At 38.8% G+C, this 121896-nt stretch overlaps 9 protein-coding genes and 1 pseudogene across 9 annotated transcripts; 2 read left to right on the top strand and 8 right to left on the bottom strand.

The window, feature by feature from the left end:
* Positions 1-2151: 2151 nt before the first annotated feature.
* Positions 2152-12581, bottom strand: LOC118848500 (keratin-associated protein 9-3-like). The gene is made up of 2 exons (XM_036757408.1): positions 12571-12581; positions 2152-2647 (listed from the first exon to the last, which is right to left on the bottom strand). The coding sequence occupies exon 2, from the start codon at positions 2638-2640 to the stop codon at positions 2152-2154; it is 489 nt and encodes a 162-aa protein (XP_036613303.1). The 5' UTR covers positions 2641-2647; positions 12571-12581.
* A 14226-nt stretch (positions 12582-26807) lies between these two features.
* LOC118846956 (keratin-associated protein 4-9-like) lies at positions 26808-31585 on the bottom strand. Its single transcript, XM_036755617.1, has 4 exons — positions 31403-31585; positions 31123-31318; positions 29501-29508; positions 26808-27203 (listed from the first exon to the last, which is right to left on the bottom strand). The coding sequence occupies exons 1-4, from the start codon at positions 31583-31585 to the stop codon at positions 26808-26810; spliced, it is 783 nt and encodes a 260-aa protein (XP_036611512.1).
* A 4792-nt stretch (positions 31586-36377) lies between these two features.
* LOC118846955 (keratin-associated protein 2-3-like) lies at positions 36378-36860 on the bottom strand. Its single transcript, XM_036755616.1, has one exon. The coding sequence runs from the start codon at positions 36858-36860 to the stop codon at positions 36378-36380; it is 483 nt and encodes a 160-aa protein (XP_036611511.1).
* A 10706-nt stretch (positions 36861-47566) lies between these two features.
* LOC118846578 lies at positions 47567-59746 on the bottom strand (annotated as a pseudogene).
* LOC118846579 (keratin-associated protein 2-3-like) lies at positions 54553-54987 on the bottom strand. The gene has a single exon (XM_036755285.1). The coding sequence runs from the start codon at positions 54985-54987 to the stop codon at positions 54553-54555; it is 435 nt and encodes a 144-aa protein (XP_036611180.1).
* Positions 59747-70981: 11235 nt separating the features above from the next.
* Positions 70982-71476, top strand: LOC118848176 (keratin-associated protein 4-3-like). Its single transcript, XM_036756976.1, has one exon. It carries the CDS (start codon positions 70982-70984, stop codon positions 71474-71476), a length of 495 nt encoding a protein of 164 aa, XP_036612871.1.
* A 17319-nt stretch (positions 71477-88795) lies between these two features.
* Positions 88796-89182, top strand: LOC118845673 (keratin-associated protein 4-6-like). Its single transcript, XM_036753670.1, has one exon. It carries the CDS (start codon positions 88796-88798, stop codon positions 89180-89182), a length of 387 nt encoding a protein of 128 aa, XP_036609565.1.
* Positions 89183-97486: 8304 nt separating this feature from the next.
* Positions 97487-98044, bottom strand: LOC118845666 (keratin-associated protein 4-1-like). The gene has a single exon (XM_036753666.1). The coding sequence runs from the start codon at positions 98042-98044 to the stop codon at positions 97487-97489; it is 558 nt and encodes a 185-aa protein (XP_036609561.1).
* A 4248-nt stretch (positions 98045-102292) lies between these two features.
* On the bottom strand, positions 102293-102739 carry LOC118845671 (keratin-associated protein 4-12-like). The gene has a single exon (XM_036753669.1). It carries the CDS (start codon positions 102737-102739, stop codon positions 102293-102295), a length of 447 nt encoding a protein of 148 aa, XP_036609564.1.
* Positions 102740-119222: 16483 nt separating this feature from the next.
* Positions 119223-119711, bottom strand: LOC118845667 (keratin-associated protein 4-6-like). Its single transcript, XM_036753667.1, has one exon. It carries the CDS (start codon positions 119709-119711, stop codon positions 119223-119225), a length of 489 nt encoding a protein of 162 aa, XP_036609562.1.
* Positions 119712-121896: the final 2185 nt, after the last annotated feature.

Here is a 121896-nt window from a genome sequence, read left to right as displayed (position 1 = left end):
CATACAGGTCCCTTTTCCACTTGTGTGGTCACTTTGGGATACAGCCCTAGAAGTGGTATGGCTGGGTCAAAGTGTATGCACATTTTTATAGCCCTTTGGGCATAGTTTCAAATTGCTCTCCAGAATGGCCGGATCAGTTCACAACTCCGCCAACAATTTAATAGTGTTCCAATTTTCCCACATCCTCTCCAGCATTTATCATTTTCCTGTTTTGTCATGTTAGCCAATCTGACAGGAGAGATGTGGTACCTAAGAGTTGTTTGGATATGCATTTCTCTAATCAGTAGTGATTTAGAACATTTTTCATATGCCTATAGACATCTTCAACTTTTTCCTCTGAAAACTACCTGTTCATATCCTTGGACCATTTCTCAATTGCGGAATGGCTTGTATTCCTATAAATTTGGCTCGATTCCTTGCATATTTTAGAGATGAGGCCTTTGTCAGAGATACTGGTTGTAAAGATTTTCTCCCAATTTTCTGCTTCCCTCCTAATCTTTGTTGCATTAGCTTTGTTTATACAAAAACTTTTCAATTTAGAATAGTCAAAATTATCCATTTTGCATTTTGTAATGCTCTCTATCTCTTGTTGTATCATAAATTCTTTCCTTTCCCATAAATCTGCTAAGTAAACCATTCTCTGCTTTCCCAAATTGCTTATAGTATCAGCCTTTGTTCCTAAATCATGAAACCATTTTGATTTTATTTTGGTATGCAGTGTAAGATATTGGCCTAAGTCCAGTTTCTGCCTTACCATTTTCCAATTTTCTCCACAGTTTTTGTGAAATGGTGAATTTTTAGCCCAGAAGCTGGATTCTTTGGGTTTATCAAAGAGTATATTGGTATAGTCATTGACTACTGCATCTTGTGTACCTAACCTATTCCACTTATCCACCACTCTGTTTCTTAGCCAGTACCAAGTAGTTTTGATGACTGCTGCTTTATAGTACAGTTTAATATAGGGTATGGCTTGATATAGAAATTTTTATGCTTGTTGAAGTTTAAGTTCAAAATTTTAAAATAAAGTTAAAAAACATGGTGGAACTCTGAACAGAAATAGGGATGGGTATTGTCCTGCTCCCAACAATGGAACTTCCAAACCTTTTCATACCTCCTCAAAGCTCCCTGGCTCACCTTCCACCACTGTCTCAGATGAAAATGCTGTCATAGAAGGGAGGGCTGACCGGGGAACAAGGCAACCAGAATATACGCCATCTTGGAGTAGGGGGGAGGGTAGAAATGGGGAGAAAATTTGTAATTCAAACTCTTGTGAAAATCAATGCTGAAAACTAAATATATTTAAAAATAAAAGAAAATGCTGTCATATTTTACTGAACAAAAACCAGGCCATTTGCTGAGAGCTCTCTATTCTCCCCTTCACCTCATCTCACATCACTGACATCCTATCTGCCACTATGTCCTCGTTCACCTCTTTCTCATATGAAGAGGTAACCCTTCTCTTTGTCAAGGCAAACCTCTCCACATTTCATTTGATCTAATTTCTCCAGCAGCTTGTCCCCTCTATCATGCATACTCTTTCACTCATCTTTATTTTCTCCCTTTCTACTAGCTACTTCAATACTGCCTAGAAACTTTTTTTCAATTAACAAGTACTTTTTTTCTCACTTCTACCCCTCCCCTGGAGGAGGAAAAGAAAAACAAAACCTTCATAAAAAATAAGTGTATTCAAACAAATTTCTACTTTAAATAAAATAAAAATTTAAGTGAGCATCTCCAGAAGAATAATTAGAAAAAGAAACCATTTTGACATGCCATATTTATTAGAGATTTGAAAACATCCTTTGACAAGTATCACTTAAGAAACTATGAAACAAAGATTATTGTGCAAGAATTTAAAGTATATTTTTGAATCAAAGAAGAAGAGATATTCTAATGAGTTGTTGAGATATTTTATTTCTTTTTTTTGTCTGGAGATTTCCAAGCATCTCAGTATATTCAAGTATTCTAGATTTGGCTTTTTAAAACATTTTCAGTAACAGAGATTGGGATATCAGCTAGAGATCACAGGATAGGAGATTGCTAGCCTTTTGAAATTTCTTTGGAATCCCAGGGTTTGTGAGTACTCCATCAATTTCAAAATCATGTCCCAGCCATAAAGTTGACATCGATTTATTGGTCACAAATTCATTTTCAGCAGGTGGGCCCACAGCAGTAGCAGCAGCAGGCTGGACGGCAGCAAGACTGACCACAGTAGGATGGGCGGCAACAAGAGGCCTGGGCATGGTGGAGCTGGCAGCAGGATGGGGGGATGCAGCTGACCACACAGCAAGGTGGCAGGCAAGTACCCTCAACCCTGCAGTCTGGGCGGCACCACCTGGTGCGGCAGCTCTCGCCTCCACAGCACTCGGGTACGTAACATCTGGTCGTGCAGGTAGTCTCGCAGTTGGACCCAGAGCCGATCCCAGAGCTAATCCCAGAGCTAGTCCCAGAGCCGATGCCAAAGCCACCCTGTTGGCAGCAGCTGGTCCCACAGGTAGCCCCACAGCTGCTCCCACAGCCTCCCTGTTGGCAGCAGCTGGTCCCACAGCTGTCTTGGCAGCAGCTAGATCCACAGTTCCCCCCAGTAGAACAACTGGGAAAGCCACAGAAGCTGGTGGAGCAGGAGTTGCAGCAGGTCATGGTATCACTTGGTCTGTTTCTGGTTGACTTGTGGAATGAAGTTTTTCAAATTTTCCTGACCTTGGGCATTCAGCCTTTTATAAACCTCTCCAGCTATTGTTTATGTGACAGTCAGCATTTCCATTTTATTATTGTTAAACCTGTTTCCTCCTGTTTCCTCTGATCCCAGCCCGTGAACTATTTTTAAAATATTACCAAAGCAATAAAATTGGGTTTGCTTTGTTGCTCAGTGAATACTCACTGAATCTTTATAACTGGAAAATGATGAGGCAGTGTCTCATCTCTCAAAGAATCTGTCATTAGCATGTAAACTTTAGTCTTTATTTTTCATGTGTCAATTCTTCACTTGAAAGTTTAACTGATAAACACAGGCTAATATTTTTCTTTTCTATGGTCCCACAGGAGAGATAGCTAATACACTTAATTATAGAATCAGGATTCCAAAAGTTTTAAAGTCTAGACTATTGGGCTGAAGTGGGGAAAAAATAATTCAATAGATATAAACGTCAACTTTAACATTGGTCTCAAAAAATCAACTTCACAAATACAATATTTGGGGAGGGATGGCTAAAGAGCAATTTTATTAGAAATCTATTTGGAGGTTTTAATGGACTACAAGTTTGGTATGCATCACTAGTGTGACATAGCAGTCAAAGAGTCTAATGAGATCTTGGGATGTGATGAGAGACCGAGTGTCAATAATAATAAGTAATAGTCCTGTTGTGCTTTGTCCTGGTCTTACCACACATGGATTTACCCTGTTCAGTTCTGGGTCTGCAATTTTAGGAAGAACACTGACAAGCTGGAGAGTTTCCATAAGAGGACAACTACAGAATTGAATTCATTCCATATAAGGATTGGTCAGTGGAACTGGGATCTTTTTCTAGAGAAGACTCATGGTAGGATAAGGGGAGAGGAGCAATAACTAACAATGGTTTTCTAATATCTGAAAGACTATTAAATAGAAAAGAGATTCAAATTATTGTGCCATAAGATGTGAGAAAAAGGACAGTTTGAGGGGAAACTGTGGAGACTGCTATGAACTGATGCACAGTGAAGCGTTCACAGAACTTGGAAAACAATTTATACAGTGATAATAATATTTGAGAGAGAGAAAAAATATGAAAAACTTTAAAATCCTGATAAATGCAATGAGAAACCATTAAACCAAAAGAATGAGGATGAAACATGCCATTGACCTACTGATAGAGAGGTGATAAACTTAAAATGCAGAAAGAGATACATTTTTAGACATGGCCAATGGGCCACAGACAATGCTTATTTTGCCAGATTATGTAGCTATGTGTAGAGAGACATTTTTTTCTTTTCTTGCTTGGGAGAATGGTTAGTAGAGGGAAAGAGAGATTAACAGGGGAAAAAGTATATTTATGCTGTAACACACCATTTATTTATTTCAATATAGTTTATTTAAATATAGTTTACTGCTCTTCAGTGTTGTTGTTGTTCTTAAACTAAAACTCAGGTACTGAGCCACACTGCAAAAGAGAAATGGTGAAAAAATATTGCCTTGTTTTGCTATGTTAACAAAAAGTTTTTCAATGTGTTGCCTTAATGGAGTGGGGCTACCATCGGTATTATTGTTACTGGAAATGAACGGGGAGTATTTACTGAAAAAATAATGTAAGCATGCAGGATTTACATGGACATTATTTGTAAAGTTTTAAAATCATGGCATTACTAAGACATATGCTATATAGTTTTTAAAAGTATGTAGAAGAGAGAAAAAGAAGTTTAGATTATATAGATTTACATTAAATTGCATTAAAACCCAAAGAAGGACATGGTTGCTACTACCATGTTAAATGATGTATACTTTTAAAAACACAGGCTATATATTATAAATTCATGTCTTCATTTTGTCCTTTGTGTATAGAAATATTTGCACCTGTGATGACTGTCATGTTCATAGCATTACATATATGTGTGTGTATATATTCACACACACACACACATATATATATACACATACATGTGTGTTTACATATTTTTTAAAAAGAAAAGATATCCAATATGTTCTGTTTGACCTTATAGGATAGAACTAGGAACAAAGGGTATTTATATCAAAGAGGGAAATTTAGGCTTGATGTGAGGAAAAACTTCATAACAATAAGGGTAATCTTACTTTGTAATGGCTTGTACTGGAATGGAGTTGGTTTCTATCATTGGAGGTCTGCAAGAAAAGAGTAGACAAACCCTTGTCAGATATATGTAAAGGTCTCTGAAAGCCTTTCTAATTGTGAAATTCTCTGATTCTGAGATTGATTCAGTATATCTTTCTTTGATCAACTGAAAGAATTGGATTAACTTTCACTGCGATATTTCCATCTTTCTCTGCTTAGTCAGAGATGGAAGGATCCATGTTTTCTTTAGTTATCCAGATAGATTGCTCAAAAAAGCCCAAGCCTGTGTGAATACTCAATACCAATAATACAGATCTCAAAATTTTAGTTAACCTTTACTCCTCATGAAAGATATAACAACCATACAAAGGTCTTTTCCATCTTTATTTGGTAGTCTTGCATTGGGGACAATTTGGCAATTAGTAGAATGCAAAATCATTATCTTGTTTAGTAGAATGATCACAGAAGAAATAAAAATTTCAGGCAATGAATGACATGGTGGTATAAGTAGGTTGCAGAATTATATTGTGAGGAGGTCGTGGGGTGAGGAGGTTCTGAGAAGAAAAATAGATGCTCAAAGGATTAGAAATCAGATAGTTTATTATTCACAGGCATGAGAACATGTGGTTTCCTTATCCTATACTCCCTTAGGCACACAAAGATAATGGCTTGGACAGACAGAAGGATGTGAACCCTGATCAAGAGTCTAGATTTCCTGAGTTTCTACCCTTAAATCTGATTGTTGTTATTGGGCAGATTCACAGGGACTGGGTGGTAGGATCCTAGGGTCAAGTAAGCAATAAGTGGTCTGGACTATGACAGCATTCCCCCCACTCCTTATCAACCACAAAGACAGTGCTAACTTTACATACATGCGTTATGTGAAGTCCGCTACACTGATAGTTTGTTAACTTTGTGTTCTTAATTCTGAATATAGCTGACCAAGCAAGTTGATGGACACATAGGAACTTCCTTGTATGTAGGTGAATGAATCAGTATTCAAACATGGAGTTACTTCTGTCAGCTAGGACCTAGCCATAGATCAATCCTCACATGTACCAAAAGGAGTTTGTGCATAAGAAGTTGAAAGATGTTATTAAAAATATGTACAGTGGAAAAAGGGATGCATTGGCCATGATTGTGTTGAGCCTGAGGAGTAACTGATAGAATGTTTGAATACTGTAATAATGTGCACAGACTCTTAGGAAATCCAGAAGTAGGCTTCCAGTGTACTAGGTACATTCTCCTTGGAAGACTTATAGAAGGATGTGAACAAGAATCACATTGATGACAAGATATAAATGTGTTGAAATCTGCACTGATTGAAGTTCATATTGCTTAGATCAAAATGCACAGAGCTCCAAATTCAAATTCAGTAAATAAAAACCAAGAATTACCTAGTGTGTTAGAATGTCCTCTCTAGAGGGACTGATTTTTGTTGGCAAGTCAAGGCTTGCCAATAATGAAACTAAGTATTCTATATTTATATAGTATTTTGTGATTATAGACTAGGACGCTTACATCATTTTTAAAGGTGGTTAAATAACAATGTGTATAGAAAACTGGTGCTGGAGTCAGGAAGACCTGGGTTCAAATCTAGTCTTAAACACATCCTATCTGTCTGAACCTGAGCAAGTCACTTAATATCCATTTGCTTCAGTTTCCTCATCTATATAATGGGAATAATGATAGCACCTACCTCCCAGAGTTTCCGTGAGGATAAAATGAGGTAATATTTCTAAAATGGTTTGTGAACCTTAAAATGCTATGTAAATGTAAATCACCATCATCATCATTATCTATTTTGACCCACAATACAGCATTCATGGATAGGTGGCAAAATTATTTTTATTGCAAGCAGTTATCATCAAAACTATTTGATACTGGTTAAAACACCGAAAAGTTATTAAGTTAAATAGTTAATGTAAACAAGTCCCAGAAGCAATCTAGTAGTATATTGTTTAATAAACCCATGAGCACCAAATACTGGTTTATGATCTCCCTATTTAATGAAATCTTCTAAGAAAACTGGAAAGCAGTCTGGCATAAATTGTCCTCAGACCAACTTCTCACACCAAACATCACAGGCTGCAAATGTATATATGACCTAGATGTAAAATATTATGTCATGAATAAATTAAAGAAAGGAAGAAGATATTTTTTGCATTTTTAAGTGGGTGAGAATTCCTGATGGAATCAGGAACAGATGTCATCACAAAGGATAAAATGGACAATCTTGATTACATAAAATTGAAAATCTTTTGCATAACAAAATCAATACAGATAAAATTGGAGGAGAACTAGCTAATTGGGAGAAAAATCTTAGTAACCAATTTCTCAGATAAAGGTCTGACATCTAAGATGTATACGAAGTTGATATAAGTATAAAAGATCGAGAATTATTGTTCCCCATTAGATAAATAGTCAAAGATTATGAGTAGGAAATTTTCAGAAGAAGAAATGCAAGGTGTGTGTGTGTGTGTGTGTGTGTGTGTGTGTGAGAGAGAGAGAGAGAGGGGCAGGTAGCAAAGAACTGGAAAGCAGGTATCCATTGATTGGGGAATTGCAAAATAAATAATAGTACATAATATTATGGAATATAATGTGTGATTAAAATGATTACAGAGAAAGCTGGAAAGACTTAAATGAACTGATAGAAAGTGAAATAAGCAGAGCCAATAAAACAATACCCTAAATGACTGAAACAATGTAAATAAAAGACACAACCACCACAAGAGAATAAAGAGTGAACATTCCAAAATTAGCGAGCTCAACTTGGCCACAGAGAAGATATATGAGGAGACACCTTCCCCCACTCATTTGCAGAAATGGAGGAAATAGGGTACACAGATGAGGAGCATTATATCTAATGTCATTTTTGATGTTGTGATGCTTTTGCTGACTTTTTCTCTTTTTCTTTTAAACAATCTTTAAAGTATGACTTTCTATGAAGGGGAAGGGAAAGGATACAGAAGGAAACCCAAATGACAAAGAAAGAAAAACAAATATTAATAAGATCTATTGAAAGGATAAGACATTAAGGTTATCAAGAACCTGTGAAAATGCCCCAAATCACTCATAGGAAGAGAAATGAAAAAAAAATTAAAACAGCTTTGAGCTCTGACTTAGCATCCAAAAGATTGGCAAAGACCAAAAAAAGGGGGCGGGGACATTATTGAAAGGGCTGTCAATTAGTCAGAAAAGAATTGCAAACAAAATGGCCACCCAGTCATTGGGGACTGAATGAGTAAACAAATTGTGGGGTATGAATTTAGTGGAGCATTATTGTACCTCCAAACATGACAAAAGAGATTGATTCAGAGAAAATAGGGGTGGCTTGTGTGAACCAAGGCAGACTGAAGTAAGGAGAGCAAGGAAACCAATTTGTACAATGGCAATAATTATGTAAAGCAAAACAACTTTGAAAGGCTTATAAACTCTGATCAATGCAATGACCAATCACTACTTCAAAAGACTGATAATGAAACATGCTTCCTACCTCTTGGCAGAGATGATGGACAAGAGATGCAGATGAGTTAAATGTCTTCGGACATAGCCAATGTGTGTTTTGCTTGACTATACTTATTTGTTACTTAGAAGAGCTTCTATTCACGGTGGTAGAGTTTGTAGGTAGGGATAGTGATGCAAAACAAAAACAAAAACAAAAATAGAAGCAGAGGAAATATTCAGAATAGGAAAGGAAGTCCAGAACAAAACAAAGAAACAGGGATGTTTTGTTATAAGCATGTTAAAATTAATATGCACTTAAAAATAAACTGTGCATAATAGTTCATAGTTTTATACATAATTCTCTATCATCCTTTATAAATACTGAAATGTTTATATTTATATTTATTTGATTTAAAATAAGAAAGAAATTGAAGTTGTATTACTGACTTGTGTAAGAAACTGAAGTCCTGAGAGTTGTGACTTGTCTCATAGAGGCAGGATTAAAACTTAGGTCTCTAAAACACTTTCCATGGCACCATACATTCACAATTGACAATATTTATTTATATGAGAAGTTGAATTTTGTTTAACTTTTGGATAGTATTATAGATGTAGAGGTATTTCAGAGGATGTAAGTGACTTGACCAGGGCTACGCAGGTAGTAAATGGCAGAGTCGAGATTTCAATGCAGGTCTCCCTCCGACTTCAAATGCAATATTTTTCCACTATGCTGCCAACTTGGTGGATGCTAAGAAAAGTCTAGTTATATGAAGGGTGAATGAAGAATTAATCTAGCCAAGATTACATTCATCATAGAAACATGTAGTAGCTTTGGAGGAGGGGTGTGTATGAGAGGTATAGATTTCAGTTTATGCTTTGTTTTTTTCAGAAGCAAAGATGTTGATTTATATGTTTTGGTACATTGATTTCGAATCCTGTCTATTTCAATTAGACTTTCACTTTATGTAATGATGACTATTGGCTGTGCTTTCAGAATTTAAATGGTTTCTACAAAACCATTGAGTGTTAGACCTGGAAAGGATCTTAGACATCATCTAAATCAACTTTATCTTTTTATAAAATCAATTGACCAGTTAAAAAATTTACTGTATTAAGCATCTACTATGTTAATCTAGAGACTGTGCCATGTGCTGGGGATACAAAAAGAGGCAAAAGGCAGACCCTGTCCTCTGGGAGCTTACAATCTAATGGATCATGGAAGAAATTGAGATCCAGAAAGTGGAAGAAATTTAATGAGGTTCAAGCAACTCCTTAGAAGACCCTCAGGTCTCTTGGCTCATGATAGGATTTAGAGCTGGAATAGATCTTAGAAATTATCTAGCCCAAGCTGATTTTACAGATGAAATTGAGGCCCAGACAAATTAAGTGATCTGCTTAAGATCTCATAGTTATTAAGTGAGAGAACTGAGATTTGAAGTTAGCTCTTTTCAGGCCACCAATGTTGTCTCTTTATCAATCAAACTTTTTAAGCACCACTATATTCTAGGTATAGCATTATGTGTTAGATATTGGGAATGCAATCACAAAAATGAAACATCTCTGGCCTTCGAGGAGTTTACATTGGATATTGGATAAAACAAGAGATATACATATGAATAAATAAAAAGTATACACAAGCTAAATATACAGAGTGGTGCTTGTAGCTGATGGAACTGGGAAAGGTAATAATATAGAGGTCATATCACTGAAATCCAGCTTTGAAGCCATCCAGAGATTCTAAAAGATGGACAATGTCAGGGAAGGCATTATAGGTATGGGGGAAGCCTTATAGTCTATATGAGGAATATGTAATATTCTATGTGAGGAACCCTAAATAGGCCAGTGTGTATAGAACATAGTATATATGACAAGGAGTTACATATAAGAACCTTGGGAAGATTAGTTGGAGACAAACTGTGAAGAGCTTAAATGCCAAAGTGAGGAAATTTTCTTTGATTTTAGAGCTTATAGGAAGGGAGTCATTAGAGCTTTTGGACAGAGGAGTGATATAATGACACTTGTACTTTAGAAATATCAGTTTGGTTGCAATCTGGAGAAGAATTGGAGAAGTGGTAGAATTGAGGCAGGACACCATTTGGGAGGTCATTGCCATAGTTCTGGCAAGAAATAATGAGGCCTGAACTAAAGTGATGGTCTATGTATGGTGGAGAGAAGAGAGTAAATAAAGGAATTGTTGTGGAAAAAGAATCAGCAAGATTTGGCAGGTGATTGGATATAAGGGATGAGAAATAGTGAAGAGTTAAGGATAATTTTAATGTTGTGAACCTGGAAGGATACTGATACCCATAGTAGAAATAAGGAAAGTAGAATGTGTTTTTCTGAGGAAAGATAATAGGTCTGTTCTAGACATGTTTATATTCTAATATCAAAAAAAATGTTCAAAAAGTACTTAGTGATGCAAGACTGGTACTAGGGAGAGAGATTAGGGCTAAATATAGATATATGGGAACCATATCATAGAGATGATAATCCAATCCATGAGAGCTGATGAAATCAGAAAGAAAGAGAGATACAGAAAGAGCCCTGGACTGAACCTGGGTGTCTGACCACAGTTAGGGGGCAGGACAGGGATGATTAGATTACCTAGGAAAGTTCACTCAGGTAGGGAGAGAAATGAGAGAAAGCAGCATCAGTGAAATCCAGAGAGGAGAGAGTGTCTAGAAAGGGAGGGAAGCCAACAATGTCCAATTCTACAGAGAGGTCAGGAAGAATAAAGACTGAGAAAAGGTCATTAGATTTTAATGGTTAAGGGACCATTGATAACTTTGAAGAGAGCAGTTAAAAGTTAAGGAGTGAGGTCAGAAGGGATTGAGAAAAATAAGAGAGGGAAGTAAAGGCATTGGGTGTAGACTTTTTTCCTTTCTAGGAGCTTAGCCATGAAGGAGAAAAGAGTTATAGCCTTAAAGTTGTGTAAGGTCTTTCAGTCCTAAAGACAGAGTCTCTGCCCTTAATGAGTTCTAAGCTTAGTCTGGGAAATGACAGGGATAGCATTAATCAGCATACACATTAGCATACAATTAGCATGTAGGAAAGATCCCTCCACCAAAGTCTTATTCAAAAGCTTCAACAACATAGGAAAGTGAATGTGGATTCTTGAAGACCTACACTGGAGAGTTGGCAGTTCCAGCAAGTTCTACTAAGCCAGGGGGTTCAGGCCCGTTGATGACCTTAGCTTAGTTAAGTTTAGAAAGTTTCAACCAAGTTATACATGGTAGTTATATGAGATTCCAGGCTGTCTTGGTGAGGGAGGGGGGAGGGAGTGGAGAAAATCTGGAACTCAAAATTATGTAGAACCGTGTGTAGTAAACTAAAAATAAATAAATAAATTATAAAGAAAAAGAAAGTTTCAACCACTGGATGGTTAGAACAAGAGTGTTCCCCCCTGCCCCCAACCACATAGCAATTCATTAAAATCACTAGTTTAGGCTGGGAGGAAGCCCAGTTATTATTCATCCAGAGACTCCTCCTATAGATGACATCACCACATTCTTGAATAAGGAGAGCTAAATAGTGCTTTTGGAGGGGGGGGAATACCTTTCAGCTGGGTGGGGAGGGCAGGGAGAGGGAATGTCTTATTAAAGAAATACCAACTAGGCTAGGCCCTGAAGCGGGGTATTAACAGAGATGATAGGAATTGATAAGGCAAAAGAGAAGAAATTCTAGAAATTTATCATATTTATTATCTTGTTTTGTTATGCTTATATGACTTATTCCTTATAATTTCTTATAATTAAGTCAAAATAATCAGAGAAACAGAGAAAAAGCCAATAGAGTTGTAAGTTGACCTATTGATATCATAGAACTGTAATTGAATTAGTTGCCTTACTTTTATACCCTCCATGCTTAGCATAGCACTTGGTGCATAGTAGGGGCTTAATAAATGCTAGTTGACTGACATCACTTATGCCAAAATTAGCTTAAATTCAATCAGTTGCTTTTCAATCACTTGAATTTCACGATGATGGGAATACACGAAATGGCAAAAGAATAAAAATCAATTGGCTGGCTCATGTTGAATAATCGAATTTATTAGAACGTAGGCAGATCATGGGAACACAAAATCTTCAACATGCAGAATACATTTCTATAACAAGGGCATAAAAACTCCCAAATTTGAAGTCTTTAATGCCGAGGTTTTAGAACGAAAACTAGGAGTGAGATGGAGGTTGTTATTCACTGTCTGCAGGCCAAAAGACTTTGTTTCTTCGTATTTGGAACCTGTGAATGGGGGAGATATTGATGGCTTACAGACGGAGGCAGGGTTGGCATGAATTCTTGATATATTCTGAGTTGATATGTAGGCCATTAGGTTGTTTACCAGCAGGTGGGGCGGCAGGTGGGGCGGCAGATGGGGCGGCAGGTGGTGCGGCAGGGGGCTGGCTGGCAGCAGGGTGGTCTGCAGCAAGGAGACTGCACAGAAATGGGCTGGCAGCTGGTGGAAGCCCAGCAGCAGGGTCTGCAGACCACAGCTGTGCAGGAGCTGGGGCAGCAAGCAATGGGGCGGCAGCAGCCCTCCTGCACAGAGCAGGGGTCACAGGTGGGAGGGCGGCAGCAGGTGTCACAGGTGGGGCGGTTATACCTGGGCACACAGCTCACTGGGCGGCACACAGTGGTTTGGCAAGAGACTGGCAGGCAGCACCTGGGTGGGCAGCAGGGTTGGCAGCAGCTGGAGGAGACAGATCCGCAGCAGGAATGGACCATGTTGTTGGTTGGTTTTGGTTTGGTTTGAGTGGTAAGGAGGAGTTGGTTTTTGGTTTGAATGCCCTGTCCTATTCTGCACCCTTTATATACCCTGGCCAGGTATGGCTGGACTGCCCAGAAGACAAGAACATTGCCATGATAATAGTTTTTGCCAATTAGGTGAGAATTTTTTTGCCTAATGGTGGCGTGCAACACCCGATGTCATTAAGAAAAAAATTTGCCTCCTTTCTGAATTTGGACTCATCTAATTTGATTTTTGACACTAAAGTCAGAGCTTCATAGCCAATTTTCAAAAAATTTATTCAGCAGATAATGTCACCATTTGCCTCATTACTTCATATTCATCTTGTTAGGCAGTATTATTTTGGTAGGTAAACTACACTGTGTTGAATATTCAAGCTTCTATCTTTGGTCATGTGAATGTGATTCAGTGATAGAGATGACAACCCACCCTTCCTGTGCAACTCATCCATGTTTTTCCAAAAATTCTCCATGGGGTGGGGGAACTCTAGATATCAAGTGAATACCAATGGAGAATGCAGGTATTCTGTTGTCCTTCATTCCTGCTATGTGACTAGTCCAACTTTCTGTGGTCATCCATTTCTTCGATGACATCAGAGAAATACTATTTACCTATATAATTCCTCATTTGCAATGTGTAGTAGAAAGGATGGATTAAAAAGTGTCCTTTTAGAAACTTTCCTAAAATGCCTATCGTTCTTTACAGAAAAACATAAGCTCCATAAATTGATGCTCATTCTCCATAAAGCACTGTTCATAATCTCAAGGAGGTATTTTGATGACTGGGCAGTCAGGTGAAACAGTGACTAGATTGCTAGGCCTGAAGTCCAGAAGGCTCATCGTCCTGAGTTCAAATCTGGTCTCAGACACTTACTAGCTGTGACTATGGGCAAGTCATTTAATCCTGTTGGCCTCACTTTCCTTATCTGTAGAATGAGCAAGAGAAGGAAATGGCACACCAGCCTAGTATCTCAGCCAAGAAAATCCCAAATGGGGTCATGAAGAGACAGACACATTGAAAAGACTGAACAACAATAAATCATAATGGCTGCTCCTCTTACTATGGACCAATATTAAAAAAATATGTTCTCGTGTGTTCGTTCAGGAAAGATGAATTTCCTATATGAAGATGGTATGTACTAAATATGTACAAGACATATAATTCATGAGATTCATGAGAACAAGAATTGGTTTCCCTAAGTCAGTTAAGTTCAGAAATGATTCTTAGGAGATTAGAATCGACCCTCATGATGGCAGAAGAATAAGCCATTCTCTGTGGCATATACCTTTCATAAGTCTTGAAGAATAATTATTTGATAGAAGTAACTTTTCCTGAAACTCACCAAAGAAGTCACCAAAAACATAATAAGACTGAGTTTCTGTGTGTTTGTATGTGTTTAACCAACACAACCAAATTTAAACACTTAAATGAGGGCTACCCTCTTCATATTATTCTTCTTAGAAGATCAGATGCTTTTTCCCAATAATGCTACTATTAATATAACCCATTCTGGAAATCCCCAGTTAAAAAGGGCTTCAGATTGTTTATGAACCACACAGGAAAATGACACATTATATATGTTGTTGATCCTTCCTCTAAACAAAGGTGCCATGACCTAGCTTACCTAGACCAGAGCTCAATGCATTAAAGTTGGGTCCTTTGATTATTTCCAAACATCAAATATATTCTGAAAGAGTACACATTTGATTGGCAGCATGGTCTATAGTAGACAGCATCCTGGACTTGGAGCCTAGAAAATTTGGTTTAAAATTCCACCTAGGTTATTGATGGAATTATAAATTTAGCTGGAAGGGACTTTTGAAATTAAATCTAAAAGCTTCATTTTACAAATAAGGTAATGGAAGCCCAGTGAAGTTGAGTGACTTGCCCAGGGTCACACAGCTAATAAGTATATGAGGTGGGATTCAAACCCAAGTCTTGTATTTTCCAAGTCCAGAGATCAATCTGCTATCATCACTCTGCCTCTCATAAACTTATTAGTTGTGTGATCATAGGCAATTCATTTAACCACTCAGAGTTTCAGTTTCCTTGTCTATAAAATGGAGATAATCAGAATTGTACTACCTTCCTCACAAGAGTGCTGAAAGGTGATTTATAAACCTCGAGTCATTGTCGAGTTATGAATTTTTATTTGCCACTACCAAGAATTCTCAAGAAATTTTGAGGCTGGTTTTGAAGATATTCCAAAGAGGAGTATCAGACATGTATCATGCAGTGATAATATCATTGGACTATATTTCTTGCTCTCTGAAGGGGACTATTTTATAGGGGATAGAAATTGTCTAAGTTATGGTGTTTTTTTTAAAGAGATGTCACTTTCTCAGTAGTCACATGATATTGTGATTTTATCACATACATTCAAATTTGGGTCAGACATTGCATCATTTAATATAACAATTTTTAAGTATTCAAATTATTTGCCACATAGGTTATGTTTTTGTAGTATATTTTATCTCATTTGGAAAGGTGTGGAGGTCCCACAAGTTCCCATAGCGAGAAACAAAAATTGTGAAACACCAGGAGGTAACGTAACCTTTATGTAGGTATACAAATCTCTAGGTTCCCTTTTTCCTTGCCTACATAAGTTCAGGGTCTGGTCAGCATGAGTTTTGAAGTACTCTACACTAGCATTGGGAAAGCATTGTGGGAGGCTCTCTTGCACATGTGTCAGAGAGACTCAGAGAAGCCCTTGGGATGTTGCCTTGAATAGAGCACCATTTGGTGGACAGCTTGAACATTACACCCTGTTGGGTAATTGATATTGTGAAACATTGTTTTCCTCCCAGCTTAAGAAAGGCAGCACATGGGTCAATTTGTACTTCTTAATTTTATTGCAATGCCTTAAGTATCACATGGTATATCCCCAGAGTGGGATATGCATTTGCATGGGTGACATAACACAGTAAAAGAAACCATTCAGATATTGGGGTCATTTAACTCCTGGAACATAAAATATCAAGGCTCCAAACTCTCTAGAAGTTACAGTTACTCTATGGTGTAGCATAGTGTATTATTCTACACGGTAACTTTGGGAAGTCACAGATTCCTTCTAACTGGAGGTCTTCCAACAAAGGCTACATGACAACTCCTTAAGGATATTATAGAGAGGATTCTAGTCTAAGTACAGGTTGGACTGTATAGTCTCTGAGGTCTCTCCTCACTCTCAGATTGTGTAACTAATTATGTGGTTAATTCAGCTCACCATCATGATATGCCTGGCATTCACAGACACAAATCTACATGATGAGGAATTAAAGTACACATTTTTACAGTTAATAAAAGGTACTTGTATCAACATTGTGGGCAGTGTTCAATGCTCTTTAAAAGCCATGCTTCCTAGCAAGTCCAAGGTGAGGTGTTGAAAAATGTGCTGAACATATATTGCCTATTTTAAGACTAGACAAATTCATTGTGCTGATTGACCTAACTTTGCATAAGGAAAACTTCAAAATTAAAACGTTAAAAATAATATCATTAACATTTTTTAATATGAAGGGGAAGTCTTATTTACCCAAATGTACATGTACTAATCACAACTCTTGCTGGATAATTGGTACTTATCTTCCCACAGTACCGTAGCTCTAGATATGTGTATTGAAGGACTAACTCTGGTATGATTGGTATACCTTGCCACATATGTATTCTTTATTGTTCAGTCATTTCAGTCATGTCTGACTCTTCATGACCCCATTTGGGGCTTGCTTGGCAAAGATACTGGAGTGGTTTGCTATTTCCTTCTCCAGCTCATTTTACAGATGAGGAAACTGAGGCAAATAGGGTTAAGTGACTTGTCCAGGATCACATAGCTAGTAAGTGTCAGAAGCAGATTTGAATTTGGAAAGATGAGTTTTCCTGATTCCGGGCCCTGTGCTCTATCCCCTGCACCATGTAGAGTTGCATAATTAATAAAACCTTTGTAAATTAGATCCTGTTTCAAAGAACTCACTAGAAGAAACTCATGATCATTCCTTCTCTAAAGAAAAGGATAATTTTATTACAATTATTATAAAAAAAGTGGCTGAATTTGTCTAGTTACTTTTGTCTATATTTGTCTATAGGCTTATTCAAACAGGCCATGTCTAGACAGGATGCCTAAGAATGTATTTTTATTATTGAATTCTGTTTGTTGTGTTTTGTGCAGTTTTGTGCCTTGTAAAATTGAACTGTTACTTGTATTGTTATTTCATGGAAATGGAAGAATAATTCCCTACAGATGGTAAAGTTTTATAGATGCTTCTTATGTGGATGAGTTTGTTGACTGTAACATTTCTTTGATGAGATTCATAACTCCTTAAAATGATCAATCAAAAGAAAAAAACAAGCGGTTGAAAAATACTTATTGGTCAGTCTAGTTTGTAATTTGAGGTAGAGCTTAATGGGTTAGTCAATCAGTATAAATAGCTTGAACAGAAGAATAGATGAATAAATAAAAAATTATTTATTAAATTCTTATTGCGTATTGTGCACTATGCTAATGTCTGACAGACATTCTAAATGAAAAGTGAGTTGGGCTTAGAATTGACCCAAGGGAGGAGATTAGATTTCCTTTGGGACATCATACAGTATTTTCTATAATCCCAAGTGCCATCCTATTTCCAAAATTCATCTGTTTTACAACACTATTTTCATGAAGATTTCCTGTGTTGGTGAACCACAGACAAGTAGGATCTCAGAGGAATTAAAAAGGCAGGCAAAGGAAGGATATATGATAGGGGTGTAAAGAGGCTATGGGGCGTTCCCAGTAGTATCACACCTGAGAAGGGAAAAGACAAGCATCAGCAAAGGGAAGTATGACCAACAAAAGAGCTGGGTGGGTCAGGTGGTAGAAATAAGTCATAGCAGATGGACAGATAGAATGTTATTGTGGTGTCCCCAGAATGTCGCCTAAAGAGAGCCTTGTAGCACATCAATTAGCTCCTCTATAGAAGACTCATGAGAAGCCATGGATACAAATTACTCAGGGGAAGAAAGGACAGACTAAGTGGTGGAGAAAATATCCACATAGGAGATCACAGTGCTAGTATTTTAATTACTATTAGAGGCAAAAGTAAACATAGCACCACACAATATCTTGCCAGTTTCTGTGCTGAATTAGAGGAAGCCCTTCTTAAATCTTGCAAAAAGCATTGTCAACCAGGCAACAGGTTGTTTTTGTCCGTTTTCACTCTGAGCCAGGAAAGCCCAAAATATAGCCTTTAAATGGAGCTTAGGCAGGGACCTATTGTGGTCCAATTAACTAAATAAAAACATTGGGTTGAGAATAGAAGCATCTCTTTAGGCAGAAGGGAGCAATTGATTCAGTGTTGATAGTCATTACCTAGTTGATTGATACAATAAAACATCCTAAACTTCCCAGAGTAAAGGGGTTTCATAAATGCCAGTTCATAATGAGAAATGCCACAGCCAGATGCCCGAGAAGTGGGATACTCCAAAGGGAATCTCTTGTGAGATAAGCTTCCAAAAAGCTTTCTGCAATATTGAGAGAAGATGGTAAATTGTTGGCTTACAAATATTATCTCATTCCATGTTGCGGAGATGCTGTTAATTACCATTTGACAGATGAAGAAACTGAGGCTCTGAAAGTTTCCATGACTTGCTCAGAATTACACCACTAATAAATGCCTGAGTCTGGATTTGAACTTGGGTCTTTCTGACTTTAAGTACAATACTTTATCCACTGTGCCATGGAGACTCTGTCTGATCTTCTGCAAATCATTTCTATTTTCTTTGTTTCAGTTTCTTCCCTAGAAAACTGAGGGATTTGGATTGCACAAGCTTATTATTATAGTATCATTAGTATTAGCATTTATTTGGCACTTTAATATTTGCACAACATTTTACATGTTATTATATTTGATCCTCTCAAGACTCTGTGAGGTACATTCTATGATTGTCCCCATTTTGCAGGTAAGAAAGATAAAGCTGAGAGAGAGATTAAATGGCTTGCCCAATGTCCTACACAGGTAGGTAAGTGCCTGAGGCAGAGTTAGAATTCCATGCCTACCACTCTTTCCATTCACCTATACTGCACCACAGAAATGAAAAGAAGAAGAACCATGTTGCTTCTATGCTGGAAATAACAAGTTTATTGGAAAACAGAGCGAGCATAATCTAAGAGAAGTGCTGTTATGAGGAGAGGCAGGGCAGGTCAATGGGCGAGATCATCACTCACTTGATGTCGTAATCAGGTCTATTAGGATGAGGAAGAGTTCTTCATTCTTATTCAAAAGACTGGTTTCCTGATTCAGCACCAATAAAAATCATGAAATACATTAGTGATTTCTTTGTCAATTTCCCCAATCAGATATCCAGCCGGCAGCCATTAGTTATATTTAAAAAAAAAAAAAAAACCGGCCGAAGTATTTCATCTATAGTTGGGTTAGTTCTTACGAGGTGGTCAATAGATGAGCTGCTTCTCAAGAAACCATGTGCTGTGCCTCATGGTAGAAGGTAGTGATACACTTGTGGTGAAAAAAGGTGCCCTTTTGTCAGTAGCTCATGAGGCTTCAGCAGATGGAGCTACAAGTGGGGCGGCAGATAGGGCGGCAGGTGGTGCGGCAGGGGGCTGGCTGGCAGCAGGGTGGTCTGCAGCAAGGAGACTGCACAGAAATGGGCTGGCAGCTGGTGGAAGCCCAGCAGCAGGGTCTGCAGACCACAGCTGTGCAGGAGCTGGGGCAGCAAGCAATGGGGCGGCAGCAGCCCTCCTGCACAGAGCAGGGGTCACAGGTGGGAGGGCGGCAGCAGGTGTCACAGATGGGGCGGTTATACCTGGGCACACAGCTCACTGGGCGGCACACAGTGGTTTGGCAAGAGACTGGCAGGCAGCACCTGGGTGGGCAGCAGGGTTGGCAGCAGCTGGAGGAGACAGATCCGCAGCAGGAATGGACCATGTTGTTGGTTGGTTTTGGTTTGGTTTGAGTGGTAAGGAGGAGTTGGTTTTTGGTTTGAATGCCCTGTCCTATTCTGCGCCCTTTATATACCCTGGCCAGGTATGGCTGGACTGCCCAGAAGACAAGAACATTGCCATGATAATAGTTTTTGCCAATTAGGTGAGAATTTTTTTGCCTAATGGTGGCGTGCAACACCCGATGTCATTAAGAAAAAAATTTGCCTCCTTTCTGAATTTGGACTCATCTAATTTGATTTTTGACACTAAAGTCAGAGCTTCATAGCCAATTTTCAAAAAATTTATTCAGCAGATAATGTCACCATTTGCCTCATTACTTCATATTCATCTTGTTAGGCAGTATTATTTTGGTAGGTAAACTACACTGTGTTGAATATTCAAGCTTCTATCTTTGGTCATGTGAATGTGATTCAGTGATAGAGATGACAACCCACCCTTCCTGTGCAACTCATCCATGTTTTTCCAAAAATTCTCCATGGGGTGGGGGAACTCTAGATATCAAGTGAATACCAATGGAGAATGCAGGTATTCTGCTGTCCTTCATTCCTGCTATGTGACTAGTCCAACTTTTTGTGGTCATCCATTTCTTCGATGACATCAGAGAAATACTATTTACCTATATAATTCCTCATTTGCAATGTGTAGTAGAAAGGATGGATTAAAAAGTGTCCTTTTAGAAACTTTCCTAAAATGCCTATCGTTCTTTACAGAAAAACATAAGCTCCATAAATTGATGCTCATTCTCCATAAAGCACTGTTCATAATCTCAAGGAGGTATTTTGATGACTGGGCAGTCAGGTGAAACAGTGACTAGATTGCTAGGCCTGAAGTCCAGAAGGCTCATCGTCCTGAGTTCAAATCTGGTCTCAGACACTTACTAGCTGTGACTATGGGCAAGTCATTTAATCCTGTTGGCCTCACTTTCCTTATCTGTAGAATGAGCAAGAGAAGGAAATGGCACACCAGCCTAGTATCTCAGCCAAGAAAATCCCAAATGGGGTCATGAAGAGACAGACGCATTGAAAAGACTGAACAACAATAAATCATAATGGCTGCTCCTCTTACTATGGACCAATATTAAAAAAATATGTTCTCGTGTGTTCGTTCAGGAAAGATGAATTTCCTATATGAAGATGGTATGTACTAAATATGTACAAGACATATAATTCATGAGATTCATGAGAACAAGAATTGGTTTCCCTAAGCCAGTTAAGTTCAGAAATGATTCTTAGGAGATAGAATTGACCCTCATGATGGCAGAAGAATAAGCCATTCTCTGTGGCATATACCTTTCATAAGTCTTGAAGAATAATTATTTGATAGAAGTAACTTTTCCTGAAACTCACCAAAGAAGTCACCAAAAACATAATAAGACTGAGTTTCTGTGTGTTTGTATGTGTTTAACCAACACAACCAAATTTAAACACTTAAATGAGGGCTACCCTCTTCATATTATTCTTCTTAGAAGATCAGATGCTTTTTCCCAATAATGCTACTATTAATATAACCCATTCTGGAAATCCCCAGTTAAAAAGGGCTTCAGATTGTTTATGAACCACACAGGAAAATGATACATTATATATGTTGTTGATCCTTCCTCTAAACAAAGGTGCCATGACCTAGCTTACCTAGACCAGAGCTCAATGCATTAAAGTTGGGTCCTTTGATTATTTCCAAACATCAAATATATTCTGAAAGAGTACACATTTGATTGGCAGCATGGTCTATAGTAGACAGCATCCTGGACTTGGAGCCTAGAAAATTTGGTTTAAAATTCCACCTAGGTTATTGATGGAATTATAAATTTAGCTGGAAGGGACTTTTGAAATTAAATCTAAAAGCTTCATTTTACAAATAAGGTAATGGAAGCCCAGTGAAGTTGAGTGACTTGCCCAGGGTCACACAGCTAATAAGTATATGAGGTGGGATTCAAACCCAGGTCTTGTATTTTCCAAGTCCAGAGATCAATCTGCTATCATCACTCTGCCTCTCATAAACTTATTAGTTGTGTGATCATAGGCAATTCATTTAACCACTCAGAGTTTCAGTTTCCTTGTCTATAAAATGGAGATAATCAGAATTGTACTACCTTCCTCACAAGAGTGCTGAAAGGTGATTTATAAACCTCGAGTCATTGTCGAGTTATGAATTTTTATTTGCCACTACCAAGAATTCTCAAGAAATTTTGAGGCTGGTTTTGAAGATATTCCAAAGAGGAGTATCAGACATGTATCATGCAGTGATAATATCATTGGACTATATTTCTTGCTCTCTGAAGGGGACTATTTTATAGGGGATAGAAATTGTCTAAGTTATGGTGTTTTTTTTAAAGAGATGTCACTTTCTCAGTAGTCACATGATATTGTGATTTTATCACATACATTCAAATTTGGGTCAGACATTGCATCATTTAATATAACAATTTTTAAGTATTCAAATTATTTGCCACATAGGTTATGTTTTTGTAGTATATTTTATCTCATTTGGAAAGGTGAGGAGGTCCCACAAGTTCCCATAGCGAGAAACAAAAATTGTGAAACATCAGGAGGTAACATAATCTTCATGTAGGTATACAAATCTCTAGGTTCCCTTTTTCCTTGCCTACATAAGTTCAGGGTCTGGTCAGCATGAGTTTTGAAGTACTCTACACTAGCATTGGGAAAGCATTGTGGGAGGCTCTCTTGCACATGTGTCAGAGAGACTCAGAGAAGCCCTTGGGATGTTGCCTTGAATAGAGCACCATTTGGTGGACAGCTTGAACATTACACCCTGTTGGGTAATTGATATTGTGAAACATTGTTTTCCTCCCAGCTTAAGAAAGGCAGCACATGGGTCAATTTGTACTTCTTAATTTTATTGCAATGCCTTAAGTATCACATGGTATATCCCCAGAGTGGGATATGCATTTGCATGGGTGACATAACACAGTAAAAGAAACCATTCAGATATTGGGGTCATTTAACTCCTGGAACATAAAATATCAAGGCTCCAAACTCTCTAGAAGTTACAGTTACTCTATGGTGTAGCATAGTGTATTATTCTACACGGTAACTTTGGGAAGTCACAGATTCCTTCTAACTGGAGGTCTTCCAACAAAGGCTACATGACAACTCCTTAAGGATATTATAGAGAGGATTCTAGTCTAAGTACAGGTTGGACTGTATAGTCTCTGAGGTCTCTCCTCACTCTCAGATTGTGTAACTAATTATGTGGTTAATTCAGCTCACCATCATGATATGCCTGGCATTCACAGACACAAATCTACATGATGAGGAATTAAAGTACACATTTTTACAGTTAATAAAAGGTACTTGTATCAACATTGTGGGCGGTGTTCAATGCTCTTTAAAAGCCATGCTTCCTAGCAAGTCCAAGGTGAGGTGTTGAAAGAATGTGCTGAACATATATTGCCTATTTTAAGACTAGACAAATTCATTGTGCTGATTGACCTAACTTTGCATAAGGAAAACTTCAAAATTAAAACGTTAAAAATAGTATCATTAACATTTTTTAATATGAAGGGGAAGTCTTATTTACCCAAATGTACATGTACTAATCACAACTCTTGCTGGATAATTGGTACTTATCTTCCCACAGTACCGTAGCTCTAGATATGTGTATTGAAGGACTAACTCTGGTATGATTGGTATACCTTGCCACATATGTATTCTTTATTGTTCAGTCATTTCAGTCATGTCTGACTCTTCATGACCCCATTTGGGGCTTGCTTGGCAAAGATACTGGAGTGGTTTGCTATTTCCTTCTCCAGCTCATTTTACAGATGAGGAAACTGAGGCAAATAGGGTTAAGTGACTTGTCCAGGATCACATAGCTAGTAAGTGTCAGAAGCAGATTTGAATTTGGAAAGATGAGTTTTCCTGATTCCGGGCCCTGTGCTCTATCCCCTGCACCATGTAGAGTTGCATAATTAATTAAACCTTTGTAAATTAGATCCTGTTTCAAAGAACTCACTAGAAGAAACTCATGATCATTCCTTCTCTAAAGAAAAGGATAATTTTATTACAATTATTATAAAAAAAGTGGCTGAATTTGTCTAGTTACTTTTGTCTATATTTGTCTATAGGCTTATTCAAACAGGCCATGTCTAGACAGGATGCCTAAGAATGTATTTTTATTATTGAATTCTGTTTGTTGTGTTTTGTGCAGTTTTGTGCCTTGTAAAATTGAACTGTTACTTGTATTGTTATTTCATGGAAATGGAAGAATAATTCCCTACAGATGGTAAAGTTTTATAGATGCTTCTTATGTGGATGAGTTTGTTGACTGTAACATTTCTTTGATGAGATTCATAACTCCTTAAAATGATCAATCAAAAGAAAAAAACAAGCGGTTGAAAAATACTTATTGGTCAGTCTAGTTTGTAATTTGAGGTAGAGCTTAATGGGTTAGTCAATCAGTATAAATAGCTTGAACAGAAGAATAGATGAATAAATAAAAATTATTTATTAAATTCTTATTGCGTATTGTGCACTATGCTAATGTCTGACAGACATTCTAAATGAAGAGTGAGTTGGGCTTAGAATTGACCCAAGGGAGGAGATTAGATTTCCTTTGGGGCATCATACAGTATTTTCTATAATCCCAAGTGCCATCCTATTTCCAAAATTCATCTGTTTTACAACACTATTTTCATGAAGATTTCCTGTGTTGGTGAACCACAGACAAGTAGGATCTCAGAGGAATTAAAAAGGCAGGCAAAGGAAGGATATATGATAGGGGTGTAAAGAGGCTATGGGGCGTTCCCAGTAGCATCACACCTGAGAAGGGAAAAGACAAGCATCAGCAAAGGGAAGTATGACCAACAAAAGAGCTGGGTGGGTCAGGTGGTAGAAATAAGTCATAGCAGATGGACAGATAGAATGTTATTGTGGTGTCCCCAGAATGTCGCCTAAAGAGAGCCTTGTAGCACATCAATTAGCTCCTCTGTAGAAGACCCATGAGAAGCCATGGACACAAATTACTCAGGGGAAGAAGGGACAGACTAAGTGGTGGAGAAAATATCCACATAGGAGATCACAGTGCTAGTATTTTAATTACTATTAGAGGCAAAAGTAAACATAGCACCACTCAATATCTTGCCAGTTTCTGTGCTGAATTAGAGGAAGCCCTTCTTAAATCTTGCAAAAAGCATTGTCAACCAGGCAACAGGTTGTTTTTGTCCGTTTTCGAAGAGATCCATGAAGCCAGGGAAATGATGACATGACTTGCAGTTGACTTTGATTTGAGTGAGGGAGGGCTGTGCTCACTTTCTTCTCCGGAACCATCTGGGTTCAGGGGCTAGATATTCATCAGGATGACAGGAGATGGCCCAGGATGCAATAGGAGACCCTGGCCCTTTTAGGCTAAGGCCTTTTCAGGTTCACCCTTTGAGTGAGGTAATCACCCTTCAGTGAATAGTCCTCTTTAAGAAGTGAGTGAAGGATGCCCCTTTTAATTAAAAATAAAAATCAAACTGGGAGGGGAAGACACTCAGGATTGCTAACCAAAAGAGAGACAGTTAGCACTCACATTTACTCTGAGCCAGGAAAGCCTAAAATATAGCCATTAAGTGGAGCTTGGGCAGGGATCTATTGTGGTCCAATTATGTAAATAAAACCACTGGGTTGAGAATAGAAGCATCTCTTTAGGCAGAAGGGAGCAATTGATTCAGTGTTGATAGTCATTATCTAGTTGATTGATATTTAATAGTGTGTAACAAAACCCTGTTTGATACAATAAAACACCCTAACCTTCCTAGAGTAAAGGGGTTTCATGAATGCCAATTAATAATGAGAAAGGCCACAGATAGACTATCTAGAGGTGGGATACTCCAAAGGGAAACTCTTGTGAGATAGGCTTCCAAAAAGCTTTCTGCAAAATGGAGAGAAGATGGTAAATAGATGGCTTACAAATATTATCTCATTCTATGTTGTGAAGATGCTGCTATTACCATTTGACAGATGAAGAAACCAAGGCTGTGAAAGTTTCCATGACTTGCTCAGAATTACACCACTAACAAGTGCCTGAGTCTGGATTTGAACTTGGGTCTTTCTGACTTTAAGTACAATACTTTATCCACTGTGCCATGGAGACTCTGTCTGATCTTCTGCAAATCATTTCTATTTTCTTAGTTTCAGTTTCTTCCTTAGAAAATTGAGGGATTTGGATTACACAAGCTTATTATTATAGTATCATTAGTATTAGCATTTATTTGGCACTTTAATATTTGCACAACATTTTACATGTTATTATATTTGATCCTCTCAAGATTCTGTGAGGTACATTCTATGATTGTCCCCATTTTGCAGGTAAGAAAGATAAAGCTGAGAGAGAGATTAAATGGCTTGCCCAATGTCCTACACAGGTAGGTAAGTGCCTGAGGCAGAGTTAGAATTCCATGCCTACCACTCTTTCCATTCATCTATACTGCACCACTGAAATGAAAAGAAGAAGAACCATGTTGCTTCTATGCTGGAAATAACAAGTTTATTGGAAAACAGAGCGAGCATAATCTGAGAGAAGTGCTGTTATGAGGAGAGGCAGGGCAGGTCAATGGGTGAGATCATCACTCACTTGATGTCGTAATCAGGTCTATTAGGATGAGGAAGAGTTCTTCATTCTTATTCAAAAGACTGGTTTCCTGATTCAGCACCAATAAAAATCATGAAATATATTAGTGATTTCTTTGTCAATTTCCCCAATCAGATATCCAGCCGGCAGCCATTAGTTATAGTTAAAAAAAAAAAAACCGGCCGAAGTATTTCATCTATAGTTGGGTTAGTTCTTACGAGGTGGTCAATAGATGAGCTGCTTCTCAAGAAACCATGTGCTGTGCCTCATGGTAGAAGGTAGTGATACACTTGTGGTGAAAAAAGGTGCCCTTTTGTCAGTAGCTCATGAGGCTTCAGCAGATGGAGCTACAAGTGGGGCGGCAGATAGGGCGGCAGGTGGTGCGGCAGGGAGCTGGCTGGCAGCAGGGTGGTCTGCAGCAAGGAGACTGCACAGAAATGGGCTGGCAGCTGGTGGAAGCCCAGCAGCAGGGTCTGCAGACCACAGCTGTGCAGGAGCTGGGGCAGCAGGCAATGGGGCGGCAGCAGCCCTCCTGCACAGAGCAGGGGTCACAGGTGGGAGGGCGGCAGCAGGTGTCACAGATGGGGCGGTTATACCTGGGCACACAGCTCACTGGGCGGCACACAGTGGTTTGGCAGGAGACTGGCAGGCAGCACCTGGGTGGGCAGCAGGGTTGGCAGCAGCTGGAGGAGACAGATCCGCAGCAGGAATGGACCATGTTGTTGGTTGGCTTTGGTTTGGTTTGAGTAGTAAGGAGGAGATGGTTTTTCAGGTCTGAATGCTCTGTCCTGTTCTGGGCCCTTTATATACCCTGGCTTGGTGCTGTTGATTCCCCAGGACCCAGGAACTTTTCCTTGTTTTTGTTTGTGCCTCTTGAAATGCAAGCATTGGTTGGTTGCCTTCTAGTTTCCTTTGAAGTCTTTTTACACTCAAGAAAGATTACTTAATTAGGCCTCATTCTGTTCTGCCATTTACTTCTAAAATCAGAACCTAATGCCTTGACTTCAAACACTTCAGGTAGCCCAGCTCCAATTATTCTTTATTATTTAAGCATAGTTTTTGTCAGGTGATATGCTGATAGTCCAGGTAAGGCCAGAGAATTCAAGGACATCCTATGAGTAAGGATGGAAATATTTTTCCAAGATGTACAGGTTCTCTGGGAAAAGAGCCTCATTGGACATCCATCTAGTCCTTCCTGTGCCTGAAGAGTCCCAAGCGAAAGGAGTAGGTGGCATCACTATCCTCTTAGTCACTTGGTCCTGGAATTGAAGTCACCTTTGCCTCTTCCCTCTCCCCACCCCGTATTCCTCAGCTGCCCTATCCCACTAATTCTACTTCCAAAGTATCTCATATGTGTCCCCTTCTCTATACTCAAAGAATCGCCACCAAGATCAGGTTCTATGTCTGAGTCATTGTTTGGTTCAAACCTTTGTTCTCCTGACCTCCAAGTTCTCCCCTTTCTCATTTACCTTTCATATTATTCACTGTTTAATGTTTTGAATGCATAGCTTTACCCAGTCATTCCTCTGCTCCCAAAACTTCAGCTACCTTTTAATAGGTAGCAAAAACCCTTTCCATGATTTCCTCACACTACTCCCCTTCACATATTTATCTTTACAGCCAGATTGAACTATTTGCCATTATCTGGCTTTGCCCTATTTTATCCCCACTTGCTCCTTTGTTCAAATTGTGTTTACTTAGAATGGGCAAGTCACATCTTTGCCTGATGAAGCTCTCTTTTTCCTTCTGGTCTGATTTCGAAGCCACCTTTTCAGTGGAATCTTTCTTCTATACACAGACAACCAGCTGAACCCCCTTTTTCCAAATTTCTCATAATGATTTTCTGGGACCTCTCCTTTGTATCAAATTCAGTTTTGTTCATGTCATTTCTCACCTATTAAACTCCTTGAGAGTAGAAGCCATGTTGCAGCCATTATTTATTTCCAGGGCCTAGTATATCACCCTAAATGTTGAAGGCACTTAATAAATGTTTATTGTTAAAGTATGCCTATTGAACATGCATAGGGAAGGTATGTTGATTTCCAAAGACCAGGAATTGGCTTCAACACTCCTGATCATGGTTCCTTTCTTCATATGTACGACAGAATGCCAAAGAATGGCCTCTTTAATGCAAATTTAGGTAGAGTTTGGGTGAATGGCTTGCAGCAACACTAGGATAGGTTAAAATGATTTATTAATATTAGCAACCAAACACAGGTTAGGAGAGTATAGACAGATGAACAGAAATTCAGTCAGGAATAGAGTCACATGTGGCTTCCTTTGCCCCCACTGTGCCACAGGGCAGCATTCTGTAGGGTGCTGGAATCCTGGAGGAGCAGAGGGATGTGCCCTCTGGTCAAAGGCCCCATGCTGCTGGAGGCCTGGCTTCTATTTGGTTGTCAGATACAGGGCCTACAGTGGCAATTGTAAAAGTCTTCTCTAATTCTACATAGAGTTAAAACCAGAAAAAAAGTGAGTTGAAGCAGAGAGTGGAGAGAGACACCAGGACTTTGTCAGGACAGCTGGAGGGCAGGGCTGCCTTCCTGAGGTTAAGGAGTGATTATTATGACGGTGTCTGGAAAAGAAGGAGGAAACTCATTCCACCTGGTAGCTTCCTATTTTAACTAATTATTCTTGATTACTAGGTACTTAAGTTCAATTGTTTACGTACTGCTGAAGGACCAAAGTGTTGTAAGCACTCTTTAAATTTCAATTCCCCTGGGCAAAGTTCCAGTCACTTCATTCTTGTCATGGTTTGACAAATCAATGTGGATTTCACTTGTTTCTCTAGAAGTGGAAAATAGTTTTACTGCAAAGTATACAGACATAATATGGAATTTGGAGTCTACTTTTTTTCTTCTTCTGACCTTCAGAAAATACCTATTGTGTTTGTGAGATGCTTGTATTTTTTTTTTAATAAAAGACTTAAGCCCAGGTCAAAAAGAGAATTTAACTGTGGGACAGGGAAATTTTCTTGTCTCCACACACAGTAAGGTACACTACTTGCATCTTTCTACATCTAATTACAGCAACAGCTGTAATATAACAGAGGGCTCATGCTTAACAACAAACTTAGCACACAAGTTCTAATAGCAAAGTGATTGTTTCGTCTTTATCTCTTTGTATCCTCAGTGCTCAACACAGTGCCTGGCCCCGGTAGATACTTATGAAATGTTGATTGATTGAAAGTATTGGGAAGAAGAAGGAAGAAGAGAAGGAGGTGGGGAAGAAGGAAAGGAGAAGGGAGGAGAAGGAGAAAAAGAAGGAGGAGGCAGAGGAGGAGAAGGAGAAGAAGAAGAGGAAGAAGAAGAAGAACTCTGATATATAGTGGCCATGCAACCTTGACAAGTCACTTAGATCCCCAGTGTTCCAGGGAAGTCCCTATGACTCTAAGTTGAACAATGGGTGATGGCTTGCATTGGTGAAGAGAGTTCCATATACCAATAAACTCACAAGTTATGGTCAAAAACTAAAATTGTTCATACTTTCTAAATGACCACGGATTCTTTTTCTTCCATCTGTTTCTCTAATTATATGGTACTAAGGTTTTCTGTGATTCTACAATACGAAACTATTAAGTTTGCAGATTTAACACAGAGTGGTGAATGAATTCAGAAAAAAGGAACTGATTTCAAATGTTCTCCCTACTCCTTACCTCCAGTATACTCTTGGGCAGCTTGGTTCATGTCAATGGACCTCACTTTACTCATCTGTAAAATTAAAAGGTAAGGCAGCATTAAAAGGTATGGCATGATGGAGAGAGCATGAGATGTGAGCCAGCAGATATTGGTTTGAATCCCAGCTCTGCCATTTTCTACCTGTGTGTCCTTGTAAGTAATTTACTTTCATTAGGCCTCTGAAAAATTAGGGAGTTGAACTAAAATCAGGGGTTGCATCATGGATCTCCTTGAAAGTCTGGCGAAGCCTATGGACACCTTTTTTTTGTTTGTTTTGGGCAGGGCAATTGGGGGTAAGTGACTTGCCCAAGGTCACACAGCTAGTACATGTGTCAGGTATCTGAGGCCAGATTTGAACTCAGGTCCTCCTGACTCCAGGGCTGGTGCTCTATTCACTGTGCAACCTAGAGGCCTCTGGACTCCTTGTTTTTAAAGGCATAAAAATACAGAGGATTGCAAAGGAAACCAATTATATTGACATAATTTTCAAAATATTTTTAAATAAGTTCACCCACCCCAGCTAAGAGACACTAGATAATCTCTAAGAATTTTTTTCTACCTCTAAATCCTCTGATTGATGAACAACATTAGAACTTCAAATGCTTTGCCAGAAAAAAAGAATTTATTTTAAAAGAGACGAACACAGTAAAAGAAAGACATTGAATCTGAAATGCTTAAAAATGATAGTAAGGTCAGATTCTATTTATTCATACTTCTAAGCCTCGAGATTCAAGGGAAGAAAGCTGGAACTTTTTACAATTGGTTGTTAAATAGATACTGGGTTAGTTCCGTGTATAGTCATGTAAAAAGATTTTCTTTTAAAGGACAGTGTTAAAGGAGAAGAGAGAAGAGACACATACTTTATAGCTTACAATTTGGTAACTAGCTTCCAAAGAGATTGCATATTTTTGTCCATTGAATGGGTGGGTAGCCTTGGGTCTTAGCTTTTAGATCTTAGCAGGACTGCTCAGCAGCAGGAGGAGCAGCAGGTGGGGCAGCAGGTGGAGCGGCAGGTGGTGCGGCAGGCGGCTGGCTGGCAGCAGGGGGGTCTGCAGCAAGGAGACTGCACAGAAATGGGCTGGCAGCAGGTGGAAACCCAGCAGCAGGGTCTGCAGACCACAGCCGTGCAGGAGGTGGGGCAGCAGGAGAGCATGCGGCAGCAGCCGCACTGCACACAGCAGGTGTCACAGATGGGGCGGCTGCACCTGGGCACACAGCTCACTGGGCGGCACACGGTGGTTTGGCAGGAGACTGGCAGGCAGCACCTGGGTGGGCAGCAGGGCTGGCAGCAGCTGGACTGGCCGCAGCAGCTGGACTGGCAGCAACTGGGCTCGCAGCAGCAGGGTTGGCAGCAGCTGGACTGGCCACAGCAGGGCTCGCAGCAGCTGGGCTGGCAACAGCCAGAGGAGACAGAGCCACAACAGGAATGGACCATGGTGTTGGTTGGTTCTGGTTTGGGTTGGATAAGAAGGAAGAGTTGGTTTTTCAGGTCTGGATGCTCTGTCTTGTTCTGGACCCTTTATATACCATGACAAGGTACTGTCAGTCCTCCAGAATTCAGGAACCTTTCCTTGTTTTCTGTTTATGGCTTCAGAAATGACAGCATTGGATTGGCCAGTTTCATTGCTCGGAAAATATTCCAGTATCATTAAGCAGTTCTTCTGTTTTCCCCTTGAGTAATGGCTCATCCAACATGTCTTTTCCTTATGAATATTAGATATTAGTAATTCATGGTTCAAACTATCAGATTCCATGGTTGGATAGGTCATGCGACTCTGTGAAGGGAGAAGTTCATAGGAAGCATTTCATAGGACCAGTCATCACACTTTTCCTCTTGAATCCATCCATGAGTAACATTTGGTACAAATTTTTCACTAGGTGAGTTTCTTCATTTAGAGGTGGTTTTTAGGTGAAGGAAGTTTGAAAAAAAATTTAAAGGTATTATCTTGAGAGAGCAAAAGAAGGAATTCAGTCATATAAATAATGCAGATAAAGGCTTCTGAAAAGCTGGTGGTTGGGAAGAAAAGTCCAAAACCATTATGTAGTTTCTTTTTTACCCTTAACCACCATTATAGAAATATATCAAAATGATTTTTCAGTCATTTTTCGGTCATGTCTGACTCTTTGTGACCCTATTTGGGATTTTCTTGGCAAAGACACTGGAATGGTTTGACATGTCTTCTCCAGCTCATTTTACAGATGAAGAAACTGAGGCAGAGTTAAGTGACTTCCCCAAGGTCTCACAGCTAGTAAGTGTCTGAGGTGGGATTTGGAGTTCTAAGCCCAGCACTCTATCCATTGTGCTACCTAGGTGCTCCAAAATACTTTATTGAGTTCTTAAATTGATTGAATCATTGATTTAGAGGATCAGTGTATAAAGTACAGTCTGTAGCAAATAGTAGTCCATAATGTGCCACAACTTGTTCAGCCATTCCCCAATTGATGAGCATCCCCTCAATTTCCAATTTTTTCCCACCATACAGAGAGCTGCTATAACTATTTTTATACATATAGGCCCTTTCCCTTTTACTTTGATCTCTTTGCAATACAGGCATTGCAATGGTATTGCAGGATCAAAGAGTATGGACAGTTTTATAGCCCTTTTTGGCATAGTTCCATTTTGTTCTCCAGAATGGTTGGACCTGTTCACAAGTCCATCAACAGTTCATTAGTATACCTATTTTTCCTCATCCCCTTTAGCATCTGTCATTTTGAATAGGTGTGAGGTGGTACCTCAGAGTTGTTTCAATGCGCAGTTCTCTAATCAATATTAATTTAGATCATTTTTTCAAATAACTACAGATACCTTTGATTTCTTCTCCTGAAAACTGCCTGTTCATATCCTTTGACCATATGTGAATTGGGGAATGGCTTTTATTTTTATAATTTTGACTTAGTTTTCTAGAAATTTGAGAAATGAAGCCTTTATCAAAGAAAGGTGCTATAATTTTTTTGATGTTACTTCATCATCAATGGTACCTTTTAGAAAAATGTCATTTCCCTGATTATCTCTTTTAATTAGGTCTAATTTGGCTTTTCTTTTTTCTGAGATCCTGATTGCCACCCCTGCCCTCTTCACTTCAGCTGAAACATAATAGGCTCTGCCCCACCCCTTCATTTCAACTCTATGTGTGTCTTTGTGTCCCAAGTATGTCTCTGCTTTACAACATATTGTTGAATTCTGGTTTCTAATCCTTTTTACTGCCCACTTCTGTTTTAGGGGTTAGCTCCTTCAAATTCACATTCACGGTTATGATCACTAATTGTGCATTTCCTTCATCCCATTTTCCTCTGCTTATCTTCTTCTCTTTTATCCCTTCCTTCTTCAAAAGTCTGCCTTGCTTCTGACTACTGCCTACCCCAATCTGACCTTCCTCTTACATATCTGGCCTGGGAACTCCTGAAGCTACAGCTGCTGCTGCTGCCAGGCTCTGGGCCAGCCCCTTCCAAGGTATTAGAGACCTTTCCTGCCAACCTCATAAACTATCTTAGGTTGTAAAAATGTCTCTCTGACCTTTGGTTGGTTCTGCCACTCAACATTTTCTTTGAGGAGTTATTTTGAAGTTGTTTGGCGGGGAATGTTGGGAGAGTTCAACTGGGTTGCTGCCTATACTCTGCATATCTTGGCTGTGCCCCAGCAAGACATTGCTGTATGACTTGGAGCTGGGGGAGTCATTGTTACAAAGCAGAATAGTCTTTGAATATCTATTGTAATATCTGTCTGCAATTTTGCTATGCCCTAGTACTTTAATGGAAATAGTTCTCGCCCCTGGGAAAAGAGGCTCTCAGAAGTCAAACTTCACCTTATTTTGCTTAGAGTCAGACCTTCCCTTCTTGGCCTTCTCCACATCACTCTGCTCATACCTCAATAATTATACCCATGTTCTCCTTTCTGAAACTTTAGACTGTCTCCCTGGGACATTGGGCTCTGATACATGAAACTTTCCCTTATCCAGCCCTCCATAGTACTTGCCAGACACCTTGTGACAATGGTGCAGCACATACAGTCTTCCTTTCAGTTCCTTTTATGTATCGTATATCTTTGCTTATTAGAATATAAACTCCTTGAGGCAAGGAGTTTATATTCATGTTTGCTTGTATTCCCAGATCTTAGCACACTGCTTCCCAATGTGCCTATTACATACTAAATACTTAATAAGTGAGTTCTCTCTCTCTCTCTCTCTCTCTGTCTCTCTCTCCTCTCTCTGTCTTTGTCTCTCTCTCTCTCTCTCTCTCTCTCTCTCTCTCTCTCTCTCTCTCTCTTTCTCTCCCCTCTCTCTGTCTCTGTCTCTTTGTCTCTGTCTCTCTCTCTCTCTTTCCTGTTCTCTGTCTGTCTGTCTCTCTCCCTTTCTCTCTCTCTCTCTCAACAGTATTTCAGACACAGGTGTAGCTTGCCAACTTTAATAGAGTGTACTATCTTCCCTGAAGCATTTCCAGAAGGTAGGGATATTGGTTTTTCTGATTTGTTCCAGTGTATCTTTCCTTCCGGTGTAACCAGAACTTGAAAGAGCTCTCAATCCCTCATCTTCTATATCAAAGTGGTCACCATGACAGTTTCAAGTAGAGTCAGTCTGCAACACTATACTACTCCATCTATTTGTTTGACTCTGACCAAGAGTTGTGTTACACTGATTGGGGCATTTCCCTACTCAGTGCCACCACCAGAGCCCAAGTCAAGCTCCTTTTTAGCCTCCCTTCCAGAACTTTAGGAACTCCCTGTGGTAAATCACCTTGCCTAGCACTCTTCTGCTTTACCATTCACCCCCCTACCCATTGTCTCTACCCATTGAGGAGTCATGAAGAGTGAACTGAACTCAAAGTCAGGAAGAGTTAGGTTCAAATTTCATCCCAAGTACTCATTAGCTCTGTGGTCCTGAGAAAGTCCCTTAACCTTTCTGATCCTCAGTTTCCTCATTTGTAAAACAAGTGAGTGAGGCTCAGAGGCCCCTAAGGCCCTTTCCAGCTCTAAATCTACTGTCCTGATTGCTCACCATCACCACTAGCACCACTCTGGCATGAACTTTGAGGAGGTTAATATATTCCTACTCGGACAAGGACAGGGAGAAGAAGACTATTGTCTCTTTAGCCTTGGATGCCACATTTTTCCTCGCAGCCAAAATTCACTTTCTGGACTAGTATATTCCACTGTTTATTACAAAAAATGGTTTAAATATTAAATAATATATGCTCCTTAGCCTTTGGATGTTGTCAGTGCAATACCAGCAGGCCAATCTTGGGTTTGGGTCCAGATTTCCCCCAAGATAATGAGGGGAATGAAAAGGAAAGATGATTGAATATTACTCAAAAAATGCAGGGGGTCACACATTGAGAGGTTGTCCGGGCATATGCTCAATATTGGGACATCTAGGTGGTTCAGGAAGACTAACCTTATTGAGTTCAAATCTGGTCTAGACACTTACTAGCAGGGTGACACTGGTCAAATCACTAAACCCTGTTTGCCTCAGTTTCCTCACTTGCAAAACCATTCCAGTATCTTTGCCAAGAAAACCCCAAAATGGGGTCACTGAAAGTCAGATTTGACTGAAAAATGACTGAACAACAAAATACTCAACGTCATGATGTCAAACCTGATTTTTGATGATTCTCTGAATCTTAAAGTAAATACAGTACAGAAGAAAGGGCACTGTATTTGGAGACAGAGGACCTAAGTTCAAATCCTGCCTCTGCATGACCTTGGGCAAGTCTGTTTCCCCTTCTGAACCTCAGTTTCCTCACCTGTAAAATGAATGTGCTAGACAATATGATGATGTCTGAACTCCTTTGCATCTTTCAAAGGTAGGATTTCTCACCTTCTTTCAAATGGTGCTCTAGCTAAAGCACAATGAATGAAACACACACCAATGAAGAATTTAGAGTGAGAAGAGTATTTGCTATGCCAGGAAAATGTTTATTGAAAACAACTGAGCAACACTATGGAGAAGACTTAAAATAATAGATTTGTTGAGACTCAGGATGCCTGTGGGAATGAAGGAAGGTCAGATCTTGTTGGGATGAACTTGGAAAGTCTATCTAGGTCATTCCCAATGAGTCGTTTGCTGCTAGAAATTGGTTGCAAGTCCTAGACCATGGAACTGGTCGTTTGATGTCCAGAAAAGGCCTAGGTAAGGTGGGTAGTGTCCGAATGGAAGAATGAAATGATGAACATTGGCATCTCATGAGACAATATTTTCAATCTGATTTGGATGACTCAAAGGAGGCATAAATACTCAGCAGCAGGTGGGGCAGCAGGTGGAGCGGCAGGTGGTGCGGCAGGCAGCTGGCTGGCAGCAGGGGGGTCTGCAGCAAGGAGACTGCACAGAAATGGGCTGGCAGCAGGTGGAAACCCAGCAGCAGGGTCTGCAGACCACAGCTGTGCAGGAGCTGGGGCAACAGGAGAGAATGGGGCAGCAGCCACACTTCACACAGCAGGTGTCACAGATGGGGCGGCTGCACCTGGGCACGCAGCTCACTGGGCGGCACACAGTGGTTTGGCAGGAGACTGGCAGGCAGCACCTGGGTGGGCAGCAGGGCTGGCAGCAGCTGGACTGGCCACAGCAGGGGTCACAGCAGCTAGACTGGCCACAACAGGGCTCACAGCAGCTGGTCTGGCAACAGATGGGTTGGCAGCAGCTGGACTGGCCACAGCAGGGCTCGCAGCAGCTGGGCTGGCAACAGCCAGAGGAGACAGAGCCACAACAGGAATGGACCATGGTGTTGGTTGGTTCTGGTTTGGGTTGGATAAGAAGGAAGAGTTGGTTTTTCAGGTCTGGATGCTCTGTCTTGTTCTGGACCCTTTATATACCATGACAAGGTACTGTCAGTCCTCCAGAATTCAGGAACCTTTCCTTGTTTTCTGTTTATGGCTTCAGAAATGACAGCATTGGATTGGCCAGTTTCATTGCTCGGAAAATATTCCAGTATCATTAAGCAGTTCTTTTGTTTCCCCCTTGAGTAATGGCTCATCCAACTTGTCTTTTCCTTATGAATATTAGATATTAGTAATTCATGGTTCAAACTGTCAGATTCCATGGTTGGAATGGTCATGTGAGTCTGTGAAGGGAGCAGTTCATAGGAAGCATTTCATAGGACCAGTCATCACACTTTTCCACTTTAATCCATGCATGACTAACATTTGGTACAAATCTTTCACTAGGTGAGTTTCTTCATTTAGAGGTGGTTTTTAGGTGAAGGAAGTTTGAAAAAAAATTTTAAAGGTATCATCTTGAGCGAGCAAGAGAAGGAATCCATTTATATTGGCAATGCATGTAAAGGCTTCTGGAAATCTGGTGGTTGAGAAGAAAAGTCTGAAACCATTGTTGTTCCTTTTTTTGCTTAACCACCATTATAGAAATATATGAAAATAATTTTCCAGTAATTTGTCAAGATCTTTTTGTCACCATAGTAGCTTTTTATGTTCAAGTTATTTTTTTAATTAAGATTTTTTTATTTTTATTTTACAACACTCAGTTCCACAAGTTTTTGAGTTCCAAATTTTCTTCCCCCCCTCCCCAAGACAGCCCGTGATCTGATAAATCTTCTTCATATAACATCACATTGAACTTATTTATACAACAGTCAAGTAGAAGAGTTACAACCAATGGAATGAATCATGAGAAAGAACAAAACCAAAAAAAAAGAAAGCAAAAGAAAAAAAAAACAGAGCAAATTCTTTGCCTCAATCTGCATTCAGACCCCATAGTTCTTTCTCTGGATGTAGATAGCTCTCTCCCTCATGAGTCCTTTGGAGTTTTCTTTGAACCTTGTATTAATGAGAAGAGCAAAATCTGTCAATGTTAGTAATCACAGAATACATAAATCTGTGGTTGTGTATAATTTTCTCCTAGTTCTTTTCTGCTCACTCAGCATTATATCATGTAGGTTTTTCAGGTTATTATGAAGCTTATATCTTTCCCATTTCTTATAGCACAATAGTATTTCATTACATTCATACACCACAACTTGTTCAGCTATTGTCCAATTGATGGGCATACCCTTGATTTCCAATTCTTTGCTACAACAGAAAGATCTGCTATAAATATTTTTGTACATATTGGTCCTTTTCCCACTTGTGAGATCTCTTTGGGATACAACCCTAGAAGTGGTATTGTTGGGTCAAAGGGTATAAACATTTTTATAGCCCTTTGGGAATAGTTCCAAATTGCTCTGCAGAATGGCTGGATAAGTTCACAACTCCACCAGCAATGTATCAGTGTTCCAATTTTCCCACATCCTCTCCACCATTTATCATTGTCCTGTTTTGCCATTTTAGCCAATCTGACAGGAGAGATGTGGTACCTAAGAGTTGTTTTGATTTGCATTTCTCTAATCAGTAGTTATTTAGAGCATTTTTTTCATATGCCTACATGTATCTTTAATTTCTTTCTCTAAAAACTGCCTCTTCATATCTTTTGACCATTTCTCAATTGGGGAATGACTTGTATTCCTATAAATTTAGCCCAGTTCCCTGTACATTTTAGAGTTGAGGCCTTTATCAGAGAAACCATTTGTTAAGATTTTCTCCCAATTTTCTGCTTCTCTCCTGATCTTTGTTGCATTAGCTTTGTTTATACAAAAACTTTTCAATTTAGAATAGTCAAAATTATCCATTTTGCATTCACAATGCTCTCTTTCTCTTGTTGTGTCATGAATTCTTTGCTTTCCCATAAATCTGATAGGTAAACCATTCCTTGCTCTCTCAAATTGCTTCTAGTATCAGCCTTTATTCCTAAATCATGAACCCACTTTGACTTTATTTTGGTATACGGTGTAAGATATTGGTCTATGCCCAGTTTCTGCCCTACCATTTTCCAATTTTCCCAGCAGTTTTTGTGAAATACTGAATTCTTAGCCCAGAAAATGGATCTTTGGGTTTATTGAAGAATAGGTTCCCATAGTCGTTGACTGCTATGTCTTGTGTACCTAACCTGTTCCACTGATCCACCACTCTGTTTCTTAGCCAGTACCAGGTAGTTTTGATGACTGCTGCTTTATAGTAGAGTTTAATATCTGTTATGGCTAGGCCACCTTCCCTAGCATTTCTTTACATTAAATTCCCTAGATATTGTAGACCTCTTGTTCTTCCAGATGAATTTTGATATTATTTTATCGAGCTCTGTAAGATAATTTTTGGCAGTTCAATTGGCATGGCACTGGATAAATAAATTAATTTAGGTAAAATTATCATTTTTATTACATTAGCTCAGCCTAATCATGAGCCACTGATATTTTTCCATTTATTTAGATCTGACTTTATTTGTTTGAAAAGTGTTTCATAATTATGTTCATGTAGGCCTTGGGTTTATCTTGGGAAATAGACTGCCAAATATTTTATAATGTCTACAGTAACTTTAAATGGAATTTCTCTTTCTATTTCTTGCTTTTGGGCTTTGTTAGTAATGTATAAGAATGCCAAGGATTTATGTGGCTTTATTTTATATCCTGCAACTTTGCTAAAGTTGTTTATTATTTCAAGTAGTTTTTTACTTGATTCTCTAGAATTCTCTAAGTAAATCATCATATCATCTGTAAAATTCATAATTTAGCTTGTTCTTTGCCTATTCTAATTCCTTCAATTTCTTTTTCTTCTCTTATTGCTACAGCTAACACTTCTAGCACCAAATTGAATAATAGGGGTGATAATGGATATCCTTGTTTCACCCCTGATCTTATTGGGAATGCATCTAGCTTATCCCCATTACAAATAATGCTTGTTGATGGTTTTAGGTGGATGCTATTTATAATTTTAAGGAAGGTTCCATTTATTCCTATGCTTTCTAGTGTTTTTAATAGGAATGGGTGCTGTATTTTGTCAAAAGCCTTTTCTGCATCTATTGAGATGATCATATGGTTTCTGCTAGTTTTGTTATTGATATAATGAGTTATGCTGATAGTTTTCATAACAATGAACCAGCCTTGCATTCCTGGAATAAATCCTACCTGGTCGTAGTGTAGTATTCTTGTGATAAGTTGCTGCAATCTTTTTGTTAATATTTTATTTAAAATTTTTGCATCAATCTTCATTGGGGAAATTGATCTATAATTTTTTTTCTCTGTTTTGACTCTTCCTGGTTTGGGTATTAGTACCATATTTGTGTCATAAAAAGAAATTTGTAAGACTTCCTCTTCATCTATTTTCCCAAGTCTATAAAGTATAGGAATGAACTGTTCTTTAAATATTTCATAAAATTCACATGTAAATCCCTCTGGCCCTGGAGATTTTTTCCTAGGGAGTTCATTGATAGTTTGCTCAATTTCTCTTTCTGAGATGAGGTTATTTAGGTATTTTAGTTCCTCTTCTGTTAATCTGGGCAAATTATATTTTGTGGATATTCATCCATATCCTTCAGGTTGTCAAATTTATGGGCATACAGTTGGACAAAATAATTCCTAATTATTGCTTTAATTTCCTCTTCATTGGAGGTGAATTCACCCTTTTCATTTTTGATACTGATAATTCGATTTTCTTATTTCTTTTTTTAATCAAATTGACCAAAAGTTTATCAATTTTATTGTTTTTTTCATAAAACCAACTCTTAGTTTTATTTTTCAATTTAATAGTTTTCTTGATTTCAATTTTATTAATCTCTCCTTTGATTTTCAGTATTTCTAATTTGGTATTTAATTGGAGATTTTCAGTTTGTTCTTTTTCTAGCTGTATCAGTTGCATGCCCAATTCATTGATCTCCTTTTTCTCTATTTTATTCACATAAGCATTTAGTGATATAAAACTTCCCCTAAGAACTGCTTTTGTTGCATCCCACAAGTTTTGGTATGTTGTCTCGTTATTGTCTTTCTCTTGAATGAAGTTATTAATTGTTTCTCTGATTTGTTCTTTGGCCCACTCATTCTTTAGAATTAGATTGTTTAGTTTCCAATTAATTTTTAGCTTATTTTTCCATGGTTCTTTATTACAAATAGTTTTTATTGCATCATGATCTAAAAAAGATGCTTTGACTACTTTGCCTTTCTGCACTGGATTGTGAGGTTTTTATGCCCTAGTCATGGTCAGTTTTTGAGTATATGCCATGTACTGCTGAGTGAAAAGTATATTCCTTTTTATCCCCATTCAGTTTTCTCCAGACATGTATCAAATCTGCCTTTTCTAAAATTCTACTCACCTCCTTAACTTCTTTCTTGTTTATTTTGAAGTTAGATTTATCAAGTTCAGAGAAAGGGAGGTAGAGGTCTCCCATTATTATAGTTTTGCTGTCTATTTCTTCCTATAACTCCCTTAACCTCTCCTCTAAGAATTTGCATGCTATACGGCTTGGTGCATATATGTTAAATAACGATATTACATCATTGTTTAAGGTGCCTTTTAGCAGGATGTAGCGTTGTTCCTTATCACTTTTAATTAGATCTATCTTTACTTTTAGCAGGATGTAGTGTCATTCCTTATCTCTTTTAATTAAATCTATCTTTACTTTTGCTTTGTCTGAGATTAGGATTGCTACACCTGCTTTATTTACCTTAGCTGAAGCACAATATATTCTACTCCAGCCTTTTACCTTTACCCTGTGTATCCCCTGTTTCAAATGTGTTTCTTGTAAACAGCATATTGTAGGATTACGGTTTTCAATCCATTCTGCTATCCACTTCCATTTTATAGAAAAGTTCATCCCATTCACATTCACAGTTATGATTACTATCTATGTCCTTTTCTTCAGCTTATTCCCCCCATTTATGTTTTTATTTCTCTCTTCTCCCTTCCACTCCTCAACAGAGTTTTGTTTTGACTGCCAACTTTCTCAGTTTACCCTCCCTCTTGATCCCCCTCCCTTATCTTACTGTTTTCTACTTGCTACTTCTTCCCTTCCTTATATCATCCCCCTCCATTTTTTCCCTTTCCCCTCCTACTGCCTGGAGGACAAGTTAAATTTCTATACTTATCAGGGTATGTTATTCCCTTCTTGAACCAAATCCGATGAAAGGAAAGCTCAAATACTGCTCTTTTCCCTCTCTTCTTCCCCTCTAATAAAATGTTTTTGTGCCTCTTCATGTGATGTAATTTAGCCTTTTCTACTACCTCCTTACCTCTTCTCCCAGAACCACTCCTTTATATCTCTCAATTATTTTTTATCATTATATTGGTTATTTAATACTGATATCCACAGTCTATGAATATCCCTTTCAATTGTCATAATAAGTATACTATTCTCAAGATTGATATATATATATATATATATATATATATATATAAACATATATAAAACAAAATAATCCTATATAAGGATGTAACTAATTAGCATTATTGATTAACTAGGGGTTTTTCCCCCGTATGCCTTTTTATGTCTCTCTTGAGTTTTGTATTTGTAGATCAAATTTTCCATTGATCTCTGGCCTTTTCATCAGGAAGGTCTGGCGTTCCCCTATTTCATTGAATGTCCATCTCCTTGCCTGGAAAATTATGCTCAATTTTGCTGGGTAGTTGATCCTTGGTTGTAGTCCAAGCTCCTTTGCCTTTCAGAATATCATTCCAATTTCTCCTGTCATTTAATGTGGAAGCTGAAAGATCCTATGTGATCCTGACTGTAGTTCTGTGATATTTGAATTATTTCTTTCTAGCTGCTTGCAGTATTTTCTCCTTGACCTGGTAGTTCTGGAATTTGGCTGTAATATGTCTTGGGGTTTTCAACTTGGGATCTTTTTCAGGAGGTTATCGATGGATTCTTTTGACGACAATTTTACCCTCTCTTTCTAGGACCTCTGGGAAATTTTCCTTAAGGATTTCATGGAAGATACTGTCCAGGCTCTTTTTTTCATCATAGCTTTCAGGTAGACCAACAATTGATCAAATAGACCAATAGATTGTCTCTCCTTGATCTATTTTCCAGGTTGGTTGTTTTTCCAATCAGATATTTCATGTTTTCTTCTATTTTTCATTCTTTACATTTTGTTTGACTGATTCTTGATGTCTTATATAGTCATTAGCTTCTACTTGCCCAATTCTAATTTTTAATGTTTTGCTTTCTTCCTTTATCTTCTCCATCTCCTTTTCCATTTGGTTGACTTTACTTTTAAATGAGACATTTTCTCCATTTATATTCAGATTTTCCTTAACCATTACCCCTATTTTACCTTTTAAAGATTTGTTTTCCTCATTTAATTTTTTCCCATTTTTTTTCCATTTTTTCTTTTACCTCTCTAATTTGGTTTTTAAAGTCTTCCTTGAGTTCTTCCAGGAATGGTCTGGAGACCAGTTCACTTTCCCTTTTGAGTTTTCAGATGTGGGTATAGTGTCCATGCTGTCCTCTTCTGAATTGTTATTTTGATCTTCCCTGTCTCCATAATAAGAATCAGTCGTATTTGGCTTCTCAGTGTCTTTTTTCATGGTGTTTTTTTTCCACCTGGCTTCTAAAGTGGATCTCTGTTTCTGAGACTCCAGGGACTCTCTCCCAAGTTTCTTGTGTTGGAATCTGTGGGCCTGCTCACTGGCTTTATGTTCTATGGGCTCTGGTTTCATGAGGTGTGGGAGATGGGTGATCTGGCTGCTGGGGGAGGGGTTCTCCTCTTCCCCAGGACTGTTCTACAGAATGGGTGGTCTCGGCTCTTGTCTGTGCTGGTGTCTGCCTCTTCCCCTGGCTGTGCAAAGCCATGTCTGGGGTCCTGGCATTGACGTTTGTTAGCTCCACCCCCTGGGGGCTCAGTTACTGTAGTTGTTCTGCTGAGGTGAGGGCTGCTGGGACACCTCTCTTCCTGCACTAGTCTCTTTCAGCCACCACAGGAAAGGCCCTCTTCTCCACTTCTCTTGCTACTGAAGCCCCCTTTCTGGCTTCTCTGTTTCTCCTGAGGTATTATTCTCTGGGTTTATTCAAGGAAGGGATGAGAGCCATTTTTTGCCTGCACATCATGGCTTGCAGAAGTTCAAGAAAGTGAGTTCCAAACTTTTAGACTGTGGGTTGGAGGCCTCCAGGCTAGCTGCTCCCCTGGCCACAGGCTCTGAGCTCTGACACACTCTTGTTGTGGGCTGAGAGGCCTGGGGCTTGATCATAGCCATAGCTGGTACTTCCGCCTTGGGCCTTTTCCTGCTCTGCTGTTTTGCTTGCCCAGCACTCTCCCAGACCCACACACTGGCTGGATTCCTCTGCTGTTCCTGGTTGGCTTGGTCTGGTGCCATTCCATTTGCCTCGCACTCCTGCCACTCTCAGTCTACTAGTGGCTTCTAACTCTCTCAAATCTGCTCAGATCCACTTTTTTTAGATGTGTCTGACAGAATTTGTGAGAGAGCTCAGGTAGTTCCTTCCTTTCACAGTGCCATCTTGGCTCCACCCTGCCTCAAGTTATTTTTTGTTCTTTGCTCATTTTCCCAGTCTATTTAAAGTTAGACTCCATTCACCTTGGGTTGGGGAGGCACTATGCCAAGTTTCAAGCTTTTTTGTGCTGCTATTTTCAGTGGTAGTTCTGGGGGTCTGCAAGTTTTTGGTACTTCCAAGATGGTGTTATCCTGGGAAGAGGTGTGGTCACTGATCTCCTGGTTTGTACTCTGATCTTTACCCAGGAAGGACCACTACCTCCCTGCTGTCAAAAGCACTACTACCTCCTTCTTGAAATTGGAACTGTGACTGACCACAAGTGTTCCTCTCCACTTCAGAACTGTGACTTAGAACTGCTTATGGGCAATACCATTGCCAATCAGCACCAGATGCACCCAGTGTGAGCAAAGGGTCCTTTGAAATCTATTTCTGACCAGTTTTCTAGTCCCATTACATCTCTGGACTGGGAACTCCTGAAGCTCCTGTTGCTGCTGCCAGGCTCTGGGCCAGCCCATTCCCTGGTATTAGAGACTTTTCCTTCCAACCTCATGAATTATCTTAGGTCGTAAATATGTCTCTCTGACCTTTTGTTGGCTCTACCACTCAACACTTTCTTTGAGGAGTTATTTTAAAGTTGTTTGGAGGGGAATGTTGGGAAGGTTCAACTGGGTTGCTGCCTATACTCTGCATATCTTGGCTGTGCCCCAGCAAGACATTGCTGTATGACTTGGAGCTGGGGGAATCATTGTTACAAAGCAGAATAGTCTTTGCCTATCAATTGCATTATCTGTCTGCAATTTTTCTATGCCCTAGTACTTTAATGGAAATAGTTCTCGCCCCTGGGAAAAGAGGCTCTCAGAAGTCAAACTTCACCTTATTTTGCTTAGAACCAGACCTTCCTTTCTTGGCTGTCTCCACACCACTCTGCTTGTACTTCAGTAATTATACCCATGTTCTCCTTTCTGAAACCTTAGACTGTCTTCCTGGGACATTGGGCTCTGATATGTGAAACGTTCCCTTATCTTACTTGAATCCAGCCCTCCTTACTACTTGCCACACACTTGTGACAATGGTGAAGCACATACAGTCTTCCTTTCAGTTCCTTTTAAGCATTGTACATCTTCTCCTATTAGAACTTAAACTCCTTGAGGTAAGGGTTTTATATTCATGTTTGGTTGTGTTCCCAGAGCTTAGCATACTGCTTCGCACTGTGCCTATCACATACTAAATACTCTCTGCCTCTCTCTCTCTGTCTCTCTCTCTCACCAGTCTATTTCAGACACATATGTGGCTTGCCAACTTTAATAGAGTGTACTATCTTCCCTGAAGAATTTCCAGAAGGTATGGATGTTGGTTTTTCTGATTCGTTCCAGTGTATCTTTCCTTCCAGTGTAACCAGAACTTGAAAGAGCTCTCAGTATCTCATCTTCTATATCAAAGTGGTCACCATGACAGTTTCAAATAGAGTCAGCCTGCAACACTATACTACTCCATCTATTTGACTCTTATCAACAGTTGTGTTACACTGATTGGGGCATTTCCCTACTCAGTGACACCACCAGAGCCCAAGTCAAGCTCCTTTTTAGCCTCCCTTCCAGAACTTTAGGAACTCCCTGTGGTACATCACCTTGCCTAGCACTCTTCTGCTTTACCATTCACCCCCCATTGTCTCTACCCATTGTAGAGTTGTGAAGAGATAACTGAACTCAAAGTTAGGAAGAGTTAGGTTCAAATTTCATCTGAAATAGTTATTAGCTCTGTGGTCCTGAGAAAATCCCTTAACCTTTCTGAGCCTCATTTTTCTTATCTGTAAAATAAGTGAGTATGACTCAGAGGCCTCTAAGGCCCTTTCCAGCTTTAAATCTATGGTCCTGATTGATCACCATCACCACCAACACCACTCTGGCATGAACTTTGAGGAGCTTAATATATTCCTACTCAGACAAGGACAGGGAGAAGAAGACTATTATCTCTTTAGCCTTGGATGCCATGTTTTTCTTTGCGGGCTAGAATTCACTTTTTGGACTAGTATATTCCACTCTTTATTACAAAACACGGTTTGAACATTAAATCATATATGCTTCTTAGCCTTTGGATGTTGTCAGTGTAATAACAGCAGGCCCATCCTGGGTTTGGTTCCAGATTTCCCCCAAGTTAATGAGGGGAATGAAAAGGAAAGATGATTGAACATTACTCAAAAAATTGCAGGGGGTCACACATTGAGAGGTTGTCTGGGCATATGCTCAATATTGGGACATCTAGGTGGTGTGGTGGACAGAGCACTGGGTCGGGATTCAGGAAGACTCACCTTATTGAGTTCAAACTTACTAGCAGGGTGATGCTGATGAAGTCACTAAACCCTGTTTGCCTCAGTTTCCTCACTTGTAAAATGAGCTAGAGAAGGACTTGGCAAAACCATTCGAGTATCTTTGTTAAAAAAACCCCAAATGGGGTCACTGAAAGTCAGACTTGACTGAAAAATGACTGAACAACAAAATTGTGATAATGTCAAACCTGATTTTTGATGATTCTCTGAATCTTAAATATAATATAGAAGAAAGGGCACTCTAATAGAAATCAGAGGTCCTAAGTTTAAATTCTGCTTCTGCATGACCTTGGGCAAGTCTGTTTCCCCTTCTGAACCTCAGTTTCCTCACCTGTAAAATGAATGTGCTAGACAATATGATGATGCCTGAGCTCCTTTGCATCTTTCAAAGGTAGGATTTCTCATCTTCTTTCAAATGGTGCTCTAGCTAAAGCACAGTGAATGAAATACACACCAACGAAGAATTTAGAGTGAGAAGAGTATTTGCTATGCCAGGAAAATGTTTATTGAAAACAACTGAGCAACACTATGGAGAAGACTTCTTACTGAAAATAATAGATTTGTTGATACTCAGGATGCCTGTGAGAATGAAGGAAGGTCAGATCCTGTTGGGATGAACTTGGAAAGTCTATCTAGGTCATTCCCAATGAGCCATTTGCTGCTAGAAATTGGTTGTAAGTCCTAGAGCATGGAGTACTGAGAACTGGTCATCTGATGTACAGAAAATGCCTGGGTAAGGTGGGTAGAGTCCGAATGGAAGAATGTAATGATGAACATTGGCATCTCATGAGACAATATTTTCAATGTGACTTGGATGACTCAAAGGAGGCATAAATACTCAGCAGCAGGTGGGGCAGCAGGTGGAGCGGCAGGTGGTGCGGCAGGCAGCTGGCTGGCAGCAGGGGGGTCTGCAGCAAGGAGACTGCACAGAAATGGGCTGGCAGCAGGTGGAAACCCAGCAGCAGGGTCTGCAGACCACAGCTGTGCAGGAGCTGGGGCAACAGGAGAGAATGGGGCAGCAGCCACACTTCACACAGCAGGTGTCACAGATGGGGCGGCTGCACCTGGGCACGCAGCTCACTGGGCGGCACACAGTGGTTTGGCAGGAGACTGGCAGGCAGCACCTGGGTGGGCAGCAGGGCTGGCAGCAGCTGGACTGGCCACAGCAGGGGTCACAGCAGCTAGACTGGCCACAACAGGGCTCACAGCAGCTGGTCTGGCAACAGATGGGTTGGCAGCAGCTGGACTGGCCACAGCAGGGCTCGCAGCAGCTGGGCTGGCAACAGCCAGAGGAGACAGAGCCACAACAGGAATGGACCATGGTGTTGGTTGGTTCTGGTTTGGGTTGGATAAGAAGGAAGAGTTGGTTTTTCAGGTCTGGATGCTCTGTCTTGTTCTGGACTCTTTATATATCCTGACTAGGTACTGTCATTCCCGTGAATTCAGGAACCCTTCCCTGTTTTTTGTTTATGGCTTTAGAAATGACAACATTGAATTGGCTAGTTTCATTGCTCAGAAAATATTCCAGTATCATTAAGCAGTTCTTTTGTTTCCCCCTTGAGTAATGGCTCATCCAACATGTCTTTTCCTTATGAATATTAGATATTAGTAATTCATGGTTCAAACCATCAGATTCCATGGTTGGAATGGTCATGTGAGTCTGTGAAGGGAGCAGTTCATAGGAAGCATTTCATAGGACCAGTCATCACACTTTTCCATTTTAATCCATGCATGACTAACATTTGGTACAAATCTTTCACTAGGTGAGTTTCTTCATTTAGAGGTGGTTTTTAGGTGAAGGAAGTTTGAAAAAAATTTTAGAGGTATTATCTTGAGAGAGCAAGAGAAGGAATCCATTTATATTAGCAATGCATGTAAAGGCTTCTGGAAATCTGGTGGTTGGGAAGAAAAATCCAAAACCATCATGTAGTTTCTTTTTTTCCATTATCTGCCATTATAGATATATATCTAAATAATTTTCCTGTCATTTTTCAGTCATGTCTGACTTTTTTTGACCTCATTTGGGGTTTTCTTGGCAAAGACACTGGAATGGTTTGATATTTCTTCTCTAGGTCATTTTACAGATGAAGAAACTGAGGCAAACAGAGTTACTTGACTTTGCCAAGGTCTCACAGCTAGTAAGTGTCTGAGGTGGGGTTTGGAGTTCCAAGCCTAGCACTCTATCCATTGTGCTACCTAGGTGCTCCAAAATACTTTATTGAGTATCTGAAATGATTGAATCATTGATTTAGAGGATCAGTGTATAAAGTATAGACTGGAGCAAATAGTCCTCCATAATGTGCCTCATCTTGTTCAGCCATTCCCCAATCGATGACCATCCCCTCAATTTCCAATTTTTTTCCCACCATACAGAGAGCTGCTATAACTATTTTTATACATATAGGCCCTTTCCCTTTTACTTTGATCTCTTTGCAATACAGACCTTGTAATGGTATTGCAGGATCAAAGAGTATGGACAGTTTTATAGCCCTTTTGGCATAGTTCCATTTTATTCTCCAGAATAGTTGGCCTGTTCACAACTCCACAAAAAGTTCATTAGTATATCTATTGTTCTCATCCCCTTTAGCATTTGTCATTTTGAATAGGTGTGAGGTGGTACCTCAGAGTTGTTTCAATGCTCAGTTCTCTAATCAATATTAATTTAGATCATTTTTTCAAATAACTACAGATACCTTTGATTTCTTCTCCTGAAAACTGCCTGTTCATATCTTTTGACCACATGTGAGTTGGGGAATGGCTTTTATTTTTATAATTTTGACTTAGTTTTCTGTATATTTGAAAAATGAAGCCTTTATCAAGGAAACTTGATATAAATTTTTTTGATATTGCTTCATCACCAATGGTACATTTTAGAAAAATGTTGTTTCCCTGATTATCTTTTTCAATTAGATCTAATTTGGCTTTTCTTTTTCTGAGATCATGATTGCCACCCCTGCCCTCTTCACTTCAGCTGAAACATAATAGTCTCTGCCTGACCCCTTCATCAACTCTATGTGTGTCTTTGTGTCCCAAGTATGTCTCTTGTTCACAACATATTGTTGAATTCTGGTTTGTAATCCACTTTGCTGTCTACTTCTGTTTTAGGGGTTAGCTCCTTCAAATTCCCCTTGACAGTTATGATCACTAATTGTGCATTTCCTTCATCCCATTTTCCTCTGTTTATTTTCTTCTGTTTTTATCTCTTCCTTCTTCAAAAGTCTGCTTTGCTTCTGACTACTGCCTTCTCCAATCCTCTTATCATCCCCTCCTATATCTCCTATCCACTCCCAGCCCTGATCTCCCTATTGGGTTAAATAGATTTCTATACCCAACTCAATATCAATGTATGCGTGTGTGTGTGTGTGTGTGTGTGTGTGTGTGTGTGAGTGTGTGTTGTGTATATTGTATATATTCTTCTTTCTTTGAGCCAATTCCATGAAAGGGAGGTTTAAGCATTGCCTGCCACCCTCCTCATTTTCCCCTCTGCTATTAAAAAAAAACAAAACACTTATTGCATGTCTCCTTTATGTGAGAAAATTTGCCCCATTCAAACTTTCCCTTGCTCCTTCTCCCAATGCATTCCCCTTTTCACCCATACATTCTGTTTTTGGAGATCATGCTAACATAATGAAGTCATACCCCTTCCTTTTTTCCTATTCAGGCTACTTCTAACTGCCCCAATAATAATAAAGTTAATGTATCATCTTTTCATTTAGGAATGTAAACAGTTTAGCCCTATTAAGTCCTTATGATTTCATCTTTACCTTTTTATGCTTTTCTTGAGTCTTATGTTTGAATGTCAAATTTTCTGTTAATCTCTGGTATTTTCATCAGGAATGTTTGGATGTCCTCTATTTCATTAAATATCTATATTTTCCCCTGAAGGATTATACTAAGTTTTACTGGATATGTTCTTCTTGGTTGTAATTCTAGCTCCTTTGAGTTTTGGAATATCATATTCCAAGCCCTCTGCTCCATTAACGTGGAAGCTGTTAAATCTTGCAGTATGCTTATTGTGACTCCCTGATATTTGAATTGTTTCTTCCTGGATGCTTGTAATACTTTCTCTTTGATCTAGGAGCTTTGGAATTTGGCTATAATATTCCTGGGACTTTTCATTTGGGGATCTCCTTTGGTGGTGATGGATTCTTTCAATTTCTATTTTACTTTCTGGATCTAAGCCACTGAGACAGTTTTCTTTGATAATTCTTAAAATATGATATCCATTCTCTTTTTTTAAATCATGGCTTTCAGGTAATCCAATAATTCTTAAATTATCTCGCCTCAATCTATTTTCCATGTCAGTTGTTTTTCTAATGAGATATCTCGCATTTTCTTCTATTTTTCATTCTTTTTTTATTTTTGTGTTTTTTGGCAGGGCAGTTGGGGTTAAGTGACTTGTCCAAGGTCACATAGCTAGTGCATGTGTCACGTGTCTGAGGCCAGATTTGAACTCAGTTCCTTCTGGCTCCAGGGCTGGGGCTCTACTCACTGGGCCACCTAGCTGCCCCTTATTTTTCATTCTTTTTACTTTGTTTTACTGTTTCTTGATTTCTCATGGAGTTATTGGCATCCATTTTTCCAATTATAATTTTTAAAGAGTTATTTTCTTCCTTACACTTTTTTGCCCCTTTTCTCATTTGACCAATTCTGCTTTTTAAGGAACTATTTTCTTCAGTGAATTTTTGTACCTCCTTTTCCATTCTGCTTTTGAAAGACTTTTTTTTCTTCAGCAATTTGTGTGTGTGTGTGTGTGTGTGTGTGTGTGTGTGTGTGTGTGTTTTTGTGCGTGAGCATCTTTTGCTATTAGGCAAATTCTGCTTTTTTTCAGGTGATGTTTTCTTCAGTATTTTTTGTGCTTTTTTGGACCAAGCTGTTAATTCTCTTTTCATAATTATCTTGCATCACTCTTTTCTTTTCTCATTTTTCCCCCCTCTATGACTCTTATCTCTCTCTCCCTCTCTTTACAAACTCTTCCAGGAATTCTTTCTGGTTTTGTGTCCAATGAGCATTTTTCTTTGAGGCTTTACTTGTAGCTGCTTTATGACATTGTCTTCTTCTGAGTATGTGTCTTGATCTTTTTGTCACCATAGTAATTTTTAATGTTCAAGTTATTTTTTTTGTTCTTTGCTCATTTTTCCAGTCAATTTAAAGTTAGACTCCATTCACCTTGGGTTGGGGAGGCACTATGCCAAGTTTCAAGCTTTTTTGTGCTGCTATTTTCAGTGGTAGTTCTGGGGGTCTGCAAGTTTTTGGTGCTTCCAAGATGGTGTTATCCTGGGAAGAGGTGTGGTCACTGATCTCCTGGTTTGTACTCTGATCTTTACCCAGGAAGGACCACTACCTCCCTGCTGTCAAAAGCACTAGTGTTTTTTCTTGAAATTGGAACTGTGACTGACCACAAGTGCTCCTCTCCACTTCAGAGCTGTGACTTAGAACTGCTTATGGGCAATACCATTGCCAATCAGCACCAGATGCACCCAGTGTGAGCAAAGGGTCCTTTGAAATCTATTTCTGACCGGTTTTCTGACCCCCTTACATCTCTGGACTGGGAACTCCTGAAGCTCCTGTTGCTGCTGCCAGGCTCTGGGCCAGTCCCTTCCATGGTATTAGAGACTTTTCCTTCCAACCTCATGAATTATCTAAGGTTGTAAACATGTCTTTCTGACCTTTTGTTGGCTCTACCACTCAACACTTTCTTTGAGGAGTTATTTTAAAGTTGTTTGGAGGGGGATGTTGGGAAGGTTCAACTGGGTTGCTGCCTATACTCTGCATATCTTGGCTGTGCCCCAGCAAGACATTGCTGTATGACTTGGAGCTGGGGGAATCATTGTTACAAAGCAGAATAGTCTTTGCCTATCAATTGCATTATCTGTCTGCAATTTTTCTATGCCCTAGTACTTTAATGGAAATAGTTCTCGCCCCTGGGAAAAGAGGCTCTCAGAAGTCAAACTTCACCTTATTTTGCTTAGAACCAGACCTTACCTTCTTTGCCATCTCCACACCACTCTGCTTGTACTTCAGAAATTATACCCATGTTCTCCTTTCTGAAACTTTAGACTGTCTCCCTGGGACATTGGGCTCTGATATGTGAAACTTTCCCTTATCTTGCTTGAATCCAGCCCTCCATACCACTTGCCAGATACCTTGTGCAGTACATAACATCTTCCTTTCCATTCCTTTTTTGTATTATATATCTACTCTTATTAGGACATAAACTCCTTGAAGTAAGGGGTGTATATTCATGTTTACTTGTATTCCCTGAGCTTAGCACACTGCTTCCACTGTGCCTATCACATACTAAATGCTTAGTAAATGTGCTTTCTTTCTCTCTCTCTTTCTCTCTCTCTCTCTCTCTCTCTCTCGCTCTCTCTCTCTCTCTCTCTCTCTCTCTCTCTCTTTCTCTCTCTTTCTGTGCGTCTCTCTGTGTCTCTCTCTGTCTCTGTCTCTCTTTCTGTCTCTGTCTCTGTCTCTGTCTCTGTCTCTCTCTCTCTCTCTCCCTCTCTCTCTCTCTCTCTTTCTCTCTCACCACCATCACTCTGGCATGAACATTGAAGAGGTTAATATATTCCTACTCTAACTAGGACAGGGAGAAGAAGACTATTGTCTCTTTAGCCTTGGATGCCATGTTTTTCCTTGCAGGCCAGAATTTACTTTCTGGGCTAGCATATTCCACTGTTTATTACGAAAATGGTTTGAACATTAGATAATATATAATCCTTAGCCTTTGGATGTTGTCAGTGTAATACCAACAGGCTCATCCTGGGTTTGGTTCCAGATTTCCCCCAAGTTAATGAGGGGAATGAAAAGAAAATATGATTGAACATTACTCAAAAAATTACCGGAGGTCACACATTGAAAGGTTGTCTGGGCATATGCTCAATATTGGGACATTTAGGTGGTGTGGTGGACAGACCACTGGGTCGGGATTCAGGAAGACTCACCTTATTGAGTTCAAGTCTGGTCTAGACACTTACTAGCAGGGTGACACTGGTGAAGTCACTAAACCTTGTTTGCCTCAGTTTCCTTACTTGTAAAATGAGCTAGAGAAGGACTTGGCAAAACCATTCGAGCATCTTTGTTGAGAAAACCCCAAATGGGGTCACTGAAAGTCAGACTTCACTGAAAAATGACTGAACAACAAAATACTCAATGTCATGATGTCAAACCTGATTTTTGATGATTCTCTGAATCTTAAAGTAAATATAGTACAGAAGAAAGGGCACTGCATTTGGAGACAGAGGACCTAAGTTCAAATCCTGCCTCTGCATGACCTTGGGCAAGTCTGTTTCCCCTTCTGAACCTCAGTTTCCTCACCTGTAAAATGAATGTGCTAGACAATATGATGATGCCTGAGCTCCTTTGCATCTTTCAAATGTAGGATTTCTCACCTTCTTTCAAATGATGCTCTAGCCAAAGCACAGTGAATGAAACACACACCAATGAAGAATTTAGAGTGAGAAGAGTATTTGCTATGCCAGGAAAATGTTTATTGAAAACAACTGAGCAACACTATGGAGAAGACTCCTTACTGAAAATAATAGATTTGTTGATACTCAGGATGCCTGTGAGAATGAAGGAAGGTCAGATCCTGTTGGGATGAACTTGGAAAGTCCATGTAGGTCATTCCCAATGAGCCATTTGCTGCTAGAAATTGGTTGTAAGTCCTAGAGCATGGAGTACTGAGAACTGGTCATCTGATGTACAGAAAATGCCTGGGTAAGGTGGGTAGTGTCCGAATGGAAGAATGTAATGATGAACATTGGCATCTCATGAGACAATATTTTCAATGTGACTTGGATGACTCAAAGGAGGCATAGATACTCAGCAGGAGGTGGGGCAGCAGGTGGAGCGGCAGATGGTGCGGCAGGGGGCTGGCTGGCAGCAGGGGGGTCTGCAACAAGGTGACTGCACAGAAATGGGCTGGCAGCAAGTGGAAGCCCAGCAGCAGGGTCTGCAGACCACAGCTGTACAGGAGCTGGGACAGCAGGCGATGGGGCGGCAGCAGCCCTCCTGCACAGAGCAGGGGTCACAGCAGGGAGGGCGGCAGCAGGTATCACAGATTGGGCGGTTACACCTGGGCACACAGCTCACTGGGCGGCACACAGTGGTTTGGCAGGAGACTGGCAGGCAGCATCTGGGTGGGCAGCAGGGCTGGCCACAGGTGGTCTGGCAACAGATGGGCTGGCAACAGGTAGTCTGACCACAACTGGGCTGACAACAGCTAGAGGAGACAGAGCCACAGCAGGAATTGACCATAGTGTTAGTTGGTTCTGCTCTCTGTCAGATAAGAAGGAAGAGTTGGTTTTTCAGGTTTGAAGGCTCTATCCTATTCTGGACCCTTTATATACCCTGACTAGATGCTGTCAGTCTCCCAGAATCCAGGACCTTTTCCTTGTTTTTGACTGTGTCTTTTGAAATGAGAGCGCAGGATTGGTTAGATAGTTGTGAGGTTGTCACTGAAGCATTCCCAAACTCATTACAAAACAAAAACAACAAAAAATAACTTACTTCCTCACTGAAATTAAATCCTCTCCTTTGCCCGTTTACCCTGAAGTCATCATTTTATGCTCTCACTTCAAAGTGTTCCCTAATTATGGCCCAAACATTAATCAGCATTATTCATATCTAATAGTCTAGTTGTATTTCTTTAGTCTAAGAAGGACCTAGGGTCATATGTCTCCTTGTAGGTCATTTACTTGGACTTATTTTCAAAGCAAGCATCATTTGGAATATCTTTTCACCTTTGATGTTTATTTCATACAGATACTGCAACATGAGCTTTCTTCTCCAGTGAAATAGTCGTGGTTCCTTTCTCTGGACACTTCCTGAACTCCTCTGAATTGTTGTTGTTTTTAATCACAGCCTTCTACCTGACTGGAATAATCTACCCTCCATGGCTACAGAAATCCTCCCTCTCTTTTAAAGTCCACCACCAATCCTATTTCCTTTGTATAGATTTGCCTGATTGCTTGAGTCTCATTTCATCTTACCCCTCTGGACTCCTGTAACAGTTTTTTTCTTTGCAGTTTGTATACCTATGCATTATTTATTGTCTTTTGGCACCTCTTCTGTTATTTTCCTGAACTATTGTGTAAACTTTTCTTGAGGATATGTGTGTGTTCCCCAGGATAATGCAGAGACAGCTTATCTTGGAATAGGCAAGACTTGGGTTCAAGTTTCACCTCTAATACATATTGACTGTGGTAGAGTGGGTAAGTCACTTAATCTCTCAGTGTCCCAGATAACTTTCCAAGACTGAAAATTGCAAAGCACATTCCCATCTGCCTTGGTAGAGAGTTTGCTAATTGGAAATTCTCTATTATCAATGAAATCATAAAACTAGTAAAAAGTTATTTAAACTTTTTGTGAACTTATGGTTAACACCTTCAACAACTGAAGAATTACTAACCCATCTAGAGAGGGAGGTGAAAAGAAAGGGAGAAAGGAGGTGCGTATCAATCCATCAAGAGTTGGTGAAACTTAGAGGAAAGCTCTAATGACAGAAAATGAAGAATTAAGAATCCTTTTGGCAAGGGTGAAAGAGGAGAGTGTAAAAGTTGGCTTGCAGCTTAATATAAGAAAAAAAAAAAACAAATGTAAGATCTTGGCAATTGGTCCCCTCACTTCCTGGCAAATAGAGAAAGAAGAAATGGAAGTAGTGTCAGATTTCATTTTCTTGGGCTCAAAGATCATTGCAGATGACAACTGCAGCCATAAATTAAAAAATGTTTGCTCCTTGGAAAGAAAATAATGGCAAATCTGGACAGCATAGTAAAAAAAAGCAGAGATATAACCTTGCTGACAAAGGTCCACATAGTCAAAACTATGGCTTTTTCAATAGCAATGTATGGTATGAGATTTGAACTATAAGAAAAGCTTAGCATCACAGAAATCAATGCTTTTGAATTGTGATGCTAGAAAAGACTTTTGGGAGTCCCTTAGACAGCAAGGAGATCAAATCAGTCAAATCTTAAAGAAATTAATTCAGGGGATTTACTGGAAAGTCAAATACTGAAGCTGAAGCTTAAATATGTTGGTCACATTATGAGAAGACAGGACTCACTGGAAAAGATTCTGATGTTGGGGAATATTGAAGTCAAAAGGAGAAGGGGATGGCAGAGGATGAACTGTATAGTGTCCTGGAAACAATGGACATAAACTTGGACATGCTTTGGAGGACAAAAGGGCTTATGGTCCATGGGGTCATGACTAGTCAGACATGACTGAATGACTGAACAAGAGGAAAGCGCCTAGCAATTTAGCCATTTCCTACGTACAAATGTGCCTGCATAGGATCCTGGATTTAGAGCTGGAATCAACCTTATAGGCCATAGACTCCAAATCTCACATTTTGCAAATATGGAAATAGGCTTAGAGAAGTAAAGTCACTCATTCATTGTCATACAGCTACCGAGTATTTGAGGTAGGATGTGAACTCAGCTCTTCTTTACTCCAAGTTTGTCATATCATTTATTTTGCCATGCTACCTCTTATGTTTTTGTATACTGTTTTGTGACATATGCTCCCCTTATACTGTATCACATAGACCTCCAACCTCTACTTAAAGACCTTAAATGATGAGGTCAAGCATTCTATAGATACTTTAATGTTTGAAACAAATTCCACTGGGTATCAACACCAATCCCAAGAAGTTTTGATTTAGATAAAAAATGGAAATTGCATTTTATTTCTTGCTATACCTACAGGTTATGATTTCCTTTGCCAATTAGGTAAATAATGGAACCAAGAAATAAGGCTCTATAACAGTTATGTATGGCTGTCAGATGCATCAATTATACTGAGAATCCTTGCTATGTATGTAGTACAGTTTAATAAATGTTTTATGATGAACCTAATCTCTTCTTACCTAAAGTGCCTTTACAAAAGGGAAAATTGATCTCCTTTGTCAGCTGTTACCTTCCTCAAAATTATGGTTTTTCATCTTCTTAATGATCAAATTCACTGAATATATAAAGGACTATTTTCACTTTTATGTTGTTCATTTGTTTCAGTAATATCCAATTCTTCATGACCCCATTTGGGGTTTCCTTCTCCAGTTCATCTTACAGTAGAGGAAACCATGGCAAACAAGGTTAAATGATTTCCCCAGGGTCATAGAGCTAGTGAGTGTCTGAGGCCAGATTAGAACTCATTTCTTCATGACTCTAGGTTCTATCCACTGCAGCATCTAGCTGCCCTATACTGGTTTTGTGACTGTGAGTAAATTATTTAACTGCCCAGTTCTCTAGTTTACCTTAAGTTACAAACATGGTGCTGACAAGCGTTGGTATAGGAAGTTTCTTTACCTGGTTCTTCTCTATACAAATGAAATCACATCTTGTCCATATCTTATGATGAATAGCTACTGTCATTCAACTATATGGTGTGATGGAAAGATCATTTTCACTACAGACTCTGAAGAACAGAATTACAGTTTTGCCTTTGATAATACTTAGATGTGTGACCTTGGGCAAGTCACTTCTCTGCTCCAATCCTCCATTTCCTCATCTATAAAATAGTGATGAAATACCAACTTATAGGGTCGTGAGGACTACAGGAACTAAGAAGGTAGTGTGATATAGTGGAGGGAGCATTTCATTTCAGTCAGAGAACCTGGATTCAAATCTCATTTCTGCTACTTCCTGTGTGTTTCTTATGATTTTACCTCTCTATTCCTCACTTTTCTCATCTTTAAAATGAAGGGGTTAGACTAAATGTTTCCTAAGGTTTCATAGGACTCTATATTTATAATGATAATATGAGAGTGTGTGTAAAGCACCTTATAACCAAAAAGGATTATACAAACGGGCTATTATTATGGTTACTATAACTCTGTAATAGTAGCTAACAATTATGTAGCATTTTAAAGTTTGCAAAGTTCATTGTCTATATTATCTTATTTGATTCCCACAATGAGAGTGAGTCAGGTGTCATTGTTATTCTGTGATGCCCTATAATACTGAGGATACAGGTCTGACTTTAAGTACCTGCATAGAAATGACAATAGATCAAAAATTATTGGTGATAATACACAATGGAATGATGGGTTATGCCAATGTTTTCCATTATTTGAAAACTGGAACTTTATTGAGACACATACAAGCAATACAAAAGGAGGAAAAGATGAAAAGAAATGTGGGATGGAAACATCATTGCTTTGAGTTCTAGATTCATCAGGGTCACTTTTGGATGTTTCTACAGTGAACAAGTCAAGTAGCAAGGATTCTTCCACAAGAATTGAACTCAGTGATCCCTCAGGTTCCTTTTCAGATGGAAAAGTCTGTGATTTCCTCTATCCAGTGGTTTCTGAATGTTGCATGAAAACACATGGAAAAAGTTTATTTTGTTAATTGGCAGATTCAGGGTTAATAGACAGCTTGTTTCGGAGACCACAGGGAAATAAAAAGACTGGACTACATAGACAGTAAAGAGTCTTCTGTGACTCATCTTATAGTTGATTGGCATTAATGAGCATAATTTCACTGATTCATAAGAGGAAGGGGAGTGATGAGCTTGTTTTTATTCTTTGAATGCAAACAAGTCTGGATTCTCAGCAGCAGGAGGACCTGCAGCAGGCTGGGCGGCAGCAGGTGCTCTGGCTGCAGCTGGGGCGGCAGCAAGGCTGGCAGCAGCTGGACACACAGCAGCTGGGGCGAGAGCAGGGCTGGCAGCAGCTGGGCACACAGAAGCTGGGGCGGCAGCAGGGCTGGCAGCAGCTAGACACACAGTAGCTGGGGCGGCAGCAGGGCTGGCAGCAGCTGGACACACAGCAGCTGGGGCGGCAGCAAGTTGTATGACAAGTGGTTTGGCAGCAAGAAGGGTGGCAGCAGGTTGGTTGGCAGCACACAGACTGGCAACAACTTGGTCTACAGCAGGTTGGGCGGCAGCAGCTGGACACACAGCAGCTGGGGCGGCAGCAGGGCTGGCAGCAGCTGGACACGCAGCAGGTGGGGCGGCAGCAGCCAGAGCCACAGCTCTGGCCAGAGCAGGTGGAGCCACAACAGGAACTGACCATGGTGTTGGTGGGTTGAGCTTCTGGGTTTCTTTCAAGGTGAGTGAGGTACTTAAATTCTGAGAGACTTGCCATGGGTGCTTCTTATATATTCCCTTCCATGGCTGCTGTCACTTGGTCTAGATAATTTATTTTTGTTTACCTTGATGAAATAGTAATTATCAAATTAGAAAATCTGTTTTTCTGGTAAGAGGAATATTTTTTTTCCTGATCACTTGGAATTCATCCATTTGTTTTCCCTCCAAAATGGCCTTCACCATATCATCCCTTCTTAGGGAATACTTACCACTAATTTCTCTTTTCTTTCTCTTTGACATCAGGACAATCATGTGGCAACCTGACACTAGACCTTTCCTACTTTACTCTCCTGCCTTGTGAGCTTTATCCCATGATTCCTGATCCAATAACACACGACAATTACATGACTTCTAAGGCCCCATTCAACTCTGGGTTTTTGTTGCTTGTGCTAAGGTTAGTTTCCCATGGTCTTTAGGGAAGGGGCCAAGGAAATCCAGCTCATGTTCTACATTTGTCCTCTTACTTAATTTCATTCATATTCATTCATACTTTAGAAAACTATCAACATTGGCTATTTGGCTAAACTTTCCTTTTTAAACATAATCGTTTGTTTTTCACCAACCAAATCCAGTTTGAACGGTGATGCCAGGGCAGATCCATTGTTTTAAAACATGGTGAATTTTTCTTTTTTCTTTTTTTTTTAAAGAAATTGTTTGGTATAGAAGAAATGTGTAATTTCTATTATATAACCAAGCCATCTTTGAGTCTTCCTTCTCCATCACTCCACATATTGTTATCAGTTGCAGAATCTTGTGGAATTTACCTTCACAACATCTCTTCTATCAGTCGTTTTTTCTTCATTCACACAACCAACACCCTAATTCAGGTCGCCATCATCTATCACTGGAACTGTTGAGATGGCCTCCTTCATTTGCTTCTTGCACCGCAAATCTCACCCTCAGCCAATCAACCCTCCAAACTGACACTCTTCCTAAACAGAAACCATGAGTAGCTCAGAGATCAGATTTGGATAAGTTATATGAAACAGAAGGGGCAGCTAGGTGGCACAGTGATTAGAGTACCCAGCCTGGAGTCATAGAGACCCATCTTCCTGAATTCAAATCTAGTCTCAGACACTTACTAGCTGTGTCACCCTGGGCAAGCCACTTAAACTTGTTTGCTTCAGTTTCATTATCTGTAAAATGAGCTGGAGAAGGAAATGGCAAACCACTCTAGCATCTCTGCCAAGAAAACCCCAAATGGGGTCATGAAGTCGCACATGAATGAAATGACTGAACAACAACAACACTCTAAATTCAGGATCTAATAATCCTAAGGTTTTGAGGATAAAACACTAACTCTCCAGCTCAGAATTTTATACACTTCTGAGTCAGGATCACATCTATTCAGATTTTCATATTTCCCTCTGACACCTCATATGCTGTAGCCAATATGACCTACCAGCTTATCCCCAAACTCAATTTCTAACTTCTGATTTCCATGTCTTTGCTCATTTAGTGGATCTCATGCCTAAAATGCACTCACTTTTCTGTACGTTAGGACCCCCTGTCTTTCAAAGTTCAGTTGAAGTGGGATCTCCCACAGGATACCTTTTCCAATATCCTCAGTTATACGTGCTCTTTTGTTTCTGAACTGATTGCTGTGCATCACCTATTTTCTTTCAGTACTTGTATCCCCCTTCCCTGGTCAAGCACTTGTTACTGCATATTTTCAAAAGACAAATTTAAGATCTCTTGTTCAGAGGGAGTAAGACCAAAATAATATATTCACATGGCACATTATTTTCTTTCTGATGGGTTATTTTTTTAAATCTTTGTATTCTCTGCAACTAATACAATACTGTGTACATAGTAGGAGCTTAACAAATAAATGTAATTGATTTAAATTTAAATTTAAGTCAGCATTTTCAGATAATCAGTAGAAGTTAGAGTTCTAGCCATAAGACACAGGCCCTGGACTACCACAAACATCTTCTCACCTCAGGGCGTGATGATAACACCCTCTGACAGAAAGGAGTAAACACTAAGTACAATGTTAGAGGGGCTTAACTATTGGGGTTTAAGTAGGACTTGGGAGAGGAAACTAGTGGGAGCAGTCATGGGGCCCAGGCTAATTGGAACCAAATGGACAGGTAGAGAACTTGATAAGAACACTGGCATTTGGTAAGCAGGAGATTTGGTAGGCAAATGGAATATTGAAGGGAAAAATGGCCTCATGTGGCTTCAGGCTGTACTCCCGGACAGATTGAGGGCTGAGGCATATTGGCTGATGAGCAGGTGAGAAAGCAAAACAAAGAGTGAAAATCTCCTGTAGTTGTATGGCAAAGGGGTTCAAATTTATGCTTGTTATTCAGTGAGAGGCTTACTGAGTTGGACATATAAGGAGTCTTAGGTGAAAGAAAGTTGTCAGGAATCAGGAACTTGATGGAGAAGGCATATTGGCTTTTCTCTTTTCTTATCTCTCCCCTCACCCTGTTTTACTCTTTTAGTTATTTTTTCACAGATGTTTGAAGTATTACCATGAGTATCAAAGTCCATAAAATCAATGACTCATGGTAGAAGTCCAAATCAGAGTTCAAATCCTGACAGTGCTCCTTGATGGGTGTGTGACCTTGGACAATGATACCCCCAATTTTTGTTTTTGCCAAAATGTTATGCCCTATTCTACACTTTTCATAAAACAATCTACATAAAAATTTAAGCATACATTTTATTCATATAAAATTAAATATTCATTACAATTTACAGTTATATAATGACACAAAGAAATCTTAAATATACATTAAAGATAATAAAATACTCAAACAGCTCTTGCTATTTTGGAAGTTTTACATATATAATTTTAAAAATAAGAACCATAATTAAAATAATTAATAATGTGATGGCCGAGGTAAATTAATAAACATAAAAATATCTCATTATAAATTTGTTTTCCATAACTCCAACTTTTTCATAAATATAATCAACTTATCTTTCACATTTAGAGTATGAATTTGATATGCATGAATTGACTTGGTAGAGTAATCAGCTTTTTAAAAAATGCGCCAAACACATTTAAAGAGAAAATGTTTATTATAAAATTATATTTATAATAATGTGGAACATATTTAGTATTCAATTATATACATACACATTATTAAGTACCACTAAGAAAAAATAGTAATTTCTTCTTTTAGATTAAATACCCTTGTAACAACAATGCTACTTGCTGCTACTGTGGCTGACTAAGGCCAATAACACCAGCACACAGGAGGGCTGCTAGCACACATTCTTTGATCTGCTTTTCTACAGAAAGCAACTTAAATGGGTTTACAATCTCCCTTTAATTAAACATACATATATCATTCACTTAGTTCAGGGGAGAAAGTCAGCACCCTGAACTTCAGAGAAAACACAAACTGAAATTACAAGTGAAATTATATAAACAGAACAAAATAACACAAATCAGCAGACAGGCTTCTAGTTGTCTGTCCAAGACATTACGTACATAGTTACCAGAGAGAGAAGCACCAACATCTGGGTTTCAAAGCTGGGGGGCTCCTTAACAGCTACCCGGAGTCTCCACAGGAACCTCTTCCAATGTGGGAGCCTGAAACAAAATGCTAACCTCAGATTTTATATATATATATATATATGTATATGTATATGTATATGTATATGTATATGTATATGTATATGTATATGTATATGTATATGTATATGTATATGTATATGTATATGTATATGTGTATATACACACATGTACATGCATATATACATACATATTTATACATATATACACATATATGTATGTGTATATGCATGTGTGTGTATATTTATGTATATACTTCTTCAGGGTCAGAGGGCTTCACGCCTCTTGTGACCTAATTAGCAAAAGGGTGTGGGACTTCTTACAAACAAAGGCAAGACACAATCAAAAACACTTGATTGCCTTAGTGGTGAGAAGCACTCCTAAACAAAAGACAACAAAAATGTCCCACTTTGCTTGCCATTACAGTACTTTGAAGATCTTTGGCAGAAGTGTGTTGCATAGTAATAAAGAAGTATCCTATACCATCCCCCATATCATCCCATAATATTACAAGAATCTTTTCCTTTTAACAGACTTTTTCTTTAAACCAAAATCATTATTCATATAACAAAACTCCCTGTAACTCTTCACTCTTATTTCTCCATACAAGTGGTTGTTACCATGGAGCCCACACATCCAAATTACATTACAAATGACAATTAAAACAAAAACAACTAGTGCTTGTAGACTTTGATTTTGTCTTGCCATTAATGGAGATTTATCAATACAGAGTTCAACAATGTTCTTGTGTTCTATAATTTTGAATTGTCAATTTTATTGAAAATTTTGTCTTGATATATCAATGCCAATTTAATAATATGTCCCATTCTGATATAATTTGCATCTTGGAAAGGGTGTGCCTTTTTTCAATTTGAGTGGAACATTTTGCTACTTCTGAAGGATGCAAACTTTGAAAATGTTCATTCACACCACATAAAAGGTATAAGGATATGAGTAAGAATAGGCCAGGAAATCAGCTAAGCAGTTAACAACCAACTTTTGCATGGACTAACAGGGCCAAAGTATGTGACATTATCAAACCCCAGATACATAATTAGTCCTTGGTTTTTGCTTTTTCATTTAACATTTTTTTTCAACTAAGATGTATTTTCTCTTCTTTCAACCTACCTACTACTGGAAAAAAAAGCAACAAAAAACAAAACCCTTATAAGAAATACACATTATCAAGCAAAACGAATTCCTGGAATAAGGCATTTCCAAACAGTATATGTCTCATTCTGCATCCTCCGTCTATCACACTCCTGTCAGAAGGCAGGTAGAAAGCTTCATCATCAGTCCTCTAGAATCATGACTGATAATTGTATTAAGTCAGTGTTCTCATGTATTCCAAAGTTGTGTGGCTATATAATGTTTCTGTTACTATATAAATTATTTTTGTGGTTCTGCTTACTTAACTCTGCACCAAATTTATACAAGGACTCTTGCAAACATCTCTTCCAAAATTTCTTATGACACAATAATATTCTGCTACATTCAAAAACCACAATTTCTTCAGTCATACCCAAATTGATGGTCACTCCTTTAGTTTTCAGTTCTATGTCATTACAAATAGTACTACCAAACATTTTTTTTTTCACACATTGGTCCTTTTCCTCTATCATCCTATTGGAGGTACAGGCCTACTACTGGTATCACTGTGTCAGAGTATAGGTATAGTTTAGTAACTTTTTAGGCAAGTTCCAGATTGCTTTCCAAGAATGGTCAGCCCACTTCATAGCTCCATCAGGGCATTAATGTACCTGTTTTCTTGCACCTGCTCCAAAATTTACAATTTTTTCTTTTTTGTCTACTTTGCCAATCTAATAGTTGTTAGGTAAACCTCAGAGTTGCTTTAATGGATATTTCTCTGACTCTTAGTGATTTGTAGCATTTTGTATGACTATTGATAACTGAGATTTCATTCTCTGAAAACTGCCACTTTATATCCTTTGACCATGTATCAATCGAGGAACAGATCTTATTCTTATAAATTTAGTCTCATTCCTCATATATCTTGGATACAAGTTTATCAGAAAAGCTTGCTTACATAGACTTTCTCCCCATCTGTTTTCTAATTTTAAGTACATTGGTTTCATTTGTGCAAAACCTTTTTAATTTTATAAAATTGAAATTGTCCATTTTAACTTTTATGAACCTCTCTGTCCTTTGGTCAGGAACTTTTCCCCTATCCGTAGACCTGAAGGCTAATTTCTTACCTGACCCTCTAATTTGCTTGTGCTGTCACTCTTTATGTATGTCTAAATCTTATTTCCATTTGAAGGTTATATGTAGTGAGAAAGATTGGTCGATGTCTGATTTTTGCCAAAAATGTCAGAAAGTGGTAAAATGTCTGTCGTTGTTTGGAATTGTGGTTAATCAATGTCCTCAATTTTTCCAAGTTGTTTTTCTTTTTAAAAATGATTTAATATTTTATTTCCCTCCAATTACATGCAAAAACAATCTTTAAAATTGATTTTTTAAAAAAATGTTGAGTTCCAAGTCCTGTCCTTCTCTCCTTTCCCTCCCCCCACCCACTGAGAAGGGCAAGTGATTTGATATAGGTTACACAAGTGCAGTCATGTATTACATATTTCCACATTAGTCTTGTTGTGAAAGAAAACACAGACCAAAAAAAAACTGCAAGAAAAAAGAAGGAAAGAAAAAGTATGCTTTTATTTACATTCAGACTCTGTCAATTTTTTCTCTGGAGATGGGTAGCATTTTTCATCATAAGTCCTTCAGAATTGTCTTGGATCATTGTATTGCTGACAATAGCTAAGTCATTCATATCATACAATATTGCTATTGTGTACAATGTTTTCCTGGTTCTGCTCATTTCACTTTATCAGCTCATTTTAGTCTTTACAGGTTTTTCTGTAAGCATCCTGCTCCTCAAGTGTTACAGCAGAATAGCATTCCATCACAATTATATACAACAACTTGGTTAGCCATTTGCCAATGGATGGACATCCCCTCAATTTCCAATTCTTTTGCACCTTCAAAATACTTGTTATGAATATTTTCCCACATCAACTCCAACATTTGTCATTTTCCTTTTCTGTTATATTAGCCAATTTGATAGGTGTGGTGTGGTAGCTCAGAGTTCTTTTATTTTGCGTTTCTTTAATCAATAGAGATTTAGAGCATTTCATCATATGTTTATAGATAGCTTTGATTACTTTGTCTGAGAACTGCATGTTCATATCCTTTGACCATGTATCAATTGAGAAATGGATATTATTTTTATAAATTTAACTCAATTCTCTACATATTTGAAAAATAAGGTCTTTATCAGAGAAACTTATAAAATTTTTTTGCAGTTATCATTACTGTGTATTTCACTCCACCTTATTTTCCCCATATTTGTCTTTCTCTCTCTCTCCTTTTACCCCATCCATCTTCAAAAGTATTTTGCTTTTGTTTTTTTTTTTTACCTATGCCAATATAACATTGTTTCTATCATACACCCCCCTCTTCTATGGTCTTCTCCTCCTACTTTCCTATAGGGTAAGATAGATTCCTATACCCCACTGTGTGTGTATGTTATTTCCACTTTGAACTGATTCCAAGAAAGGTAAAATTCCCTAAATCCCCTCACCTACCCCCATCTTACTTTGTACTAAAAAAGCTCTTTTATAAGATTTGTTATAAAAGCTCTTTAATGTGAGATAATTTACTACTACTCTCTTTTACCTTCTCCCAGTGCACTCCTCTTTCTTACACTTCAATTTTATTTTGTAAATAATTATCTTTTCATATTCAATTCATACATATGCACTCTATGTACGCTCCTTCTAACTGCCCTAGCAATGAGAAAGTTTTTCAGTTACAAGTATCATTTTCCCATGTAGGAATGTAAACAGTTTCACCTTACTGAAATCCTCATGATTTTTTTCCTATTTACTTTTTTGTGCTTCTCTTGAGTTTTGTATTTGAAAGTATTTCTATTCAGCTCTGGTCTTTCCATCAGGAATGCTTGAAAGTCTATTTTATTGAATTTTCATTGTTTGTTCTGAAGGATTATACATAATTTTGCTGGATAGGGGATTCTTAGTTGTAGTCATAGCTCCTTTGCCTTCTGGAATATCATATCCCAATCCCTCTGACCTTTGATGTGGAAATTTCTAAAATGTGTGTTATTCTAACTGTGGCTCCATAATACCTGAGTTATTTCATTCTGGCTGCTTGTAATACTTTCTCCTTGACCCAAGGGTTCTGGAAGTTGGCTATAACATTCGTGAGAATTTTCATTTTGAGATCCCTTTCAGGAAGTGATTGGTGGATTATTTCAATTTCTATTTTACCCTCTAACTCTGGAATACCAGGGCAATTTTCCTTGATAATTTCATGAAAGATTATATCTAGGCTCTTTTTTAGGCTCTCAAGCAGTTGAATAATTTTAAAATTATCTCTCCTGAATCTATTTTGCACATATGTTGTTTTCCAATGAGATATTTCTCTTTTTCTTTAATTTTTTTTTCATTCTTTTGATTTTATTTTATTATCTTTGATGTCTCATGGAGTCATTAGCTTCCACTTGCCAAATTCTAATTTTTAAGGAATTATCTTCAATGAACTTTTGTACCTCCTTTTCCATTTGATCAATTCCACTTTTTAAGGAGTTCTTGTCTTTAATGAATTTTTGTATATCTTCAATTTGACCAATTCTATTTTTCAAGGAGTTCTTCTCCATATTAGATTTTTGTAATTTTTTTTTTACTATTTGACCTATTCTGTTTTTTAAGGTGTTATTTTATTTGGTATCCTTTTGTTCCTCCTTTACCAAGCTCCTGACTTTTTTCATAATTTTCCTCATCACTCTCATTTATCTTCCCAATTTTTCCTCTACTTCTCTGACTTGATTCTTAAAATCTTTTTTCAGCTCTTCCATGGCCTAAGACCAACTCATAGTTTACTTTGAGACTTTGGATGCAGCTGTGTTTTGTTTGTTGCTGTCTTCTGAGGGTATTTTTTTTTATCTTCTCTTTCACCACAGTAACTTTCCATAGTCAGGATCTTCTTCTGCTGTTTGCTCATTTTTTCCAGCCTATTTCTTGACTTTCAACTCTGCTGAAGTGGGGCTTTGCTTCTGGGGTGGAGGGCACTTTCCCAAGATTCAGGGTTTTTGTGCAGCTGTGTTCAGAGGTAGTTCTAGTAGTCTGTAATCTTTCAGTTCTTCCAAGATGGTACTATATAGGGAGAGGTGTATTTACTACTCTCCTGGCCTGTGCTCTGGTCTGTGAGTGATCACAAGCACTCTTTTCTGCCCTAGAACTGTACAAGGGTCCCCATTCCCCTATGGTTGCAAACTCTGGGTACTAGTGTTCCTCCTCACACTGGGACTGCCACCTGGTACTGCAACCTGCATCTGGGTATGGGCAATGCAACAGACACCTGCCCCCACTGCCAGCAAAGAGATCCCTATAATCTCTTTGGACCATTTATCTGACTCCCTTATCATCTATGGGCTGAGAGCTCTGGAAGCAGCCAATGCCACTGCTGATTCAGTCACTCCCAAGGCCTGGTCCTGGTTTGCTGGGGCCCAGTCTGTGCTGGTGACATACCTTTTCTTCCAATTTTCTAAGTTTTCTTGGGCTAGAAAATTGTTTCATTCCCTCCTTTTGTAGTTTTTACCACTCCAGAATTTCTTTTGAGGAATTATTTTAAAGGTATTTGGAGGAGAATTTGAGAAAGCTTGGATGAGTCCCTGCCTTTTCACCTCCCTCTTTGCTCTGCCCTCCAAAAGTTTTTTCTTTAAAATATTTTCATTGTATAAATTATTCACTTTGTTCTGCTTACATAACTGTGTATCATTTCATACAAATCTTCCCAAAGTTCTTTTAAAACATCTTTTTTGTAATTTATTGTGGCAAATAGTATTTCATTGCAGTCATATTCCATCATCTGTCTTGCTTTTCTCCAACTGATGAACATCCTTTTAGTTTCTGTTTCTTTAGCCCTAAAAAGGAGTACTTCTATAAAAATTTGTATGCTTTAGTGTGCCTTTTATATACCAATGTACCTGTTTTCTCACAGCCCCTATGACATCAGTTATTTTAGCTTTCTTTGGTCAGTTTTGCCAATTCGATGGGCATGATATAGAAATCCAAAGTTGATTTGCTTTGAATTTTTCTGATTACTAGTTATTTGGAACATTTTTCCATATGGCTATTGATTCCTTAGATTTCTTCTTTTGAAAGTTGCCTATTTGTATCTTTGGTCACTTTTCAATCATGTAATAATTCTTATTCTTAGATATTTGTATGTATCTCATTTATAGGTGAATATCGATATAAATAGCATACAGGTATATGTGTGTGCATGTATGTAAAGAGGAGATTTAATACTAAAAAGCAGACATCACCTTGCCAACAAAAGTCTGTATAATCAAAGCTATGGATTTTCCAGTGACAATATATGGCTGTGGGAGCTGGACTATTAGGAAAGCTGAGCACCATAGAATTGATGCTTTTGAATTTGTGGTGCTGAAAAAGACTTTTAAAGGTCCCTTGGAAAGCAAGGTCAAATCAGCCAATACTTGAAGAAGTTAATTCAGACTACTCACTGGCAGGTGAAATACTGAAGTTGAAGCTTACTTCGGCCACATAATGATTATATGGGAATCATTGGAAAAGACCCTGATAGGGTCTTTGTCTTTGGGAAAGACACAATAAAAAGGGGATGTCAGAGGATGAGATGGATGGATAGAGTCATGGAAACAATGAACATGAACTTGGACAAATTTTGAGAGGTAATGGAGGATCGAAGGGCCTAGTATGATATGTTTCATGGGGTCATGAAGAGTCAGGCATGACTAAATGACTGAACCACAACAACTACTAGCCCATATTCCTTCTCATCTCTTTTTTTAAAATTTCATGTTTGGGAGCTTGGTGATTCACAGCTTGTCTACCCTAAGTGGGACCTCTGTTTCTCAGAACTGAGGTATTTTTAAAGTACTACATTCAAGTTAAGAGTTGGAAGAAATGGGACACGAAGTTAAGGTTGAAGCATTCTATGGATTTTCATTTTCTTGAATATCTCTTTATGCTAATTACATATATGAAGTTAGAGTCTTCCACATTGCTCATGAATTACCCACGGGGCTGTGCCTTCTCATTGTCTTCCCACACCAGCATTCCAGCTTTCTGAAATGTCCTCTCATTGACCAGCATAAGGAATCTACATTCCATGATAGCCATTCACTTACTCTAACCATTATGTGACACAAAGGCAAAAGAATATGGCCAAAGGGAGCTCTCAGTTTGGCAAGTCACATGGCAAACACTCTGAATAATGGTTGCATGGAGATGACATGTAAAGTGAGGAAGACAAGAAGCAATTCAAAAGCAAAGAACAGACTGGGCAAATATTACTCAACTGGAAAAGGAATTAATTTTTCCATCCAAATAAAAATGTTAACTTGAAAAATGCTGCTGACTAATTTGGAAATAAAGAAAATTTGATAATCATGTTTTCTACCATGGAAAAGAAAACAAGAAAATCACTCAGACTTGCTGGAAATAGCACAGAACACGGGGATATATAAGAGACCCCTGGCTGAAATTTTCAGAATTCAAGTATCTCACTCACCTTGAAAGAAACCCAGAAACTCATCTCACCAACACCATGGTCAGCTCCTGTTGTGGCTCCACGTGCTGTGGCCTGAGCTGTGGCTCTGGCTGCTGTGCCCCCGCCTCCTGCCAGCCCTGCTGTCGCCCACCCTGCTGTGGGTCCAGCTGCTGCCGCCCCAGCTGCTGTGTTTCTAGCTGCTGCCAGCCCTGCTGCCGCCCGAGCTGCTGTGGGTCCAACTGCTGCCGCCCGAGCTGCTGTGGTTCCTGCTGTTGCCGCCGGAGCTGCTGTGGATCCAGCTGCTGCCGCTCGAGCTGCTGTGGTTCCAGCTGCTGCCGCCTGAGCTGCTGTGGATCCAGCTGCTGCCGCCTGAGCTGCTGTGGATCCAGCTGCTGCCGCCCGAGCTGCTGTGGGTCCAGCTGCTACCAGCCATGCTGCCACTCCAGCTGCTGCCAGCCCTGCTCCCATCCCACTTGCTGTGTGTCCAGCCAGCCCTCTTGTTGCAGACCCACCTCTTGTCACCCAGGCTGCTTCAGGTCCTCCAAATGCTGAGCTCTCACATCTGTGTACTCCTGGTCATCATCCCAACCTCATTCCAGACAGGCATCAGCTCCCTTCCTTCTGTGCATCAGTATAAGTAGAAGTCATACATGTCAGTTAATATTAAGCTGATTTATGCAAGGCCCCTATGGTAACCTCAACCAGTGACTGAGTATCTAGGTTCTTCTCTCAGTCCAAAGTATCATTTTATTCATTTTATCTGTCACCTAAAACTGTCATTGAATCACCTCCGACCTTCATATTCTCTTTCTTGACCTTTAGTCACAAGGTTGGGATGTTTGACAAGACATGTTTGCCATGTTTCTACATTACTCCAAGATTTGAAAAGGAAGATTCCAAAGATATTTCCTTCCTGGATGACTCATGCATTGTCTTTCCTTAGTCTAAATGGCTGTCAATTTACGAATAAAACCTATACTTTCTTGAAATTGAAAAAAAAGTCCAGTGACCTTGTTCTTTCTTTCTTATCCTCTGTTCTTTCTTGATAATTGTCACAATATCATAGAATCATACAATTTCAGATTTCAAAAGATTCTCAGAATTAATCAAGTCTACCCTTTAGGCAAAAGGAATGCCCACAACAATATTTTGTGTGCCTATTCAGTCTCTGATTAATGACTTCCAAGGAGTGGTAACACATCACTTCCTAAGGTATTTCATTCCACTTGTGTATAGCTCTGATACTTTGGAGTTTTCCTTGATGTCATACCTGAATTGGCCATTTTATAATTTCTCTATGAGTTCTGCCTTCTGGTTTAAAGCAGAAAAAGTCAAATGTTCCTTCCACAGGACAGTCTTCAAATGCTTGAAGACAGCCATCATATTTCCCTTGAGTCTTATTTTCTTCAAGTTAAACATCCTGGGTCGTTTTAGCCTATCCTTGTGCCATAGTGTAAGCTTAAGATCCTTCACCATCCTTGTCTCCTTCCTCTCTGTGCTCTCCAACTTATTCTTCAATGCAGGAGAACACAGGCCATGTCAACTTTATCACATGGTTTCAAAACATCTATTGAAAACAATACATATTATAGCTTAGTACCAGTTGCCTCAAAGCTCACATTAATTAACCTCTTCATTTTTCAGCTGCTCCATTATTTTAATGAAAAGTTGCCTCATTCTTGAGAACTAGAAAGCACAAGCTTCTGTAGAAGTCAGTTGGATAGATTCAGAAACACCATTTTGGGAAGGACTATAATTAATTCATGTACTTCCCAAGGAATACAATTTCACAATTTATACCCAAATGTAAGAAGAGTCCATAGTCTCTTCCAAGAGACTATATCCTTTTTCTTTATGCAGTGAAATTCTTGTCTTGTCCTAATTTTGTACATGTCCCCAAACAGAATATTGATGCCTCCTAAAGCTCATCACAATGCAGCTTCACTCGGGGATCAATTTCCTTTTAGGAATTGCACTTTTAAGCATTTGAAGACATAGACAGCATAGTGAATTCCAATTCAACTTATCAAACTTCACTTGATTATTCATCTGACAACCTGAATTGGGACACCATGTAGTGCCTGATTTCACATTGAAACTGTCTTTGTCAATGGTGCGGTTAAGACAGGAAACATATTTCAACTGTGTTTCAGGAGAAGAATATATTTAGATGATGGCAAAGACATCTGAAGAATGGCACTTTTTCATATGCAGTTTTTCCCCTAGTTCTTTTACTTAAGATTCTCTTAAGGTTCTTTCGTATCTCAGATTCCTCGTTATATAACATTATCACCAGCTATCTGATCTTGGGCAAATCAAGACCTATCTCTGGGCAATAGATATTCAATGAGGAGGTTGGATCAGATGAACTCTAAGGATCTTTCCACTTCTATATTCATGGTAGTCCTTAGCTTCTCAAATACTTGGTTTCTTAAGTTGAACTTTTTTTTTAAAAAATTATCATTTATTTATTTAATATTTTTTCATTTTCAGCATTGATTTCCACAAGAGTTTGAATTAAAAAATTTTCTCCCCATTTCCGCCCTCCCCACCCCACTCCAAGATGGCATATATTCTGATTGTGTCATTCACCAGTCAGCTCTCCCTTCTGTCACCCCACTCCCTCCCATCCCCTTTTCCCTTACTTTCTTGTAGGGCAAGATACATTTCTATGCCCCATTTCCTGTATATCTTATTTCCTAGTTGCATGTAAAAACTTTTTTTGAACATCTGCTTTTAAAACTTTGAGTTCCAAATTCTCTCTTCCTCTTCCCTCCCCATGCACCCCTTATGAAGGCAAGCAATTGAACATAGGCCACGTGTGTATCATTATGCAAAACCTTTCCACAATACTCATGACATGAAAGACTAACTATATTTTGCTCCTTCCTACCGTATCACCTTTTATTCAATTTTCTCCCTTGACCCTATCCCTTTTCAAAAGTATTTGCTTTTGATTACCTCCTCTCCCTCTCTACCCGCCCTTCTATTGTCTCACCTTTTTGATCTCCTTCCTTCTTGTTTTCTGTGGGGCAAGATACCCAACTGAGTGTGTATGTTATTCCCTACTAGGGTCAAATCTGATGAGAGCAAGATTAACTCATTCCCCCTCACCTGCCCCCTTTTCCCTTCCAACAAACTTCTTTTTCTTGCCACTTTTACTTGAGATAATTTACCCCATTCTATCTCTCTCTTTCTCCCTCTCTCAATATATTCCTGTCTCATCCCTTAATGTGATGTTTTTTTAGATATCAACCCTTCATATTCAACTCACCCTGTGCCTTCTCTCTCTCTCTCTCTCTCTGTATATATATATATATATATATATATATATATACATATACACACACACACACACACACACACACACACACACACACACACACATATATATATTCCCTTCAGCTACCCTAATACTGAGGTCTCGTGAATTATACACATCGTCTTTCCATGTAGGAATGTAAACAAAACAGTTCAACTTCAGTAAATCCCTTTTGATTTCTCTTTCTTATTTACCTTTTCATGCTTCTCTTGATTCTTGTGTTAGAAAGTCAAATTTCCTATTCAGCTCTGGTCTTTTCACTGAGAAAGCTTGAAAGTCCTCTATTTTATTGAAAATCTTTATTTTGCCTTGGAGCATTACACTCAGTTTTGCTAGGTAGGTGATTCTTGGTTTTAGCCCTAGCTCCATTGACCTCTGGAATATCATATTCCAAGCCCTTTGCTCCCTTTATGTAGAAGCTGCTAGATCTTGTGTTATCCTGATTCTGTTTCCACAATACTCAAATTGTTTCTTTCTGGCTGCATGCAGTATTTTCTCTTTGACCTGGGAGCTCTGGAATTTGGCCATAATTTTCCTTAGGGGTTTTCTTTTTGGGATCTTTTTGAGGAGGTGACTGGTGGATTCTTTCAATTTCTATTTTACCCTCTGGCTCTAGAATATCAGGGCAGTTTTCCTTGATAATTGCTTGAAAGATGATGTCTAGGCTTTTTTTTGATCAAGGCTTTCAAGTAGTCCAATAGTTTTTAAATTATCTCTCCTGGATCTATTTTCTAAGTCAGTGGTTTTTCCAATGAGATATGTCACATTGTCTTCCATTTTTCATTCCTTTGGTTCTGTTTTATAATATCTTGATTTCTCATAAAGTTACTAACTTCTACTTGCTCCAATCTAATTTTTATGTTAGCATTTTCGTCAGTGGTCAGTGGACAGTGGACCTCTTTTTCCATTTGGCTAATTCTGCCTTCCAATGCATTCTTCTCCTCATGGGCTTTTTGGAGCTCTTTTACCAGCTGGGTTAGTCTATTTTTATGGTGTTTTTTTCAGTATTTTTTGGGTCGCCTTTAGCAAGTCAGTGACTTGTTTTTCATGATTTTCTGACATCACTCTCATTTACCTTCCCAATTTTTTCTCTACTTCTCTAACTTGCTTTTCCAAATCCTTTTTGAGCCCTACCATGGCCTGAGGCCACTTCATGTTTTTCTTGGAGGCTTTTGATGTTGGCTTTTTGACTTTGTTGCCTTCTTCTGGCTGTATGTTTTGGTCTTCTTTGTCACCAAGGAAAGATTCCAGAGTTCGATTCTGAATCTGAGTCTGTTTTCATGGCCTGGCCATGTTCCCAGTCAACTACCTGACCCTTCAGCTTTTTATCAGGGTATGACTGCTTGTAGAGTAGAGACTACTTTGTTCCAAGCTTGAGGGGCTGTGCTGTTGTTTTCAGAGCAAGCTCTGCCTCACCAGCCCTCCTCCTTGCCCTAGAACTGCCAACTTAGAGTGCAAGTCAGATCTAAGCAGGCTCTGCACTGTTGCTCTGATCCACCACTAAATTTTTCGCACCAGGTGGGCCTGTGTCCAGAGGCAACTGCAGCTGTAGCTCTGGAAGCAGCTTCAGAGCTGCACCACCTCTGCCACCCCCGAAGCGGTGGCTGACTGTGCACTCCTTTCACACTGTCCCCGAAGTTTTTCCCATTAACCTTCTTTGTTGCCTTTGGTGTTTGCGGGTTGAGAAGTCTGGTAACTGCCACAGCTCACTGATTCACAGTGCTATGGCTTGTTTCGCCCAGCTCCCAGTCTAGTTGGTCTGGGCGCAGCCAATGCTGGGCTCTGCTCCACTCCACTCCCAGGACTGTGTGACAAACCTTACCCAGAGGCTATCCAAGCTGTCTTAGCCCGTAGCCCTGCTTCCCTCTGCTATTTGTGGGTTGTGCAGTTCTAGAATATGTTCAGAGCCATTTTTATAGGTGTTTGGACGGTCCTGTGGGAGAGCTTTAGTCAGGTCCCAGCTTTTCAGCCACCATGTTGGCTCTGCTCTCCTAAGTTGAACTTTTTAATTCAAAATAAAATTGGAATAGATTTTTAAAAAATTACATGCCCATTAACCACTACCATCATTGTCTACCTTCCTGGAGTAGAAGCAGAAAGGAGAGTAGGAAGCCATTTGCTTGATGGATGTTATGCTGATAGAAAATATCTCCAAAAGACCTTTTGTCTAAAGGTTATCTGGCTTAGATATGAGAATTCTATAACCATGGTATGTGGAATTCATTTCCCAGAGCAGATGCTGGAGAATGAATAAAAGAGCTCTTGAGAAAACATGCACTTAACTTTAGTTCATTCACTTGTGAGCCCTGTCTCTCACCTCAACAAGTCAGTGTATGCAAGCTTAGAAGGAGGTAGTGAGGGTAGGAATCTAGTAAAGGTTCTTTTATTGGCATTCTCTCTGGAGTCACCTTTTTGTAGTTTACTGGCAACCTCTCAGCCACAAATTTCATTCCAGTGACTGGAGACAGCCTATGCAGCAGAATGGTGGGGAATGGTGATTTTAACTTTGTTTCTCTGACCCAGCAAGTAGCCTTTGGAAATTGCAGTTAGAGGAGTTCAGTTGTGTTTTTTTCCCATTCCACTGGCGGACCAAGGGGAAGATGATGGAGGAAGTGATAGTGTGTGAACAATTTCGTGCTTGTTCTTCCAGAGCAGAACGAATGGGAAACAAATGCTTCCCCAGTTGTGGAGGTGGCTAAATAAAAGAGCTTCTGGTACTTGGTAGGTAAGCTTTGTAAAACTCAATTACAGATCAAATATAATCCCTATCTCTTCCTAAGCTCATATAAGGATTGTTAAATAAGGACAGGACAATATTAACAAATTAAAGCTGCACCAGTCTATATCAGGTTTTCTTGTAGAGACATTGACAGAGAGAACTAAGTATTGATTATTGTTTTCGTGGATGGCATATACATATAAAGGATAGCCATAACAACCTAGATGTAGAGGTATATGAGTGATATGAATACTATTTTCTTAATATAAAAAGCAAGAAAATAAGTACCTAGGCCCAATTTCAACCCTCTTCAATGCCTAGCCTCCTCATGGAGTCCAGCTAGTGGAGGACCAGAGTAGTGTGTTACAACTTCTTGTGAAAATGATAGCAGAAAGAAGGTAGTGGCTTTTTCCATTCTGAGCCTTCCATGACCAGGTGAGTAGTTTGGCTCCATAGCCAGCTGTGCCAAAATGGTAATGATCCCTAATTCATCCTCAGGCATGATTTTACTTTTGGTCAACATTAGAACTCATAATTGGTGGTAAACTGCATAAGGAATACTATTTTTTAAAAATGTTGCTCATAGAAATGAATTCTATTTTATAATGGATGGAATTTCATTGTTGCCACTTCCAATATAATTCTTAAAAACTATATATTTTCCATTTAAAGTTTCTTAATTATAACAAACATTTATGTTAGTGTATAATTTTCCGTTTAAAACTATATGAAATTCAGACTAAATTCTTACCCTGGAAGCCCCTTTCAGTTTTGAGTGGCAAATCTTGCTCCCTGTAAATGATACAAAAATTAGAATAGGTTCATTTATTTCCAATAGAAGATATGAAACTTTGGGTAGGAAAAGTTAAATAAGCAGAGAAGATGCTGTGAGAGGCAATGAACTTGGCTCTGTGACAGAACTGGCCTCTATACTTTTGGCAATCGCTTCACTGGCATGTATTATCAGGACCAGTAAGTCCCTAAGTGCCAGGTATGTGTCAGACCCTTGACCTTTTTTAGTTAAATTTAATTTGTTCAAAGAACAAAAATCTATTTTCTCCCTTTCTACCATCCCACTCCATTGGTTGAAACAGCAACAATAACAACAAAAGTCTTGCAACAAATATTCATACTCAAACAAAACAGTTTCTCCATTGGAGTTGTAAAAAGATATATGTGTAGTTCAGCATCTTGAATTGATAACATCCTTGTGACAATGGATGAACAATGTTTTAATCATCAATCATCTTGAATCATGGCTGGCTATTTCATCAATTGGAGATTTTAAGTAGTTTGAGATTTCTTGTCCCCCCCCCTTATTATTGTTAATATATAAGTTATTCACCTGGTTTCTTATACTTACCTGCAGGTCAGTTCATATGAAAATTCCCAGGTTCCTCTGAAACTGTGGCATTTGTCACTTTGCATGATCTAATAGCATTCCATTGTATTCCTATTTCTTGGTTGAAGGGTTAATAACAGGTTAGTAACTTTGGGGCCATAGTTTTAATTCGCTTTCCAAAATAGCTGTAAGGATGTACATTAATGCACCTGTTTCCTTAAAGCACATCCAATATCTGTATTTTTCCTTTTTTGTTAACCTTGCCAATTTAATGAAATTGAGACAGAAACTCAAAGTTGCTTTTCTTTCCTTTTCTCTAAGCAGTAGTGATTTAGAACAATTTTTACTATGATTGTTGATAATTTCAATTTTTTTCTTTTGAAAAGTCCATATTTATATCCCTTGACTGCTTATCAGGTAGTGAATGGCTTGTGTCCATATAAATTCGAATCTACTCTATTTAATAGATGTATGCAATTGGTATAACTACAAATAATTATAGGTAGTTATAGGTACGAAATCATTTTGAAGGTTCCTGCTTCATAGTATAGTTTGATATCTGGTACTGCTAGGCCTCCTTCCTACTGTCTTTTTTTCATTACTTACATTATTAATATTGTGTCCTTGGTAACTGTTTGCTATATCTACCCTAAGTTAAAGTTCTACAAATAAGAATTAATGGCTTTTAATTTTAGGTTCTCTTTAAAGAGGTGGTCAGTGGATTCTTTTAGCTTCTTTTTTTTTATGCAATTTATTTATTTAACATATTTGGTTTTCAGCATTGATTTTCACAACAGTTTGAATTACAAATTTTCTCCCCATTTCTGCCTTCCCCCCCACTCCAAGATGGCGTATATTCTGGTTGCCCTGTTCCCCAGTCAGCCCTCCCCTCTATCACCCCCCTCCCCTCTCATCCCCTTTTCCCTTCCTTTCTTGTAGGGCAAGATAAATTTCTACGCCCCATTGCCTGTGTATCTTATTTTTTAGTTGCATACAAAAAGTTTTTTTGTTTTTGAACATCTGATTTTAAAACTTTGAGTTCCAAATTCCCTTCCCTCTTCCCTTCCCACCCACCCTCCCTAAGAAGTTGAGCAATTCAACCTAGGCCACACATGTATTATTATGTATAACCCTTCCACAATATTCATGTTGTGAAAGGCTAACTACATTTTGCTCCTTCCCAACCCATCCCGCTTTATTGAATTTTCTTCCTTGACCTTGTCCCCTTTCCAAAGTGTTTGTTTTGATTACCTCCACCCCCATCTGCCCTCCACTCCATCATCCCCCTGCCTTTTATTTTTTTTTTATCTTCCTCCCTCTTCTTTCCTGTGGGGTAAGATACCCAACTGAGTATGTATGGTATTCCCCCTCAGGCCAAATCTGATGAGAGCAAGGTTCACTCATTCCCCCCTCACCTGCCCACTCCCCTCCTCTCCTAGAACTGCTTCCTCTTGCCACCTTTATGCGAGATAATCCACCCCATTCTATCTCTCCCTATCTCCCTCTCTCAGTAAGTTACTCTCTCATCCCTTAATTTCATTTTATTTCTTTTAGCTATCTTCCCTTCATCCTCAACTCACCCTGTGTCTGCTCTCTTTCTTTTACATATATATATATATATACACATACCTACACATACATACATATACACATAGATACATGCATACATACACATTCACTTATATATACATAAACATATATATATGCATATATATATATATATATGCATATTCCCTTCAACTACCCTGATACTGAGGTCTCATGAATCATACTCATCATCTTTCCATGTAGGAATGTAAACAAAACAGTTCAACTTTAGTAAGTCCCTTGCAATTTCCGTTTCTTGATTCCCTTTTCATGCTTCTCTTGATTCTTGTGTTTGAAAGTCAAATTTTCTATTCAGTTCTGGTCTTTTCACTGAGAAAGCTTGAAAGTCCTCCATTTTATTGAAAGTCCATATTTTGCCTTGGAACATGATACTCAGTTTTGCTGGGTAGGTGATTCTAGGTTTTAATCCTAGCTCCATTGACCTCCGGAATATCGCATTCCAAGCCCTTCGATCTCTTAATGTAGAAGCTGCCAGGTCTTGGGTTATTCTGATTGGGTTTCCACAATATTCAAATTGTTTCTTTCTGGCTGCTTGCAGTATTTTCTCCTTGATCTGGGAGCTCTGGAATTTGGCAACAATATTCCTAGGAGATTTCTTTTTGGGATCTATTTGCGGAGGCGATCGATGGATTCTTTCAATTTCTATTTTGCCCTGTGGCTCTAGAATATCAGGGCAGTTCTCCTTGATAATTTCCTGAAAGATGGTATCTAGGCTCTTTTTTTGCTCATGGCTTTCAGGTAGTCCAATAATTTTTAAATTATCTCTCCTGGATCTATTTTCCAGGTCAGTGGTTTTTCCAATGAGATATTTCACATTGTCTTCCATTTTTTCATTCCTCTGGTTCTGTTTTATAATATCCTGATTTCTCATAAAGTCACTAGCTTCCACTTGCTCCAATCTAATTTTTAAAGTAGTATTTTCTTCAGTGGTCTTTTGGACCTCCTTTTCCATTTGGCTAATTCTGCCTTTCAAGGAATTCTTCTCCTCATTGTCTTTTTGGAGCTCTTTTGCCATTTGAGTTAGTCTATTTTGTAAGGTGTTGTTTTCTTCAGTGTATTTTTCAGTATTTTTTTGGGTCTCCTTTAGCAAGTCATTGACTTGTTTTTCATGGTTTTCTCGCATCCTTCTTATTTCTCTTCCCAATTTTTCCTCTACTTCTCTAACTTGCTTTTCCAAATCCTTTTTGAGTTCTTCTATGGCCTGGGGCCAGTTCATGTTTTTCTTGGAGGCTTTGGTTGTAGGCTCTATGACTTTGCTGTCTTCTTTAGGCTGTATGTTTTGGTCTTCTTTGTCACCAAAGAAAGAATCCAAAGTGTGAGACTGAATCTGGGCGCGTTTTCGCGTCCTGGCCATATTCCCAACTAACTAACTTGACCCTTGAGTTTTTCAGTGGGGTATGACTGCTTGTAGATTACAGAGTTCTATGTTCTACGTTTGGGGGGGAGGTGCCAGCTCTGTCAGAGCCGCACTCCTCCTTCCCCAAGGACCCCCAGTCCAGACTGGGCTCAGATCTTCGGCAGGCTGTGCACCCCTGCTGTGATCCGCCACTTAATTCCCCCCACCAGGTGGGCCTGGAGCCGGAAGTAACAACAGCTGTAGCTGCCCCACCTCCGCTGCCCCCGAGGCTGGAAGCCGAACCGCGAACTCCTTCCACTCCCTCAGCTTTTCCCACTAACCTTCTCTGCAGTCTTTGGTGTTTGTGGGTCGAGGGGTCTGGTAACTGCTCACGTATTCAGGGCGCTAGGGCCCCCTCCGCCCGGCTTCTGGTCTGGATCGTCCACGCCGCTCAGGCTGGGCTCTGCTCCACTCCGTTCCCAGCTCCCATCTCCCAGCTCCCAGCTCCGTGTGGAATAGAGCTCACCCAGAGACCATCCGGGCTGTCCTGGGCTGGAGCCCTGCTTCCCTCTGCTGTTCTGTGGGTTCTGCCATTCTAGAATTGGTTCAGAGCCATTTTTATAGGTTTTTGGAGGGACTCGGGTACGGAGCTCACTCTAGTCCGTGCTTACCAGCCGCCATCTTGGCTCCGCCCCCTTCTTTTAGCTTCTACTTTGTCCTTTGGTTCTATGATATCTGGGAATTTTTTTCCTTCACAATTTCTTAAAATATGATATATATATAAGCTCTTTTTTGATCATAGCTTTCAGGTAGGCCCATAATTCTTAAATTATGTCTCCTCCAACCATTTTTCCAGATCAGTCGTTTTTCCTATGAGATTTTTCCACATTTTCCTTTATTTTTCAGTATTTTGATTTTATTTTTATCTTTCCTTGTTGTTTTAGAGAATCATCAGCATCCACTTGACTAATTCTAATTTTTTAAGGAGTTATTTTTTTCAGTAAGATTTTGTACCTCTTTTTCCATTTAGCCAACTCTGGTTTTGAAGGAATTACTTCATCATTATTTTTGCACCCCTTTTGCCAAGCTGTTAATTGTCTTTTCATAATTTTTTCTACTTCACTCTCATTTCTTTTCACAATTTTTCTTCTACCATTTATTTCATTTTTAAAATCTTTTTTTTTTATATTCTAAAAGCTCTTCCTTAAGTCCTTTAGGAATTCTCATTGGGCTTGTGTCCAATCTGCCCTTTTTCTTTGAGGCTTTGTTTGTAGATATTTTCAAGTCATTGTCTTCTAAGTTTGTTTCTGAGCTTTTCTGTCATAGTAGATTTGATACTCAAGTTCTTTTTTTGTTGTTTGCTTATTTTCCAGTCTATTGGACTTTGGACTTTAGTTAGAGTTGGGTTCTGCTTACCTCTGTTTGGGGGGAGGAGTGATTGGACTGAGCTTCAGGCTTTTATGTCCTGATATTTTTACATATTCGTCTGAAAGCCTGTAAATTTTTGGTGCTTCCAATGTAGTATGATCTCAGGTTTGGTCTGTTCACTGCCCTCCTGGTCTATGCTCTTGTCTTTGCTCAGATATGGCACCTATTTCTTTGCAACTGCAGCTACTCCTCTCTGCCCTATAACTGCAACCCTGAACAGGGTATCAGGTGATGGAGCTGCCAAATTACATCCAATACTGCACCTAGTGCTAGCATTGTGGTCTGCATGGAATGTCTTTCTTATCAGGTGTTCAGTCTTCTTACTGACACTGGGGATTGATTATTCTTAGGGCTACCTCCAGTGTTGTTGCTGTCACCTCTTCTAAGATCAATAGCTAGTACCACTTCTGCCATGCTGCCTGGCCAGTCCCTACCTTAGGGTCCATAGACCTTTCTTTCAGTCCCCTTAAATTGCCCTGGGCTGGAAAAATGTCTCACTGTGACATTTTTGTTTTTGTATTCTGAATTCAGTTTAACACACTTTTTAAAAGTTGTTTAGCAGTTTGTAGGTTGGGAGAGCTCAACAAAATTTCTGACTTCACCCTGCTGTTTTGGCTCCACACCCTCTCTCTTTCATGGTTTTTTAAATACATGTTCAAATTAAGAGTTGGAGGAAATTGGATATTATACATAGATTGCAACATCCTAACAATTTTAATTTGCTTGATTCTCCATCCAAATTGATTACATACAGACCTAGAGTCTCCCCCATTGTTCACAAGTTAACCAAGATGATGTATCTTTTTTACTTTCTTCTCAAGCCAGTATTCTACCTTTGAAAAAGGGTCTTTTGTATATAAAATGGATAATTTTGATTACATTAAATTAAAAAAAAGTTTTTCCAGAAACAAAGCTGGTATAGTCAAGATTAGAATAAAAGCAGAAAAAATGGTAGGGAGATTTTCACTACAAGTTTCTCTGATAAAGGCTCCTTTCTCAAATATATAGAAAACTAAGTCAAATTTATAAGAATACATGTCATTCCTCAATTGATAAATGGTCATGGGATATGAACAGGCAATTTTCAGAAGAAGAAATAAAAGCTCTCTGTAGTCATACAAAATGCACTAGTCCATTATTGATTAGAGAAATGCAAATTAAAACAACTCTGAGGTACCACTTCACAACTATCAGATTGACTAATATGACAGAAAAGGAAAGTAACAAATGTTGGAGGGAAAAATTGGGACACTAGTTCACCATTGATGGAGCTGTCAACTGATCCAACCATTCTAGCGAACAATTTGGAACCATTCCCACAGGGCTATGAAACTATGCGTACCATTTGACAGCAATACCTCTACTAGGTCTGTAGCTTAAAGAGATTTTTTAAAAAAGGAAAAGGACCTATACATACAAAAATGTTCATAGCAGCTCTTGGGGGTGGCAAAGAAGTGGACACTGAGGGAATGCTCATCAATTGGGCAATGGCTGAACAAGATGTGGCATATGATTGTGATGGAATACTCTTGTACTACAAGAAATGATGAATAGGATGCTTTCAAAAAATCTTGGGGAGACTTATATGAACTGATACAAAGTGATGTGAACTGATACAAAGTAATAGTAATATTGTATGATAATCAACTATGAATGACTTAACTCTTCTCAGAAATACAATGATCCAAGAGAATTTCAAAAGACTTATGATGGAAGATGCTATCTACCTCCAGAGAAAGAAATGATAGAGTATGAATGCATCTCAAAGCACACTTTTAAAAAAACTTTTTTTTTTCTTTTTCTTTTTGGTCTGTGTTTTCTTTCATAACATTGCTAATATAGAGATATGTTTTGCATGACTTCATTTCTATATTCTGTATCAAATTGCTTGGCTCCTCAAGAAGGCAGGGAAAGGAGGACGGAGGAGAATTTGGAACTCAATGTTTTTTTTAAAACATGAATGCTAAAATTGTTGTTATACTTAATTAAAATAAAATATAAAAAAATTAAAAATAATAAAGAACTTAATAAAACCCTCTAAATCATAAAAAAGAAAAAAAATAGTCTTTTGACAAACATGAAGGGTCTGCATGCCATGATAACCAATCACCACTTAAACCATGATATGACACAAAAACAGAAGAAATTGACCCATGAGAAAGTTTAAGTCAGTCACATGGCAAATTTTCTCAATAATGGGTACCTGGAGACTTTTGAACAAAGGAAGAAAGTTTAGCAATAATTCATAAATAGAAGATTGAATAAATATTAACAGGAAAGGGGATTAATTTTTCCATTCAAATAAAAATATTTAACCTGAAAAATGTAACTAGTCAATTTCATAATAATTTTCTTTATCATGAAAATGAAAAACAAGCAAATTACCTTCTCTTTCTGGAAACTTCACAGAATAATGGGGCCTAAAAGAGGCCCATGGTGAAAAAGAAAATGTTACATTGAAGTGTCTCAGTCACCTCGAAAGAAACCTGGAAGCTCAACCCACTAAAACCATGGTCAAATTCTGCTGTGGCACCGCTTGCTCTGACTTGAGCTGTGGCTCTGGCTACTGTGTCCCCAGCTGCTGCTGCTTCAAGTCAGTCTGCTGCCAGAGCACCTCCTGTAGGACCAACTGTTATTAGCCTACCTGTACTGTCTCCACCTCCTGCCATTCCAGTTGCTGTGTGTCCTTCTGCTGCCAACCTTACTGCCACTCAAGCTGCTGCGTCCAGGTACTGCCAATCCTGTTGCTATCCTACCTACTGCCAGCCCAATTGCTTCAGAACAATCTGCTGCCACCCAGCCTGCTACAGATCCCTCTGATGCTGACCTTTCAGACCTGTGTGCATTTGCTCACCATCCCCATCTCATCTCAGAGAGGCATTAGTTGCCTTCCTCCTGTGGATCTACTTTATGAACACAGGTCATGCATGACAATTCCAAGTTGATCTATGAAAGACCCATTTTGCAGAGACTGGGTATTCAGGTTAATGCCCCAGTCCAAACTATCATCTCAAGTGGCAGAAATCAAACATCCTTTTCCTAGAATACCTTCCTCTACTCGCCCAAGCTGTTTATAAAGTGGCTTTCCACATCACTACTATTACTTGTAAATCCATATAGTAGTTTATATTTTCTGGATTTAGTCCTTTTACTTTCTATTACTATATTCCTACTATTTAAAAAATTTCTCTGTTGTCTTTGCTTTAACCAGTTTCAGCTGGCATGTCCAGTGATTTTTTCCTCAAGCTTATAATAGGCTTTTGAAAGACCAATGAGTCTTAAATTGTCTCTAAGAAGACTATCTTTGATATCAATAACATTTTCTTGTATAGAGACAATGCATTGTTTTAAAATAATTTATTTTTTCTTTTCTTCCAAGTTGTCCTTTGCTTCAGTGTATTTGGATTACTAATCAGTTGTTTTCTTTCTCCTCTTTGAAGAGACTTGCCACTGTGGATTCATGTTTTTGCATTGTGCAAATTATTTCTGCGGTGCAGACCAAAATTTCTGCCATTTGTTCTCTTCTAACTTTTCTCAAGATTCTGATTCATAGATTTATGTATTATCTATTTATATTTTATATTAAGAGGTTTGTAATCTTCTCTATGTTTTGATACTGAACTTCCCTTCTAATTTTAATATCTTCTATGTTGATTTATCTATGTTCTAGGTTAATTGAATTTCTTCTTCTTCAAATCTGCTGTTTCTGTCACTCACTTTCTGACTTTTCCCTCTTTGATGGAAGATATTCCCCTATCCTTGGACTTCAACTCTGTCTCAGCCTCCACTGACATTCCAGATTTTGTTTTTCATCTATTTCTCTAACTGTTTCAAGTGACTAATGGGAACACAAGAGTGACTTCAGCCATATTTTAATTCTCTTTCCTTCAGAACAAATATTCACACATGTTGGGCCCCTGTCTTGATTCCCTCCATTCTTCAGGTCTGTAGCTAGGCTGAATCACATTGGCCATTTTTCTTTCTGAGTTGGGGGAAGGAGAGGTGGAGATCCCAGGCAGAACCTCCATGTCTTTGGAGTTCTTAATCTGGGGGTTACTCCAGGAAGCAAAAAATCCCACCCTACCCCCATATCTTGTTGTCTTTCACATGTAGATGAGTAAAATTGATTCCTACTTCTTGGTGAAATAGCACTAAGGGCAAAAGGCAGGGGTGGCAGAGACTTTTCAGCAAGAGATAGATCGATGAATGAACCTCAAAGCACAAACCCATGGGTAAAATTTGCTCATTCTGCTAGAATTTGGAGGCTAATGGGGGAGGGGTGCTGAGTGATAGTGTCATGCTTTAGCACTCTTCTCTGTTAATTCATAAAGTATTGACCTTGCAGAACTTCTTGCTTTTTTGTCTTTTTGATTTTAGCTGTTATTATTCTACTTCTAATGTATAATTTCTTTTTTAGAGTTCTTTTTTTGAGAGTTAATGGGAACTTTAGAAAATGACTAATTCTCCATCTTGTTCATGATATGACTCAGAAGTCAAGATTTTCTCTTCAAACTGGTTATACATCATCAGGGAATATTAACTAATTAAAATGGTTGATAAAAATTCAAAAAATAATCTTAAATTTAATTTTGGAAACTTGAAATGATCAACTATAACTGTTTTAGATTTAGTTTTGTTTGTTTATTGCAGGAGCATTTTTGGAAACCAAAGTGAATCAGGTTGCAAAACATACCATGTCTTATAGCGCTTTTGATCTCCATGGAGAAGAAAGATTATTTAACATTTAAGCTTAGTTTCCTGAGGTTCAAATGCAGCAAGGAACACAATTATGCAACCCATCTGCATAATGAGCCTAAACGCACTGATAATGAAAGTGGCAAATTACTCCCATGTCAATCTCTGATATATGTTCCCTCAAAATTAGCCTGGATTTGCATACAATATTAAATAACTTTAATAAATATTTAATAATTTTGTTGATCATTGGACAGATCAGCAAAGGTCTTCCATAGAAAATGGTTTGTATGTTGAAGAAAACTAGGGATTCTGTGAATGAGTCATAGGTGAGTAGGGAGAACATTCCAGGCAGAGGAGGAGATTAAGTAGCCTATACCAAGGCACAGAGGAAGAAGATTGACTGTCATTTATGGAGAAAAGAAAACAGGCCAATTTAGATGGAATGTTGGGTACATGAAGAGGAATAATGTGGAATCGAGTTGGAATTATACTGTGCAGGAATTTAAGTGTCAATGGGAAAAGCTCACATTTTATAGGAGAAAGAATAGAGAGGTACTGAAGATCTTTGGCCATGGTCAGACCTGTACATTAGGAATATTACCATAACAGCTGTGTAGGTAGAGGGACAATCTTCAGACTGGGAAAACAACAAGAAATATATGCTCATTTTGATTCATTTTGGTGTGATAGGACAGGGGTGGTGGGTAGAATGGAGAGGTAGGGAAGGTAGTTAATAAAGGATACTCTCTCTCTCTCTCTCTCTCTCTCTCTCTCTCTCTCTCTCTCTCTCTGTATATATATATATTTGGTTTAGCTATGGAATGGGTGGGATACTTACCAGTCACATTTTCTCAGTCTCATGAATGCTTCTTAAAAACACTTCACTGTGAGTCACAGGATGATGCATAGGCAGGAGATAGTAACAGTAACATCTGTGGGATTCTCTGTCACTGGAAGGTGAAGAAAAGAGAAAAATAGTAAATAGAGATAAAATTCCATGAATAAATGAAAAGCAAAGCATGATTTAATAGAAAAGTTCACCATGGAGAGTTTTTTTTTGTATATTTTTATGTATATTTTAGAGGGGGGAGGGTCTTGTTTAGGCATAGGTTGGAGGTAACTTCCAAGTCTGATATTCTCTGTGATTTAGGACTGTGGATTTAATGGCATATACAGGAAATTGGATGAATCCTAAAGGGTTAAGGAAATAACTTCTTTTTCATCATCAACACAAATTATATAACTTAAGGGGCATCTTTATTTCCCATCTTGCTGAACAATAACAAGGAAATAAGTTGTTAGTGATAATTGTTGTTACTCAGAAATAGTATATAAGAGTCTTAAGGAGCTACAAGACTTTCAAACTCAAGTGTCTCAGTCACCTTGAAACAAACCCAGAAACTCAATTCACCAACACCATGGTCAGCTCCTGCTGTGGTTCCACATGTTCAGGCCAGAGCTGTGGCTCTGCCTGTTGTGCTCCCTGCTGCTGCCGCACTGCCTGCTGTTTCCGGCCTCCCTGCTACCAGAGCACCTGCTGCAGGACCAACTGTTACAGGCCTACCTGCATTGTGTCCACCTGCTGCCGCCCCAGTTGCTGTGGATCCAGCTGTTGCCAGCCAAGCTGCTATAGACCAAGGTGCTGCCAGTCTGTTTGCTGCCAACCAACCTGCTGCCAGCCCTGCTGCCGCCCCAGCTGCTGTGTGTCCAGCTGCTGCCAGCCCTGCTGCCGCCCCAGCTGCTGTATTTCTAGCTGCTGCCAGCCTTGCTGCCATCCGGCCTGCTGTGGCAACTCCTGCTGCTGAGTCCCCACTTCTTCATATATCTGCTCACTATCTCCATTCTTCTCCAGACTAATATAATTTCCTCAAATGTACTAGCATGTCAAGATTATTGATGACATATTATGAGCTCATGTACTTGCAACCAGTGTGGAAAACTTAATTACTTTTATTCTTTGTCTGGGTCTGGTTAAACTATTATCCTCTGTTTTCTCCATCCTCATAGGCATGAAACTTTTAATGCTTAATGTGTCAGCTATGAAGGTCCATCAATTTGATGTCTTTTAATCTCCCATTCTGAACCATAACAAAATATTCAAAAAGAAGATCAGTTTCAAAGTAGAACCTTAAATTTCACTTACAAAATCATCAAGTCCTCAGAATGGTCATGTTTTCATCTCTGATATCTCTTCTTTTTAATTTCATAATGTCTTGTTGCTTGTATGTTTCCTAATAAAACTTTACTTTTTCAGATTGAAAATCATGGGTATTATCAATAATTTCTTGAGTATTCCTGAAAGGTTTTTCTTTCCATTTTAATAATATTTTGTTTTTCCCCAACTACATGTTGAAATAATTTTAATTCTTTTTTAAGTTTTGAATTTCATTTATTCTTCCCTCTCCTTTCTCCTCCCTGAGACAGTAAGCAATTTGATATAGGCTATACATATGCAATCATGTAAAACATTTCCATATTAGCCATTCTGCACAAAAAGATGAACAAAAAACTAGAAAAATGAAATAAAGTGAAAAATAGTATCCTTCAGTCTATATTCAAATAATATCAGTTTTTCTCTGGAAGTTGATAGCATGTTTTATCATGAGTCCTTTGGGGTTATCTTGGATCATTGTATTATCGAGAATAGGTAAGTCTTTCACAAATCTTCATCATACAGTATTACTGTTACTGTGTACAATGTTCTCCTGGTTCTGCTCACTTCACTTTGCATCAGTCCATGTAAGTCTTCTCAGGTTTTTCTGAAAGTATCCTGCTCATCATTTGTTGTAGCACAATAGTATTCCATCACACTTATAGAGCATAATTTGTTCACCCATTCCCCAACTGATAGGCATACCCTTAATTTTAAATTCTTAGCCACCACAAAAAGAGCAGCTATAAATATTTTTGTACAAGTAGATACTTCTCCCTTGTGAAATGTTCTTAATCAATTATCAATTCTAGGAATAGAAGGGTACACACTTCTGTAGCACTAATATTTAAAAAATGACGTACTGGGCGAGAATAACAATCCAGCCAAGCCAGAATTCTTTCAATGAGTGGCCTTGCAGGAAATCCTATTTAGTGCGCCTGAATGGAGGTTAGGCATGGTTTAGGAACAGGTACATTTATTGGCTTGGCATGGTTGACGAATGCACAGGTTTGATTGTTGTGTGTGATTGATAGATAGGTATGGTATGTGGTTAGTAGATGAATAGATGCCACCCACAGGGCCGGCAAGCCAATATAGCAGAAAAGTACTCTGTGGAGAGTCAGGAGGTAGGCTGAGACTGTACCAGGTAAACAATATCACTACCTTCACTTCAACTAATATCTATCCTTAAACCTTGATGGAGATAGCCTAGAATTCTAAGCCCAAGAACTCTGAGAATAGCAGTCCCCCTCACTCCAGACCACATAGTATCCTTCCAGCTCAGCCCTCATTTTCCAGGGATTCAACCCTTGTTAAAATGAAATATGGAAACTGCCTCCATAAGTAATACAGTGGTGACCTCCTCAGCATCCATAACTACTGCAGACTTGAAAAAGAAAACTTATCACTGAAGTCCAGTTCTTGTCCCTAAGAAAAAGAGAGAACACATGTAGGTTTAAGCTGCAAAAATATTTAAAGGTCCCATAGTCCTCAGGATTCAGTATCTAATAAGATAATAATGTACCCTATTTAATATTATTTTCACTGATAAAATTATTTTTATGATATTGAATTTTTCATAGCTAATATTTATAAGGCAAGGGGTCCACTGCTCATACAAAAGCTGACTGAAATCTTCTGGGTTGTATAACAACAGGAGGTTATCCCCATGAGGTCAAGGATGCCTCCATTGTTCATCTCTATAAAAGAAAAGGAAATAGATTGTCCTTTGACAGTCACAGGGGAGGTGTCTCTCTTAGTCATTTATGGCAAGATTCTTGCCTTAATAGGCTGATCCTTCAACTGGAAGATGGTCATCTACCTGAGAGTCAGTGTGGCTTCAGAATGGTCTGAGGTGCTTGCTGCCCAACAACTCCAGAAGAAATGCCAGGAGATCTGTACACAACATTCATTGATCTGACCAAGCCCTGTGATAATATCAGTCATGAGGGCTTGTGGAATATCATGGCAAAATTTGGTTGCCTGGAGAAGTTCATCAGTATTGTATTCCATTTCCATGACAGCATGACAGCTTACACAAGTTCTGGATAATGGATGATACTCTTGAACTTTCCCAGTCACCAATGGAGTGAAGCAAGGCTGTGTGCTTGTTCTCATGCTTTTAAGCATGATTTTTCAGAGATGTTGTTGGATGCCGTCAATGAAGATGAATATGGCATTGAAGTCAGCTACCACACTGGTGGTAAATTATTTAACTTAAGAGTGGGTGAGTAACTTTTTGTTGCAGGTAATTGTGAACTCAATGCAGCCTCTGAGACTGAGATGCAATACAGCATGGATTGAATCTCTACTGCTTGTGCTGGTTTTGGCCTAATAAAACAAAGGTTCTCCACCATCCAGGACTGTACCATCTATATGTAGAGCCATCAGTTACAGGAAATGGAGAAATTTTTAATGTCATGGATAAGTTCACTTACCTTGGCAGATACTTCCCAGAGCTCTACACATAGTTGATAGGAAAATGTACATTTGTCATTTGAACAATGTGGCCAGCTAATCAGAGTTGTGCTCTCCGCAGTAGAGCTTGCGTGCTTGACAGTTCAGTTTGAGAAAGAACCTCAGTGTCTTACCAGGTGATCTTCAGAATGAAAGAAAAAGCACATATATTATTGAATGCCAAGTATTGTGCTAAGTGCTAAGTATACAAATAGAAAAAAATGAGACAACCCCTTCTTTTAAGGAGCTCACATTCTAATTTGCAGAAATAACATGTAAAAGTAATTTCAATTATAGAGCAGATGGAAAATACTCAGAGTGGACTTATGATTTCATTGGCAGGTGGGTGGCAAGGTAACCTTAGATAACACCTGTAGGTCAAATGGCAAAGTTGAGCTCTAAAGGCAAATCAGGGAAGATGATAAAGCTGGCAGAATCATAGGAGGATGGGAGAGGGAAAATAGTAACTCTTGGTGATCTTTCATCTGACCACAAGGAATGGTATTCATGATTCCTATCTTATCCAAGCTGTGTGAGTACCAGAACCCCGAATGAATCTCTGATGATCTGGGGCCATAGAAAGCAAAGGGAGGAAGACAGTTCTGGTGGCATGAGGTGTTTCTGCTTTCCACTTGACTTGGATACGGAAATACTGTATAATTCCTTTACAAACCACATTGAAACAAAAAAAGATAAGAGTACTAAAACTTAAATGTAAACTGAATTATTTAATTCTAAAGAACTGGTGGGCAAAAGCAAAAAACGTTTAAAAAATAGATAACTTCATGAAAGGACCTGAAACTCCCACCCCCTTCAGACCTGTGGGTACTGCCCCCAGATCTCCTCCAAAGCCCGTGTAAAGAGCTATCTGACCATCAAGATCCCTGAATCCCTCAGAGAAAAACAAAATGGATGATCTACCTTTAAAAAAAAGCAGCAACCTCCCCAACTAAACAAAAAAATTAGAAATTCTGAAAGTCAAATACATAAATTGAAAAAAAAATCCTGGAAACTAGTTCCAGATGGAAAAAAACCTAATAAATAAATGAGCTATAAATTACACAAAGACTAATAAAATAGATCATCTAACCTGAATTTTTAAAAAGTAGAAAACTTGATTTACCTATACCAAAAATGAAAAAAAGTATTCATAACAAATGAGGAGACTTATTAGAAAATACTTTCTACCCATGAACTTTGAGTGCAAATTGAAGTATAATTTTCTCACTTTTTAAAGCTTTTTTGTGATATGGCTAATATGGAAGTATGTTTTTCTCATGATTTCACATGTATAATTGATATCATTTTGCTTGCCTTCTCAGTGGCTGAGGGAGGTTCTCAATAGATGAGGGAGGAGTGAGGGAGGAGAGAACTTGGAACTCAAAATATAAAAAGAAAAGAATGTTTAAAAATAAATAAATTCATTTTTAAAAAAGAAAATATTTTCTAAAGCAATATTATAATCAACTGTGAAAGATTTAGCTACTCTGATAAATGTAATGATCTGTGACACTTCCAAAGGACACGTGATGAAAAATCCTATCTCCCTCCAGAGAGAGAGAACTGATGAACTCTGAATGCGGATTGAAATTTATTTTTTTTTACTTTCCTTATTTTTATTGCTTTTCTTTTTTGCAACATGGTTTTTGTGGAATTCTGTTTTGCATAACTGCATATGTGTAATGGATGTCATATTTCTTGACTTCTTAATGGATGGGTATTACTGAGAACAGTAAGATCAGGGTGAAGTATGAAAGCACATTATCACCAATATTATTCAATATTCTACTATAAGTGCTAGCCATAGAAATAAGATAAGGAAAATAAATTGAAGGAATTAGAACAGGTAATGAGAAAACAAAACTATTGCTTTTTGCAGATGATACGAGGTATATTTAAAGAATCTACTAAAAAAACAATCAAAACAATTAGCAACTTTAGCAAATTGGCAAGATATAAAACAAACCACATAAATCCTCAGCATTTCTATATTTTATTAATGAAGCCCAGCAGGAAGAGAGAGCTTCCATTTAAAATAACTACAGACAATTTAAAATACTTGTTAGTCCACCTGCCAAGACAAACCCAGGAACTATCAAAACACAATTACAAAACATTTTTACATGAATAAAGAGACATCTAAACAATTGGAGAAATATTATTTTTTACAAATATTAATAGCCCAAGGAATTATGATAAAAATGACAATTTTAACTAAATTAATTATTCAGTGTCATACCAATCAAACCACCAAGAAAGAATTTTACATAGCTGGAAAAAAGTATAACAAAATTCAAGTGGAAGAACAAAAGGTCAAGAATATCGAGAGGATAAATGAAAAAAATATGAAAGAAGGTGATTTCAAACTATATTATAAAGTTGTAATTATAAAAAACAATGTAGTACTGGCTAATGAATAGAGTGGTGGATGAGTAGGAATAGATTAGGTACAGAAAATACAGCAGTAAATTACCATAATAATCTTACATTTATGATAATCCCAAAGATGCAGGCTTTTAGGGCAAAAACTCACAATTTGATAAAAATTACTGGGAAAACTGGAAAGCAGTTTGGAAGAAACTAGGTATAGATTTACATTATAGACTGTATACTAAGATAGGGTCAAAATAGGTCCATAATTTAGTCATTAAGAGTTATAACATAAGTAAATTTGGGAGCTTGAAAAATTTTGCCTCTCAGATTTATGGATAAGGAAAGAATTTATGGCCCAACAGGAGATACACAGGATCAACACAATGTAAAATAGACAATTTTGATTACATCAAATTAAAAAGTTTTGCACAAACAAAATCAATGCAGTCAAGATTTAAAGGAAAGCAGGAAACTGAAGGAAATTTTTTAACAGCAAGTTTCTCCAATAGCCTTCATTTCTCAAATATATAGGGATCTGAGTCAAATTTAGGGGCAGTAGGTGGCTCATTGGATAGAGGACTGGGATTGGAATCAGGAAGACTCATGTTCATGAGTTCAAATCTTGCCTCAGACACTTATTAGCTGTGTCAGCCTGGGGGTTTTCACTTAACCCTGTTTGCCTCAGCTTCCTCATATGTAAAATGAGTTGCAAAAGGAAATGGCATATCAGTCCAGCATTTTTACCAAGGAAACCTCAATCAGGGTCATGAAGAATCAGACATGACTGAAATGATTGAACAATAAAAATTCAAATTTACAAAAATAAAAGGCGTTTCTAATTAATAAATGGTTAAGAAATTTGATCAGGCAGTTTTCAGAAGAAAACAGAGCTATCTATAGTCTTATGAAAAAATAATTTAAATCACTATTGGTCAGAGAAATTCAAATAAAATTCTTTGAGGTGCCACTTCACATCTATCAAATTGACTAACATGATAGAAAAGGAAAACCACAAATGCTAGAGGGGGTGTAGAAATATAGGGACACTAATGCATGGTTGATGGAGCTGTAAACTGGTCTAACCACTCTGGAAAGTAGCATAATTACAGTTATGCTAAAAGGACTATAAAACTGTGCATGCTCTTTGACTTAGAAATACCAGTCTTAGGCCTGTGTCCCAGAGAGATCAAAGAAAAAGGGGGGGGGGGTGGGGAAACAACCTATAGGTACAAAAATACTTACAGTAGCTTTTTTTGTGTCATCAAAGAATTGAAAATTGTGGGGATGCCCATCAATTGGTTAATGTCTGAATAAGTTGCGGCATATGATTATAATGGAATACTATTGTGCTATAAGAAATGATGAGCAGGATAATTTCAGAAAAATGTGGGAAGTGATCAGAACCAGGAGAACATTGTATACAATAACAGCAATATTGTAAGGATGAATGTCTTGAAAGACTTAGTTACTCTGATCAATACAGTGATAAAAGACAATTCCAAAGGACTTATGGTGAAAAATACTATCCACCTCCAGAGAGAGAAGTGATGGAGTCTGAGCGCAGATGGAAGCATACTTTTTTCACTTTATTTTCCTTGTTTTATTTTGCAGCAGTTAATATGGAAATGTGTTGCTTGTTTTCACATGTATAATTTATATCACATTTCTTGCCTTTTAAATAGATGGGAAATGGCAAGAATGAAGGAAATATTTGAAATTCAATTTTTAAAAAATGAGTATTAAAAATAAATAATAATTAAAAAACCAGACTCCCAGATGAAGAGAAACAAATAAACTGGAAACTTGAATCTCAGAAAATACAACTGAACCAGGGTTGTCATTCATTCATTCATTCATTTATTCATCAAGGCAACTACGTGGCACAATAGATAGAGCACTGTGTCTAGAGCCAGGAAGAATTGAGTTCAATTTTGACCTTAGACTTTAGTGTCTCTGTAGATGTCACTTAACATCTGTTTATCTCATTTCCCCCAACTTTAAAGAAGGATAATAATAGCCCTAATTTGCCCGGTTGTTTTAAGAATCAAATGAGATAGATAGATAGATAGATAGATAGATAGATAGATAGGTGATAGATAGATAGAAGTATTCCCTTGCCTTCTCCCTGTCATTTAGCTCAACAAGAAGTAATTGTTAAGCATTTATTTGGGCGCAAAAGACTTTGTTGGATGCTTGAGTTATAGAAGCAAACCCTGCTCTCAAGGAATTTATATTTAACTACATTTGTATAGTCTAAGAAAATAGATGGTTCATTACCAAATTCTATAGCTAGGTGATAATAGTTTTCCATATATCCTGTTGGATTCCATTTTAACCCCAGATAAGAAATGTTATATATCAGGAAGTAAATTTTATCTACCAAATGACAGCAAATGATAAATATTTAAAAGTATTTATTCAGCTGTGCTTTATGTAAACTCATGGAGATAAACCTATAAGAGCTTTCTTTAGTATACTTCTGAGATATACTTCTAATCTTTCTTGGATGATATTACAATGGGCTACAATGCCTGGTCACAAGTTTTTTCTCACAGATACTGTCAGACACAATCTTAAAGGGAAGAATCATTGTTCTGAACTGTTGACAGTACTGCAATTGTAAAATGATTTGAGAACCTAGAGACTGACTTCTCAGGAAGATGCAAGAAAAAAAATGACTAGCAATGTCAATGCCTTTTGATTACTTTTATTTTTTTTAACCAAGTGGTTTATTTTAAAACACAGAAGTAATACTTTGCAGAATAAATGGTGTTAGGAGAAATTGGAGGTGGAAACATGACTTAGGTTTGAGAGACAGAAGTGTAATACACCCGTTTTCATCTTCAGCAATTTGAAGAAAGTTATGAATGGTGAAAGGAAATCATGAAACAGGAACTTTAACAAAAAGATTCTTGATAATGAAGAATCAGGCTTAATTTGGCTCGTATTGGAAAGAAAAGAAAAAGTAGCTGGTAAAATCTCCACAGTTCCTAGGGTTGCTGTCCATTTGACAGATTTGGTGTGGGTTGATTCACATGAGCGCTCTCTATGCTGCTTCACAGAATAAAGACAGACCAAGGATTTGTTTCATAGGAAATCTCGCACACGTGTCTGTGACAATTTGTGGTCAGAAGCAGGAGGACCTGCAGCAGGCTGGGCGGAAGCAGGTAGTTCTACAGCAAGTGGTCTGACAGCAGGTTGGGCGACAGCAGCTAGACACACAGCAGCTGGGGCGGCAGCACGTGGTCGGGCAGCAGGCTGGGCGACAACAGGCAGGGCGGCTGCAGGGCTGGCAGCAGCTGGACACACAGCAGCTGGGACGGCAGCAAGTTGTGCGGCAACAAGTGGTTTGGCAGCAGGTGGGACGGCAGCAACTAGACTGGCTACAGGAAGGGCGGCAGCAGGTGGGTTGACAGCAAACAGATTGGCAGCACCTTGATCTGCAGCAGGTTGGTCTGCAGCAGCTGGACACACAACAGCTGGGGCGGTAGCAGGTGCTCTGGAGACAGGCTGGGCGGCAGCAAGTGCTCTGGAAGCAGGCTGGGCGGCAGCAGGTGCTCTGGGAGCAGCAGCTGGGAGCGCAACAGGTCTCTTGACAGAAGTCTTGACCACAGCAGGTCTCTTGACAGAGGCCTTGGCCACAGCTCAGGTCAGAGCAGATGGAACCGCAACAGGAGTTCACCATGGTGCTGATGTATTGAGATTCTGAGTTGATTTCAAGGAGAAGGAGTTGTTATTTGAGGATAAATGTCTCCTTGTTCCACAGACCTTTTATATATTGTCCTGAATGGTTAACATGGCCAATGACAGATTATTTCCTTGTCATTGTTTTTCATGATGGAAAAGTGACTATTAAATTAGATAATTTGTTTTAATCATGAGAAAAAAATGTTATTCTCTTGATTACTTAAAATTCATCCATCCTCTTTTTCTTTCTTTAAATAATTTTTTTGTATTTCATTTTTTAAAGGCATGTCACCACTCATTGCCCTTTATTCTCCTTCCAATTCAGGTTAATCAGGTGCTAATCTGACACCAGTACGTCAATGCATCATACAATATTCTCAGCTTGTTGCAAATCACCCCATGACTCATGGTGGGTTAAATTCATAAGAATGAAGATACTTCTGTAGAATTATGGGAAATCTCTTCCATATGGGCACCATCTATGCCTTGGCTTAGTTTCATCTGGTTCACCTTGTTTTTCAAAATAAAATTTGCTTGAGCACTCCTTCCTGTGCCTCTGCTGACACTGAAAATTTAACATGTTGCATCTGTGAAAGTTCTATCAGTGATCCCTTGTTTGTGAACTTTTTAGTTCTTTTCTCTAACAGGTCAAAAACTGAGACAGAAGAGAAAATAGTAGGAAGACCTCGAAAATTCAACTCCTTAAAAGTGATTTTGTTATTGGGATGGTAGAAGGCATTGATGGAAGCAATGGTGGTATACTGCCATCATCGGATTAAGAGAGCATCTAGAGGGCTTAATGAAGATAGGAGGCTGAGCATGTTGAACATTTAGACCCTTGAAAAATGTACTATGGAAATCTATTGGTGCAATAAAGGAAATAGAAGAAAAACCATGAGAGATGACAGCAGGGAATTATACAGCTGACTAGAAAAGGATGCAAGGATGGTCTCAAGAGTAGGCTGTAGACCCAGCTACAAGGGATTGATATAGGCAAGCAATAGAAGCTGCTATAGTTTGACAGTGGTATGTGTAGGCACTCAATGGCTGCAAACCAGGAAAATGTGCATCTTTTCTTAATTTCAAGGAAAGAGAATGCAAGTGAGAACTTTTCTATATGGACTATTCCGGAGGAACACAAGCATGAGATTAGACTCATTTACAGAATTTTTTCTCTTTCCTTTTTGACTCCAATTAAATGTTTTGTTGTTGTTATTTTAATTGATTCTTTAATTGACTCTTAGACTATTATTTTGGAATAATCAGGATTGAGTATCTAGATGTAAGTGGACATTAGACTTGGAATCAGGAAAATGAGTTCAAATCCAGACTCAGACATTTACTAGCTATGTGTCTCTGGGCATGTCACTCACCCTATGTCTGCTTCAGTTTTCTCATCTGTAAAATGGGGATAACAATAGAACCTACCTCCCAGTGTTGCTGTGAGGATAAAAATGAGGTAATGTTTGTAAAGCACCTTGAAAATCTTAAAATAATTATTATTTCCAATTTTCACATTAGAGGTTACAGGATGGACTCATGAAAAATGCCCACCAATTAATCAATCAAAATTTTTAAAATCATTTATTATGTGACAGGCACTGTGATAAAAAAAGTGCCAGGAAAAGAGGCAAAAGACAGTGCCTGACCTCAACCTCCACATTTTAGAGATGATAAATATGAAGCCCTGAAAGGGATGATGATATGCCCAGAGTCAAACTGGTATTCCAAATAAAAATCCAGTGATATCGTCACTGTACCACATCCACTACCTTCCCATATACATGGAGAGGGTAGCGTTTGAACTGGATCTTAAAGAATGTATAGTAATTTGACAAATGATGATAGAGAGGGATAGAATTGGGAAATAAGGGTAAATGAGCTTAAGAAATAAGAATAGGGCCATTGTCACTGAATCTGTGATTGGTGTTGGGAGCTGCCACTGACTCCACCTTTCTCTATCCATGCAGATAGGCAAATCTATGAACCTTAAGGGAAACATAATCCTATAGAGCCTAGAGCACAGAGCTTGTATATTTAGAGGCAGGACTCAAAAGCAAAAGTATGGGGGCAGCTAAGTGGAACAGTGGATAGAACACCAGATTCAGAGTCAGGAGGACCTAAGTTCAAATCCAGCCTCAAACACTTACTAGCTGTGTGACCCTGGACAAGTCACTTAACTCTGCCTCAAAAAAAAAGCAAAAATATGGAGATGAAAAAGCATAAGGGAGGTTAAGGGACAGCATATAGATCAATTTAATAAGAACATAGCATAATTAGAGAGGAATAGTGTGAGATAAAACAAGAAAAGCAAGTTGGAGCTTGATGGGAAGATTTTCTTGTTATTTACCATGAAGTAAAAGTGATTATCACAATAAGTGGTTGTGTTTTCAAGTTGTGCTGCACTGGAATTAGCCCAATTTGTTTTTTCTGAGTCATCTCTTATCTTGTGTGTATCACTTAGGCTTGCCAATTGTCTTTGCTCTTCAGAGGTGGACTACCCTGTGACACAGCAAGAGTAGTGCTATGTGCTATATTGATTCCCTCCCTGTCTCATCAACATAATCTGATGTGACTTGGAAAATGATCTTGGGACAAGCTCCCTCATAGTGGCCTATATTTATAAAGCAGAACATTTCAAGAGAATAAAAGGCTGTTGTGGGGAGAATAAAAGAAAAATATTATGGTTGGTAACTTCTGGGTCATGAGGAAGAGCCAGGTGATATGAGTAGTAAGTGAACTGAGAAAATTAAGTTCTTAAGGACTCCCCAAGCTATGCATCATGTCTCATTTCTGTGAATCATTGACTCAAACATTTGGCAAAACCTCAAGATTTTTAATGTGTAAAAAGGAACCTGGAATGGGTGTATCCATTCCTTCAGAAGTTGGTGGATATGTAAGCAGATGGTTTCTGATTCCCTCCTAAGTGTCAACCAATATAATAGACAAGATGCACAGTGTATTATTCTTCCTTACACAATCCTTTAATCATTCATCAAGTAATGAATGTCTGGTATATGCTAGGTAGGGGAGGAAGAAAAATTAAGCATTTGAAATTGTTGCCTTTGAAGACTTAGTAGTTTATTTGAGGATAGAAGTGAATTTGTCTGGTGGAAAAAATACTACAGTTGGACTTTCAGGACTTATGCTGTGTCACCTTTGGCAAGTACCTCAACCATACTGGGCTCAAGGGTCCAAACAAATTCAACAAACATGGATCAATTGCAAAATATGTGTAAGTCCACAAATAAGTGTGGGAGATACAAAGTCAGGAAAAAGAATACACCTAATCTCTAAAATGATGGATTTGGACTAGTTTGTCTATAAGATCATTCCCAGCTCTAAATCTATGACCTGATAAAAAGCAGAATTATAATGGATGACATGTTTTTATATGCACAATTTCATAGCTATCCAAAGGCCTTAGAAAAAGATACAGAGGGTGATTGCCCAAGAAGAAAGTAAAAGGAACGATTATTGAAGCCATGAGATTTTTTTTGGGGGGGGGCATGAATAGTAGGGACAATGGTTGTTACCAGAGGGAAAGATCAATTTGGATTGTATTGGTCAAGAGGAGTATAAGAATTATAAGGAGTATAAGTATTGTAAGTATCTTATAAGTAGAGGTAGGTGTATTCTTATTATAGTCTACAGGTCAATGTTATCACTAGAAAAGACACTATTGGTATCTTTTTAGAAATATAAGACCTTCAAAGACCAGGTAGTTTGTCCCTACAGTCCCTACAATATAATTTTCAACACTACACTTCAAATGTGTGTGATTGAAAGACTCAGACAAATGTGTTCCAAAACCTGTACTGAAATGCATTAGAAAAGGCCCTGTAAGTGAGTGCTCTAAGAGAAAATGAAGATTGTTGCATCCATTAATTTTCTGGGTAAGTTTTATTTGGAAACAAAAATGACAAGATGGAGAAAAACTTCAGACAGAAAAAAAATTGATTAGAAGACTCAAGTTTAACAAGGGGAAGGGAGTTGTTTCTTTCTTAGCTGACAGATCTGAATACATTCACGATTTTTATAGGAAGTAAAGGATAACAAAGATGGCTGTTGTGGAAGGAGTCAAAGCTGGGTATTATTTTTGAGGTTTCCAATTTGTGCTCATGTGGCTCAGCTTAAAGTTGGATGATTTGGAAAAAGTATTATACATCCTAAGGTACAGGAGGGTAGTTGATATCTCTAGGGGTTAGGGTGAGGATGGTGAATAGATGCATACAGGTGTGAATGCTCAACAGGTTGGGCGGTGACAAGTGGTTCCACAACAGGTGGTTTGGCAACAGGTGGGGCAGCAGCTCGGCTGGCAGCAGCTGGACACACAGCCGCTGGGGCGGCAGCAAGTTGTGCGGCAACAAGTAGTTTGGCAGCAGGTGGGGCGGCAGCAAGTGGTCTGGCAGCAGGCTGGACGACAACAGGCAGGGCGGCAGCAGGGCTGGCAGCAACTGGACACACAGCGGCTGGGGCGGCAGCAAGTTGTGCGGCAACAAGTGGTTTGGCAGCAGGTGGGGCGACAGCAGCTAGACTGGCAGCAGGAAGGGAGGCAGCAACTGGACCCACCGCAGCTGGGGCGGCAGCAGGTGGTCTGGGGGCAGCAGCTGGGAGCACAACAGGTCTCTTGACAGAAGACTTGGCCACAGTTCAAGTCAGAGCAGCCGGAACCAGAACAGGAGTTGACCATGGTGCTGATGTACTGAGATTCTGGGTTGATTTCAAGGAGAGGGAGTTGTTACTTGAGTATGAAAATCTCCTTGCCACACAAACCTCTTATATATCGTCCTGAATGGCTAACATGGCCAATGACAGATTATTTCCTTGTCGTTGTTTTTCGTGATGGAAAAGTGACCATTAAATTAGATAATTAGATTTAATCATAAAAGAAATAGTTATTCAGGATTTATCCATAATCTTTTCCTCTCTTGAATTATCTTTTGTATTTCATTTTTTAAAGGTATGTCACCCTTCATTACCTTTTATCCTCCTTGATCACATGATTATCTGTCACGAACCCCACAGTACATTATACGACATTCTCTGCTTATTACAAATCATCCTATAACTTGTGGTGGGCTAAATTCACAAAGGATGAAGATATCTTTATGTAGACATCTTCCATATGGGTGCCATCTACTCCTTAGCTTATCCATGTAGCTCACTGTTTTCAAAAATTAAGTGTAGTTGGCTGCTCTTCCTTGTGCTTCCATTTTAATCAAGAATACGTGTCCTGTCTGTAAAATAGTTCTATCAGTGATCCCTAGGTTCTCAATCCTTGCCCTTAGTCTATTAACTTTGAGAGAAGTCTCTCTGTCACATGGTAAAGAGACAGAAAAGCAGATCCTAGGCAGACTGCCAAAATTTAATTCCCCAGGGGTGCTTTTGTTAGTGGGATAGTAGCAAGTATTGATAGTAGGAGTTGTGGGACCCTAACAATTTGGAGTCAAGAGAACATGTAGGGGCCTTCTTGAGAATAATGGACTCTTCATAGTAGAGATTTTAGCCACCTGGAGAATGAGACTATGGAAATCAAATGGTGTAATGAAAGAAATGGAAACAGTCATGAGAGGAGATGAAATGAAGTCTGATCAGAAATGGAAGCACGCATAGACTCAAGAACTGCTTGTAGCCCTGGAATAAGAGGCTGATAGAGGAGAGCAAGAGATTTATATTGTCTGCTAGTGATGTGTATAGGTGCCCTGGAAAGCTGCAGACTAAGAGAGTTCCATACTGGTGTAGCCCATTACTACTCATACTTCTTGACTTCCACCTCCATTTCCATCATGACCTTTACACCTGCAATGTCTCTAGCTCTACAGCACCCTCTTCTGAGTGTTGAGTTCATCCCTGAACCTCCATTTGAGAAAGAATGCATACCAGCCATGCTCACTCTAAACTCAGTCTGTGACTCCTCAGACTTATTTTTTTTAATTTAAATTTATTTATTTAACATATTTGGTTTTCAGCATTGATTTTCACAACAGTTTCAATTACAAATTTTCTCCCCATTTCTACCCTCCCCCCCACTCCAAGATGGCATATATTCTGGTTGCCCTGTTCCCCAGTCAGCCCACCCCTCTATCACCCCCCTCCCCTCTCATCCCCTTTTCCCTTCCTTTCTTGTAGGGCAAGATAAATTTCTACACCCCATTGCCTGTGTATCTTATTTTTTAGTTGCATGCAAAAACTTTTTTTTTTGAACAACTGATTTTAAAACTTTGAGTTCCAAATTCTTTCCCCTCCTCCCTTCCCACCCACCCTCCCTAAGAAGTTGAGCAATTGAACCTAGGCCACACATGTATCATTATGTATAACCCTTCCACAATACTCATGTTGTGAAAGGCTAACTACATTTTGCTCCTTCCCAACCCATACTGCTTTATTGAATTTTCTCCCTTGACCCTGTCCCCTTTCCAAAGTGTTTGTTTTGATTACCTCCACCCCCATCTGCCCTCCCCTCCATCATCCCCCCCCTTTTATTTTTTTTATCTTCCTCCCTCTTCTTTCCTGTGGGGTAAGATACCCAATTGAGTATGTATGGTATTCCCCCTCAGGCCAAATCTGATGAGAGCAAGGTTCACTCATTCCCCCCTCACCTGCCCTCTCCCCTCCTCCCACAGGACTGCTTCCTCTTGCCACATTTATGCGAGATAATCCACCCCATTCTATCTCTCCCTATCTCCCTCTCTCAGTATGTTGCTCTCTCATCCCTTAATTTCATTTTATTTCTTTTAGATAACTTCCCTTCATCTTCAACTCACCCTGTGTCTGCTCTCTCTCTTTTACATATATATATATATATATATATATATATATATACACACATATATATACACATACATACATATACACATAGATATATACACACATACACATTCACCTATATATATACATAAACATATATATATATATATATATATATATATATATATATATATATATATATATGCATATTCCCTTCAACTACCCTAATACTGAGGTCTTATGAATCATACACATCATCTTTCCATGTAGGAATGTAAACAAAACAGTTCAACTTTAGTAAGTCACTTGCAATTTCCATTTCTTGATTACCTTTTCATGCTTCTCTTGATTCTTGTGTTTGAAAGTCAAATTTTCTATTCAGCTCTGGTCTTTTCACTGAGAAAGCTTGAAAGTCCTCTATTTTATTGAAAGTCCATATTTTGCCTTGGAACATGATACTCAGTTTTGCTGGGTAGGTGATTCTTGGTTTTAATCCTAGCTCCGTTGACCTCCGGAATATCGCATTCCAAGCCCTTCGATCCCTTAATGTAGAAGCTGCCAGATCTTGGGTTATTCTGATTGGGTTTCCACCATACTCAAATTGTTTCTTTCTGGCTGCTTGTAGTATTTTCTCCTTGATCTGGGAGCTCTGGAATTTGGCGACAATATTCCTAGGAGATTTCTTTTTGGGATCTATTTGAGGAGGCGATCAATGGATTCTTTCAATTTCTATTTTGCCCTGTGGCTCTAGAATATCAGGGCAGTTCTCCTTGATAATTTCTTGAAAGATGGTATCTAGGCTCTTTTTTTGATCATGGCTTTCAGGTAGTCCAATAATTTTTAAATTATCTCTCCTGGATCTATTTTCCAGGTCAGTGGTTTTTCCAATGAGATATTTCGCATTGTCTTTCATTTTTTCATTCCTTTGGTTCTGTTTTATAATATCCTGATTTCTCATAAAGTCACTAGCTTCCACTTGCTCCAATCTAATTTTCAAAGTAGTATTTTCTTCAGTGGTCTTTTTCACCTCCTTTTCCATTTGGCTAATTCTGCCTTTCAAGGCATTCTTCTCCTTATTGGCTTTTTGGAGCTCCTTTGCCATTTGAGTTAGTCTGTTTTTTAAGGTGTTGTTTTCTTCAGTGTATTTTTCAGTATTTTTTTGGGTCTCCTTTAGCAAGTCATTGACTTGTTTTTCATGTTTTTCTCGCATCCTTCTCATTTCTCTTCCCAATTTTTCCTCTACTTCTCTAACTTGCTTTTCCAAATCCTTTTTGAGTTCTTCTATGGCCTGCGTCCAGTTCATGTTTTTCTTGGAGGCTTTTGTTGTAGGCTCTATGACTTTGTTGTCTTCTTTAGGCTGTATGTTTTGGTCTTCTTTGTCACCAAAAAAGAATCCAAAGTGTGAGACTGAATCTGGGCGCGTTTTCGTTGCCTGGCCATATTCCCAACCAACTAACTTGACCCTTGAGTTTTTCAGTGGGGTATGACTGCTTGTAGACTAACGATTTCTATGTTCCACGTTTGGCGGGGAGGTGCCAGCTCTGTCAGACCCGCACTACTCCTTCCCCAAGAACCCCCAGCCTGGGCTGGGCTTAGATCTTCAGCAGGCTGTTGCCCTCCTGCTCTGATCCGCCACTTAATTCCTCCCACTAGGTGGGCCTGGGGCCAGAAGCAGCAGCAACTGTAGCTGCCCCACCTCCGCTGCCCCCGAGGCTGGAAGCCGAACCGCGAACTCCTTCGACTCCCGCAGCTTTTCCCGCTAACCTTCTCCGCAGTCTTTGGTGTTTGTGGGTTGAGGGGTCTGGTAACTGCCACAGCTCATATATTCAGGGCGCTATGGGCCCCATCTGCCCGACTCCAAGTTTGGTTGTTCCATGCCACTCAGGCTGGGCTCTGCTCCACTCTGTTCCCAGCTCCCAGGTCCCAGCTCCCAACTTGGTGTGGAATAGACCTCACCCAGAGACCATCCAGGCTGTCCTGGGCTGGAGCCCTGCTTCCCTCTGCTGTTCTGTGGGTTCTGCCGTTCTAGAATTGGTTCAGAGCCATTTTTTATAGGTTTTTGGAGGGACTCGGTAGGGAGCTCACTCTAGTCCCTGCTTACCAGCTGCCATCTTGGCTCCGTGCCCCCCAGACTTATTTTTGATTTCCTTACCTCTCCCACTTTCAACTCCCTTTTATGTGCTATCTTCCCCTAGTAGAATATAAGCTCCTCAAGGGCCTGTAAACATTTAATAAAATATCTCTCTATCTATCTCTCTATCTATCTCTCTACCTGTCTGTCTATCTATCTATCTATCTTGACATATCTACCTATAGTTAACATTTTGACTAAATATCAAGGGCAGAAACTGATAATGGGGTGAATTTTAATCTTGGGACTCTACTGGGCAAAACAAGGGTGGTCATGTACCCATTTGTGGAATAGTGTAACATATTTTTTGGAAGTTTCCTTTTTGGCTTCAATTAAATGACATTTTAAAATAAATTATTGACTGCTAGGTTTTTTTAAAAAATAATCAGAACTCAGTGTCTAGACTTGAGTTTACTTTAAAGTTACATGTTTGGTTTTACAGGTTGCAGTCTTATAAGGACAAGCCACTAGTACACCTGAATAGATGTCAACACAAGTACGCATAAATTTACATCTTTAATCATGGAGTAGTGGCCCAATACAATCTATCTGCCAAAGCTGGGCAGGTACTTTTCCTCTTGCTATTTCTCCAACTAGTACCTGAAGAACAGTTTGTTTCTTTTCCAATTGACATATATGATATTCTTCTGCTACTTGTTTTTAGCAATGAACAAGAGATACTAATACCTTGATCTTGTGCCCACCGATGTGTGACCTGGACCCCTAAATGGCTGGCCATTTGGTGGACCCATTTTGCTAGTACCAGATCATCAGTTGGTGTCAGAATAAGGACAACATGGTCAGTAGCAATCTTTGCTAGTCAATCAGCATGTGCATTATACTCATGTTTTGGTGTAGTGAGGGCTACGTGAGCATCTACATGGAAAACTGATAAATTAGTAACCAAAGACATGTCCCATATATTTTCTCATAATCCTTTGCCCCAAACTTGTTTACCATGAATTTCCCAATTTTGATTTTTCCACATGGGCATCCATGTAGCCAACCTGTTAGCCACCACCCACGAATCAGTAAATATATAACACTGTCCTCCTTTGTATGCTTTGATAGCTTGATGTACTGCCAACAGTTCAGCATATTGACTACTTCCACATATCCCAGTACTTTCCAAAGTTTGCTTAGTACATGGGTTATAGCCTACTGCTTTCCAATGTCTTTTATGGCCCAAATATTCTTCAGTCCCATGAGTAAACCACGCATGTTTCAGTTAGTCCATCATATCAGTCATTCCATTTTACTAAGGACTGTACCAACCATTGCCTTGGTTCAGGGGGTTTACCATTTTCCCCATTGTCTATGTTTGCTATAGATTAAAGTGGAGCAGAAACTCCACTTTGCCTGTTTTTGACATATTTTGGATATACCGTTTCCATTTAATTATATTAGCCCCTTGCACATGTCCAATACTGTGAGATGCTGGGGTACTCTTTACCCAAGTCATAATCGAGGTTCCAGGCCTTAATATCAATTCATGGCCTGGAGTCAGCTGTTCAGTCTCTACCAAAGCCTAATGTGCAGCTAACAACTGCTTTTCAAAAGGTATATATTGAACTCCAGATGAAGAAAATTTCCTAGGCTTTGTTGTTTTTTCCATAAACTCCAGTTTACATAGTCATCTTGTACAGTTACTTGTAATTCCATGGGGCCATTTTGTATAGGCCATAAATCTAGAGCCAGCTGTATAGCAGCCTTGGCCTCTTCAAAAGCTTTACTCTGTTCAAGTCCCCAATTAAATTCATACTTTTTCCTAGTAACTTTATATAAGGGTTTTAAAATCTGTCCCAAATGCAGAATGTGATATCTCCAATATCCAAACAGTCCTATAAACTTTTGGGCCTCTCTCTTATTGGTAGGGATAGGAGAATCCTTGATCTTTTGTCGGCCTCGTGGGAGAATTTCTCACAGTCATTTATTCCACTGTACACTAAAATTTTTACAATTTGATCTGGTCCTTGAATCTTTGCAGGGTGCGTTTCCCACCCTCTGCTTTTCATATGCTCAATTAATAGTATCAATCTCTTCTCCACTTCTTTTACATTTTCTCCCTATATCATAATATCATCTATGTAGTGGGTAAGCTGTATACCAGGTAACTTTAATTCATCCAAATGTTCAGCCACAATCCTATGACAAATGGTTGGGCTATGCAGATATCCTTATGGCAAGCATGTAAAAGTATATTGTTGGCCCTGCCATGAGAAAGCAAACTAGTCCCATTGTTTGGAGTCTATTGGGATCATAAAGAGAGCATTGGCTAAATCAGTAACTCTGTACCAATTCCCATCATATTTCTGGATCCTTTCTATTAAGGTAACAGTATCTGGAACAGCAACATACAAGGGAAGAGTCACTTTATTCAATTGTGTATAATCCTCTGTCATTCTCCGTGTTCCATCTGACTTTCAGACTGACTAGGCAGGATTATTCCACCTAGTGGTTGTAGGGATTAACACTTCTGCTTCAACATATTCCTTTATAGTACTGGAAATCTCACCTTGCCCACCTAGCACATGATACTAGTAGTTACTTCAGAAGTTTCAGGTAAAGCAATTGGGTCCATTTTTACTTTACTTTTCCCACTAAATTTGTATTAATTCCTATCTTCCTTACTGCTAATTGGTATCTCCCCTCAGGTAAATTCAGAGTCATACCTCTCAATATATCTATTCCAATGATGTATTCAGGAATGGGTACAATAATCACAGTATATTCTTTCTTAGGCAATTGTCCAATATTTGGCATTAGTTTGACCTGTCTGGCTGATATTTCAGCCCACAGGAAGTCCTAAGATGGTAATAGGAGTTCCATGCTTAAATTTGTTGAGGTTTCCATACATAAGGGAGGCCTTGGCCCCAGTGTCTATCAATGCCCTACAGTATTCGATCCATCTTCCCAATATATTGTCAGATTAATATGGGGTCCATTATCCTGTCTTTGTGTTTCTTTAATCTCAGCTGTGGCTTGGTCTATTTCCTAGTCTCCCTGAAGGTTTGACTCACTTGGATACAAGTGTTTAGGATTTGTAGGAGAAGTTCTTACTTCTCCGTTCTGTCTGCTATTAAGCCCTTTATCTCAGTACATTTTGTATAGTTCATTAGTTGTAATACTACCTATTCTTCCAAAAATCCACCCCTGCTCTTAATAGAGCAGTAAACATTTCTTTTCTTGTAACTCTATTCTGCCATTGAATCTGCTGGCTATTCATTCTTCTTTCTTAAGGAAATTTATCTTTTCCTTAGTTTCCTAAGTCTTAACTGTGAAATCTTATCTAGCATCTCCAAAAGAGGGTGCCCTACCTCCCCAATTAGCAGAGTCAGAATTAAGTGTTTCTAAGCAGGAGGAGCTGTCTTAACTATTACATTTCTATGAGCGACTCCCAAGGGAGTATCATAGTATGCACCTGCATTTCCCATCATAATAGCAGTCTTCATTACCTCCTCCATTAACTTTCTCATACAGTTCCTAAATGAATACCAGGGCCTATCTGCACTGTGCCACATAGAATCAGTTGGATACTCTCGGTTACATCCCTGTGCTGCTAAAGCTAACAGGCTAATTGTCCCATTACCCCCTTGCAGATGATAATCCCTAAAAGCTTGCTGTACAAAAAGTTTCTTACTAATGCGTATGAATTTCATACAGTCCACACTATCCACAGATACTCCTTCAGTCCCTTCATCACTGATACTCACAATCCAAGATATTAATGATTCTCCCATTCCTTGGGTAAACCTACTGAAGACATCTGTGGTTTCCTGTTCTGTAAAATCCTCCAATACTCTCAAAATACTCTATTATTTTTTGGGTCTCTTGCCTTCTTCGCAGTATGGGATGCACTTCTGTCTGAGGAGCCCAGTCTGATTTTGTATCATTTTCTGGCTCAGAAGCATCATGCAACAAAGTATCATTTTGTGCCTCTTCTCCTAATATTGTATCATTCTCTCCTGTCTCTCCTCTCCTGTCACCATGGCAACAAGACTGGCAGCTAGACTCAACCTGGGCTGAACTCAAATGCACTTTTGACCTCCTTGGCTTCCTCTTTTTTCTAGCCAAATCAGCAGCAAAATTAGTCTATTCCTGAACAATAATCTGTTCATCTGCCACCTGAGATTTCTCTTCTTGCTGTGGTATAGAAATATTCCCATTCAGGCTAGCTAATTCTCTCTCCATCTGAGTTTTCTCTTTTATCAATCTGTCCATTCTTTCATAAATCAAACAATAAACTGACAACAGAATCCAGCCTTGCCTAGAGAGGTCTGTTGGCAGTTCTCTCCTTGGCTTGACTTTAATTTCTTGCAAACATTTTTTCCAAATCTCTAGGTTTTCCCCTCCATAGCCTCTGTTTCCAGTCTTCACAGAGCCCTGCTCCAATAGACCATTCCCTTGCTAAGGAGGAATAAGGTACATCATCCCATCCTGGGATAACGATTTCTTACTCTGAAGCTCTTCTACCTCCAAATAGAGATTTTGTACCTTGTGATCCCATCTTCCTAGTCCCTAAATGTATTAGCAAGGCAATAATCACAATATAGATGATAATTATCAATATGCTTATGCAGTTTTGTATTGCAGAATAGAGGATATCTATTTCTAGCAGGAGAGGAAATAGATGAGAGGGAAACAGGTCTTTGTAGGAACTAGACAACTGATTCTCAAGATGGCTAAAAGACATAAAGATACAAAATGTTTGAAGAAAAGCTGAGACTTTCATGTTACCTGTGGTGGAAAGGCGTCTATGATAGAAATATTATTGATTAATGTTGTTGTTCATCTTTTATTCTCTAAGAAGACCAATGACATCTTGAGGGTGATGTCTTGACTTGTGCTTGGATTGGATTTAAGTGAGGCAGAGCTGCTAAAAGTCGTCAGCCTCGCTCTCTCCTCCAGAGCCATTGTAGGCCAGTGGCAAGACCAAAATCATGATGACTGATGATGGCCCAGGATACAGTGGGTGATCTTGGCCTTTACAAATTAAGGTCTTTCACATGCCTCAATTTGTCTGAGGCCACACCCATTCAATATTTAAGGGCTAGGTAATAATTGAGACATAAGAGGGCCTAATTTATCATCCCAAAGATATCAATCTGAAAAGGTCAGACTCCTTGAATTTTTGACTAGAACAGAAAACAATTGCTGTTTACGCTCTTTCAAAACCATCAAAATTAAACAATGAGCCAGAGGCTTGGGTTGAGGGCTGTTATTGGCCATTCAGTGAAAGCCAGAGTGATTTGGGTTTAAAGACTTAGACAAGTAGCTCTATTTAAAACATAATGGGCTTTTCTAAAGTCTTTTTTCCAGAGCTACAGTTTAAGAAATTAAGATGAAAACTGCAGAGGACAAAAAGTAAATTATCCCAGTTTTCAAAAAATAATAGTAATGGGAAACAGTAGGAGAAAGAGAAGGAAAAAAGAAGAGGAAGTAGAAGAAGGAGGAAGAAGAGGAGAAGAAGAGAAGAAGAAGAAGAAGAAGAAGAAGAAGAAGAAGAAGAAGAAGAAGAAGAAGAAGAAGAAGAAGAAGAAGAAGAAGAAGAAGAAGAAGAAGAAATAACATTTCCCAGCTTCTGCTCAAATTGGCAGAGGTTTAACTCATATCACCTCCTCTGCAAGACCTTTTCTCTGTGTAGAGACTTCATGCTGTTGTTTTTCATCCTTCATTTTCAATTCATGTATGGTAAAGAGGAAGGGATGTGAATGCTGACAAGAGCAGATCATGTTACAGAAGTGTGAGACATTGATAAAAATTGGTCTAAGAAGAAAGTAGTTGAAATTTGTCTGAGAGCATGTCCTTCAGGCCATCCTCATCAGTGATTTGAAAATCTATGCCTGGGAAACTAAGAAGCTCATTTACAGCAATAACAAAGGTCCTTGGAAAGATGGCATTTAAACTCAACTCCAGTGCTTTGGTAATATATTAAAAGGAAGAAATTAAAGGAGAGAAGGAATTCCAGGCATAAAAAATACCATAAGCAATGGTAAAGATATTGGGAAGCACGGGAAATGTTTGGGGAAAAGTGAGTAGTCCAATGTAACATGAATATGGATCACATTATAAAGAACAGTGTGATACAAATATAGAAACCTAAGTTGGATGTGCTTGTCAACATTTCTTTGTTATTTATCATGATAGAAGAGAGATTATCAAATAGGCAATTGTGTTGGTCAGGAATAATTGTCTGATGCTAATAGCAAAAAAACCCCAAGTTCTTTGAACTGCAATTTATCCAGTATTTTCTTTCATTATGAATCATTTCTTATCTTTCTTCTATTGTATGCATTACCTTGTTCTCTCATTATTCATAGTTATAGAGGAGTGAACTATATGGGATATCCTACCACCTCTTCCATCTTTCACTCTTTGTCTGTGGACTATAGCTTAACTATAAATGGAAAGTGGTCATCAAGGGGAGAAGATCAGCAATTGGGGCCAAATCAACACTTCATAACATTGGAATGCCTCTGTGGGAAGATGAATAACAGCATATCATTGTGGGTTACTGGTGAGCAATGAGGAAAATCTTGGATTTGTGTATGATCTGGTGGAAGGTGACCTGCGAAAATGAGGACCTATGAGACACCAAAATGTTTCATGTTCCTTTTCTCTGATTCATTCACTTCAAAAAGATGGTAAAGGCTCACAATTTTTAGTAAATGAAAAGAAATCCTTAATTGTTATGTTTTTCTTTTACAGATGACCTCCAGATCTAGAAAATCTGGAATCAGATGATTTTTATGCTTCTAGAAATGGCGGTGTACAAATGAAGATCTGTATAGAATCATTCATTAAACAAATTAACTGATATTTCTCTGAATGATTTTTTAAAAAAATTATTTGATAAGTATTTGTGGAGGGTCTGTTACATGAACTTACATTTAAATTACCATACTAGACAAGAAGGGGATACAGTAAGGATTCAGTGATAATCTGTAAATGTTTAACAACTATTTTTTTAAGTTTAATCTACATTTTTAATATCTCTTCTATCACTTTCTCAAGACATTAAATTGAACCATGATTTGCAGCATTTGCTAATTTCCAAAGGGCAAATAAATGTTCACCCTGAAAATGCAACAGGTAGCTCTTCTGAGCCTGTTCAAGCTGGCTCAAGCATACCCATACATAAAATACTTTTTCTCCTCTATGGTATCTATTTTCAGAGAGAAGTTATAAGCATAAGCTAAGTAGTAATGTCCTTTTTTAAATGAACACATCTCTGGATGAGCACTACAAGTTTTAAGAATTAATGATAAATTGGGTGGAAAAAGCAAAGGTGTCTGTAGTTAAGAATAACTGTAATGAAGACATGGGACTTGACCTTGGTCCTAAAAAGTGCTTGTGTATATAGGGCAAGAGGGAGAAACAAGAACACTTGAAACTAGGGCTGGTTGGCTGTTGCTCTTCATTCTCAGAGGACCAAAATGACGTCACTAAGTTGGGGTGATGGTTCAACATCCAACTGTGGCTGTACAAACATGATTCAGAGAGTTTACCATTGTGACTGTTTAACTTGACCTTCCTCCCCTCTTTTCTGTCCTTTTCTTCTCTCTTCTCTCCTCATACCTGAAGGTGTTCTGCCCAAAGGATGGTAAATTTTGATGGCTGAAAGCTACCTATTTAACTTGGGGTTTTCTGGCTAGATTTCTTTCTTAAAGATGAAGCCTTAAACCTAATTCACTCTGGATCTCATGGACTGGGCAACAATCTGTTCCTGCCCAAGCACCACTTAATGGTTGTTTTTTTGGGCCTTCCTGGCTCAGAGTGAAGTAAATAGTAACTGTTTCTCTTGGCCAGCAGTGCTGAGGGTCTTCCCCTCACAGTTTGATTTTTTTTTATTAAAGGGTCCATCCCTTGACTCACTTCTTAAAGAGACCTATTCACTAAATGGGCATTGCCCCACTCAAAGTGAGAACCTGAAAAGACCTTAGCTTAAAAGGGCCAAGGTCTTCCAGTGCATCCTGGGCCATCTCCAGTTGTCTTGATCAATATCTGGCCACTGGACCTAGATGTCTGTGGAGGAGGAAGTGGGCCTGGTGACTTTGCATAGCCCTCCCTCACTCAAATCAAAGTCAATTCTAAGTCATGTCATCATCTCCTTAATGCCATGGTCTTCTTTGAGAACAAAGGACAAACCACAATCACACATAGATCACTCTACACCTATGAATACGCCTGCTACTTTATTTTGTGAATTCCTAGAATAGTCATTGTATCCCTGGAGGATTGGGGGATTTCTGAGACCAGGGTAATTAAGTCAGGTAGCTCTAACTGCTTAGCACATCCCCTGGATTCCTAACCTCTCTATTTTCTTGTATTGTTTAATACAGAATTATGTAAATAAATCCCCCAAGAGCATGTTGCCTGAGTCAGACAGTGGGAATCATTTGAATTCAATCTCAACATAAGAGCCATAGGATTTTTTTCAGCAGTGACCTGACCATACTTACCCATTACAATTATTAGTGGGGTAGATCCTCAGTGAATCAATAACCATACAGCCTTAGATCTTAACTATATGGCAGTCCAAGAAGGAAATTAGGTTATATTGAATGAAGAAGCTCCCTATAGTAATTTAAGTTTAGCATTTTGCTGTCACAGTTTTGAAATTTCTTTTTGGTTATTAGTTCCTTTTTCTTCTCTGCTTTTGTCTGGTTATTTAATTCTTCCTCTCTTTCCCCTTCCCTCCCTTAGTCAAATAGATTCCTCCTTCCTTTCTTAACAATTAACTAGTCCTGTTCATTAGTCTTTTTTTTGAAGAATGGTTGGATAAAGTTCACAACTTCACCAACAGTGCATTTATGTCCTGATTTTCCCACATCCCCTCCAACATTTGTAATTTTCTTTTTCTGTCATATTAGCCAGTCTGATGGGTGTAAGGTGGCATTTCAGAGCTGTTTTAATTTGCATTTCTCTAATCAATAGTGATTTTGAGCATTTTTCATATGAGTATAGACAGCTTTGGGTTTTTAATCTGAAAACTGTCTGTTCATATCTTTTGGTCATTTATCAATTGGGGGATAACTCATATTCTCATAAATTTGACTCACTTCTCTTTATATTTGAGAGATAAGCCTTTTTTCAGAGAAACTTGCTATAAAAGTTTTCCCCCAGTTTTGTCCTTTCCTTCTAATCTTGACTGTATTGGTTTGGTTTGTGTAAAACTTTAAATTTAATATAATCAAAATTATCCATTTTACACCTTGTAATGCTCTCTGTCTCTGGTTTGGTAATAAATTCTGTTCTTATCCATAGATTTGACAGGTAAACTATTCCATACTCTCCTAATTTGCTTATGGCATGATCCTTTGTGCCTAAAGTATATAACATTCTGACCTTATCTTGGTATACAGTATGAGGTTATTGATCAATACCTACTTTCTGCTGAACTGCTTTCTAGTTTTCTCAGAAGTTTTTGTCAAATAGTAAGTTCTTGTCCTGAAAGTTTTGATCTTTGTGTTTATCAAATACAAGATTACTGTAGTCATTTTATACTATACATTGTGTAGCTAATCTAGTTCACTTATCCACATTCTGTTCATTTCTTAACCAGTACTAAATTGTTTTGATGATTACCACTTTGTAATACAGTTTGATATCTAGTGTGGCTAGACTGCCTTCCTTCACATTGCTCCCCCACTCCAATTCCCTCTATATTCTTGAGTTTTTGTTCTTTCAGGTGAATCTTATTATAATTTTTTTCCAGTTCTATAAAAATAATTTTTGGTAGTTTGATTGGTATGACACTGAATGAGCATATTAACTTAGGTAGAATTATGATTTTCATTATGTTGGTTCAGCTCTTATGAGCAATTTTATTTTCCCAATTGTTTAGATCTGACTTTGTGTGAAGAGTGTTTCGTAATTGTGTTCATGTAGTTCATTGCTTTATCTTGGCAGGTAGACTCACATATATTTTATATTATCTACCGTTGCTTTAAGTGTAATTTCTCTTTCTATCTCCTACTGCTGAACTTTGTTGGTAATATATAGAAATGGTGAACATTTGTGTGGGTTTATTTTATATCCTGTGAACTTATTATTTCAACTAGTTTTTTTTAGTTGATTCTCTGGGATTCTCCAAGTAAACCATCATATCATCTGCAAAGAGTGATAGTTCTGTTTCCTTGTTGCTGATTCTAATTCTTTTAATTTATTTTTCTTTCTTTATTACTATAGCTAACCTTTCTAGTACAATATTGAATAATAGTGGTGACAATGGGCATCTTTGCTTTACCTCTTATCTTATTGGGAAAACTTCTAGCTTATCTCCATTACAGATAATGCTTGCTGTTGGTTTTTGAAGTATTTATTAGTAGATGCCTGAATTCACTTACTTGATCTAGAAGCTCTCTTTCTTTCTGTTGTTAATGTTTGCCCTGTTGGCTTATTTGCTTATTCCTAATGTCTTAAAGTTGCTTCCTCCTGAGATCTTTGGCAATTTCCATTCCTTGCCTGTATTTCCCCATTTTTCACTTTCTGATTCCCTTCCCTTTGATCATGACTTCCCTGGGGCCTGAATTTCAAAGCATCTCAGCCTCCTCTCATTTTGGACAATCCTCTTTTCACCAGTCTAGGTCACTGCCCAAATGATTTTTGCTGGGACAGACCTAGTCCCAGATGGATTCTAGGCTTTTCTCTCTGATTTAGTGGAGTATAACATAACATCCCTACTTCTTACACAGACACAGACACAGACACAGACACACACAGACACACAGACACACACACACACACAGAATCCTCTCCCATTCCCTCTATTCCATAAGTCCCTGGCCCAGCAGTTATGTAATAATGCCACACTAACACTTTTGTAAACTTAGCAACTTGTTGTCATTTGGAATTTGATCTGTAAGGTTTTGGAAAAATTGGACGGGGTTGGATTATGGCTTAGAGCCTTGTTACAAGCCCAGACACATGTCTTACCCCATTCCTTATATTCCTCCACTTTCACACAGAGTTCTGTGGCAGTACAGAATGCTCTGGCTATTGAGACTTCAGCAAATGACTGTACTTTAGAGTTTGGATCTCCAAGGCACTGCAAAGAAGGGACAGGAGTAATTGGGGCTTGAGGTTGTATTGTGTGGGAAGTCCATGGGTTGAGTGGCTGGTGCAGTCTTGCTTCCAGGAGTGTGGTAGGCAAGAGGGAGGAGCACTTGCTGACTATGAGTTAGGCCTTAGTTCATGGAGTTTTAAACTTTCTCTAAGGCTTTTTGTGTTTTTGACTATGGAGAAAGCTGAAATTGTTTTATCTTTGGCCAATAATTTCTTAGAGGTCCAAGAGACAGTGAGCTTCATACAAATAAGATAATATTTGTAAAAAGCACTTAAAACAGTGCCTTGTACATAGTAGACACTATGTAAATGCTTATTCGATTTTCGCCCCTTCTCTTATCTTGTACATTGTTGATGAGCTTCAATTTCCACTCTTTTCCATGTGCCTAATAGTTCCTTTTAAACACCCCTCTCTCTCTCTCTCTCTCTTTGTCTCTCTCTCTTTGTCTCTCTCTTTCTTTCTCTCTCTCTCTCTCTCTCCTCTCTCTCTCTCTCTCTCTCTCTCTCTCTCTCTCTCTCTCTCTCTCTCTCTCTCTCTCACACACACACACACACACACATAGCACAATACATAGACATTTATTTTATTTCTTCTTGAGATTCACCTTTTCAGACATGGTATTTTATTGTCTGTTACTTAGAAAATGACAAAAGTATTTGGCTTTAGTAATTCTTGAGCAGCAAATTCATTAAAATAGATTTGGATACAAAGTTTATTATATATTTCACTTCTGCCCCCAGTTTTGGATCTCCCCATTATAGAGATTCTTTGAAAGGACATGGGGAAGAAAGCACAGGTTTTAATTAGAAATTGGCAAACACTAAGACAAAGAAAAGTCACTGTAAGAGGGAATCTGAAGAAAATAGTTTTGGAATCTCAGATTTAAAATAATGGAGTGAGTAAGAAACATGACAGATAATGTTCTTATCAAACAGCCAAGTCTGATGATTGAAGGAGGCCTGGAAGGTCTAAGATTAGGAGAAGATTTCAGTGGATAAACAAAAATTCAATTAAAAGTTAATGTCTTTGAGGAAGGAAAAGGGCAGCAGACAGTCTGAGTGAGGCAGGAGCCTGGATACCAATCTCTGAATGAAGCTTCCAATGGGTCACATGTGGGTCACAGTTTTTACTAGGTTGTCTTGCACAACCTCTAGATAGGCGGAAGGGAGTTGATGCCTCTGTGGGATGGGTTGTCACTGGTGAGCAGATTTACACGAAGATGAGCACTCAGCAGTAGGGAGACCTACAGCAGGTAGGGCGGCAGCAGGTGGTTCTGCAGCAGGTAGTCTGGCAGCAAGTTGGGCGGCAGCAGGGCTGGCAGCAGCTGGACACACCGCAGCTGGGGCGACAGCAGGGCTGGCAGCAGCTGGGGCGGCAGCAGGTTGTTTGGCAGCAAACAGACTGGCAGCACCTTGGTCTACAGCAGCTTGGCTGGCAACAGCTAGAAATGCAGCAACTGGGGCGGCAGCAGGGCTGGCAGCAACTAGACCCACAGCAGCTGGGGCGGCAGCAGGGCTGGCAGCAGCTGGAGCCACAGCAGCTGGGGCGGCAGCAGGTAGACACAATGCAGGTAGGCCTGTAACAGCTGGTCCTGCAGCAGGTGCTCTGGTAGCAGGGAGGCCGGAAGCAGCAGGAAGTACGGCAACAGCAGGGTGCACAGCAGCCAGAGCCACAGCTCTGGCCAGAGCAGGAGGAGCCACAACAGGAGCTGACCATGGTGTTGGGGGGTTGAGTTTCTTGGTTTATTTCAAGGTGAGTGAGTTAATTGAATTCTGAAAATCTCCTTGTCCCAGAGGTCTCTTATATAACCACTTCTCTGTGCTCCTGTCAGTAAATCCAGGTAATTTACTTGTTTTGTTTTCTAAGAGCAAAAATGTGATTATCAAATTAGAGGTATTTTCAAGTTAATTATTTTCACTTGGATGGAAAAATTAATTACTTTTATTCTTGTGTTGATATTTATCATTATAGTCTTTGTTTCTGAGTCATCCTTTTTCTTTTCTCACTTGTGTGAAGTCATCTCTATGCAAACATGATTCAGAGAGCTTACCATGTGACTGTTTAACTTGACATGGATCACATTCTCTTGCCTTTGCGTGGTTGTTGTTCATTCTTCATTCTTGAAGAGGACTATGACATCAGGAAGGTGATTCCTGACTTGCAAGCGAATTGGGTTACAGTGAGAGAGGATTGTACAAAGTCACCAGCTTACTTTCTCCTCCAGAGCCACCTGGTTCCAGTGTCAGGGTATAGATCAGGACAACCAGAGATGGTCCTGGATGCAGTGGGAGACATTGGCCTTTTTAATCAGAAGGCTTTCCCCAGATCTGAGTTTCTGCCTTTGTGTCATATCACAGTTAAAGGTAGTGAATGGCTATCATGGCATGCAGATCCCTCATGTCTTCAAAGAAGACTTTTCAGAAAGGTGAAATGCTATTGTGGGAAAAGAGTGAAAAAACACCATTGTGGATCACTTTTGAGCAATGGGAAACATTCTAGTTCCAAATATATATAGACTGGATAGAGGGTCAAAGAAATGAAATTCCTGAGGATGGTTCTATATGTGTTAATGTCCTATTTCCTCCAATTCTTAGTCTGAAAATTATTCCAAAGAATCACCATTTCTTAGGGGCAGAGCTTCCACTTAGGTTTAACAAGGTAGGCAACCACCCAGTGCCCAACATGAAATAATTAAAAAAAGTAGGAAATAAATGAACCTAGCAGTGTAGGATACCAAACTATACTACAACACTGAAATTCTAAAAGTTATTTGGTGCTGATGGGGATGTAAAGATTTCAATCAGAGGAATAGAATAGGAGTGCAACACACAATAAGTAGATATAGTAGGCTAGTATTTGATAAGTCTAAAGACTTTAGCTACTGGGATAAAAACACATTATTCAATTGAAACTGCTAGGAAAACTAGAAGACAACCCAACAAAAGCTAGGTAAAAAGCAATCTTTCATGTGATATACCAAAAACAAGTTCCAAATGGATATTGGACAGACATAAAGAATAACATTACAAACAAATCAGAGAAGAAAAGAACTTACATTTTGGTTTTATGGATAGGGGAAGAGTTCATGACTCAACAATAGATAGAGAGGATGACAGAAGAAAAAATATAAAAATTTTAAATTATATATAATTTGAAAGTTTTTGCTCAAACTAAATCAAAATGTTAAATTTAGAGGGGAAACATATAACTGGAAAAATCTTCAGAGGAAGTTTCTCTTATAAATATCCCATTTCCTATAAAGGTATAGGCATATGTATGCTTAACCATAACTATATTTATCTGTATATAACATGGATTTTTAAAATTTTTTAAAATTTATTTAATATATTTAGTTTTCAGCATTGATTTTCACAAGAGTTTGAATTACAAATTCTCTCCCCATTTCTACCCTCCCACCCCCTCCAAGATGGCATATGTTCTGGAGGCCCCATTCCCCAGTCAGCCCTCCCTTCTGTCACCCCACTCCCCTCAAATCCCCTTTTCACTTCCTTTCTTGTAGGGAAAGATAAATTTCTACACCCCATTGCCTGTGTATCTTATTTCCTAGTTGCATGCAAAAACTTTTTTTTTGTTTGTTTTTGAACCTCTGTTTTTAAAACTTTGAGTTCCAAATTCTCTCCCTTCTTCCCTCCCCACCCACCCTCCCTAAGAAGGCAAGCAATTCAGCATAGGCCACACGTGTAACATTATGTAAAACCCTTCCACAATACTCATGTTGTGAAAGACTAACTATATATTGCTCCTTCCTAATCTATCCCCCTTTATTGAATTTTCACCCTTGACTTTGTCCCCTTTCAAAAAGGTTTGTTTTTGATTACCTCCTCCCCTTATCTGCCCTCCCTTCTATCATCCCCCCTTTTTATCTTCTTCCTCCTTCTTT

The sequence above is a fragment of the Trichosurus vulpecula genome, chromosome 4, assembly GCF_011100635.1.
Source record: "Trichosurus vulpecula isolate mTriVul1 chromosome 4, mTriVul1.pri, whole genome shotgun sequence".
Lineage (NCBI taxonomy): Eukaryota > Metazoa > Chordata > Mammalia > Diprotodontia > Phalangeridae > Trichosurus > Trichosurus vulpecula.
The sequence above is the reverse complement of the archived record's forward strand: the minus strand, read 5'-3'. Positions and strand labels throughout refer to the sequence as shown.

What these genes read in the sequence shown, in the direction of transcription:
- LOC118848500 (XM_036757408.1), bottom strand. Translation starts at nt 2,640, where the DNA reads ATGACCTGCTGCAACTCCTGCTCCACCAGCTTCTGTGGCTTTCCCAGT.
- LOC118846956 (XM_036755617.1), bottom strand. Translation starts at nt 31,585, where the DNA reads ATGGTCCATTCCTGTTGTGGCTCTGTCTCCTCTGGCTGTTGCCAGCCC. An exon ending in CACCCAGGTGCTGCCTGCCA is followed by an intron (nt 31,319 to 31,402) that starts GTCTCCTGCCAA and finishes TGCTGTGTGCAG; the next exon opens with TGCGGCTGCTGCCGCATGCT.
- LOC118846955 (XM_036755616.1), bottom strand. Translation starts at nt 36,860, where the DNA reads ATGGTCCATTCCTGTTGTGGCTCTGTCTCCTCTGGCTGTTGCCAGCCC.
- LOC118846579 (XM_036755285.1), bottom strand. Translation starts at nt 54,987, where the DNA reads ATGGTCAATTCCTGCTGTGGCTCTGTCTCCTCTAGCTGTTGTCAGCCC.
- LOC118848176 (XM_036756976.1), top strand. Translation starts at nt 70,982, where the DNA reads ATGGTCAGCTCCTGTTGTGGCTCCACGTGCTGTGGCCTGAGCTGTGGC.
- LOC118845673 (XM_036753670.1), top strand. Translation starts at nt 88,796, where the DNA reads ATGGTCAGCTCCTGCTGTGGTTCCACATGTTCAGGCCAGAGCTGTGGC.
- LOC118845666 (XM_036753666.1), bottom strand. Translation starts at nt 98,044, where the DNA reads ATGGTGAACTCCTGTTGCGGTTCCATCTGCTCTGACCTGAGCTGTGGC.
- LOC118845671 (XM_036753669.1), bottom strand. Translation starts at nt 102,739, where the DNA reads ATGGTCAACTCCTGTTCTGGTTCCGGCTGCTCTGACTTGAACTGTGGC.
- LOC118845667 (XM_036753667.1), bottom strand. Translation starts at nt 119,711, where the DNA reads ATGGTCAGCTCCTGTTGTGGCTCCTCCTGCTCTGGCCAGAGCTGTGGC.